At 44.1% G+C, this 144,179-nt stretch overlaps 2 protein-coding genes across 2 annotated transcripts; one reads left to right on the top strand and one right to left on the bottom strand.

The window, feature by feature from the left end:
• Positions 1–50,165: 50,165 nt before the first annotated feature.
• Positions 50,166–100,907, bottom strand: LOC135890390 (septin-2). Its single transcript, XM_065417796.1, has 12 exons — positions 100,831–100,907; positions 91,863–91,914; positions 89,515–89,614; positions 87,105–87,191; positions 86,267–86,390; positions 79,496–79,630; positions 78,904–79,021; positions 69,388–69,489; positions 68,417–68,562; positions 63,988–64,071; positions 62,717–62,774; positions 50,166–50,259 (listed from the first exon to the last, which is right to left on the bottom strand). The coding sequence occupies exons 2-12, from the start codon at positions 91,887–91,889 to the stop codon at positions 50,191–50,193; spliced, it is 1,050 nt and encodes a 349-aa protein (XP_065273868.1). The 5' UTR covers positions 91,890–91,914; positions 100,831–100,907; the 3' UTR covers positions 50,166–50,190.
• A 26,675-nt stretch (positions 100,908–127,582) lies between these two features.
• Positions 127,583–131,382, top strand: CLDN5 (claudin 5). Its single transcript, XM_065417680.1, has one exon. The coding sequence runs from the start codon at positions 127,583–127,585 to the stop codon at positions 128,237–128,239; it is 657 nt and encodes a 218-aa protein (XP_065273752.1). The 3' UTR covers positions 128,240–131,382.
• The last annotated feature ends 12,797 nt before the right edge of the window (positions 131,383–144,179 follow it).

Raw genomic sequence — 144,179 nt, 5'->3', positions numbered from 1 at the left:
CCGTCAGCAGGAGCGTTCATCTCTCTCCATCGCCAGGATGCTGCTCTTGGTTCAAGGTGACCAGAGGAGGCCGGCTGAGCAGAGAAAATTTTCAGAGCATTTCAGCAGTTTGGGGTTCCTGCAGCAGATGCGTTTGTCCTTTTCAGTCTGGCACACGCCCATTCCCCCTCCCTCTCTTCTGAGCAGTGCTGCCAGGAACAGGACTGTATTCGGGTTTAGCAGCAGCGAGGGGTTAACGGCTCACCAGGCCCAAACCTGTGTGGGTGTAGCAGCACCACAGCTACGGTAGGCACACACTTCTTAGGTAACTGCTGAAGCAAGAGTCTGTTTATGTAGGGCCTACAAAAACAGAACCTGTTAAGTTATCAGCAATGGTGCGATAGGTCTCCCCATCACCAGAGTGGGGCCACATCACACCCCCGTAGAAAACCTATGAGAAGGGGGCATAGGGACCAGGAAACTCTGAGGATCACTGTATAGTTTCCTCCTAATGCACCTCTCAGAGGAGGGAAGGGGTTTGGGGGTCTAGAGATGGGAGCCTTGAAATTCACACAGCACAGGTATCCGCGGAGAGCTCTGATCCCAGGCCTCCGGATGCAGGGGCTTCATGCTAGTGCACAGCAGCTCCCTTGGGAGGGGACCGTGCAGGAGCAAATGCTGATGCAAGCAGCTTTAACCCCGGCAAGGACACCCGCAGGGTCGGGAGGGAAGCACACTGCAGAGGACCCCAGACATGCCTCCCCTGACCCTGGCCTAGGGCCAGTGGGGCTCCCTGGGGCTCAGTGGAAGAAAGAGCGTGCTGGGGAATTACTGCTCCCCCATTCCACACACCCCAGCCCACTGATTCATCTGCACAAGCTTAGGCCTCTAGGTGTTCCTGAGACCGAGTCTTTAAAAGACAGGCGCTCCCACACCGCCAGCACACTGCCCCTCGCTCTCATGTACTGGGTTCTCCAGTACAGACACCGTCATCCCTGGCCAGGAGAGGGCTGGTGGTGTCCTGCTTCCCAGAGCCCCAGGCGGACTGCAGATCCTACCTCACTGGAAGCTTTCATGCAGAGAGACTTTTAGCAGCTCTGCGTGACCCACTGGGTCACGGCTGTATCTACTCTCTGCTTCCTTGCTACAAAAACATCACTGGCTCCCTGCAGAAAGCTGGACTGAGAGGTCTTTTGAAGTCAGGGGGATGCTGGTGCCAGCTTCCTCCCCAATGTTCAGTGCCAGAGTTGCTGGCCACCCTCCTGGGTGCTGGATCTGACAACAGCTACTGCACAGCTGTGCGGCTGGCAACACACAAATTAGAAGGGTTCAGACACTGCAGCTATTGACGGGCTGGTGCGGGAGCTGCTGCCCATTCCAAAATTCACAGCGCTGGCTGGATTTTCCTGGGTCCAGCCCACATCTCGCAAGAGCTGACTTTGCCTCAGGTCTTGTGCGGCATCACAACTCGGGACTGCAACATGACAACCCTGCAGCTTCACGCTGCGAGGATGCAATAGCATCTCCCAGGGGTGACGCCCGGAGACACAAACGTGGCTAGGTCGTGGCAGTGCCACTAGGTGACTTTTAGTCTGGCCCGGCTAATCCATAGCTTGGTAGACACAAATGAGAGACACATACCCAGCACCTTCCCCTCTAGGCCAGCAAACAGCACTAACCCTGAGCTAGTCATGCACTTTAAAGACCAAAGACCATTGCACATTTATATCCCACTGATTTCATATGGCGGCAAGGCAGTCACAACCCGACACACACAGGCTGGAGAGCAGCCAAGATCCAGAACATTAGGCTTCCTGTTTCTTCGCTGGAATCCTTGGTGTATATGCCAGACATACCTACCTCAGTATCTCTGCATGTGCGGAGACTGACTGACTGTGACTAGGAAGGATTCCGTTGTAATTATCAAAATGAAACGGGGAACTGAACATGACGACCAGAGATGCTGCAATCCTGATTAGCTGGTGCCTCCTTTCCCGGACATACAATTACCGAGAATGATCATTCTGCATCTCAACTGCAGGAAACTCCACTTCTCAACACCCTGCCAGGGCTGTTGGCTTTCTAAACGTTAAACAATATTATCTATCAAGGTTAATTTAAAAAAAATCAAACCCTTCCAAGCCTGAGTGGGACCAACGATGATACTCAGCACTTACCTACTGCTCCTCATCGTCAACGCCATCTACTAAAATTACCAATTCATCTTCATGGGCGGGTTAAGGAGTCTCTCTGCCATTTTGTAAATGGGGAAACCAAGGCAGAGTAGGACGTAAGGGGGTAACTTGCTCAAGGTCACAGAGTGAGTAAGAATATGGAGGTTCCTGGCTCCAAGTCCTGTGCTCAGACCACACCTCTCTCCAAGGCAATCAGTGGCAGCCAATTCACATTGCCAGCAGCCAAGCATTCTTATTTGGTCTGGCCCCAGTCACCCAGTAGCAATAATAATTCTGTTAGGAAAGGCTGTTGTGTTATTGCTACAGCTTAATACAGCCGTGCCAGGCAGCACGTTTCCCAAGGAGTGGGCATTCATGAGCAACGATAGCATCAGGCGATCACCAACCCACAGCCTCTCCTGTGGTACAGAAGGGACAGGACTCGGTTGTCACAAAGACCATGGGAATTCTTTAATGGACAGACCGACCGACCCTGTGGTTTTCACTGGCTCTCCAGCTCCCCAAGTAACACAACCGGTACTGCCTAACGTCACCACATAGCACAGCACTAAGGCGATAGGCAGCTGTGGAACAGACTGGGCACACTTCATGGGCCAGTCTATGGGAAATGCAGCAAATTCAACTGCCAGAGCGCTCCGCGGCATGGAGCAAGAGGTCGCCTTGTCAGCCTGAGACTGATTTGTAGGAGGACACTACTAAGCCACTCAAGGTCAAGCCAGCTCAGATTACCACCTCCCTCCTCCTAACTTGATGTGTGACAATCTCCCAGCCCACAGCCTGCTGGACAAGCCAGGCGCTTAGCCCCTCCAACCACCACCAGTTTACCAACCCTTGCTCCCTTCTGAATTCACTCACCCCTTGGCAAACTGCCCTGCACTCGACATCATGGCTGCAAAGATCGCCCTCTGGTTTGTGCCTCACACACCCAGTACGTTCTTTCTTTACATGGACACTAACCACCACAGCTGTTAGACGTATTGTGCCTTCCATACGTACGTCGCTTCCCTTCGCATGTCAGCTACTGGGAACGTACACTGCATACACCTCGTCTGACTCTGCCCGTCAGTCTGATCAGCCAGCAGGCCCAAGACCCAGATCTTTAGTAGCCTCTCCGGCTCAGAGGGCATACGAAGAACACCTACCATTCTTCATCACTAGCCCCACTGCCTGCCCCCCTTCTTCACACTCCATTGCTGTCACACTCTGCTTTCCTCCCTAACATTCCCCACCACTGCTGAGACCAACAGAGATGACTAATATAGTTAAGGCCTTGGGTGGCCATCTGTGCCCTATCTACACTACGGCTCCCACTGTTCCTCCACTAATGGAGCTGAGCCGGCAGTAGGAATGGCAGGAAATTTTAGCAGAAAAAGCCTAATAGAGATAAAGGTCATATTCTGTAGTTGCTCCCTGTGTGGAGAATTGGGCCGAAGACATTGGCTAGAAACCATGGCCAGGAGCGTCTACCAGCCCCGCTCCAGGCTAGGAGAATGGATTGTCTCTCTCTCAGGAGCTGCAGGGGCAGACCTCAGGGCTGGGAGAAGAACAGGAAGGCTGGGGAGAAGAAAATGGGAAAGAAGGCGCACCAACCCCAGATATTTGGGGGCTCAGGTCTCGAGCAAACAAACAACTCAGACCCCCAACTCAACTCTTCACGAAGGAGGAGGAGGAATTATTATTCTGGGGCTCCATTCAAGCCATGGAATCCCCAGACTAGTCAATCCACAGCATCGTCATGGTTTAACCTCTAAGGCAGGGGTTCCCCAAACTGTGGGGGGCACCCCCTAGGGGTGACACAGAGGAATGTTTCAGGTAGGGGAGCCATACAGGCAGGCATGGGCCAGCCCCCACAAGGGATGGGGAGGGAATACCACGTTTCCAGCCCTGCTCCACCCCCAGACCAGCTCTGCCCCCAACCCCATTCAGCCCCCAGTCCTGCTCCGCCTCCAAGCCTGCTCCACCCCAAACCCCATCTCCGCCCCCATTCCCTCTACACCCCCAGCCCAGCTCTGCTGCTAGCCCCAGCTCCTCCCCCATCCCCAGTACTGCCCCCAACTCCGCCTTCAGTCCAAGCTCCACTGCGGAGGAAGCCATGACTGTGTAGTAATGGAGGGGCGGGGGTGCAGACAGATTCCATTACTGGAAAAGTTTGTACACCATCAGGGCCGGCTCCATAGTTTTTGCTGCCCCAAGCAAAAAAAAAAAAAAAAAAGCCACGATCGCGATTGTGAACTCTAACGCTGCCGCTTCATGCTTCGGCGGTAGGTCCTTCCCTCCGACACGGACTGAGGGACCCGCCGCCGAATTACCGCCAAAGAGCCACACCTGCTTGCTGGGCTGGTGCCTGGAGCCAGCCCTGGCACCACTGCTGTAAGGGAACTGCTTCCCCACGCGGATGTGGCCAAGGGGAGGAGCGGCCACTAGGACCCAGCATGGGCCAGGGAGGAGAGGGGTCTTTTGGGAGGCAGAGCTAGTTTGGAACTCACAGGAGCAAGTTCTGACCCCCTGCTCCTCGCCCAGCCTGCACAATCCACCTCCCCACATCCTGTTCTCAACTCCTCCCAGCGCAGGAGCCAGCAGCAAGGAGGTCTGTCGCTCCAAGGGCTGAGGCCAGGGGCGGGGGAAGTAACAGACAGAGAATCTGAGGCCATCAACCCCTGGGGGAAGCAGGGGTACCCCATGTTCTCAGCAGGGACTGCTGTGGGAGACGAGGGAGATGGGAAGCATCTCAGAGTCGGGAGAGGAAGAGGCAGGCAGGGGTTACTCTGCCATTGCAAGACGATAAGAGTCAGGAGAAAATGTGCCCTGTCAGCCCAGGGAACCTCAGCATGTTTCTCTCCCGCCATGGAACTTAATTAATGGTTTCAAGACAGCAAACGACTCCCACAAACCACTTCAGAGATGACGCCATCTGTTCCCACTGACCCGCCGGCTCGCAGGAGCGGCTATAGAACGATTGACGCTGGAGAGCCGCTCTCTCTGAGCAAGCGGGGGCTGAACACACAGCCCCCCGGCTGGGCAGGTGACAAGTGAAGTCGCTCTGCCCAAAGGTGTGGCCCACCAGGACCAGGAGACAGTCTCCTACACACAGGAGAAAGACGTGGCAGGCATGATGTACACAGACCAGGACTCCCGGATTTCTCTTCCTACCGTGCACTGCAGAGCACACCCCACCCTTCCCCATGGCTGGGATCACTGGGTGGGGAGAAGGTGAGCTCCCAACAAAGGTCGCAACTCCACACTGGACTGTGAAGTGAATCAATGAGAGATCTGCCCCGCACTGTGTCAGATGGGATGACTCTACAGCGAGGCTACACGCTGCGCTCAAGACACTCCCATGTCATCTGGAGCTAAGAGGAGGAAGCAAGAGAGACCAGTGCCTGCCACAAAGCAGAAAGAAATCTTCCCTTTCAGAGCCAGGACATCCCACCAGCAACAGCTTCGAGAACCACTTTTCCTACCACCAGCTTCCACTCACTTCAAGGGCTACGTTTTTGAAGAGTGCTCACAAACAAGGCTCTGAATTTGCACATCCACCTTTTTTTGCACATGCAGCTTAGGGCCCTGCAGTCTTTGCATGCCCAACGGTGTGACACTGCGTGTGCAAACAGTGCCCATGCAGACGCATTACCCAGAGTGAATGAACAAAACTGGCAGCTTGGGCACATGTACAGTTGGGCCACCCAAGTCATGCAATCTGGGGCATGCTGCTTCTGAAATCACAGCAAGAACCGCAGGAAGACTGGAAGAAGTGGAAAACATGTTGCGTGGAGAGAGGAAGGCTAGCGAGGGGATCAGCTGTATTAGCCAAAAGAACTGGGGGCGACTTCACCTCCTCGTTTCACTGGCTGCATCTTCTAAAGGGAAACCAGTCATCTTGCTCAACAATGGGTTTCATACGCCGAAATGAATTGCTCAACTCTCTGCAGTTGAGTTTCACCACCTGCCCTTTTCCTGTGGTTGCCTGTTCCTCTTTCAGCACAATCTTAGATTTCTGAGACCAGAAGTGACTGTTCCAAGCATCTAAGCCTGAACTCCTGGGCCCTCACACTCCCCTCAGGGACTACTGCCAGTGGGGGAAATTATTCTTCATGGCCTGACGCCTTCAAGGCCAGGAGTTCTAGGAGGACAAGACCTGTGGCTTGATTCTTCCCTCCCTTTGCCTGCCAATCTGCCCTTCCCTCTTCCACTCAGCTTCTGCAGCACCATGGGCTACCAATGGGTGAGCGACAGTGAATACAGAAGTGCTAGATGGTTGAGAAAGATCTCGCTTAACGACAAATATTTAAAAATAGATCAATAGCCCAGGTTTAGACAAGTGGAAATCGTTAAAGGCAGCTTAACCCAAAGGGGACAGGGACACTTGAGAAGTTTCCAGCAGCAGAGCGAGGGGAATCTAATTCAAGTAAGTGCTGAAGGCCTTTGAGTCACTCAGGCAGGGAAGTCCCTCAGGGGACAGCTCTCTCATTAAAAACAAACTACTGTCTGAAAAACAACACAGGAAGCAATGCTGTGTGCCCCAGAGCGTGGTCTGGGGTGAGCTGGGAAGGATGGTAGAGGGAGGCAGAACTGCATGATGAGTCCCCACCAGAAGCCCCACGGTTTCACTCGGAGCCAGTGCAGGGGGTTTGTTCTCCGCTGAATCCAACCTTCCCAGAGAAAACCGCAGTTCGGTTCAAGGAACTGGTGAACGTGGCAGCAGCACGCCACGAAACCAGGTGAGCAGTGAGCAGCTCGACACGCGGGTCCTGAAGCCAAACGCCCTGGAACATCCCACCCGACTCCAAGGAGGGGCCGCTCCCACCTCCGTCCAATCCACAGCAAGGACCCTGGCCTCCGTGCACCAATTCCCCCCTCACCTTCTCAGCAGGCAAGTTGCTCAGCCGACCCTGTAATCAAATGCAGTGCCCCTGACCAGCGCTGCTCATCCGCTGGTCACTGGATAAGTCCCATCTGCAGACTACAGCCATGCTAGACAAGGGCATCAGTTCAGAGAAATTCTGACAGTTGTGTCTGCATATAGAACAGGATGTGATTTTATTATACCCTCCATAGTCTGGGGGAGCAGCAAAAAGGGGAGCATACAGAACTATGGAGAGCTACAGGGGGAAACCAATGTCGGGAAGGGGGGCAACAGCCCCCTCTTGCCCTGTAGCAAATGAAGCCCTGACGCTAGCTAGGAGTGGATGAGAATGCTTAGTTCTCTGCTCCAACATAGCAATGAGAGACAGAAACACCCTAGGAGGCCGTCTGTCCCGTCCATTCTCGAGAGCCATGCAGGACTGTTCCCTGCTGTACAACTGTCTGCCCTCTGCTCGGTGTAATGCAAAATATCTCACACAGGAGCTTCCACCATTATGCTCGGGGCACTATTCCTCTATCCAGCATTTCTTCCCACTGTCAGGAAGTTTCCTAATATTTGTTCTTGAATGCACCTCATTCCTCCTAGTCATACCCCTTAACGCCTCACCCCATAAAACCTCTCCACCCCCAGTGACACACACACGGCTCCATCCCCGCTTTGCCGTCGCTCAGCCAAGCTATCCCCAACTTAGCTCTTTGATTCTTTCTGCTCCTGCTGGGGAAGATCCAGGTCTCTCTTCCCCTAGGGAAGCTTCGGCTGAAAAGCTAGCAAAACGGGCAGCACCACGGATGTGTGCTCAGGATTGATGCTGAGCCATGTAGCTTCCCTCATTAATTTGGGTTTATGTTGGGAGTCCCTCCAAAGGGGCCTTGAAAACTTGTGCTGTGCTGCCCAGACCAGCCACAACAAGGGCTCGAGAGAGTGGTAAGCTGGTGGGAAGAGGAGCTGGAGAAACAGCCCTGAGCTCCTGGGCCAGAACGGTGCCATCCACCAGCACAGGAGGCACTTGCTTTCAGAGACCTGTGTTCAAATCCTGACGTAGGCCACGAGTGAAGGGGAGTATGGTGGGGTCATGCTTCTGCCAAGGGGACACTCCATTAGCAACGACAGCATGATTGGCAATCCAGGCCTGGCCCTGGATGCTGCAGGTCAGTGCATTGGGAGGGCTGTGTCACACTTCGGGGTTGTACAGGGCACCAAATTTCACACCGCTATTTTGTAAAGACAACCCTTAGCAGCAGCATCTGCACTCGGCTACGGGGGCATTTCCAGGGCCCCAGCGAGCTGATGAGAACAGCCCAACAGGTCCATTTCCACGCTCTTCAGGTCCTCGTCCCACCTGACATCTAGAACCGTACGGCTTTGTCTGCTTTGCCCAGTCCCAGGCTTTTCTGAATCATGGGGGGGGGGGGGGAAGAGAGAGAGCATGATGGGCACTGAGAAGCAAGCACATGCTAGACATAGCCAGCTCCAAACGCTGGTCCTTGGGGGATGGGTTGGTGGGAATCCATGAGAAAGGCCGGCCTATGGACCACGGCAGCAGTCATGCAGGATACACATGGCTCAGGGGCGCTCTGCCTACCTCCATTGGCACCCCGGTGCTTGGGTACTAGGGGCCTGCGAGCACTGAGAAGTGCCCACCGATTTCTGGGAATCAGGCCCTAAGCCAGTTGGACCGAGCACTCTGCACAAGCCTTCCTTGCGGCCAGAAGCTAGCACTGACGAGCTTCACGCCGGCAGACCTAGTGACAGGAAGGCTGGTTTGTTCCTGACACGCGAGATCGTCCCAGGCTGCGACCGGGACACACGTCCTTTGTTGAGCCTGATTGACACCAGCGACACACAGGGGTGTGGGCTCAATGGCTCCATTCTGGGACCCTGGTGGAGCTATGAGACACGTGGCCACGGAGGGCACAGCACTGCTCAGAGGTGAGCTCTGCCGGCCTGGCACGGTGCTCCAACCTCCCTTCAGCACGGACAGGAACCCAACTTCCCCCAAGTCCTCGTTGGCCCAACCCTCCTCTTTCACCTGCCGGCAGGTGCGTCTCCACCCTCCCGCTCTGCTGCCTTCCCTTGTCATTGGACTGAGTTTGGGCAGAGCTCTGGATGGGATGAGGGCGGGGAGGGGAGAGTAGATCTCAGTGGGTTTTCCCTGTCTGTCAATCGTTGTATCTAGGTCTCCTCAGCCACGGACCAGGCCTCCCCATGCAGAACAGGGAGTGCTCCGTCCCCCAGCCGCATCCACCCAACGCCAAGAGCGCTTTGTCCCACGGGAGGTGGTGTGGACAGGCTGCTGGACAGAAAAAGGTTTTCTTGCTGAATCCCACAAAGGGCGATTGCCACCCCCACTGCTGCTGAGTGTTTATTTCCAAAGAGGAAACCAGATACCACAGGGGATGGAGACCAAAGAGGAAGACATACCGCAGAAGCTGCTATCTCAGTATCTATTTGATCACCAACTGGGAACATTAGCTCCGGGAGCAGCAGCACAGCCACCGGGACCGGCTGCTTTATAAAGGACTCAGGTTTGAAGGGATATTTTAAAAGCAATGGCCCAGCACAGCCTGATGCCTTTCAAGGCTGCATCCCTCTCAAGGCTCCGGGCGGCATGCGCAGAAAAGCAGCTGGTGTCGGTCGCCCGTGCTCTGCGAGACAGCGCTTGGATGCTGTTTAGATTGGAGCGAGGGGTTTGTATTGTAAAACAACAGAGCCGTGAGCACACGGCAGGCCGAGTCCCACGGACAGGGTGGGGCCTGGGCCCTGCGGGGCACCAGCACATTCAAGGCAATGCAGGCTGACACCCCAGGAGCAAAGTCACTGCCTTTCCTAGGAAAAGATGCTGAGGGAGACGGAAGGAAGGACCCTTCACCATAACCATATGAAGGACAAGGAGCTCAACCCAAGTCAGAACATTTTGCATTTGCTCTGCTGGGAAGTGGATAGCCAGAGCCCAGGGAGAGATGCCAGGCGGCAGGCGGCCCCGGGAGCCGGGCAGCCAGAGTGAGGTAGCAATTCCAGGCAGTCCAAGGCACACACTAATATCCCAGTCCCCATGGCTGAGGAAGAGATGCCTTGCTGTCTGTGGGAGACATGGCCCCAGACATGGCACTGGCAGACAGGGCCTGCTGCAGTAGGGAACGGACAGCCGTAGCCTGCTGAGTTGGAAGAGCAGAGCTTGGAGCGACCGTACACCCAGACACAGCCCCACCTTGGAGCAGGAGACAGATGAGGTCACCCCTCGTCTGAACTCACTTCCTTTCTCAAACTGCTCAGAGACTTTGCCTTGGATTAAAAAGACAGGGGTAAAATGACCCAAAGCCAACAGAGGATGTTCCCCATTAAAAGCTCAACACTTCATTAATCCCGGCTCACCCCCCCCAGACTGCCAGCCTCAGCCCAGGACTCCCACCTCGGGCAATCTGTGAGGACCAGCTCAGCAGGAGCTGCTTTAAGCTAACAGCGTAGAGCTGGCACCATTGATGCAAGGGGCACCGAGTGGAGTGGGCCCTGCCTGGCCCTCCTCTCCCTAACTCCCAAAGCAGAGCAGGGAGCCAGACACACAGACCCTACGTTGGGCTACCACGAGGGTTTGGTGCATGCAGCCCTTGCCCAGCTGGTACGGATGGCCCTACAGGCACTGCACCAAGTCACCTTTTCTCTCTTGCTCTGATTTTCTGTGTGTGTATTCAGTGACAAGTGCTGGGCTGGCCATGCTGGAGCGTAAAGCCCTCTACCTACGCCTGAGCACCTAGCCCCTGTGGCATCAGAAGAAGCACTAAGCTGACAGAAAATGGCTGCAGCCTGCAATGCTGTCGAAGGGTGAAAGCCTGTGTGTGTGTCAGGCATGCACCAGAGCTTTGACCAGCCAAGGCAGCTCCAGGGACAGTGGATATGTGGACAGCACAGTGATGGTGCTGTGCAAAAGCCCGAGATCAGGGAAATGATCTGCCCTGTGCAGGAAGATGCGTGTCTGTGCATGCGAGCAGTGCAGAAGGATGAAACGGGTCCCTATTTACCTAGAACTCGTTTCAGGCCCATGCAAGGTTAGAACTCAGGGCTGTCTGGCTCCCAGCCGGCGTTCAGCTTTCCACGCCACTCTGCCTCCCTGGCACAGGAAGATTAACAGTGGGAGGATTAAAGCGAAGCTGCACCCTGCTGCCAGCTTCTCCTCGGGAGCATTTCGTTCTGTAGCCTCATTTCAATGCCTGAGACAGGGCGGTGGATGCTGCCAGCCACATACAGAAGCAAATGAGTAACCCAGCCAGGAGCATTAGAACTGCCCTGAGTTCAACTCCCCCTACAGCGGATAAGCCCCAGAGTCCTCTCCTCTCCACCACCTCTGCTCCAGTCACAGGGAGCAGGTCTGCACAGAAGGTTTCTCTCCCTGTCGGCCTATGAACAAACTCTGCCGGGTGACACATGTCTGTGGGGGAGGCAGCGGGCTCTTTCCACCTGGTTAATTCCCGGCAACCGTAGCGTGGCCCCTCCAGCCACACAGCACAATGGTGCCAGCGGAACCCATCGACAGAGAAGTCTCTGCGAGGGAACAAACACCCAACTTACCGAAGACTTTGGTGGTAGAGATTAGGCCCAAACTCACCCCCCATGGGCTGCTGCTCATCGGTGACTCAGGAGAGTTACAGCAGGATGAATTTTACACAAGGTGCCTCACACCTTAGCATGGCCATAAGAGAACGTGTGCACAGGCCTGTTGGCTAGAGCTGAGCATGGAGAGGCACTTAGGCCCACGTTGTCGCTCCCGTTTTGGGGTGCTGAACTTGAGAGTCCTGAGGACTGATTGTCAAAGGTGCTGAGCGCCTTCCAAGGGGACTGCAGCTGCTCAACACTTCTAAAAATCATGGCCCAAGGGAGCTCGAGTTGGGCACACAAATGTGTTTGTGTTCTGTGCCTCAGTTTCTCCATCTATAAAGTGGTAATAGTAAGTGTGGCTTAATTTATCCATGTTTGCAGAGTGTTTGGAGATCCTTGGATGGAAGGGGCTCTAAAAGCACGAAGTATTTTTTTATGCGAGAGAGAGAAATGTTCTCTGTTCTTTGGAGGTGTCTAAGCTGGGGAACCAGGTTCTCCCCAAATGCCTCATGCCGTGATTAGCCCAGTGGAATTATTGTGTGTGCAGCTGAAAGGCAGCCAGACCTCTTGCTTTGTGTGAACTTCCCACCTTCAGCTTTCTCAGCACTCTCTCCGAGTGTAGGAATCAGCAGCCATTTTGTTCTCAGACTGGCTGCAGCATATAACAGAGGAGAAACACACTGTTCTCAGATGAAGACTTTACTTACGTTCTTTTTTGTGGTTTTCCTTAATAGAAGAAGTCACTCAGCCTGGAATTATATGTTTAGCTCGCTGCCTATGGAAACTTAACAAGAATCAGACTGTGTCATGTTACATGAACACACAGTAAAGATGTATGTAAAGACATGCTCAAATTTACATCCCATCTCAAGCAAGGCTAAAGGCAGCAAGGTCCAACCCGCCATGTCCACTGCATTTTCTGAGCAGCAGCCTCAGGGGGACGGAGAATAGGTGCTGTGAACTCAAACTGTTCTGAACGCAGCAGAAAGACATCGACCTATTTCCAGAAAATCTTTGTCTCTTTCCCGGCACAAATGGGTTTGCGAACTCCACAGACACTTGAGGAATGAGGATATTAGCCCCCTGGCAGAGATAGGGATGGCGAGGGATTTATTCTCCTTTCCCAGAGCTAGTCAGAACTGACTATTACAAATGTGTCTTGTGACAGCTCATATTTCACCCTTTACCCAGAAGCCCAGGAGCCATGCTTAAAGGTGAAGCATCTACAGCACAGAAATGCAGGGGAAGCCATTATGTACCCAGCATCCTCACCATTACAAACAGCTGCTAAGCTCTGTAGAGCAGTTGTATTTCCTGCTGTGCCTCCTTATTCTTTGTATTTCATTCCTACATCCAGCTACCCTGCAGCAAACAATGAGATTAAACAAGCAACACCCCCTTCAGATTACCCACACAGCAAAAGGCAAGTGGGGGGAGGGGTTTAAATGAAGAGGTTTGTGCTGGCTTTAAAGTCTGTTGAGTGCGTTGAACGCCTGGGGAGATAGGTACAAGGACACAGAACCAGTTAGCCCCTGAGTTCCCAGGTTCAAACCCAGCAATGACCCCAAAGCATTCCAGTCTGACCGCTGTTGGTATTGCAGTAGCTCCTAGGGGCCCCAGTCAGAGATCAAGGCCCCACTGTGTTAGGCACAGACACGATCCCTGCCCCAACAAGCTCATAAGCTAAGTGTAAGACAAAAGCCAACCAAACACAAAGGGGAGGAACATGTGTGGTAACGAGGAGACAGCGGGGATAGGCAGCGGTCACAGCACCCCAGCGGTCTCACTGCTGTCGAGGCTTTGTAGGTGTCACTGCAGAGGGCAGTTTTAAGGAGGACAATGATGCGGCCCTGGGGATGTTTACCAACAGCCCCCGTCTACACATAAGGGGCTTGTCTGGCAGGCAACAAGAAACCACTTTTCACCAAGCTCCCAGGGAAGAGAAGCCCGGCTCACACAAACTGCCGGTACAAGCGGGGCTCTCAGCGGAGTGGCCAAGAAGTGGATGCACCGGGAGACCCCAGCCTCTGAAGATGGCCCCTCCAGGTCACGGTCATGGCACTGCTGCTCTGTGAGAATACCTCAGAGCTCAGTCCAGAATCTCCCACCAGCCCCAAATACAATTACTGGTTTAAATGTAAAGGAGATGAATAATATCCTTATAACTGTGCTATTTCTTCTGCTTAGCCCGGCTAAGCACCATCTCCCCAAGATGTACGGCTGGCCTGGTGCTGGCTCCCAGACAAGCTCTGCTCACACACCCCTGCTCCAGCAAGGAAACTTCCTATGGAAACATGAACAGGCTTGGAAAGTTCCCTGCAAACAGCCCAACAGAGCCATGCCAAATAAATCTGTGTTTCCCTGCTCCAGAGGTACAAAAACTACTGGAGGAGCCAGAGCCCTTTGAAGCCGCTCACAGATCAACGTCTCTTACTGCGTTTTACAGCCTTGGGATGAAAAGGCCATCCAGAGCAGCTCTGGACCTCCCGCGCACAGTATTTTCCTAACTTAAATTCTCTTCCCTTTCTTAGATGCAGCCATGCCTAATCCATGGGCCACAGCACATACAAGCCAACTATGCTCATGGCACCAGGTGTGTAAACCACTCAGCAGAGGCCCATTCATGGGAGATGTCCGAATTTTTGCAACAGACCCTTTCACGTTTACTAGAACGTAGCTGAGTTACACGGTGGGGGGAGATAGGGAAGATGCATTAACCATTATTGCAATACAGCACATGGACCCGGTTTTAGCGCAGGCCAATGGCAGGACTTGAGTAAATGAGCCGGCCTAGAAAATGGCCACACGCTGCAGGGAGCATTTCCAGAAACACCGAACTCTCAGAGTGGTGCTTTTCATCTCTAGGTGCCCACTTCCCCTGCCCAGTGTCAGCTTTCTGGGAAGTTTGGAAGAAGTCGGTTCTCATTATTATTTGGTAACATGATGTAGATTATAAGCGTTCCGGGGCAGGGACTGTCATTTCATTCTGTTTGTGCCGTGCCTAGCACAATGGGGTTCTGGGTCCACAACTGGCCTCAAGATAGATAAATAATAATAAAAACCATCATACTATTGCTGGAATGCCCAGAGGCCCCATTATGCTTGTGTTTAGAATGGGCTCAGCAGAGGCATTATGATCTTAACATAAAAACAGAGGGTTCAAAACCCAGTCCTGTAACGTTGGTAAATTTCATCACTGATACTATAACAACAGTATTTGGAGCGAACGATTAAAACCAAAACCGAGTCAAGAAAGATCACGCAGGGTACGTCTACGCTGCAAAAAAAAAAAAAGAGACCCACCGAAACAACTCTCAGAGCTCGCGTCAAGTAACTTGGGCGTGTGGGGCTCAAAATAGCAGTGTAGACCTTCACCCTCAGGCTGGAGCCTGGGCTCCGAAACCCAGTGAGGGGGAAGGGTCTCAGAGCCTGGGCTCCAGCCCCAGTCTCAAGTCTACACTGCTATTTTTAGCCCTGCAGTGCAGCCAAAGTCAGCTGACCCAGGCTTTGATATTGCCTGCCACAGGTTTGGTTTGGTTTTTCCCCATTGTCGATGTACCCGGAGGGTCAGATTCCCGCCTGAAGTAGTAATAAAACACCAGACAGCATCACTGCCTGGTATGAGATAATGGCTCAGGCTCTTGGTACAGTCTCTGTTCTTTGCTGATATTTTTGTCTTTGGTCTTGTTGCTGTTTCAGCCTTCTTTTCCATGATAATTTAAAGCTGATCCAATCAAAGTCGTTGGTATAATCCCCAGTTGCCCTGTGGCAAGATTGTTAACGATGGCTCATTGATAAAACCTTGCTTTGGAGGAATTGCTAACCACCACTGTGCATATCTTTTTGCATTATTGTTGATTTCATTGACTTTTTGTGTTGCCTCTGAAACAATCTATCACTAGAATTTACCAAAAGTGAACAGCATTAGATTCTAAGGAAGCAGGCGCCGGCACAACAGGGTTCGTGCAAGTGCCACCTCTGAAATGATTACAGAGGATTTTCAGACGTCAAAAGAAATGAAGTAATAAAAAAAGATATTAAACAAGACAGGAAATCATTTGAGTGTAAACGCTGTGGCTGTTCAAAGCGCAAGGCACAACAGTACCTATTGTTAGGGAGAATTTGGAAGAAATGTAGTGGAAAAATGGTGTTCACTAAACTGTTTTGCTAAGAGGCAACCCCAAAATAAATGGAAATGGTCACACTGCTAAAAGGACAGCCTAATGATGCTCTTAGGATGGGTTAACTGAGAATGAGCCTCACACATACCTCACAGAGAGGGAAATGCGTGCACACACACACACACCCTGTCCAGAGATGGTAAATTCAAGTGACAGCAACAACAGACCACAGGTAAGCACAAGAGGCTAACCCATCATGTTATTTTTGCGGATACAGACTAACACGGCTGCTACTCTGAAACCTGTCATTATGCAAGGCACTGCATTTAGCCGTATGGAGTGGAAATCCATCAACTTCATGAAAAAACTCGTACAGATACCTGTTATTTTTGCGGATACAGACTAACACGGCTGCTACTCTGAAACCTGCCATCACACACAGCCTCTTGAATCAGGTACAACAGCAGATTAGATCCCCTCCAATGACTTTTGGAGCCTGTGATACAGACCAAAGTCAAACCAGAATGTTTTAAAGGAACCTAGGGCTAAATGTTTCCAAGCAAACCCCAGGCACAGGTATGGCACGTAACGTGCCCAGAACTTCGTGCGTGTCTGCTTGTTTTGTCCTTGGTATATGGCTCCTACTGAAGAGAATGGCAACTGCATTATGTCATTTGTAAGGGCTAGTCTACACTAGAAGTGCGACAGCTCTCCCGTCGGCATAATAAAACCATCTCTGCGAGATGTGCCGACATAGCACTGTCCACACCGGCACTTAGGTCAGTGTAACGTCACTCTGGTTGTAGCTCATTCACACCCCTGAGCAAAGTAAGTTTTACTGACATAAGTGGTAGTGTGTACAAGGCCTAAGACAGCAGCACATCGAAGCCCCAACCAAGAGGAGAGCCCCACAATGTGAGGCATTGTACAAACAGCCTAAATAGACAAGATAAATAAAAGTGTGGAAGGGGAAACTGAGGCAGAGAGCTCAGAAGGGACCTGCTCAAGGTCACGCAGCACAGTCTGGAAGCCAGATCTCCTGAATCCAAGTCCAGCATTCTAAGCACACTTTTGTCTACATTTGGAGGTATTTTTACACCAGAAAAATTCTTCTAAAAAAGTATTTCCCTTTAATCTTCCATTTTGCCACACCGTCACCCCCCAGCCCAGTCAGAGATTCAATCTCCCATACAGGTACATCCCCGGTGACCAAGGAAGGTTTAATCAGAACACCTTACCACGCGCATCAACTCTGTGCTGGAACTGGGGAAGTTCCCTGGCCTCTGTTATGCAGGAGGTCAGACTAGATGATCACAATGGTCCCTTCAGGCCTTGGAATCTAGGAATTGGCTACAAGGGTGTCCCTGTAGCCTGGGACATTCCCCACCACGTTGGGACTGAGCAAATTCTACAGTCCAGGGAGATGTCAGGTGGGAAGATTGGGCCAGAATATGGCCTCTGAGCTGTAACACTGGTATTTCTGACTAGCAGAGCAGAGAGAACTGGGATGGGGAAGGCCCAGCACAAGTCACTTGTTACTGTATGTGTGCCCGCGTGTGTCTAACAATGACAAGTGTCTTGTTTTGTATAGACACAGAATAAAATGAGAGAGGGAGAGAGAATATAGATACACACACATAAACCTGCTCCTGACTAGCATTTCAGGTGATCCAACCACTGTAACACGTCTCTCTTGCTCTCTTTTCTTTGGCACTGAGTGTTCCCACGGTACATTATCAAATCAACAGGTCCAGGTTGACTTCACAGCCTGCATTTAGGGAACTTTTTTGCAGGGTACTCCAGCAAGGTATTTTTGCCATAATTATAAAACTCATAAATGAGCATAAAGGGAGAAACAACGACCGCCCTGGGAGCGCAAAGCTGAGATCTGTTTTTCTTCAAGGCAAACACACTCTGGCTTATTATTGTAGGGTTCCTGATGAGGGCTGGGCTGCTGCTTTGGTTTCTTAAAGAAAATAAACAAGAAAGAAAAAAAGACTGAAGGATTTATTTTAAAGGGGAAGAAATGAAATCCCAAAGGACAGGGCTCTAAGCTGTAAGCATCAGGTTTAAAATATCAATAGATTCTACCGGCTCCAATCCCCACAAGGTCAGCACTACCCTTCACCCTTCTGAGGCTGACAAACCAAACGCCATGAAATGCATTGGGTGTCTTTCGCATGAGGAATTGAAAACAGAGATCCCGCCTGCCAGTTCCACACAGATATGGACATTTCTTTGATACCAGTTATAAGCGCACAGGTTTGGTGTCCCTGACCAAAACTTCCTCCCCCATCACTGCTGTGCACAGGCTGCGTGTTACCCTCCAGCCCATAGGTTGCTGCACTCCAGCGCCCCTGGATGGACACGGTATATGTCTGAGAAGCTCTTTGGCATGAAAAGTTCCACATATGAAATAGGACTATAAAAAGTCACATGCCCTTTGTAAACAGATAAGCTAGATCAGATCAAATTTCAGGCCAGCCAGCCTCGAGTACCTTGCTGTGACAGGGGCGGTGTGCTCCATGTACAAGTTACCAGTCCCACCGGTCCATACAGCTCTCTGTGCCTTCCACACACACCGTTTGTTTACCAAGAAAACAATTCCGCTATTGACTGACATCTGCCCATGACAGCATAACCACGGGGGACCAGAGAGATGCTCAGATGCCAGCAGCAATTCAAACGACACAGCATAGCTCCTGGCACTGGCTGGAGTCTAGGAGCAGCTGCCGAAGGCTGGTCCTACCACAACGAACAGGAAGGCTTTTCACAAGTGGTATAAGGGGCTGCTAAAAATAATAGTCACAGAACAATCCGATGACATGCGGCCTTTCTAGTCAAGCGCCAGAGATAGCACCACAGAACAGAGGAGACACAGAGGAAGCCTTGGCATCCTTTCCCAGTTTGTTTTGTTTATTAAAATCATTGTGAGATGTCACTTCAAATCCTGTGAACCTTGCAAGCGCCGAGAGCGCCAGGGAGCACTTAGCCGGAGCTGCATTGGGCTGGGTTACTTATGCCGGCCTGCAGAATTACTGAGGTGAAGTTAGGTGCGCCTGAAATGCAGCTATTGGTACCAGAATTAACAGCTGGGGAGCGCAGTAACCGAGGATGTTCTAAGAACAGGCTGTGACTCACCTCATCTCTTCAGGCTTTGACAGAACAGGGCGTCCCTGGGAACCCTGGACCTGCTGGTAAAGTAGCGTATGAGCCAGTTGATACAGAGCGTCAGGCATAGAGCTGGATCTGTTCCCAAGCACATGCCTGATTTTACCTCCCAGAACATAGTAGGCTAACAAGCACCAAGTCCTGTTTAATTACTGTTCTCCCCGAAAACCTGCCTCTCTCATAATAAATATACACACTGCCAAGAGCTCCCTTAGAGGGAGAGGGAACCTTTTCAAAATACATAAATGAACAATGAGCATATAAGCTCCACATCAGCCCCTGGAATGAGCTTAACTTGCTGTGTGAATTGGAGCTTAACTGCCCTGGACCTCAAGTTGCCTCATTGTCTGTAAAATGGGGCAAACACTTCCCTCCACCAGCACTGGGAGTCTTAGGTCATTAGTGCCTGATCCTACAGGGTGCTGAGCATCCTCCGTTCCCATTGGCTTCAGGAGGAGTTGGAGGCACTCAGCCCTTTGTAGGATTGAACCCTTAACGGGAGTAAAGAGCTCTGAGATCTTCCAGTCGAAGGAGTTAGAGGAGTATTATTATTGGTAAAGGTGGGTTATTTCCAAAACTGCTCATTGGCACTTCCAGTACCTCCTATCACCCAAATGGTTAACAACGCCCAAGGAGGACAGGCAGTAGAGCCTTTGAAACTGTAACAGAGCACCATACTGCGACTAGCTAGAGACTAGTAAAACTATATATTAGAAAGGAAGGATGGTCCAGTGGGACTTGGGAGATCCATGTTCAATTCCCTGCTGCAACCAAGACTTCCTGTGTGAGCCAGGGCAAGTCACCTAGTCTCTCTGTGCCTCAGTTCCCCAGCTGTACAAGGACAGAATAGCACTGCCCTACCTCACAGGGGGGTTATGAGACATTAGAGACTATAAGCACTCAGCTACTACAGGGATGCGGCCCATGTAAATACCATATAGGTGGACAGTATGTAGAGGAACCCAGCTGAGCAGTGTCCTGGGTTGCACCTGGCTATATAATTAATCCTAAAATAAGAGATAATCATCAAAGGCTGCAGTTGGAGTTGAATGGGAAAACATACTCTCTGTGCGTATATATAGCACAAGGGGTGAGAAGCATGAGTAGAAAAGTTCCCACACTGAGAAAATAGAGAATAGGCGACACAAAAGTTTGGACAGTTGAAAGCAAAGTGACTTACATGGGAGCCGATTTTAAAAATAGCTGTGAGGCACAATTCAATAGTCCAACTACCAGATCGTATTCTTGTGTTTGCACAAAACACTGCTCCTGACTGGGACCTCGGATTGCTAGTGCAATAAAAACCAACAACAAATTAAATGCAGCGACCAAAAGATTCTGGTGCCTAAACCATCCCTGTGCTAACCTGGCTTTCTCCTTGCAGAAAGCCGGAGGGAGAGATTAAATCATAGAGCCTCTTGTCCCATAGTCCTGCTTTAATGGATCATTTTTTTCTCTCTTATTTACGAACCAAGAATGTCCAGAGGCCAGTTGGGACGGGTTCACTGTTTGTGTCTAGTCTCCCGCAGCTCCCACATGAGACTCTGTGGTTTCTTTTCTCAAACTGTAGCTTCCAGAGCTGATCCCCTGCCAGCAATCACTCTGGGAGAGCAGCACAAACTCCACCAGCTCAGGCAGAGGCAGGGCATTCCAGCTCCACACCCACACAACCACATGTCGTCGGTAAAAGCAAAAAGCGTAATAAGTCATTCCCAACATTTCAGGAAACGGCACAAAAAGCAGCTGAGCAGTAGAGCTGGCGCCAGGACGGACCCAGGCCCTCGGGCTTCTCCGTTTGGTGCAGCCAAGTGCTCAGCAACCATCCGTGCGCTTTTGCACCCCCTTGGGGCTAGTGTAGGGCCAACACTACAGTGTCAGAGGAGGCCACTCATGCTCAGCCAGCAGCACCGGCTGTATGTAGATCAGTGGTTCTCAAACTTGGGCCGCTGCTTGTTCGGGGAAAGGCCCTGGCAGGCCGGGCTGGTTTGTTTACCTGCCGCGTCCGCAGGTTCGGCCGATCGCAGCACCCACTGGCCGCGGTTCGCCGCTCCAGGCCAATGGGGGCGCGGGAAGCGGTGTGGGCCAAGGGATGTGCTGGCCGCGGCTTCTCACAGCTTTGAGAACCACGGATGTAGATGATGCTTTGCAGGTGGAAGGAGGAAAGAGGTTACTTCATAGGAACAAAAGAACAGCTCACAATGAAAAGGGGAGTGAAAGCCCCGAGCTCGCTGAATCAGAAATTAGAGATGGAAAGATCTTGTAGGTTCCCATAGCCTTTCCCTCTGCCAATGTGGGATTGTTCCCTACAGAGTCCAGGCCAGCCGGGTTTTAAACACCCCAGCTCCCACCCATGTCCCTACGGACGCTGCTCCACAGTCTACGATTCCACCTTTGGAAAGCATCTGATATTTCATCCGCAATGTCTCTTTGTTTAACTTCATGCCTGGCAAGTTCTACCAATCCCAGTCACCCCCTCAACGATTGTCCTCCCTCCTCGGAGAGGGGGTCACTCCCTTTCAGTTACTTGTGCAGGGTTTCACTTCCTCTCCGCATCCCTTGGCCAGCATTGGGCCAAGCTTACCTCAGTCAGTCAGTCAGTCCCTCCTCTCCCTTAATCATTGTCGTTGCTCTTCTCTGAACTCCCTCCAATTTGTTGACATCGCTCTGGCATGGAGGTATCCAGAAATTAACAGAGTCTCACATGTTGGCTTTGGGAGAGAGAGGCCCTGATTATCCCTGAGAAGGGGCAAGATGGGATCTAGTTTTGAATGACAAAGTCAAACTAGAAGCAATTCAGGGGCTGCAGACACAATCTCACACACATTCCTAAAAAGCTGGACTTTAGCAACCTGGACTTTCCACCCCAAAAGCACAGTTCTTCCCCACTTGAGCGGTGGTAATAGTGTGTCCTTTATTCTGTCTATGGCCTTGCTACTAGAGGGTGGCATGACACACAAATGCAACTTGTCAGTATACGATACCATCCACTATTTTTTTTTTTTTTTTTAATATAAGTACGTTGGATAGAGCAGCCTTGGAATAACTGTAATCCACGTACTGACAGGGTGGGTACGTACGTTTTGGGACCCTATTCCCCACTGCAGCCGCGCAGCATATCACGCTCGATCACAGATAGGCAGCACCCTCTCCATGAAGACAAACTGTGTGAACTGCTCTACAGCCCAGGGACATTTCACAACTCACCATACAAGAGGAATGTGTGACAGAAAACAGACCTCTTTTTTCCTACGCTTCGAGGCTAACCACACTGCAGACACAGAAACACACACAAACCTGCCCACATGAGAATTATTCCATGTACTAAAACACTCCCTGCTAACATGCACACATATACTTAGCAGATTTTCTCCATGCAGTATGTATTCAAAACACCTCTTGTATTTGGTCTGTAAGTATTGAATAATTGTCCGTTGTGGTTTTCCTGTACACCATCTTTTGCTGCTACAATAACTCAAACACCAGGCCTAGTGAAGCAATACAGTTCAAGAGGCCACTGGCTTCTGCTCGTTAACCCTTTAGCACCAAGACCTAGGATTTCCCTTTCTCAGAGGGCGGTGAGATAACATGATGCTATAGAAATCTCAGCTCCTGGGGCAGAATGTTTGCAAACTCCAGGTGTTGACCATGTGAGTGTCCCCCCTACTTGCATACTGGAGCTCAGATAAGAGCAACACAAATGAATTAACTGGAGGGACTGACATATGAGGAAAGACAAGATTGCCCTGATACCATGCCAGGGCCTCAGTTTGACTTGGCTAAGTGGGATCTATACTGGGAGACATGAAAACTGCCTACAAAATGTGGAAACATTAAGGCCAGAGAGGAATTATCTAGGCTTCGAGTCAGCGAAGCAGTAAGCACATGCTTAAATGCTTTGCTGAACTGGCGTGGTACCCATGGAATCACTAGGTGTAACAGAATGAAAGTAAGTAAAGGAGAATTTAGTCTAATGAAAATTGTGAGCGTGTCCCCATGAAAGCAGTGGAAGCCCCGCTGCTTGGGATATTTAAAATTAAACTGGGCAAAGCAGTAAGAAATATATGGTAGGGTACAACCATGCCCTGTCAGGGGGCGGGAGGGAGACTAGCTGGATGAATATGCCTTTTGTCTGGTTTATAGGATTTCCAAATATTTAAAAATACGATCCATCAGGCGACTGAAAGAGAAGTCGGACTACAAAAACTATCCAGAACATAGTGAACTGATACGCTTGCTTTTCTCTCTGGAACACTTTCTCAGCCTTTTCAGCTTGGCAATTCCTTATTCAACATCAAAAAATTGTGTGATCCCTTTACATTTACCAGAAGAGTATAGTAGAACGTCAGAGTTACAAACACCTCAGGAATGGAGGTTGTTGGTAACTCAAACGTTCGTAACTCTGGACAAAACGTTCTGGTTGTTCTTTCAAAAGTTTACAACCGAACACTGACTTAGTATGGTTTTGAAACTTTACTAGGCAGAAGAAAAATGCTGCTTTCCCTTTATTTATTTTTTTAGCAGTTTACATTTAACACAGTACTGTACTTCATCTGCTTTTTTGTTGTTGGTGGTCTCTGCTCCTGCCTGATGGTGTACGTCCAGTTCCAAATGAGGTGTGTGGTTAACTGGTCAGTCCGTAACTCTGGTGTTCAGAACTCAGAGGTTCGACTGTAAATAAAAGGATCCGTGCTAACCCGAGGTAATTGATTTGTGTGCGCATTTCGAGAGGTTGACAGAGAACACTTGACTTGGAAGGACAACATGGTGCGGGGAGTGGGCAGAGCGAGATTTGCTTTGCTTTAGATTGTAACAACACTTGCAATGCCTCGCCCCACTGCCTTTTGTGACCCAACCGTTCAGAAACGCTGCTCTAGACCATCTGCAGGACCTAAACAGGGCTTGGATCCTGCTTTATTGACTTCGGTGAGGGCAGGATCAGGCCCTACATATGCTCTTCAGCATCTAAAAGTCTGAATAATGTCCCTGTAATTCTCCTCCACAGCATCTACAAGCCCCAGCACCATGCCCTGGAAACCTGCCGCTACATCATCTGACACATGCACAAGTGGCTGAGTGGTTTGTGGAAGTTGGGAGGAGAAAATCCACAGCCAGAAAATTCTTACTTCTCCTTTTCATGAACTACTGGGCTGTACTTGTATGAGGCAGCACGTGCCCAGAGGGCTCAACCCCTTCTCTGCCCTCCCTGCAGGCCACTTTATCCATTTGTAGCATGAATAACTGACGAGCTGAAATAAGAACGGCAGCATCATTCCATTCGCCAGGTTCCGTGCCCAGATTTCAAGCAGTTTGGATCAGTACGACCAAGCCGCCTGTACACTGCCCTCATTTTGCTACCCCTTCTTCAGAAGTCACGCAAGGAAACGTCAGATGCCACTACGGTAAGTCTTGCATGGGCCAGGCTTTCCCTGCCCAGAATAGACTATCTGTGCATGGCAGGGGGCCCCTGCAACAAAACGATACGGACAGATGCATGACAGAAGGCGATCCAGTCAAGGGCTGAACCTCTTGACACACTGTAGCCCCCACCCCCACCCCACCCCAGCTCCTGACACAGCCGTGCTTAGCACTGAACTGTTGTCTGCTTTGGGAAGCTACACAGCAAGTTGCCTTTTTAGCTGAACCAAAGAAAATCAGCAGCATACACACCACAGCTGACAGAGACCTGAGGTGCAAACCTTCCACCCCTCTGCTTCCTCCGGCCAAGCTACACAGACAACAGAAAGCCAACAAGCAAAGAGGTGCTACTTTCAGACCATTTCCAGTGTTTACCTCAGGATTCTGTGATCAACCCACTGCTCCCATTCCAGCAGCTTGTTCTTGGAAGCCAAGGATGTGGAGCCAAGTGTGAGAATTAATAGGTTGGAACAGATGTCAATGGATTCGGTGTCTAAGTTAAGCAGCTGTGTATCAGGGACAAACTAACCCACACACCGATGAAAAACTATACAACTCTGGCAAAAAAAAAAAAAAAAAAAAAAAAAAAAAGCCATTTACCAAACTGCAAATAAAACTCCGCCTTCAGCAAAAAAAAAAAAAAAAAAAAAAAATGTTTAAAGTCTTCTAACATATTTGAAATGACAAACTGTAACACACTGTGCATCTGAATACAATCCAGTACTGCCAACCGTTCAAGAAATTATGAGTGAGGCCCTACATAATCATGAGATTATTTTTTTTAAATCTCTCCTGATTTTTTAAGCCAAAGCGATGTAGGGTTCTGTTTACCTGTCTTGCGGTTTCTGCACCTGGACTCAGGCCACATTTTGAAGCTTTCCTCTACTAACATTAGGGCTAAAACCTTTTTTTTTTTGTTAATGAAAGCTCAGAGTCTCACAAAATCATGTGACTTCCAGGAGCTGGAGCTCTCAGAAAAACACCAAATTATCATGAGAGTTGGCAACACTAAAAGATGCACATGGACAGGTCCCAGTCCTGCAAGCTGTTTGGGCATGGGTTTCAACAGGACTCTGCACAGGCACGAGAAGCTGCTTACAGGATCGGAGGCCTTAGTATTTATACTGCCCTTTTCACAAACATCAGTTAATATATCTTCACAATACCATAGTGAAGTGAATAGTTTTATCCCCATTTTACAGACAGGGACACTGATTTGCCCCAGATTGTGAGGGAATCAGTGACAATGTCACATACACTCCTGATATCTGAGGGTTTTCCTTACACCTTATTTCCATTTAAGTTTCCAGCCATCCTGATTTCAGATAATAGCTTGAAAACGTGAAACTTAAAGGTTCAAGAACCAGAAAGTAAATGAAAACCCAACCCAACAATGCACAATCTTTTTCAAATCTCATGATTTTCAGGCCAATTATTATTTTGGGGAGAACTGATTCATTACACTGAATTCAAACAATTCCTGATGCCCAGACTTATGTTCAAACCACACCTTTACACACATACCTACACACACACACACACACACACACACACGCTGTCTTTTGTACAGCATCCATCATACACACTTGACCAAATATATACTTTTAATGATCAGTACAGACCCATTTCCAAGAGTCACCCTTTGATTGTGGCCGTGGAAGGAAAGGGACAGAGCTGGATGTGAAGGCACAAACTGTACTTTCAAACACATGAAGAGAACTGGATCCACCAGCTAATCCATACTTCCACTCCCAAACAGCTCAGCGATTTCATGTGGGTGAGAGAGAAACTGTAAGAACTGGTTCTCACCCTCCCAGTTTAAAAAGGATATTGCCCACATTAATAGACTTTTAAACACACCACCACCACTTCAAAGAGCACTGGGCTACACAACAACCTTGAGTCATCAGAAGCCAACCTCCAGGGACACAGGGAACCACCCCAAACAAAGTCACACGGACTTCACGAGCAGAGAGGCAGGTTCAGAGGGAGCCTGCCAATCTACTCCACTCAGCCAGGTGCTCAGTTTCACCTGCATTCCACCCACAGTGAGCCCTCAGGCTTTGGCAGAGTCTCCATCAGCTGCACTTGCCCTTCTTGGCTCACTGCTCAACACATTCTTTATACAAATTGCTTCATTTCTCCTGTAGGAATTTTTACACCAGAGATCTTCCCTTCTGCACAAGGGCTTGTGTCTCATTAGCCATGTCACCACCTCTACCTGATCTCCCTCACAGAGAGAAGGCAATACCTTCTATCTAGATGCTTACAGGATAGCTCATCATCCAAGACTGCCCCCCCCCAAGTACTTATGGATTTACCTTCAGGACGCCCTCCGCAGGAAAGTAGTGGCATCTCCATTTCACAGCTCGCAAAATGAGGGAGATTAAATGACTTGAATCAAAGCTGGAAATGGAACTCTGATCTCCTGAGTCCCAGTCCACTGCCTTAACCCACCACCCTTCCTCTCAAACGACTTGACCCCGTGCCCACTGAAGGGAACGGCTTCAGTGGCACAGGCTCCGGCCCAAACTTCGCAATTAACAGGAGGTTCCTTGGAAAGCACTCATAACCTCTCCAAGAAAGGAAGTCTATTGCGATTTATTAGCAGTATTATGGTAGCACCTAGGGACTCCATTCATGGAGCCAGGTCCCACTGTGCTAGGCAATGTACAAACACAAACTACTTCCCTGACCACTGTCCTAAGGTAGCACGGGTCTAAACGAAATATAGTACGATATTCTCTTAAACCATTCTGTTTGATTTCTCAGACATATTAGATCAGTCATACGATGCGCCGGACACTGGCATTAAGATAACATTTTGTGCAAGATTTTTATTGAATGATACCATACTTGTAATGTCATTTCTTAGTGCCGTCTCTGAAGACTATTATTCTATGAGGGTATTTATATAATTGGCTTTTGTATTAAATTTGAGGAGCTGGTATAGTGGCATAAAAGTACAGCCTGGGTACATTTTTTGTTATCTGCCGGCATTTGTGATCCTGTCTTAAACAGGTCAGCACTGTAAATGAAAACCTGTTCTGGAAGGATTTAACCTGGTTAAATAAGGATATTAACTGACTGATACATATTTAGATGTTTACCCTCATTTCAGCAGATTGCTTTGTTTTCACAGCTTGGTTTCACTCCACCACTCATGAGTAATTCGGCTGGCACAAACTCATAATTAAGTGTGCTCTTCCATGCAAGGCCCATGCTATATTCTCCATATAAACACAGGGACATATATGCAAGTATCTGTGTATTTATGAGGCCAGGCCAGCTTTTCAACAGTGGAAAACCACACTCTGCTGCAGAGTGACATGCTGAAATGTAAGATGGGGTCTAGTAGATAGAACACTAGCCTTGGAGTCAGGGAACCTGTGTTCTAATGCTACTCACCTCCTGTGTAACGCTGGGCAAGTCACTTCACTTCCCCATACCTACTTGCCTTCCCACCCTTTGTCTGTCTTACCTATTTAGACTGTAAGCTCTCTGGAGCATGGACTATATCTCACTATTTTTATGCAGCATGATAGGGGCGTCTACACACTACAATCATACAAATTAATAATCATCATCACTGCCTTCCTTCTTTCACCAGGAGTGAGCAGACAAGAGGGTTATACAGAAATGTTTCCCTTTAACAAAAAAAAAAAAAAAAAAAAAAAAAAAAAACTACACACATTTTTATAATTGATTTCTCCAAGCTAAGATTCACAATTCTCTTTCTGATTTACAGCTTGATCTGGCTTTACTACAATTGCAGAACTTGTATGTTTCCAGATTTAGGGGGGGGGGGGGTTGGGAGAACAAGCCTCAAAATAACTCTGAAGGGGAAAATGTTGGTGATACACTTCAGGTTTGGAAAAAACCCATTTACCAAGCTTCAATCACCACACTATCACTGGATTTATTTTATTTCCCTCCCACCGTTTCAAACTATCATCAGCTACAAGAAATGCACGAGAGCTTTTTAACAGTGCTTGACTGTGCTGCATAAAAATTAATTGTTTTTTTGCAATGACTAGGTAACCTCTGGGTTGCCGTGAAACAAGTTGCACTGTTATGGAGCACAAGGCTGTACAGTGTTACAGGATCTCACAATAGGCGGAAAGCTATAGGGTGTACAGGTCTGACTAGTGAATTAGAATCCTGTTGGGACAGGAAGGACTAATCAAGAGGGAACATCCAAAATGCAATTGGCAGAAGGATGAAGGGGTGGGAATAGGGGCACTACTGCTGACAGAATCTGTAGTAGCATCCCCATGTGTTAACTGTCTCCTCCTACTGCCTACCCCGGTCCTCATGGAATACAGTACAGCTCCATCCACTCCGCCCAGCTGCAAGCAGGCAGGCCCTGCCTGCATCTCCCATCAGAGGCTGTCCATGATGGTGGGTGTTCGAGCACACACAGGAGGACCCTGCTGCTCGCTCCCTACCCAAGAATTCAAGCTTAGTGGAGAGGAAATGCCTCTTCCTGTAAAACCACCCTAAATCCTCCCAAAGACCAAATCGAGAACCCCAAAACCTGCTGATGTCATCTGATTACATCACCCTCCCGATCCCCGCACGTCTGAGCGAAAGCCGATGTCCCCAGCGTGCCCATTTCTGCGGCTTGAGGCGAGGATCAACCGGAATAACAAGCGGGGGGAGAGAGGAGGGATTGTGCAGGGGGGGGAGGGGGAAGGGGTTTGACAGGGGGCCGTGCTCCGAATACTGCAATGTCTGCTTCGATCCCGAGCTCCCCGCTCCACACGCCCAGGGGTACCGGCCCACGGGGCTAACGGTCTATTGCACGGGATGCCTCCAAAGGAGAAACACGCCGAGCCCACAGGTAGCGCCCCCGCCCCCCGCTCGCTGCATGGGCGGCCAGAGGGCCGGGGGGACCCCACGGCAGATCGCCCCCCATCCACACCACAGGGCAGCAATGCGGCCGGGGTCGCTCCTGCCAGCTCCGAGGCGGGGGGAAAACCAAGCCCCACCTACCTGTTTTTCTTCTGCAGGGCGATCCGTGTTCGCACCCCAGCGGGGAACCCAGCAGCGGCGGCGGCAGGGGAGAAAGCGAGAAGAGACGCTGTGAGCGAGGGAGGCTGAGCCCAGCCCCGGCGCCCCCCACCCCGCGCCCCCCGGGACCCGCTCACCTGGGTTGACCAGCTTGCTCTTGTACCTCAGGCCGGTGCTCATCCTGCGCTCCGGGCGGCGGCTCCCTAGTGCGCCGGCTTTGCAGAGACAGAGGCTCGCCGGGCGCCCCGCAGCCACGAGCGCTCTCCGCGTGCGCGTGTCGGCCGGGGCTGCTACCGCTGCTGCATTACTGAGCTGGGCCGGCCCCGGGGAGCGCTCGTGCAGCCGCGCTCAGCCAATCAACGCCCCGCGCTCGGCCCTTCCGCCGCCAGCCCTCCCGCCCCCCAGCCTGCAAGGCCTGGGCTGCTGCTGCTGCCCCCACAAGCGCGTTAAAAACCCACCCAGCATCCACCATCTCCCCCCTCCCTCCAGGAGAGAGGCATCCCCCTACCCGCCCCCAGTTCACAAGCAGCAGCGCCTAGGGGTGGGTTTCTCCAGGTTGCACACTGGCTGCTCTTTGCATCTCCCCCTTCCGGGGGGATTTAAATCTCATTTGCAAAGGATTTTTTTTTTTTAAACTTGGACCAGGCATCTACTATTATTGGAACCATCCCCATAGTATTCTGTATGCAACCATACCCTCTCCCCCCACCACCACCCCCAAAACTGTGTCCTGATTTTTCACACTTGCTCTCTGATCACCCTACTTCTGCGAGGCCTGTTAAATGTCACACCACAAGGGTGGATTAGTTACACAGGAAAAGGTGTGTGTAGGGGAGGGTGCATGAAAGTGGAATGTGAGTTACTCATTACATTAAAATAAAAAGATTGTTAGCTGAAATTATCAATGCTTGAGGCTCCCTGCAGTGGGACTACTAAAATTTAAGGGACATTAGAATCATTGATGAATTAAGATAAAAGGGAGCCCACTATTTCCAACTTTTGTGAGCCAGGCTGATTCAAAAAGTATCCAAAGACTGCATTTGGAACGTTCAAGTCTCCACAGTAAGTCATCCTCACTAAGGACCTTTACTAGGTTTCTTCTAATTGCCAACCGTTAATACAGTTAGGTCATTTGAGAACTCTACTACCCTTGCAGATGTTACAATTTAACAGTGTTTTACTGTGCAAGGGCTGCACATGGAAAAAAACACTGGGTAAGGAAGAAAAGTCGACCCATTAATTTATAAGACAGTAACTTCTTTAAGGCAAACTATGGTGATGGTCACAGTATAAGAACCAATTTAGAATAGAAAGACTATTCTTTTACCATACAAGGGTTTCCTGGTTGCTTTATGACATACCTTTAACATAGCTTATCTTTTCCCACAGATTCTACAGCTGTGCAACCTTAGAGAAAGGGCTAACACGATCCAGTGGCTGGAAGTGAAAGCTAGACAAATTCAGACCATAAATAAAGCATAATTATTATCACGGTTAAAAAGTTAACTATTGAAACAACTTACCAAGGGTCAGGGTGGATTCTCTATCACTGCCAAATTTTAAAATCTGGATTGGATGTTTTTCTGAAAGACATGCTCTAAGAATTATTTTGGGTTAATTCTATGGCTCATATTACATAGGTGGTCAGACTTGATCATTGGTTCCCAACCTGCAGCCTGAGGGCTGCTTGCAGCCCAATCAGCACACAGCTGCGGCCCATGTGACAACTTCAGGGCCATACAGGTAGTATATATATTATGTGGATGCAGCCCAGATAACACAGAGAGCTGCATATGCAGCCCACAATGGTAAATAGGTTGAGAACCACTGAACTAGATGATCACAATGGGTGCGTCTGGCCTTAGAACCTATGGATCTATGAAAGCATTACCTTCATGAGGATTTTTTCACATTTAAAGTTTTTAATTGACCCATTCATTTTGTAAATCTTTTATTATGCAGAGACCCAGTCAGGTCAGAGCCCTATTGTGCTATGTACTGTAGAGACATAAGTAAAGACAGTCCCTGTGCCAAAGAACCTACAGTCTTGTAAATTCATTCCTTTAGCAAGGTGAGGAGTAGAAAGCACATGTGTAAACACAGATTAATTATCTTGTTGCTGGAACCTTAACTTTTGCATTTCCTGACAGCGATTTTAACTGTGCTACCTTACCATTGCGTTAATGCAGCCTTTGAAGTGTAATGTTAATGACTGGTAAAGGAAGTGTTAGTACCAACATGAAAACTTGGTTTAATATAACTGATCCTGCAAACACTTACGCCCATGCTTAACTTTAGGTACATGACTGCTCCCACTGAAGTCACTGGGACACATCTGCATAAAGTTATGTACAGGTGTAAGTATTTGCAGGATCAGAGCCTATGACATGCAGTACAGTTGTCAATAACCCATTGCAAGAAACAGTTATTAATAATGAGCAGAACCACAGAAATTAGAGAGGGGAAAACCCATTGAGATGATTGTCTTTTTAACTGGATCAATTAGAAAATACATGCTCTGCGATTTAACATATTACCTCAAGATACAATATGAGTCAAGCTTCCCCCCCCCTACAAAAACACTGTACAGAGTAGCAATTTGCCATGTTTCCATTACTCCACTTTAAGAGGTGGTATTATGATTGAAAACTCTGCCAATTGAAATGCAGTGTTTTAAAGGGAGACAGGCCTGTCATATCATGAGCCTAGATGAATTCAAAACCCTCTACAGACAAGCAGAACTAGACTGTAATTTATGGACAATACTAGAGAGTTATTATACAGCATATTAATGGTAAGGGATACATATGGGAATCTCCGGAAACCTGATTTCTAAGGAAGCAGTTTTCATCCAAGCCACAGTACCTGTGAAGAAAAAAAATCAGTCCCCAAAAATCTAATAGCAGCCAAGGGCTATTACCTATGGGGTACTTTAAGATTACTAACTCCCTCACAAGAGTACAGAGCGAGTTCATACCAGCTATTGATACACAAGCTGTGTATAGAAGCAGAATAAGTTTATGTACAGCTCAATCAGTTTTCCCATTGTTGAAGCCTACCTTTAGGTATGTGGCCTTCCTCTTTGTGTATTATAATACATGATTCTTGGGCACAATACACAAGAGTTTTGCATAGTAATAGATGTACTTGCAATAATAATTACATAGATGTTCCATATGTTGGACCAAACCTGGCACACATACTATAGCAGTGGCTTTTCAAGTTCTTGTTGTGGCCATTACTTCAACTATTCTGTCATCTCTCCCCACCCCAAATCAAAACACAGAAAGACTTGTAAAGTTGGAGGTTGGCCATCTTAGGCATGTGTTTTAAAAACCCCTATGAAATCATCCCAAATTCATTTTCATTCATTGATTCAACCATCAGAAAAATCTTTCAAAGTACAGTAATTGTTTCCATATTTGCTCCTTTAGGGATGCTAGACAACCACAAGCCATTAGTCTTCACCGCACAGCAAAAGGCACCAACAATCCAATCATCAGCTTCATAAATTGTTAGTCTGCCACAGAATTTTAAATGCAATGCAGATTGAACAGATTGTAATCACGCTCTCCCAGATCCTGCTAAAGATAGCCATTAAAACAGTCATATGTAGGCTTTTTATCCCACAATACTAGAAAGCTTCATGTCTGCTCTGATAACACCTGTGTGGAGTGCACAAAGGAAAATGGACTTGTCATTCAGTGCTTGACACTAACGCTGCCCTGCCAGGAGTGACAGCATAGTGGAAAAACAGGATCAAAATCTGCAGCTCAAGAAAGCTACTATGACAGGCATCTTGCAACAACAAACAGTGGTTTAATGAATATATGTTCCTCTTGATAAACGGTGAGGGTTTGAATAAAGGCAAACTTCTAAATGTAGTTGAAGAATCACTTTAGATGTTGCCAGGGAAGAGAGAAATCATACTAAAATGAAACAATACTTCAAAATATTATGAATTTGAACGCTGAAGGCATTCTACTAAAGGTCATCAGGCATGGGATGGAGCATCATTGGACCCTTATTCAAGTGTATTCCCATTTCTTAAACTGGAGTATCCCTGAGGAGACTCCAAAAATGATACAGTCAGAAGCATCAGCCACTCATTATTTGCCTATGACGTTTGTTCAATTGGAGTTCCCACCCAAAAAGCAAAGTTGTGACTGATTATTTTGGATGCCTCAATTTTTGGTTGCCCAAATTAAAACATAAGAGGCCTGATTTTTCAGAAGGAGGGTGCTCGCCGCTTCCTGGAAAATCAGGCCTTTTAAAAATATATCTATTTGGGCACCCAAATATCACTAGATGCTTCTGGAAGTCTGGCCTCCATTTGCTTTGACAGAGACACCTTTCATATTACCTCCCATGGCATGCAGCTATCCTTAGATTAGAAGTGAAGGCCTTAGTAGTCTCCTGATTTCCATGAGCACAAATAGGTGGTGTAGCAACTTAGGATAGTTGTAGAACATTCAGTGTTGCAGTAGCACTTTAGAAATATGACAAATACGAAGAATCCATAGGTTCACCTAGCTGAATGTTCATCCCCTCAACTTGTCAGAGACAAGCTTACAGTAAAACCCCCCGCACTTGGGATCTCAGTAGACAGGTCTAGAATTCCAATTCGAGAGTTTTTAACATCTCTGAGAAGATTTGATGAAATAATAGAATTATGAATAAATACAGGAACAAAAGTCATTCACGGCATTTCTCCTTTTAACTTCACTTTGGCAGCTTCTCTATTAACACTGGAGTTTACAATTTCCCAGTTTAACATTGCTTAATACAGCCAAAATACACATCCCCATGAAGCAAATTGTTTGCCAACACTGTCCTAATAAAACAGTAGTCATTGCCATTCACTAGCATTAGAGTAAATCAATTTCCCGAGAGATGTCCCAGTTAAGCACAGAACACTTTCCTGTATTAAATGGTCTACATGCCACATTTACTAAACACGCTCCTGTGTGTGCACACAGGATTACAAGAAGTGCAAGTGAAGACCATACGTTCGATAAACACAAACGAAATCACAACACTCACTTGTTCATAACAAGGTCTGGGAGCAGATTTTCAAAGGTATTTAGGCCTGTAAAGATGCAGATAAGCGGGATTTTCAAAAGCACCTAAGTAGGTTGGGCGCTGAACTCCCATTGAAATCAGGTTCTAAAACCAATTTCAGCTAAATTGGTGTAACTTGTGTGTTTAGACAAGCCCTAAGAAAAAGGCTCCATCTCCATGATAAATACTTGAGTCCCTAAAAACAAAAAAAGGTAAAGAATACTGTACATTTCTTTGATTATTAAACTGTACAGGTGATTTAAAATTAAAGGATAACACATGCAACTTTTTTTCCATATTCATTCAATTTATTATAAAACTCCAAGGGAAGTTAGTGTCATGATATATAAAAAGTTCAGTACATGCCATCATTCAGTTGGCTGAAGGATAAAAATGCCTTTGACAGAAATTTTTGCAAGCAATATTTGAGAACTGAAGACAAGTCTTCATAGGCATCCATGAAAGATATTTGGCATGCAGGGTGAATACATGATTTAAGGCACAATGGTTTAAGAAACTCAGCTTCTCTATCACCTCTGGTGTAGCATTAACATTTTGTACCCTTTGTTTTTCATTATGTAAATACAAACCACCAGCGATGATGCTACCACAGTAAACAAAAGCACAACCTACAGAGTCAGTCTTTTTTTTAATATTATATATGAGAAAAGTTATGAATAAACTACTAACAAGTTATATAATGCTTCCACTAAGACAAAGCAAATGAAAACTAGGATGCTGTGCAATCACACACAATTACTGTAAACTGTTCACAAGATTTTTTTTAGTATTTATCACAAAACTGTCAAGAATAACCTAGCTGAAATGTGATACATCATGTTAAACCCACTCACAATGACTAGAACAAACAGCGTGGTGTACTAGTTTTTGTATAAAAAGATATAGAAAGGATAATAAACCCACATTATACGCATGAGGACATAATTACCAAGAGGATCAAAAAAAGATACAGATAACATGATTAAGGTTGGATATATAAAAAAAATATTGTTTCACAACACGATCTTCAAGACGTTTTTCCCCCCCCCCCCAAGGTCTTGCTTTTTCCCCCAAGGTCTTGCCGCATCCAGCATCAAATTTGAGTGTTGTTACTGGTGTTCAATAGCATCATCAAACAGAATAAAGCACTGATCCATTTTTAGGAGAACCGTGTATCACTATGAATGAAAAAGAAAACAGTTTATTATGGAAAACAATAAAAGAATAACTCATCAATGACAAAGTTGTTTTACTCTTGAATCACTCATCACAGCAAAGAGTATAACATAAAATCACAGAATCATAGGACTGGAAGGGACCTTGAGAGGTCATCTAGTCCAGTCCCCTGCACTCATGGCAGGACTAAGTATTATCTAGACCATCCCGGACAGGTGTTTGTCCAACCTGCTCTTAAATATCTCCAATGATGGAAATTCCACAACCACCATAGGCAATTTATTCCAGTGCTTAACTACTCTGACAGTTAGGAAGTTTTTCCTAATGTCCAACCTAAATCGCCCTTGCTGCAATTTAAGCCCATTGCTTCTTGTCCTACCCTAAGAGGTTAAGAAAAACAATTTTCTCCCTCCTGCTTGTAACAACCTTTTACATACTTGAAAACTTATGTCCCCCTCAGTCTTCTCTTTTCCAGACTAAACAAATCCAATTTTTTCAGTCTTCCCTGAGTCATGTTTTCTAGACCTTTCATCATTTTTGTTGCTCTTCTCTGGACTCTCTCCAATTTGTCCACATCCTTCCTGAAATTTGGCACCCAGAACTTGGACACAATACTCCAGTTGAGGCCTAATCAGCGCAGAGTAGAGCGGAAGAATTACTTCTCGTGTCTTGCTCACAACACTCCCATTAATACATCCCAGAATGATGTTCGCTTTTTTTGCAATAGCGTCACACTGTTGACCCATATTTAGCTTGTGGTCCACTATGACTCCCAGCTCCCTTTCCGCAATACTCCTTCCTAGGCAGTCATTTCCCATTTTGTATGTGTGCAACTGATTGTTCCTTCCTAAATGGAGTACTTCACATTTGTCCTTATTGAATTTCATCCTATTTACTTCAGACCATTTCTCCAGTTTATCCAGATCATTTTGAATTTTAATCCTATCCTCCAAAGCATTTGCAATGCCTCCCAGTTTGGTATCATCCGCAAATTTTATATGTGTACTCTCTATGCCGTTATCTAAATCATTGATGAACATAGTCCCTGGGACCAAAACCCTTATGTTTCCACGCAACGTGGACCTGAGTCAGCGCTGGAGTGAACAAGAGTAACTCACTGAAGTCAGTGGGTATCATGTCCACTTACTCCTGGGATGAGTTTGGCCCCAAATCTCTAATGGATTCAAATCTCTAATAAGAGCAGAGGAAGGAGACTATTTTTAGTTGTTACATGTATTTTCTCACATGCCCATATTCTCTTCAGTCTGAGAGAAGGCAAGGGCCATGGTGTGGCTCAGCTGATTAGTGCTGAATGTAAGAAGCTTGTCTCATCCTGAAGGCCAATCAGTCTGTTAAGCAGCAATGTACAATTTTATTTCTATCAAGGAAAATAAATGCAACGATTCCATCTAATTAAGGCTAAATGGAAATGAGCTTTGTGTTATCAAAGCTGTCTCTTATAATACTGCCTAAGCTTAGCAAGAAAATGGCTAGATTGTTCTGAGAATTCACCCAAAGGCACTCAGAGTTAAATCAAGAGATACTGGCCTACAATTTCAAAAATAACTAGTGATTTTGGGTGCCTCCAGTTTTGGATGACCCAGCATGTAATACATTGAAAGGGCTTGATTTTCAGAGGATGGATGCTCAGCACTTTCTGAAAATCAGGCTCCTTTAAAAGATACCTCAAGCTGGACACTCAAAAACTGAAGCACTCAAATTCAGTAGGCCGCTGGTCCACAGCAAGATATGTTTGTTTTATCTTCTCACTTATCTGAGCCTATAGTAAGGAATATTCTAGGAAACACTGAAGTTATCATCTCAAGTAAAAACACACACAGTAAGGTATAACTTCATTTATCCAGATTAGGGTTCCCAGTGACAATTACACTGTGGAAAAAAAGCTTTAACAAAAACTAGAAGGTAGTCAAGGTCCTATGCTCTTTGTGGTTCTCACAATGCAGATTTTCTGCAGCATGCCAATCATCTAATATATTAAACTCATTTCACGTAATAAACAACCGAACAGAATAAGCGAGCCATCACTGAAGCCCTAAATAAGTCTGAGTCCATGGGCAGCTGATTGTAAACACAGGCTATTATGCTACATTTGTTCCAATTAGGAAATAAATTGTAAACTTCTGCAGCTGCATGGCTGTCTGGCAGGTGTAAGAGAAATGTGTCCATCAACAATCCCAAAAGCCAACAGTATTTGGGGTTGCAGATTCATGAAAAAAGCTGGAGTTTCAAATAAAAAAATAGATCTGTTTATTTTGCACAATTATCTGCACTAAAATTGCTAATATTTATAGCAACCTGATCTTCACTGTTCATTTTACAAGTGAGAAAGTCAGAATTCACCATGCTCTCTTTATATGGATTCACTTCACTAGTGTTTCCTACCTTCTCCCATGGAGAAACTACATTTTGTTCCTGGGATCCACTGTATCTTCACCGTTCCTTTTATAAATTTATATTCCTAGTTTTGCAATACTTATCAAAAGTAATAGTGTCAACCATATTTCCCTGAATTTGGCCCAATAGTCCATAGATAACTTTCATACCTGTATCTGCAACACAAGTTCATATCATTATTTAAATATAGTTACACTATATTTTTCTAGCATTGTGCCATTAAAACAAAGCCTCCCTACTTCCTAGCAAATTTTAGCTAGCAGATTGCTTGGTAACCTCTAGTGCGCGCCCATACAAACACTTATGTTCTGATTAACTTACCATTTCATGACTGGAATTTAGCCACCATACACAAGTTAACACCCCTAAACTTTTCACAAAAGTTCCATGGGATTTGTAATTACCAGGTTTTAAGTCTGATCTGAAATACAGCACACACCCAGCAACACAAGGGGACACTGACTAAATGCTTCTCACATGTAGAAGCCACTTTGGGAAGAAGGCATTTGGGGAATCAGCAAAGAACTACTTATCTTTTTTGGTGGTTAATCCATTTACTCCTGGGAGAATTCTGCACCACTGCGCACATGCAGAATTTATGTCCCCTGCAGATTTCTTTGCTTCCCCACAGAAAAATGACTTTCTGACAGGGAAGCAAAGGGAAGTCACAAGAGCGGTCATGTGACCCTTCCCAGCAGTATGTTCTGGGTCCCCAGGGCAGCCAGAAGAGAGGTAAATCACTGTGGGGCAGGAGGCGGGACTGGGGAAGACCCAGCTGGTGGCTCCTACCCTGTGCAAGGCTCAGCTGCTAGTCCCAGCTCGGCTGGGGAGGACGGGACTTCCTATTCCCCTGCATGACATCTGAGGCAGGGTCAGACCCACCCCCAGATTTCTCCCCCAGTTGCAGGAAGCTCTGCAAACCCGTTCTCCCCCCCCCCCTCCCCCCGGCATCCTGCTTCCTGCACCCATTGCTCCTCAGCTGCAGAGGGAGGGATCCCTGTATAGGGAGCTGCTCCCCCATCTGCCCAACCCCCGTAGATCCAGTCCCCCTCATACCCAGACCCTCCCACTGAGCCTCACACCCCCCACACTCAGAACCCCCCACCAATGAGCCCCACTCCCCCTTCACCTGGACCACCACGACGAGCCACCCCGATCCCCACCCCACTGAGCCAAAGCCAGCTGCACCTGGATCCCCACCCAGCTGAGCCCCACGCCCCCAGCATCTGGATCCCCCACTGAGCGCCCCACACCCAGACCCCCCTGCCAGCTCTATCCCCCCAGACTCCCCCTGCTGAGCCCCAACCACCTTCACCTGGACCCCCTGAAGAGTCTCATTACCATTGCACCCAGAACCCCCCAACAAGCCACTGTGCATCCAGATCCCCCTCGCATCCGGATCCCCCACTGAGCCACCCGCACCCAGATTGCCCCCCACACAATCCTCTCAACCCACATCTGGATCCCTCCACACTAAGCCCCTCCACACTTGGATCCTGCCTTGCTGAGCCTGCCTGCCCACACGGAAGGGCAGGGCCCTGGGGTGTTTCTGGGGCAGGCCCGGTCCTTGCGCTATATCAGGGCTGGGTGCAGCCTCACCGCTGAGTCCATGTCTGTGGGGGGTGAGGAGGAGGGAGACAGAGAGCTGCACAGTGATCTCCCACCTCTGTGCAGCCAGTGGCCTATGCGCCCCAATACCATGCTGGAGCCTCCACATTTATTTGGCAAATAAAATTTGCAGAATTTTAAAATATTGTGCGTATAATTTTTTTTTTTTTTGGGGGGGGGGCACTCTGAATTTATTTTTTGGTGCAGAATGCCCTCAGAAGTAACCCATTCAAGTGCTGCTATAGCCAGAATGTTATGCTATATGATAAGATTACAGCATGAGGCAATAAGCTTTTAGGACATTTTCCGAATGTATTGCCACAACAGCTTATACACGATGTCAGCCCTAAGAAAGGGAATCTTTTTAAAGTTTGAGCCTAAAAACCAACCTGAAATATTTCACCGAAGGCAAAGTAAGGAGCTAATGTCATGTGGTTCATCAAGAATTTCTCCCCACAATTCCCTTCAGGGACAACCACAGTGTGCAACAACTAGGAAGGCATTCTTCCCCACATACAGTTCAGTTTTCTGTTGATTTTTTTTTTCCTTTTTACTCCTAAGGTGAGAAGTGTGCTTTTATAAGCAAAGCCCTTTCCCTCTCAACACCCAAACTGGCTTTTCTTCAAATGCCATATATTTTATGGTATAAATACAGCATTCGTATCACTCAGCCATTAGCAGTAGTACCGATAGATCCATCTTTTTTTGAAAGGTTGTGAATTAGGATTTAATCATACAGTGACTCTGTATTAGGATGCGCTGTATTAGGAAAACTTTGTTGCAATTCTGAAAAAGTACTTACTTCCATACTTTGCATTTCACTAGCCAGTTTTCATTCATTCCTGCTCCTCTCCTCTTCCCTCCCCTTCCCCCCATATATTTTGAGAGATGTTCCCGTTCTTTCAGATAGCCTTAGTTGACTTCTCTGCTTCAAATTAGTTTCATTTCATCTTCCCTTCTGTTGATCAGCAGCATTTTTTTCCTTCTCCTTATTAAATTTCATTTGCCAGGTGTATGTCAAGTTCCAAACTGGTTCAGATACCTTTGAACTTCTTTTATTATGTTTTTTCAGTGCATTTGCTTATAGCTGGTTTACCCATCGAAGTCACGTATGGAGAGCAATGAGCTCTGGAACTACAATCCATGTCCCTCCAAAAACACTTATTTAACCAAAAAAACCTGTTTAAAAGCGTTTATTAACCCACAATTTTGCTCCAACTCCTAGTTGTCATTTTAAAAACTTGACAGGTTTTCAAAAATTGTTTCACAGGCTTGCTTGATACTCATGGAATTCAAGTCATAATTGTCTTCTCTCTATCCTGCCACACTCCATGTATTTAACCAGCTGTGCTAAAAGCAGCGCCGTCTACTGGAGGAAAAAGTAATACTGGAAGATGCTTACAATGTTTCATCACAGGATAGTTGAGCCTCTTATTTCAGAGGGAGTAAGTAGGGTCAACAGGAAGCACCATTCCACTTGCTTGAGTTAGGAAAGAACGTGACTACTCCTTTAGAGGTCTATTTCTAGGTGTACTCACACGATTAACTCAAAAAAATTAATCACGAATAATCGCAGTTTTAAATCGCACTGTTAATCAATTTATTAACTATTTGTAGATGTTTTTCTACATTTTCAAATATATTGATTTCAATTACAACACAGAATACAAAGTGTACACTGCTCACTTTATATATATTTTTATTACAAATATTTACACTGTAAAAGTGATAAAAGAAACAGTATTTTTCAATTCACCTCATACAAGTACTGTAGTGCAATCTCTATTGTGGAAGTGCAACTTACAAATTTAGATTTTTTTTATTACATGACTGCACTCAGAAACAAAACAATGCAAAACTTTAGAGCCTACAAGTCCATTCTGTTCTACTTCTCCTTCAGCCAATCGCTAAGACAAACAAGTTTGTTTACATTTAGGGGGGTTAATGCTGCCAACTTCTTATTTACAATATCACCAGAAAGTGGAAACAGACATTCACATGGGACTTTTGTAGCTGGCATTGCAAGGTATCTACATGCCAGATATGCTAAACATTCGTATGACCCTTCATGCTTCGGCCACCCATTCCAGAGGACACGCTTCCAGGCTGATGACGCTCATTAAAAAAAATAATGCGTTAATTAAATTTGTGACTGAACTCCTTGGGGGAGAATTGTATGTCTCCGGCTCTATTTTACCCGCATTCTGCCATATATTTCATGTTATAGTAGTCTCGGATGATGACTCAGCACGTTGTTCATTTTAAGAACACTTTCACTGCAGATTTGACAAAACGCAAAGAAGGTACCAATGTGAGATTTCTAAAGGTAGATACAGCACTCAACCCAAGGTTTAAGAATCTGAAGTGCCTTCCAAAATCTGAGAGGGACAAGATGTGGAGCCTGCTTTCAGAAGTCTTAAAAGAGCAACACTGCAATGCGGAAACTACAGGACCCAAACCACCAAAAAAGAAAATCAACCTTCTGCTGGTGGCCTCTGACTCAGATGATGAAAACAAACGTGCGTTAACATGGACTGTTATCGAGCAGAACCTGTCATCAGCTGTCCTCTGGAATGGTGGTTGAAGCATGAAGGGACATATGAATCTTTAGCGCATCTGGCATGTAAATATCTTGCAACACCAGCTACAACAGTGCCATGTGAACACCTGTTCTCACTTTCAGATGATATTGTAAACAAGAAGCGGGCAGCATTTTCTCCTGAAAATGCAAACAAACTTGTTTGTCTGAGCAATTGGCTGAACAAGAAGTAGGACTGAGTGGGGACTTGTAGCTCTAAAGTTTCACACTGTTTTATGGTTGAATGCAGGAGTTTTTTGTACATAATTCTACTTTTCATGATAAAGCACTACAGTACTTGTATTAGGTGAATTGAAAAATACTATTTCTTTTGTTTTTACAGTGCAGATATTTGTAATAAAAAATAAATATAAAGTAAGCACTGTACATTTTGTATTCTGTGTTATAATTGAAAATCAATATATTTGAAAATGTAAAAAACACCCAAAAATATTTAAATAAATGGTATTCTATTATTGTTTAAAAAATTAATCGTGATTAATTGCACTGCTAATCACTTGACAGCCCTAGTTTTTTTTAATTCAAATTTATAATATCGCGTGCACACACACACAAAAACGGTCAAGATTTCCCAAAAGGAACTAATGAAAAACACAATCCAATGTTTAAGATAAAATAATCAGCCTTTGAAACACACAAAAATTATCTGATGCAATGGATAGTCTTTCTGCTGTGGCTTCACTTAGTGAACCAAGCCAACTTTAATTTATGTGTTAACTGACAGAACAGCTGATGCTGAGATACAGGGTGTGTCATATGAAATGATTACATAGGAATGCATCTGCACTGTTGGGAATTTATCCCATCGTTTTTCATTATCATTCCAGACATTTCACTCATCATGCTGAGCTTATTTTCACTCAAAGAAATAAGTCCAGCACTTCAAAACCTCCTGTCTTGCAGAGTTGTGTCTTAGGCATTTTGTTTTATGCCACCAACCAGTAAGAAACCTTTTCGATCAGCCTACAGAAGTTTTCCAAATGGTTAATTGAATCCTCTACTTTTAAAAAAATAAAAATGAAATACTACATTAGACAGATAACATTTAGGGTTGTAACATACTGTGTTTTTCCATTTCTACCTCTACTGTTTCGACATAACAGCACTGAAAGATAAGATTTGACAGGAATGGGATTTTGAAGAGCGAGGGATCCTGGAGTCATATAACTCCTGGTACACAATGTAACATAGGGAATTGTAGAATGCCCTTTGCAGTTGCAGAATTCCCAACAGAAGTAGGTCCTGAAGAAGCACTGAATTCCTGGAAACTCAGCGTACAGAAAGAGTGGATTAAAAGCCAAATAAAGTTTTACAGAACCAGCGGAAAGACACCAGTCAAAAATGACTTTCTTAGTACTTAGTGAAGAATAATTTTTATATACAGTGCTTTGAAAACCACCACCGTAACAAGATGTTGCATTACTCCCATGGGAAAATTGACAGAAGCTAAGTGATTCACCCAAGACCACTAAGGGCATGTCTACATAGCAAAGAAAGACCCATGGCTGGCCCATGCCAGCCAACTTGGGCTTGCAGGGCTTGGCTTGTGGGGCTGTTTCATTGCTGTGTAGACTTCTGGGCTCGGGCTGAACCAGACTCTAGGACTCTGGAGGTCCCAGAAGTCTACACAGCAATAAAACATCACCATATCCCAAGCAGGCTGGCACAGGCCAGCTGCGGGTTTTTCTTTGCTGTATAGACATACCATAAGGGAGACTGTGGAAGAACTAGGATTAGAATAAAAAGGATAAGTGGTGCTTGGCCTATATTCCTAACAACATTCAAGAGACAATCTACCAATCCAGGGCATTCTGGATGGATAACAGGCTATGGGGCACTATCCATATTTTGGCTGAACAGAGCACTATTTCAAGAATTATAGCACTTTCAATTTATAGAGTGCCTTTTCATACAAGAAGTTTACCGTTTTACAAACATTAGCCTTAACAGCCTTGGCCAGGTAAGCACAGTGGGTAAAATAAGGCACAGAGGGTAAATGATTTGCCCAACGTCAGAGTGAGGCAATGACAGAAGTTCCCTACCCCAACCCTGCTCCAATCACTGGATCACACTGTCTCATTTGAAAACATGAGTTACTGTGCATTATAAACTAGTGAAAGCACCCCAGCCTCCATATCCCTGGCTGAAGTTTTTAAGATCACTGACAAGACCTTTCTATGCAAGTAAGCTACAAGGTCCATCCACCATCTACAATGCCTCTAAGGAAAATGTGAACCACCAGCATAGAGTTCAGTGTTTCAGAGTGACAACTTTTCTCTTACTGGTTAGGGGAGAACGAAAGTTTTAAGCCGCAGCCTACCCTCTGCAAGAGAAACTGCAACACATTGAACAGAAGCTGTGGTGCTGACTGGCTTTTCTAGATTCTGAGTGTCAAATCAGTCTAAGAAATGGGAGAATGGTGCAGCCCATCTATTCTAGCTAGAAAAACATCCACAAGCTGTGCCAGGTGGTTGTTCCAAAAACTAAAAATTTGCCTAAGCTTTACATTCCCTAAGCTTCACATTTCAGCTGCCAAAAACTACAGCACGCAACATTCTTCCTCGGATGACATTTCTCATCACATCAATTTGGCATCTGACAATACCACTTTATAAGGCTGGTTGCTATGACAGTACAGAGCATTTTTTTAAAAAAAATTATCATGTTCATCCATTAGGAACTAGCTACTTACTTCCTTTCTTTTGTACTACGCTTGTCAGGAACATGAAGAGTGTAAACACAAAACATCCAACTTTGTTAACAACTATGCATTCATGGAAATGGCCAGCTATGCTAAAAACTTTGCAACGTTTTCTACAGATGTTATAGGAACAAGATGTAGGTCTGACTAACTAGATTTCCATCTGTCTATATTTATTTTACATTGCCTTTGTTCCAACACTACCCTGAAGCTATCCAGGACAATGGAGTGAAAGATAACGGCAATCCAGATCTGCAGGGATGAGGAGGAGGAAACAGACAGAGAGCTAAGTTCTCTGCTTTAAGGGGAAAAAAATTCCACCACCTATCACAATCATTTTCAGCTAAAAAAATCTCATCATCTTGTACAAGTTATTCATCTGAGACAGGCAGATTTAGAGACTGGCACGAACTCTTATAGTATACCTTCTAATCTACCAGGTTAGAAGAAACTTTGCAAATACACCCCTACCCCTATATAACGCGACCCGATATAACACGAATTCGGATAGAACGCGGTAAAGCAACGCTCCGGGGAGGGGTGGGGGGCTGCGCACTCCGGTGGATCAAAGCAAGTTCGATATAACGCGGTTTCACCTATAACGCGGTAAGATTTTTTGGCTCCCGAGGACAGCGTTCTATCGAGGTAGAGGTGTACATACATTGTGCCTGCTGACCTGCCAAAAAAAGCTAAGTCTGGTTTAGTTTTTGGTTAATTATTCCCACACTCCAAACCTCTTGCTTAAATCCTCAAAACACAAGAATGAAGATGCTTTTGTACTTCAAGTGACATCATATTTTCCTGTATTTTAGAAGGGAAATTATTTTTGTTTGAAAATTTTATACATACTGTACTTCACATACAAACACCAACTGTAACAGAAATTAAGAGAAAATACTTTGCCAGCTTATATACTTTGTATATTTGACTACACTCATGAGGGTAACTGTTTTGTTCATGGCCAGTTGCCCTTGACTCATCCATTAGCCTGTCACCACCACTTAGGCACAGTTCTGTGAGTAGGAGGGTGCTCACATACATATACTTCCCCTGAACCTGCAAGAAGGCATTTACTATAGCTGTAACAGCAAAGCTGAAAGTGAAAAGGCAGCAGGCAGGCATGTGTACAAAGCAGCCCACGCACATTTGGTGGGGCTGCTCACTCTGAGACCCTTATAACCATCATCAGAGGAGCAGAAAAAAAGCAGTTCCCACAGATCTGGAACAGATCATGAAATGTGCGTGTGTTGGTTATCACTGCTTTCAAGACCATCTTCCTCTTTCATTGCTGATTATGTCTCCTTCACCATCACCTCCTTTCCAATCTCTTCACAGATTTCCACTCTTCCACCTCAAGCTTTATCTACCCATCCTCTTTCAAGGCTCTACACGGTTCATTCTTTCCTGTCTATAATCTCCACCTATTCCGAGTCCCCTTCACGCCATATATTTTCAAAAGTCTTCCAGTTAGTGTTTGTTAAGTGCCCTCCCCACCTCTGCAATAAAGCCTGGCTTTGTAGAGATTCATTAGCTCAGCAAAATCAGAGAACAAGACATGGCTAAGTTCAGGATGCAAGATCTTCACCTAGAATACAAGCAGCTCTGTTCAACTGATAAGAAACCTTAGACCTAGTTACACAGCTTTGTAGCTCCACCTTTGTTTTCAATTATTCTCTATCAATTTTGAATACACTTTGTTCCATTTAGAGGTATGCTGGGCTGTTCTGGGGGTTATTGGTGCAAGGACTCCTGAGGAGTAAATGAATGTTCAACCTCTGAGGAGAGGGAGAGGCCTAAGCTCTGGTGCCCTCTCCAAAGTGATGACAGGATCCCATGTCAGTGGTCTGGTTTAGTCAGATTGTCAACAGAGCTATGACAATTTACTGTTCCATATGGAAGGATAGTCTCAGCATCTTGAAGGGAAAAACTGAGGAATCACCAAAATTCTATTCAGGACCTGGTACGACTGGTGATCTGGTTTTGACAAGTCCTCTATCTAGACAGATACTTAAGAAATGGTGAGACCTATAGATAACACGCACCTCACAGCCATAGCATTTCTCAGCCAAATCCATTTCTCAAAATATGTTCAATCCCAGTATTTCCGGCCTACATGTGGTTTTCAAATATTTTTGGATAGATCTAGCATGTTTATACAGATATTTCATTAGAAATTATCCTTTCCTATAACTAATCTATTTTACAAGTATTGCTGGGATGACATTTATAGAAGGAAACTGAAATGGTCTAGTTCTCAGGTTTTTACTCTGCATCAAAATGAAAATGACGTGAAATATGAGAGTTCACAGCATTAGACCTTTGGTCTGTGAGTAATTCAGATACTTGGGGTAGGTTGTATTTCAGTGAGTAATGCAAAGCACACGCAAAAAAAAACTTTGTACGCAGACACATGCCATCATGTTCAGACCTTTGTTTGCCCATGTGTCCACGGTTGCAAACTTGACCTGGGATAAACCCTGCTCCAATTTTTAAAAAGCTACTTATGGCAGAGCTGGATATGGGATTTCTGAACCAAAGAGAACTTAGTCCCATTATTAGACAACCAATGTTCAGAGTATTGCATTCTGCCAGCTCTCAGCTACTGAATTTCATAGCTGGGCCAGTGTCTGAGCACTGGGATCAAGGTAAAATGTTTGGGTATTCTTGTGTGCACACAGCGTTCATATGTGCTTTGCAGGCAACAATTAGGAAAGAATTTTGCTAGATTTTGAGTGTGATTTTATATAGTGATATTTTATAAGTGACTGTGTAAATATGTAATCTGCAATTATCAACGAGGGTTGGGTTCTTTTGCAAGATGAGCACTGGTACTTTTAAAATATTTCCTATGAAAATAGCTGTCTCATTTAAATAATAATAAAAAAAAAAAAAGTCAAACGGTTTGGACATACCAAAACAGAGGTACCATTAATTTCTCAGGACCTCCGAAGCACCTCTGATTCAAACTACATTTAAAAAACCCCACAAAGTTACCAGCTACTGTCTATATATGCAGAAGACTAATAGTGAGTCATTGCTACTGTATACACAGTATGGTCAACCACAAGAAATTTCCTTAGCGTTTAGTCTTTCGATTCTGGGACTATGTATTTTAATATGGAGTTTAGGAGACATGGTCAGTCTGGTCTCAGCTGTGAAGGCTTCTTCATTTGCTGGGAATTTGGAATTGTGACAGGGTGAAAAAGACCTGGGTTTGATTTTTTTTTTTTTTTTTTTTTTTTAACATGGCTTTCATCAGGGAACACGGTGTATATACCAGTAGAACTTTGTCTTCTTTAATAGGGGCCCAGTGGACAAGTTTACTCCTTTAGAAGGCTTAATTTTAAAAAGTTCTAGGGGTTTTTTTTGTTTTTTTTTTTTTAAATGTAAACAGGAAAAGTGAAGGTTCAAGTAAAGGCAACAAAAATCTCCTTATTTTAGGCCTGGAATGTTGGCAGCTGTCACAAGGTCAGAAGGGATAATATAATCCATTTTATTCAGGCTTTACATTCCAGCAGCCCAGCAAATCAAAACTGGAGCATTAAACTGAAGTATCAAACAACAGGAACAAGGCTCTTCATATGTTTCTATTTTTTATTCTTGTATTTAAGAAAATATAAGAACTATGCTTTCTGCATTCTGAAGAAAACATGGGGATTTACAATAAAAAAGTGATTCCCTTGAGCGCTTGCAAGTTTTGAATGCTGGCCCCAGGGACTAATATGCCATATGTAGACTTTGACATCAAGAAAGTATGCATCCAGTAAACAAGTGTGATTTGTCCACAATTTTTTCCTTTAGCACTTTGCAAAAACTGTCAGTTTATTAAGCAGGCTGCTTATACAGGATGATGGCTATACTTACTTTTCCATATAAGCAAGTTACCACAGTTATTAACTCTACTTACTCCAGAAAGTGATGTTAAAGTATCAGCCAATAACATTCTTGAAAGGTAATATGCACTCACAAGTGTCTGCAATCTTGACTTACCTCAATAAAGTCTTCCATTATAATACTTGAGAGACAAGGTAGGTGAGGTAATATCTTTTATTGGACCAGAAGCTGGTCCAATAAAAGATGTTACCTCACCCACCTTGTCTCTCTCATATCCTGGGACCAACGTGGCTACAACACTTCAAACAATTATAATATCAGAGAGACAAGCAGGGGGAAATGCCATAGGAAACTACAGCCACCTGAATGGAGGGCAAACTGAAGCCAAATCAGCTACTCCTGCTGAAGATGGATATATGCAACCAGAATAGAGCAGAGAGCTGGAAACAAGCTGTGGCCCTCTGAGGTTGGGAAAAAGCCTTCCTACTGGCTATTGTGCACACCAGTAGGCATTGCAATGAAGAGATGTAACAGGTGAAGGGATCAGGTCAGTCAAGAAGCAAATCTAATTCACATACCAGCCTTCTAGAGCAAGCAGCAAAGGCTCTCAAATAAAATGAGTTGCTGGATAGTTTGTGTATTCTCTGCTGTGATTGATGGGTGGTTTCTGTATAATATTTAGCAAATCTAGAAGTGAATCTCATATTGATATGCACACTTTTCTTCATTTATTGACACACCTTGAAAAGATTCAGTTTTGAACTGAAGGCAAAGGCAGCACAATATATATATTGTGTGTGTATATACATATATATGTATATATATATATATATACATATACATATACATATATATATATATATACACACACACACACACAGACTGTTGAAAGGAGCACTGGAGTTTCAGAGGCAGTACTATCAGAATCAGAAACCACTATCTGAGAGGAGAGGGGTCCCAGAAAAATTCATTTGACTGGATTCCACTAAATGACTTACGCAGTCCAGTGGACCAATCTGACAGACACCACTCACTCTTTACAGCGAAAATGAAAAAGGGGCTGTGTGCCATTTAGTTTCTTACAGATAATAGCCCAAAACAGTAAGTTAAATGATCTAGACTAACTATAGTAGCTGGACAACCAGTATGCAAATCATTTATATCAGCCCAAACTGCCCGTTATACCTCTTCTTCGGTTTGGTAACTGAAGCCCTTCCTTGGTTAATCATTTGTTTCTGAGAAAACCCCTGATGTGCCAGGAGCTGTAAAAACAGACTCCTTGTAAAGGCAAATCTAAAGCCCGGTGTTTACTAAAGTCGTTGTAAGGAAGTTACCAAAGATTTCACTTTCTAGCAAATCAATGAAGCATGGTACAGCATTTTAACAAAGAGGATAATAGCTACATAAAACCGAAAAAATGTACCTTGTACAGCCACATGTTCAGCATCTCACTCATCCCCAGGCTTCATCCTCATCTGGGCTTGCATCTGTGCAATCATTTCCTGCATGCGACGCAGCTGTGAAGACAAAAAGAAAACACCACCTTTTACACACAGACTTTGGACAGCTAAGGCTCATTCTCTCCTTGAATCCAATGGGAAAAATACCCAGATATACAGGAAGTTGTGAATCCTTTCCTTCCTTGGTGGAGAAAGGGACCCAGTTGTTTTCCCACCCTATATTTACAATTTAGTGTTTAATTACATGGTCCATCTCTTACTGATGTATCCCTGTCAAAGATCCTTTTGGCCCAGTGTGTTAAGTCAGGATCATATCAGACACACATTTCAAGTCAGTAAGCTACACAAGAATCTTGACCATGAGAGTGTGGAAACCAAGATCTTTCAGAAGCACATTCACAGACTTGGAAATTAGCACACAGACATTACAAAATAGAGGAAAACACCTTCCTTTCCTTTTTGTGTACAGAGGGGCATTTCTGGTAAAGCAGCTTTGTTTGTTCCAACACAAATACTTAGCCCTTAATGCCAGAAAGTCAATGGTGATTTTGAAGTTTCTGTTTGGTTTGATTAACTGGATAACGCCCCAAAATTTGAGGAGCTCTAGCCAACCCAGTTGAAGAGACTGTTTCAAGAGCAAAATAAAAAGATGCTCAATGAAATCTAAAGAGAAAGAAAAGTAAAGTCTAGACATATTAGCCACCAATGTTTTAATTTTAAGTGTTCAACATTTTCTTGGAAATAACTATAGTTTGTTTTGAGTGTTTTCATTTTTTTAAAGACACTGATTTGTAATTTCTATCCCATGAGAAAGCAAGTTGGCAATCTATTATGTAAGATAATTGCTTTTTAAATCATGTTTATTTTTCTTTTGAACATGAAATTTAATAAAAGGCTACAGAACAGACATTATGAGCCTGATTTTCAAAAATTTGCATACAATTACAACTGTACTCACAAATCTGCTATCTGAACTCACAAATGGCCAGTTGCACATTTGCATATGCAGTCATGAAAATTGCACATACAAATGGGGCACACAATAGTATATGCATTTTGTGCTTATAATTTTGAAAAAAATCAGGCCTTCTACAATTTTCATGTAAGTTGTACATAGATTTATTGTAAATTTGAAGCCACATAGTGCTTATAAACCAAACAAATTAGGTTTTAGAGCAGTAGTCTTATTTGTTGCTATGGTAGGCAGAACACCAATGTTCCATTAAACAATGGCAACAATTATAATGCACTGTCGCCAGATACTATTTTCATTTAAGAACACTAGTCTGAGAATATGGGTTTAATTTATTTTGTGGGAAAGAAAAGAAAGTTGTGTTCTAACCATCTCTCCCTCCCCAAAAAGGAGTCATGTTTTTGTTCTTTACTGATTCCTTTGTAGGAATGTTATAGTTACAAAATTAAGGGATAATGAAAAAAAAATATGTTGCATTGGTTATTAATCATATTTTAGTTTAAAATAATGTAATGCAGTCTGAAAAAAATGAAACATTAAAAAATTTCTAGCATGAATACAAAAGCAAAACATTACTGAGAACAGTTATTTTACACAAATGAGTGAATCATACGTGGGAGGCTCTATAAATACCCACTTGAGCCTCAGCATTTGGGGTTGAGCAATAATTGATTCTATTTGTCTACACAAAGCAGGTAACCAGATCAGAAAAGAGCTACAGTTCCAGAGACACATATTACTTTATTTTGTCTGACCTTAGATAGGGGCAAGGGAATAGGGAAAGAAATTGAATAGCTGATGTAACCTGAGAAAAGGAGTTTCCCATCTGAACTGTACAGCGTTAAAGCAGATTCATATGTGAAATGAGGAGAAATGTGAAGTCAATGATGAAATTCTGTAATAGGTGAATATATCTCACATCTACCTACATCACCTAGTCAAACATTTAGAACTGTAATAATACTTCACACGTGTATACACCTTTGATCAGAGATTCTCAACACAGATGAGTCAAGAAAATGCTAAAAATACAGTGTTACCACCAACCTGTTGTGAAAAACATGATTTTTTTAAAAGTTACTTTTTTCTTAAATAAACAAATATTTAATTGGGTATGTTAATTTTATTTTGGTTTTGCCAGCTGTATTTGCTTGAAGCCATCAACACCAATAGAGGTGGGCACATGCAAGTTAGCACAAATAGTCCTAAATCTTTACTGCTGTCTTTACAGTAGCATCAGCAGCTTGGGGGGGGAGGGGGAAGAGGGGGTTTATACATAACGTCTATCATTATGTACCTGGGTGCTATAGAACCTGAATGACAATTAAAATTGGGATGAGCCTAATGGATGAGAGAGAAGTAGCCACTATACAAAAATAAAAACCCAAAAGAGTTGGTAGAAAAGGGAAGACAAAATGCTTAAAGATTAATTGAACCAAACTACACTCCTCCCCCAACCCAAGGCCTCAAAACAAAGCCTTTGTAGACACACACACTGTATTACTACATAAACCTCACAAAGCAGATGATTCCTTCTCATTCACCCCAGAACCTTGCCAGCATGAGTAAGGCAGTATAACAATGGTGAGAGATTTGGCATGCCAAGGCTCAGCACAGAAAAGAATTTTTGTTTTTTAAAGTTCTTCCAAAGATTTAAAGTCACTTAACCTCTTTTGTCTCAAGTTTCCCTAAGAGAAGGATTTTCCTCACACATTTTCATAAAATATTTTGAGATCTAGAGATTAAGTACAGTTTTGCATTTTCTAGCTATGAGGTGCTACCCCACATACTATAAATCAGGGGTGGCCAACCTGAGCCTGAGAAGGAGCCAGAATTTACCAATGTACATTGCCAAAGAGCCACAGTAATATGTCAGCAGCCCCCCCCACATCAACTCCCCAACCCCGCTCCCAGCACCTCCCACCCACCGGCAGCCCCACCAATCAGCACCTCCCCCTCCCTCCCCGCACCTCCTGATCAGCTGTTTCGTGGGGTGCAGGAGGCTCTGGGGCAGGGAGAGGAGTGAGAGCACTGCAGGCTCAGGGGAGGGGGCGGGAAGGGGTGGAGTTGGGGCAGGGCCTGTGGCAGAGCCAGGGGTTGCACAGTGAGCACCCCCCGGCACATTGGAAAGTTGGCATCTGTAGCTCCAGCCCCGGAGTCGGTGCCTATACAAGGAGCTGCATATTAACTTATAAAGAGCCTCACGTGGCTCCGGAGCCACAGGTTGGCCACCCCGGATATAGATGCATAGATTAACTAATGGCAAGATTGCAAAGCCACGTTAACAATAGGAGCTTCCTTGGCATGCAACGCCCATTAAGTTAATCATATAGTTGTGCTTCCTACACCAGTTAGTATAGTATGAAGCTACTGAAGATAAGTGCACAATTTCCTTTTGCTGAAAACAAACTGGCCAAAAACCAAAATAAGGGTAAGACATCACCAAATGCAGCCAGTGCAACCATATTTAGAAAGCACAGCTCTGCTCTTCTTGGAGAGCTGCTTCTTCTCAGTCTGCAGACTAACTTCCTTTTCTGAGACTATGGTATAAAAGATTCCTCCTAACTGCAAAAGCTCCAGACTCTAGCCAAAATGACAAGTATCTGATGTACTATAGCACTTTCTGCATGAAGACCATACAATATTTTAATGGGGCACTGATGGATATCGAGACCTGAAATCTGGCTGTATAAATACTCACTGAAAAGAGATCTAATAGCTGAACTACATTGGGGGGGTGAGGGGAGGAAAGAGTGTGGAAGGACAGGAGCAAGGGTATTAGTATGTGGGGAACAGACAGCTTGGTTAATAGAACAGAACGGTAGCAACATATGAGAAAAAAGTTGTGTATGTTAATTATTGCTTGAAACGTTGCTAAATATTATTATACTCCTGATGAAGAGCTCCATATATAAGGATATTTTTCAGTATGAAAATACAGCTCAAGCAGACTTTTCTGTTAACTAAAACAGAATTATATTTACATATACTGATCGCTTTCCAAAATCCGATAATGTCTCCAAGTTACCAACAATTCATACTATTCCTCATCTCTAGGATAGCTGCATTAGGGGAAAAAAGATTGCAGAGATGTAGCAAATAGTTTCTGCCAGGCATAATGTTTTTTTGTTTTTTTAATGATTGATTATATAAAGGCAGTTTTTATGTTGGCTCGTAATGGACAGGAGATTACATTTAACACACCCTTTCAGGCAGGTTGCAGTCACGGGAGAGGGTGATGTCCATTTGCACCACTATCTGGAAGCTGACAAGATCATTTCAATCCATTAATTTAGCAATGACACAGCATACAAGATTCAGGGAGAATGAGCTGACCTATGTTATACACAAATAAGTGATGCTCAGTCTCTTACGCCATTTATCTTTATGAGTGAGGAGAGAATGAAAGAACCACTCCTGAATGTTACAGTTTTAAGTGGACTTACTTTCCCTCTCCTCGCAAGAATGAAAAGAAATGAGCAATCAGTGTATTGTGTATACAACACATACTTTTCTTCCTGTTGCTTCAAGGTGAAAGCACTCAAGACACCACAGTTCAAGCTTCATATCTAGTCTGTTCCTCCCTGTCTTGGCATAGAGTGAGAGCATCATGGAGGCAGCATACTCTGATCTCATTTGACTCTGCAGCAAATCTCTTGCTGATGCAGAAGCAGCATTGCCATGCTATGCAGGGAGCACACATTCACCCCCAAGAGACAAACGGATGCTGTAACACCAAACCTCAAAGAGGAGAGGCAAATCAAGGGCAAAAAAAGGCAAAAAGAGGAACATGTTTGGAAATCCTCAAGAAACACAATTCCTGACAATGCCCATAAAGCAGAAGTCAAAGGACCAAACTTAGCCTTAGTGTAAACTCCATCTACTTGACTGGAGACAGAGCTCCTGACACTAGGGCTGAATTTAGCTCAAAGTGTCACATTATTCTCGATAGCGGTGCAACAACAACATGGAGAGGAATCAGACATTTCACATGAGAGTTAAGAGAGTATAGACATTGATACGACTTTGTATTACATGGTTGATTATTCCCATTACTGCATGTTTTGGCTAGAACACAAAACCAGCCAGAGCCTTGCACAGTGCAGACTCCTGCTTGAGTAATGCTTAGGCAATGGCCCCACAGATGGGAGAGAAAAAGGAATGGGAAGAACTAAACAATTGTTCACTTTCCAGTAAGACAGTTCATTTTTCAAACAAATAGTCAGGCCCCTCTTAACAATAAAATTCAGATGAGAAGAGGGTTGTAGGAAGAAAATAATATGAAGAAATAGAACTTAAGGCTGTGGACCTTCAGTAACTTCAAGATGTTCCCACGATATTCGCTGTGTTTGTTAAAAATACCTTCAATACCAAAGAGTGCAACTAATCCTGTTAAGTAAGGCCAAGAAAAATATGCTCCAGTCAAATGATTATATTGCAAAAAAGGATTTCCATCAAGATAAATGTTTTGCTTTATGGGACTCTCTGGCATTATAAATACTACATTTATAAAATAAGTCAAGTCTCTGTGTTCACAGCAACTGCACTTTATGGGCAGCGAGTACCATTACTTACTTGGAACTATGACTGAAGTAGCTACACACATATGGTAAACTGGTTTCAACAAGTAACTTTTTAAAAGGCAAAATACATTGTTTAAAGATTATGTCAACATCATCATTCTATTCTCCACAGGACTGGCACTGCTAATCAGGTTTTTTTTCCCTGATGGTTTTCTTTTCATTCTGTTCTCCAAGGATAAAAGCTATTTCACTCCACAGAGGAAAGTGTAAGACTGAATTTAGTACTACATCGTCTTACCACTGCAGAAGGACTATAGCTTACTAAAGAAAAGGGTATCACACTTTAAGGATACTTTTATCTATGGTCTTTAGACCCTTCATCAACTGTCATGTTAGCCTTTTCATGCAAACATTAAATACTTCACAAAATACTTGCATCTTACTGAATATATAAACATAGTAAAATGAGTTTACATAGAGTTATCAGGCACTGGGATGTCTGCCAGAATGGGGTCAAGCAAATGGAGAAGACTGCCGCTTTGTGGTGTATTTCTCACACTGTAACCCTATTAACTGATGACACACTGGGAGATCAAGGAACAGAGACAAATCAGAAAGCTAGGCGAGGCCAAGAGGGGAAAACAAAGAAGAACTAATCCAATTGTGAGTGTTAAGTATTACAGGGTATTCAATTTATTGCAGGCCAGCATGACTTAGAATAAGTAATTTACATTACCATACCATCTTTCACCTAAGGATCTCAAAAGCCGTTGAAAAAATACTGTCTGTTATTTGACAGCCGGGAAAACTAAGGTAAAGAGAAGCAAAGTGAACTGCCTACAGTCTTATGATGAGCTAGGGATAGAATCCATGCCCCCTGATGCCTCAATGAACAGGGCCTAAGTGTCATTTGCAAAAGTGCCGCAGATATTTCTGAAAGTTTTACCCTTTATGCTTCTCATTCTCATTAACAAGGGAAGCATTTCAGAATGTGACATAACAGGGTAAGTTGTTCCAAGTAGTCTCCACCACACTTTTACTGGAAAAGCTACTGGGACTGTTAATAGCAAAAAGTCACAACAAATAATTTGTACTGTAATATATTTACAGAAAGGAGAGTAAACACCATTACTTTCTTCTCTCCACTCCCTTCCCTCATAAAACCAGGGCATTTACACTTGGAGACTGACAGAAAAAACAACTTAGCTGTCTGCAGAAAAGCAAAATTAAATCTATACTTGTCAAAAATGGTCTTGTAATTTGGCTGAAGAATCTATGTTAGAGATTAATGACTCCGATTAGCGGAGGAACATGTCTTTTGATATAATAAAGGATCATTATTTAGCAGAAATCATGCCTTGATAATGATGATCCTGGCACATCCCCAAACCTTCATTCCCTCTGGGGTTACGTAAACCTTGCAGAACTGTAAATAGAACTTCAAGCACGGTTACTGTTCGGAATGCAAAACAGAAGGGGAAATGGCTGTTTGTTTTCTCAGCAAAGGCCAAGGAATGTAAGCCCATTTCCTCTGCACCTCTTTCCCTGCACAGTCCTCCCCAACCTGAACCTCAGAGTGCCTTGGCGATGAAGAGATTTCATACCAGCTTATCTACAGAAGACTCAGCAAAGCCTCTTGATCTTTTAAGGCAGTGGGTTTCAAACTTTTTTCCGGCAACCCAGTTGAAGAAAATTGTTGATGCCTGCGCCCAACGGAGCTGGGGATGAGAGGTTTGGGGTGTGGGAGGGCTGGGGCAGAGGGTTAAGGTCTGAGGGTGAGGGCTCCGGGGTGGGGCCAGGGATGAGGGGTTTGGGGTACAGGAGGGGACTCCAGGTTTGTGGCGGCTCAGGGCTGGGGCACGGGGTTGGGGTGCAGGAGGGGGTCAGGGCTCTGGGCTGGGGGTGCAGGCTCTGGCGTGGGGCCGGGGATGAGGCGTTTGGGGTGCAGGAAGGCGCTCTGGGTTTGCGGGGGCTCAGGGCTGGGGCAGGGGATTTGGGGCACAGGGTTACCTCAGGGGGCTCCCGGTCAGTGGCGCAGTGGGGGTGCTAAGGCATGCTTCCTACCTGTCCTGGCACTGCAGACCACGCTGCGCCCCGGAAGCGGCCAGCAGCAGGTCCGGCTCCTAGGCGGAGGGACGGAAGCAGCTCCACGTGGCTCTCGCCCAAAGGCACCGCCCCGCCCAAAGGCACCGCCCCGCCCAGCTGCCATTGGCCAGTTTCCAGCCAATGGGAGTGTGGAGCCGGTGATCAGGGCGGGGGCAGCGCGCGGAGCCCCATGGCCCCCCCGCCTAAGAGCCGGACCTGCAGGTGGCTGCTTCCGAGGCACAGCACAGCGTCAGAACAGCTAGGGACTAGCCTGCCTTAGCCGGGCAGCACCACCTACGGGACTTTTAACAGCCCGGTCAGCAGTGCTGACCAGAGCCGCCGCAACCCAGTGCTTTACATTCCGCGACCCAGTACTGGGTCACAACCCGCAGTTTGAAAACCACTGTTTTAAGGGACAGCAGACAGTAGAAGTTGGTGGGGGGGGGGGGGGTAAAGATTTAAAGTTTCAACCTAATCCTTCGCAATCTTGACAGTAGTTATGTAGAGGTTATTAGTGCCATTGAGAACTTTTAGAGATTGTCCTCCAAGAACTTCAAAGTCTTCATCATCTCTTTGGCCACATACATACATGCAAACAAGCAGAAATACTAGTCACATAACCTCTCTCTAAATCTAAATCTCTAAATGTAATAGGAAAAACACTGTCAAAAAACGTTCTTGATACTTTCAAAGCAATCACCATGTTAGCCTATTGTTCCTTAGTCTGGTAATCAGTAAACAGGATGCAGTTTATTTATGTACATTGTTCTTGGAGAAATTTCACCATCACCAATGCAGCTCCACCAGTGAGAGTGCTAGCACTCTCTGAGAGAACACAGGTTTATAATGATGTTTTTCCCATCATACTGAAACATCATTGTGGAAAAAACACTGGAGTCCTATCTTCAGCAGTGTTCCCACTACCGCCACCATTATTGGTAGTAGAACCATGGGGGATTTCCCCAAAAAGGAAGTTTTTAAGCAGCCAGAGAAGACAGTAAGGCAGGTAGCAGGATTCGGTCTTAACAGACATGCTACAAAGAAATATGGAAACATGGAGACTGAAATATTAGCATTTCATGGACTTCTGGCTGGATGTAGAAGTCCTGACACCACCTTTGGATGCAGAAATATGCATCCAACCATTTATAGGGTTGCTATCTTTAATCTGGCCTGAAACTAGTCTCTATTACAGGGGTGGGCAAACTGTGACCCGCGGGCCACATCCGGCCCACTGGACCGTCCTGCCCGGCCCCCGAGCTCCTGGCCCGGGAGGCTCGCCCCCGGTACCTCCCTTGCTGTTCCCCCTCGCCCACAGCCTCAGCTTACTCACTCCGCCGCCGGCGCAATGCTCTGGACGGCGCAGCTGCAGAGCCCGGCCTGACCCGGTGGTCTGTGCTGCGTGGTGGCGGCGGCGGCAGTGTGGCCCGGCTCTAGCTGGGCGGCACGGCTGTAGCACTGCCAGCCACCGGTGCTCCAGGCAGCCCGGTAAGGGGGCAGGGAGCAGGGGGGGTTGGATAGAGGGCAGGGGAGTTCGGGGTGGTGGTCGGGGGCGGGGATGTGGATGGTGGTCAGGGGGAAAACATGGGGTTGAATGGGGGCAGGGGTTCCGGGGGGGCAGTCAGGAAGGAGGGGGGGTTGGATGGGGCAGCAGGGGGCAATCAGGGGCAGGGGTTCCGGGGGCAGTCAGGGGACAGGGAAAAAAGGTAGTTGGATGGGGCAGGGGTGCCGGGGGGGCCGTCAGGAATGAGAGGAGGGGTTGGATGGGGTAGCAAGGGTCCAGAGGCAGTCAGGGGACAGGGAGCAGGGTTGTGTGGATGGTGCAGGGGTCCCTGGGGATTGGTCCTGCTTTGAGCAGCAGGTTGGACTAGATGACCTCCTGAGGTCCCTTCCAACCCTGATATTCTATGATTCCCAGAGGGGCCGTCAGGGAACAGGGTGGGTTGGATGTGGCAGGAGTCCCGGGGTGGGGGAGGCAGATAGTAGGTGGGGGCCGGGCCACGACCCCCTCCTCTAACTGGCCTCCATACAATTTATGAAACCCGATGCGGCCCTCAGGCCAAAAAGTTTGCCCGCCCCCGCTCTATTAGCTCTGCCCCTTTTAATCATGGCTTTCTTCCATTCACACACTGACTCGGGGCCAAACTACATTGAGTAAATGAGTGCTGCTCTCTGAAAGATTGATAACGAAACACCTCCATGTCCCAATAATATGACCAATTATATGGCTGTAGTACTTGAACTTAAATACTGTGCCAACAGACTCTGGTGTCAAGAGTTCTGATTCAATGCTACATCTATATGCTGGACATTTTAAGACCTAAATAAACATCAATTCACACCAAAACAAAAATTACTGATTCAACACTCTCATTCTCTGAAGTGACTGGAACAAAAGAAAATAACACAAATATAGTTGCCTCGGTGATTTTTTTAGGTCAAGCTTAAGAAAAGTAAAAATGGAAGACATAAAAGTAAGGGATCAGACACCAAACTGTAGGAGTATGGAAACTGATGGGTACAGCCTATATAACACTTTGCCTGACTCGTCCAGGTGTGCTCAGGTAAAGTAGGTGTCTCCATCTTTCCTCAGAGTTGCTAAGCCTTGGCAGATGGTCTTTTCTCCTGCAATTCCTTTTAAAAATGATTTTTAGATTATAATGGAAGATCAATAATATTCTTCTATGTGAAGCAACAAGGTGCGACACTGGCAAGACCAGGTGCCTGCTTATGCCAAGGTCCCTGTGTCTCAATTGAACACTGACAAATACATAGCTGGAATCAGTCTGGCTCACTTACATATTCATATTGTTAAAATAGGCATTAGAATTAGAATTATTGTGTTTAGTATTTAGATTTTATTGAATGCTTGTGAGTTGCTGCATGCATTTAATCTCATTTATAACATCTGTATCCCATATAGTAAAGTAATATTTGAGTGGTTGTATTGTAAGCCTCTGTTACTGTGTAAATCACCAGACAGGAGAATTCAACAGAAGACATTATGTCCTTCCCAGCAGGAAAGGTTCATCGGCACCAGACAGACTATTGTGGGACGTTAAAGGGGACAAAAGACATTTGTTGCGCTGCCTCCCATGAAGCTGAGTCATGCAAGTGGATTCTTCCCATCAGCTGAGTTTGCAGGTCAGAGTACATGGCAAGAGGGGGATAAAAACCCCAAACAAAAGGAACTTGCTATCTCTATTCTGCCTGAGCTCCAGAGGGCACGGTTTTTCTAGGCATAAGCAAGAGATCCCCAGCTGCTTTACTTGGGTAAGCCCTAAAGGACATAGAAGCTTTTATTATCCATAAACTCTGTATCACCTTATGAAATTTAAGATTGTACATCATTTGTGTACTAACATTTACCTGCTTTACCCTTGCAAATAACTAATTTCCTTTTCCTATTTAATAAATATTTATATAGTTTATTATAGGATTGCCCACAAGAGTTGTGTTTGGTCTGAGATCTAAGGTGCAACTGACCTGAGACAAGAGACTGGTCCTTTGGGACTGGGAGTAACCTGAAAGTAACCAGAATATTGATGTGTTCCTTGGTGTAAGGAACCAACTATCACAAGGGTATGCTCACCTGGGTGGCAAGACAGACTGGAGTACCCAAGGAGACTGTGAGACTCCATGTTTAGAGAGACGAAGTGCATGAGGTAATATTTTTTATTGGACCAACTTCTGTTGGTGAGAGAGACAAGCTTTCAAGCTTGAAGAAGAGCTCTGTTAAAGCTCATCTCTCTCACCAACAGAAATTGGTCCAATAAAAGATATTACATCACCCACCTTGTCTCATATCATATCCTGGGACTAACATGGTTACAACAACATTGCATACTCCATGTTTAGGTTATTATAGTGCCTGAAGAGCTTACCCTTAATAACTGGCTAGTGAAATCTAAGTATAGAATTCATAGCCAAGTTGGGGTTTGTGCTATGGTTCCTAACATTCTGCCCTGAGGTTGGTACTCATGCTCTCAAGTCACTGCAGTCAGCATTACAGAAGGTAGAAGGGGTGCATTTATTTTAAATATGTTCGTACAGACCACATACCCTGGGATAACATGCATCTCATTTAGAATAGCTGTGAACTATCTATCCCGAGGTCTTATTTTAAAGAAACAAAGAGAGCTATCACAAGTAAATGAGTCTGAGGGTATGTCTACACTACCCACTGGATCGGCAGGCAGCGATCGATCCAGCGGGAATCGATTTATCGCATATAGTCTAGACGTGATATATCGACCCCCGAGCGCTCTCCCATCGACTCCTGTACTCCACCGCCGTGAGAGGCGCAGGCAGAGTCGATGGGAGAGCGGTAGCAGTCGACTCACCGCGGTGAAGACACCACGGTAAGTCGATCTATGAACGTTGATTTCAGCTACGTTATTCACATAGCTGAAGTTGCATAACTTAGATCGATTCCCCCTCCCCACCCCACCCTCCAAGTGTAGACCAGGCCTGAGTGTTTAACCAAAAAGCAGGGATCATATTTTAAGAAAATAAACACTTCAGATGCAAATGCAAGATATGCGCCTGCAAGCAAGGAATTGTGCATACAGCACATACAATATACAAGTAAATGCGCAAAATGCAATTAATTTGCATGTACAATTTAGGTCCCCACATTCTTCAAAACTAAACCCTTAAATTTTTTTGCCCATGACCATTAGGTGACCTGAAGTGCAGAAATCGGGAGAGAAAACTATTCTGCAACCAGTCTAAATATTCACTTTCACTTTATTTCACTGTTTTACTGCATACTGGAAGTTCTACACAAATACTAATTTTTCCTACAGTAGGAAAGAAGAGATTCATTGTGAGATCTCTACTGATATATCATACAGAAATGGATACATGTATCGTTTAATTACAGGTTTTGTAACGAATCAAAAAAGAGAAATTTATTACAATGTATCCTTACCTCAGCCTCTTTCTGCTGGAGGATCCTATCCTTGTCTACAACTTCTTCTTCAACAGGCCTACCAAACACAAACACACATCGTACAGTGTAGGCATGAAAAAGGAAAGTATAAGACAGACATGGAAGAGAAAAAGTACACACAGTCTCTGAGAATGGATTCAAGGTTCACAGTTTGGGCCATATAGAAAGAACAAGATTGACTGCATGCTTTCTTACAAGGGAGTGGATGAGGAAGACTTGTTGCTTTAAGAAACTATACTAAGCAACACATTATATTGTCTAGCTCCTTCAAATTTCTTCCCAACTAATTTTCTCACTCCCATCTTCTCTTTCTCCTATTGTTTCATACAAGATCTTTCCTGCACTCTCATGCCTTATTCTTTTATTTACTGCAATTGAGACATTTTCTTTGCCATCCCTCCATGGTACCACTGCAGTAATAAAACAAAGCTATGGCATAGATACAATGATGTCTATTTTCTTTCTTTTTGAAAATAAATGTTTGAGTAATTAATAAGCATTTCAAAGTAAAGCAGGGAGAGGAATAGGTTGTCTGTCATCAGGAAGATGCAACACCAACAGATATGTTCCTCATACTAGAAAGAAAAAGTTTATGAAGGGCACAAACATTTATGAAGAATAAAGGAAGTGATATCAAATGGGTTTAATTATAGAATGGTAATGAAACACGCTAAACTGAAATAAGGAAAAGTGGAAAGGAAGTCTATTCAAGCTAAGCATGTCTATCTAGCTGTATATCCAATTATTACTGAATAAGGTAAAGTAAAATAGAAAGCTTAAAGAAAATATATTCCACAAAACCCTTGGCCAATGTGTCAGTCTTGCACTTAAAAACACCATCCATCCTGAGCATCACAGGCTGGGTCTCCATTTAATACCCCAGTTCCTTAAGCTTATTATTTTTGTAAGGACTATTAAAGGGGGAAAACCCCACTATATTTACTATCTACTGCTTCTCTATGCATTTTTAGGTTAAGAATGAGGGGAGGAGGAAGGAGAAAGGGTATGAAACAGGACCAACCAAGCCAGTAATTCGTAGCTGTGGTATTTACCTAGCTATCATTCTTTATTAACTGATCCCTGTTAAAGTTATTTCCAGAAATTCTCTAACAGTGCATTTCAGTGCTGCATCTCAGAGAAGAAATGGTGAGCTAATGGGAGAAGATGGCAGGGAAAGAGAATCTGTCCAATGGCACAAGTGAAAAATGACAGAATCAACTGAAGCAAAGTCCAAAGGAGCTCATACTCACTTGCCAGTGCGTTTTAATCTCTCCGATCGGAAGTTCTCATAGTGCAAATCTTGGGTCACTTCCTGCAGGTCCTGCATGTGCGTTCTAGAACAGGTAAAGGGTAAATATTTTACATTTTTTGCCAAAGCGTTAATCACCCTCTTCAATGCATGGTTTCTATTACAAAAATCACTATATTTATTTGGGACTAAATCCTACATGGAAACAAAGGCCATGTCCTCGACCCACAGAGTTAACTGGAACATTAATACCCACACCACATTTTTTTTTTTTTTAATGGGGCTTAAGTTTCTCTCTTCCTGAAAATTACCTTCAAAAACAAGTAAAATTCTGCTTTCCATCATTGTCCACTACTTCAGAGGAGTTGTTTGCAGTAATCTCCAAATTGTAGTAAGCCTTGCCTTTGCATTATGTTTAGTATTCAAGAGATATTTTAGAAACTATGTCCTAAAATACAGTTTATAACTTCAGACTAGGTAGAGCTCCTTAGCGTTTCAATATCCAAGAACTTTCAACTCTCATAAGAACATACATCAAAGCTGACCACCAGAGGGTGATCTCTGACTAGCTGAGGCTCTACTTATTACACCAGAAATCTGCACTGAAACTGAATTTCCAGTAACAGAACGTTACCATAATAACCTTTCATTTAAAAAAGTTACATAGCTAAATTATACACACAAGGTATATTCATAAATCGGGTTTATTGTATTTAAGTGGCACTTTCTAGATTGTCCGGGCTTAAGAATTAGTCTATCCTGACCTCTATCTTTAGTGTATTTTAAAAATACAAATCAATGAGAAAAATTTAGTCTTTCTGCTGCAACACTACTTAAAAGAAACCCTCAAACTTACAAGTTACACTCTGACCCATCAGTGCCTGAGGGATATAAAAAGACAGAGCGGTACCAGTGAACACTATACAATGTGAATCACAGCAAAGGGTGGATTTTTTGAGGGTGTGGAAGTAAACTGAGCACAGCAGTACAGATCAGTGAACTGGAAGAAAGGAGAGAATGATTCTCCATGAGTAAACTCCTAAGTAAGTGCTACCAAACAAGACAGAAGTTGTAACAGGTTAATTTTAAAGCACACTGCCATCATTCGTCACAAAGTTGTAACAGAATAGTTGTCAGCCTGTCAGTGAAACTGTAGACCACTCTTTCACTGAAGGCAATAAACACTTTTAAAAGCTTTCTGACCAAATTTAGCACTGAAAGCAAGGGAAGAACAACACTGGCTTCAGACATGTCTAGTGCAGGGTGATGTGCAAGCTCCCCCTTATATGCAGCTATGCCAAGGCAACTTAATCTATACCTTCAATAGCCCTGTGCTATTCCATTACTGGACCTCCACTGAGCAGAGACTGCTAGTTATGTCCAATATGAATTTGGATTGACCTTAGCCCCATAAGTATCTGTTACAATATGATCAAATAGACGCTTTATGAAAAAGCATTTGGGGACATATAATTCATGGAGTGAGGTGAGGGGGTAGTTATACTATTATTATGCTATCTGAATTAAATAGGTTTCAGAGTAGCAGCCGTGTTAGTCTGTATCCGCAAAAAGAACAGGAGTACTTGTGGCACCTTAGAGACTAACAAATTTATTAGAGCATAAGCTTTCGTGGGCTACATAGAATCATAGAATCATAGAATCATAGAATATCAGGGTTGGAAGGGACCTCAAGAGGTCATCTAGTCCAACCCCCTGCTCAAAGCAGGACCAATTCCCAACTAAATCATCCCAGCCAGGGCTTTGTCAAGCCGGGCCTTAAAAACCTCCAAGGAAGGAGACTCCACCACCTCCCTAGGTAACGCATTCCAGTGCTTCACCACCCTCCTAGTGAAATAGTGTTTCCTAATATCCAACCTGGACCTCCCCCACTGCAACTTGAGACCATTGCTCCTTGTTCTGTCATCTGCCACCACTGAGAACAGCCGAGCTCCATCCTCTTTGGAACCCCCCTTCAGGTAGTTGAAGGCTGCTATCAAATCCCCCCTCATTCTTCTCTTCTGGAGACTAAACAATCCCAGTTCCCTCAGCCTCTCCTCATAAGTCATGTGCTCCAGACCCCTAATCATTTTTGTTGCCCTCCGCTGGACTCTTTCCAATTTTTCCACATCCTTCTTGTAGTGTGGGGCCCAAAATTGGACACAGTATTCCAGATGAGGCCTCACCAATGTCGAATAAAGGGGAACGATCACGTTCCTCGATCTGCTGGCAATGCCCCTACTTATACAGCCCAAAATGCCGTTAGCCTTCTTGGCAACAAGAGCACACTGTTGACTCATATCCAGCTTCTCGTCCACTGTGACCCCTAGGTCCTTTTCTGCAGAACTGCTACCTAGCCATTCGGTCCCTAGTCTGTAGCAGTGCATGGGATTCTTCCGTCCTAAGTGCAGGACTCTGCACTTATCCTTGTTGAACCTCATCAGGTTTTTTTTGGCCCAATCCTCTAATTTGTCTAGGTCCCTCTGTATCCGATCCCTACCCTCTAGTGTATCTACCACGCCTCCTAGTTTAGTGTCATCTGCAAACTTGCTGAGAGTGCAGTCCACACCATCCTCCAGATCATTAATAAAGATATTAAACAAAACTGGCCCCAGGACCGACCCTTGGGGCACTCCGCTTGAAACCGGCTGCCAACTAGACATGGAGCCATTGATCACTACCCGTTGAGCCCGACGATCTAGCCAGCTTTCTATCCACCTTACAGTCCATTCATCCAGCCCATATTTCTTTAACTTGGCGGCAAGAATACTGTGGGAGACTGTATCAAAAGCTTTGCTAAAGTCAAGGAATAACACATCCACTGCTTTCCCCTCATCCACAGAGCCAGTTATCTCATCATAGAAGGCAATTAGGTTAGTCAGGCACGACTTCCCTTTGGTGAATCCATGCTGACTGTTCCTGATCACTTTCCTCTCCTCTAAGTGTTTCATAATTGATTCCTTGAGGACCTGTTCCATGATTTTTCCAGGGACTGAGGTGAGGCTGACTGGCCTGTAGTTCCCCGGATCCTCCTTCTTCCCTTTTTTAAAGATGGGCACTACATTAGCCTTTTTCCAGTCATCCGGGACCTCCCCCGATCGCCATGAGTTTTCAAAAATAATGGCTAATGGCTCTGCAATCTCATCCGCCAACTCCTTTAGCACCCTCGGATGCAGCGCATCCGGCCCCATGGACTTGTGCACATCCAGTTTTTCTAAATAGTCCCGAACCACTTCTTTCTCCACATAGGGCTGGTCACCTTCTCCCCATATTGTGCTGCCCAGTGCAGCAGTCTGGGAGCTGACCTTGTTCGTGAAGACAGAGGCAAAAAAAGCATTGAGTACATTAGCTTTTTCCACATCCTCGGTCACTAGGTTGCCTCCCACATTCAGTAAGGGGCCCACACTTTCCTTGACTTTCTTCTTGTTGCTAACATACCTGAAGAAACCTTTCTTGTTACTCTTAACATCTCTTGCTAGCTGCAACTCCAAGTGTGATTTGGCCTTCCTGATTTCATTCCTGAGCAATAGTTTTATACTCCTCCCTGGTCATTTGTCCAATCTTCCACTTCTTGTAAGCTTCTTTTTTGCGTTTAAGTTCAGCAAGGATTTCACTGTTTAGCCAAGCTGGTCGCCTGCCATATTTACTATTCTTCATCCGAAGAAGTGGGTTGTAGCCCACGAAAGCTTATGAATTAAATAGATGCAACAATTCCTTTATAAAATAACATTAACAATGATAAATCCAAACACACTGTCATGGGCTATGATTAGTATTTGTAATTTGTACTAAGGTAAAGCCTGGAGGCCCTTAGGCATCAATCCCACTAGCTCTTCTGCACAGGTGGACACTTGCACACCCAAGGAGCCATGTGCAGGACAGTGGTCCACGTCTGCTACAGGAATCTTTAGGTATTATAAAGATGCCAATGAACATCTTAGAACATCATTAAACTACACCGCATGGAAATAAGCAAAAAAGTGAAATGTCAGTCTAAGTAGACTTAAACTCCATGGTAGTAGATAATGTTTTCGCCCCTCAGCTAAGCCTTCTTGACCTGTGGAAAATTTTCTTTATGCTCCAAATTTTACTAGTAGCTTAATTAGGCCCAAGCAGGGATGCTACAGATAACTGATCAACTCTTAAAGTTAAACAAACAGCATTTTTTAAAAAACCCATCACAGGTAAGTAAGAGGCAAAGAAGTCTATCACATGTACTTACTTGTAATAATAACATAGTTAAATGTATAGGCTGCATTTTTGTACATCATTTTTCCTTGCTATGGGCAAATGTGTCCAAAAATAGAGAAAGCAAAAGTAATATGGCTAGAAAGAAATGAGGTCTGTGTACATAAACGAAAAAAATCACTCAAGGGCACCTCCTGATTCAACAGACACGTAATGCCAAAGATTAAACACATGCCTTTACTTACACCAGCATTGTGCGCAATTTAAGGAAGTCATTGTGCTCTGGATTCTCAACCTCAACCACTCCCCAAGGGTAAAGACGACCTCGGATTTTTTTTCCTTTCACCTCAATAAGTTGGTTGGACCCAATAACAGCAAAGGGAATGCTAGCCTAGATGAGACAACCGAGCAAAAGCAATATAAGTTCTAGAGAAGCATAGAAATACGTTTCAGTATTGAAGGGAAAAGGCAAAAAAATGTGTTACCAAACCAATGTGACTTAAACCGTTAGCATCAGAGAACAGAACGTTGCCTAATCCTATACCCTATGCTGTACATAACTCCTCAGTATTAATAACTGTAACCTTGTTGTGATCAGTTTTGTCTTCACACCTGTGTAAAGGAAAATTATTTACAGGTTGTTGGGTTTTTTGTTTTCAGTTAGAACGCTTATTGTTTTAGGAGCTTTTTGCTTTTGTTGAAGCACAGTTCACGCGTGGCCTGTCATCTGACATAAATGGCCCATGGAAATTTGCCAATTACAGTTAGAAACAGGAAGAGAGAGTTAGGATGATGGATAACATAGATAGCTAGAGACATTCACAGTTTAAGGCACACTGTGAAGTGTTTATGGAATGATACCTGTAGCACAGACATGAGTGACTGAAATAAATTAAGATCTTCATTACTAGTGGACATCTGCTTACATTTTAAAAAGTCAAAATCTAGCACAATTGGACTTCAGAGAATCCAAGACTGGAATCAAAAGGAGTATTTGCAAGGTCAAGATTGAAGTGTTTTACTAGAGCTGCATGGAAGCAGTTCATGTAATATTTGGTTCTAAGGAGGACGATCACTCAGTGCTATGAGGATAACGTCACACATTTTCAACAAATACATTATAACTGAACATAATATCTGTGAGAATCCTGTAGCTTTATAAAAACTAGTTAAAATAAAATGATCAGTCTTTTCAAATATCAAGTGAAGAACTCACCTTCAGGACCCTGGTCTGTTCTTTGAACTCCTCATCTTCATCAGAGTCTGCATCAGGCAACTGGTAAATCCTAATGCCATGCTCAGCAATCTCATCCAGAACCTGAACGATTTTTTTGGGGGGGGGGGGAGGGTGTGCACAAGTTGGAAAGAGAAAGATAACAATCAAGTTTCTATCTGGCTAGAGACCCACTATAGGTTTTAAGTAGATATATTTGATGTACAGGTCTGCCATCCAAATTCTCTTATCCCCAGAATAGGAAATTCAGAGTAGGTTTCCTACTCTTAAATAGCTTGACCAAGCAACAAAGTAAGTCATTAAAACAATTTACATTTGGTCTTTGGTTTTGTATACTTGCCCACCTGGCGGTTACCTGAAACTGTTTTAGCTTCATTGGGAGTCTGTTTCTACCTTAAAACTTCCACTGTGATACAGTGTTGTTGTAGCCGTGGTCCCAGGATATTAGAGAGACAAGGGGAGTGAGGTAATATCCTCACCCACCTAGTCTCTACCTTAAAACTGTATTTTCACATTTTATCTCCTGTCACTAAATGGAGGCTACCTGGACTTTCAGTCCACAAATAGCTTAAGAAGGATGGCACAAAATAGATAAGTGTCCATTTAGAGAGCAGTAGGTTTGAGGTATAGGAAACTAACAATTGGGAAATAATTGCACAATCTTGAGAAGGCTGGAGGAAATCCATATTAGGCTTTGTAGGACTTTCTCACACAAATTTCATTTTAGCCTGACAAAATTACGTCTCCATACTTGAAAGCACTGAAGGGTTTTGTTAATTAATGTAGGTTCTCTTTTTGAGCAGGGTAGGAAAAGCATACTGATGCAGAGTGTCAGAAATAAACTGAAAGAGTTTCTGAAATTAACTTTCACTGAATTATTTACAATTTTAAAAAGCCAAGGGCTACAAAATTACAACTGGTTAAATATAAATGACAGCTCTGCCCCCGTTACTCAAGGAGATCTAGGTTTGGGACATCAAAGTGCATGGTAAGATATTCTCAAACTCATTTTACTGTATGTTTATATCATGCTGGCACCCAAATAAAACAATTAAGCTTAAATGTGAACAAGCGGATTCAAATAGCTTCTAAATTCAGTAGTTTATATGACAGTTCACTAATTCAAAGTTTGAATTAAAAAAACAAACATCCTGCTGTTACCAGGCCCTTAATCAATGGATTTGAACTTAACTTCACAGAATTCAGTTTAACAACATACTAAAGTTGGAACACATCCCTTGCTATGGATATTAACAACAAAAAATAGCACTATATTCTTGCACGCATCTTTACAGAGATTAAAAGAGGCATGTTACCTGCCTCAGAGAGTTTACAATCAAAGATAAACATGGGTCTTAAAGACCAACAAAGAACAGCGGCATTGAAGAGATAGCAAGGAGTTAAAAATAATATTAGCTGTAGAGCAAGCAAATCATTAACATAGTTGGAATTGATACATACAGTACTGACCTCCCTCTGTCTGGGAAGCAGGAGCAGACAACATTCAAGTAACAGTCAATGGTAAAAAGCAAGGACCAGAAGTGGATTTTGAGGAGATATTCATTACTTACAGCTTCAAAAAATAGCAAGCACAGATCATAATGTGTGCATCCATTATGTATTTTATATGCTATGTATTCAAAAATGGAACAAATGCTAAATTAAAGTTTTATATCACCTAATCTGTAACTGTAATTTAGTCCATGTCCCACTTAGAGGATTTTGAATTACTTTCTTTCTCCATTTTAACAGCGAAAGATATCCACACACAATTCTCCTTATTGTAACTAAATGTCTGGGATTAAGAAACACTAATCTGTACTTCTGTATACATACTTTCCCTAATGAAATCACTGCAGGGGTAAGCAGCTAGCTTAACTCTAGACCTCTGGCAGTTTCAAAAGGTGATACTATTTAATTTTCCCTTCAAAACAGAAGAGAACACTTCCATTGTGATCCTCTCAACTATAAAAAAAGGCCTGAAATGAGAATTTCCTCCTTCTATACCATTGAGGAGATTCTGTTCATATAAAAGAAAGTGTGGCTGTTCTTAGCATCACTGAAAAGAACATTAAGCTCTTTGGTGGAAAGTCAGCATTCCATCTTCAAAGTTATCTTGGATGCTCTAGATCAGTGGTCTCCAAACTTTTTTGATCACGCACCCCTATCAGTAAAAATTTTTGAGCACCCCCCCCCAATATATGAATATTTATTTATGTATAAAATATATACATGTACTACTATACTAATATATTATGTACATTATAAAACATACACAAAAATAGAAATTAAAAAAGGATGAGATAAAGATGAAAAACTATTTTTAAAATATTTTTTATTTATTTTATTAATGGTACAAAAAACCTTTTTTAGTGAGAGCAATGTGTTTGAATATGCTTCATTATTTCCGAAAATCTTGGTTTAACACTGTGATACAGCGATTTGAAGGTCTGGATTAGGATTAGGGTGCGGGAGGGCGCTCAGGGTGGGGTGCGGGGTCTGGGCGGGAGTTAGGGTGCAGGAGGGCGCTCAGGGCTGGGGCAGGCAGGAGGTGCAGAGCACTTACCTGGGGCAGCTCCTGTTTGGTGCAGGGGGTGTACAGGTGGCTCTGCGCAGGGCAGCACTGCTCCCATGGCCACAATTCTGGGAGCTGCCCCCTTCCCCCCCACCCCCCCACAGGGCCACATGGAACGCAGGGGCTTTAGGGGCTGCAGGGCCCTGGGCTAAGGGGGCACCGGGGCCCTGGCCTGCAGCTCTAAAGCCCCTTTCGGAATGCGGCCCTGCGAGCACGGGCCAGAGGACTCAGGAGGAGCAGGGGCAGCCGCGCGGCCGGAGAGAAGCGGCGCTTTCCCCTTCAAAGCGCCGCTTCTCTCCAGCTGGCTTTGAAGGGGAAAGCGCCGCTTCTTTCCGGCCGCTGGCTGTGCGGCTGCCCCTGCTCCTTCATGGGCCGGAGGACTCAGGGCCGCATTCCGAAAAGGGCTTTAGAGCTGCAGGCCAGGGCCCCAGGGCTCCCTTGGCCCAGGGCCCTGCAGCCCCTAAAGCCCCTGTGTTCCAGGTGGCCCTGCCTGTGGGGGTGTGGGGGGGCAGCTTCCCCACTCGCTTGCTCCCTCCCTCCTCCAGCCGCCCTTTTTTTCTCTGGCAGCGCTCCTTCTGCCGTGCCCCCCAATTGATCGTCTTGGGCACCCCACTTTGAAGACCACTGCTCTAGACAACCCAGGAACTGGAACTGTAGAAACTATCTAACTGGTATTCCAGTGGCTGCATCTACACTAGCAAGTTAGTGTCTGTTTACAATAGCAGTGCAACTGCAATGGTTAAAGCACTAGACCAGGCTAAGGCCTCCACAATGGCAAGAAAGCAAGTTTTCACAACCAAGTGGTAAAGACACTGAAGTCCTGGCCACATAAGTGCTTACACTTTAATTAGCACTGATGTAACTGCACCAGTGTTGAAACAGGTACTCAAATAGCTAGTACAGATGCAGCTACTGAGTCCACAAGAGATCTTGCTGTGGAGCCTGCATCAATATCATTTGTTCCTATGAGTTTCTATGATAATGGTACTCAGTAAATCTGTTATAGGAAACGCTCTCTCATGCTACAGCTTGTATAACCCAAGGTTAAATCTCTTTTAAGCCATCTGTTAATCCAGGGAGGGGGCTGGGGGAACATGTACAAGAGTAACCCTTGTGTATGTACCACCACTATTCCTAGGATCGTTTTCAATGTAAAATATAATGAACCTGAAGCCACAGCACCTCTGCAGTACCTACATGGAGGTCCCCATACAGGCAACCTTCTAAACTTTTAGAAGAAAAAAATATGCTAAATAAGCTATATGCCACATTTTAATAACAGAATCTGAATATCTAAAGGGTTATGTCTTGGGTTTCAAATTTGGAAGTAATGTTAGTTTAGAAAAATTGAAGTACAGCTTTCAATTATTTTATTTATTTTTATTAGAAAGGGGGATTTTAAGTAAATTTCATTTTAAGAATAAAACTAGCTCAAGACCACAACAACGGAGCAACTAGTTAAGAAGAAAAACATTTTGATAGGGGAAACATTAGCCCCATTTCAACATTAGCCCCATTATATATAAAAAATATAACAGCAAGGGATACTAGCTTGGAGCCATATAAATCTAGAGGTTAGTACTGTTTTGGAGAATGCAATTTATTGGAGTTTACAGTGTCACCTAATGATGAGACATGCACAGCTGGTATAGGTGAAGCAGAATTGCAGTTTGTTGCTTCCACGTAGATGCATGGAAAAAGAAAGCACATTTAGCCTGACTGAGATTTTAGAGATAAAAATGCAGCTGAAACAATAGAGGGAAAGCCAACAACAAGGGGTGCTAGAATATATTACAGCTGTTAAACCTAGTGCTTTCCTGGGAGGAAAAAGAATTGCAATAAAAACAAACTGTATTTTATGGTTTCAACAATGAAACAGCATTTTGCATCTTAAAATCTCAGTTTTATTGGCCTCAGGGGGTTCTGTGTTCCTACAGATTAACATTCCCATGGGAAATTAAAAAAGTCAAAATACTAGTTCCCCTCTCATGAAGTCATTCTTTTGAGCAGATTTCCTTAGTGGCTTTGCATGACTCAACTTGTGAAACTGCCTTGCAGTTCTTCCCACTCAAGAATTTCTTTAAAAAAAAAAAAAAAAAAAAACACACACATACACACAACTTTGAATTCCAGCAAGACAAAACAGGAATTACTCCAAGCTGGGTTTCCTTCACAAGCACCACAATTGATCTTTTTGCTTAGTTCAAAGAATCAAAACAAAAACACTACCTTAGATTAATCGCCAAATGGCAGAGACATCTAAAACAATATCAAAGCTGTTCCAGCAAAGGCAAATTTTGATTCTTATTCCTGATAAGAGATTTTGTAACTGAGATGCTTTTAGTTAGAACAATATACAGTAGCTAGACTTTCAAAGCTTTGGAACCACATGACACATTTTACTTAGTTAAACCATTTGTACTGACCTCTGCCAGTAGACCAAAAACAATTAAAAGTTGTTTATCTTCTTCTTAACCACACCATAACTGGCAACAGTTTAGGTGCCACTTATGTTTTTATGGTGAGACAACACATTGCTGCAATAACAATGCCCTTCAATATAAATCAAGGGTGTTTTATAAGATGTGTTTATTAAAACTATGTGATGGTACAAACTGGGAAGGTTGAATTAAATTTGGATTGATGTGAAAGGAGTATGATCAAGTGAGGGTTCATTAATTTACAGCCATTCATTATAGGAAGCTATGCTAGGACTTGCCTCTATTTGCCAGTATTGCAATAAAATATATATTTACCGCTAAACCTCAATCTAATGTCACTTAGGGGTTATGCTGAAAGCCATGCAATCCAATTTAAGGGAGATCAGGAAATAGGTTTGCTTGCTGTCTGTATTTCACTGCAATTGCTGCTGGTTATACCCTCTCTGCCATTACCTCATAACGAATGCCACATCACATGCATGCTATGTGATGCTCGACACCAAAGGAAGGTCACCAAACAGTAGGGGAAAGGAGTGCTATAAAGAGAGGATGTTCAATCCAGGATACTGACAGCAATGACTGAACAACAGTCCTAGCAACTACTGAAACCTGGTTGGCTTACATCCAGCTATGTTTAAAAAGAGTAGAGTTGTTGCTTTTGGAGAAAGGGGCATGCATGCAGAACCTCTGCTTTTATGTCAGTTTAAATTTCAGTTGAAATATAAATGGGAGCAGAATAATCATTTTAGCATTGAATCTACTTTGTAATTTCAAGGAATACTTTAACATAACACACCCAAATTTTAACTCCTTAAGCATTCAGCCTGCTGCCAAATGCAGAACTGGAAACTTTAACTCAGGTGACAATGCCTGAAAATTGGATCCACAGAGCTCATCTAATGGTCCAGAGTAAACATGCTGAAAGATCAAATCTAGTTTATATAAAAAGGTAGCTCTCAAAAGAACATGCTAAACAGATGATAAACTCCTCTCACTCACCAGCCACCACTAGTGCACACAAGCAGGGTTAACACTGGTGGAAGTCGTACAACCAGACATGTCTTAGAGGGTTGGTTGTTTTTTCCTACAAAACTACAGTATTTAAAAGTCCAAAGGCTTAGCCAAGACTTCTCCTCACAAGGTTTATAAGTTTCCTTTTTACTTTAATTAAAAGCAAATCTGGCTACCTAGATTTATGGAGAGTACAGTGCTCAGATAGGGCACTTTGTCTGACTGTCTCTCTCCCCATCAATGTTTTGGGGTTTGTAGTGACAAGGAATAGAGGTTGGATTTAGCTAACATGTGCTAGTTAAGCCTGACCTAAACTTAACCACTTTTCCTAGTCAAGACAAACCCTTCGTCCATCTTACAGAGAAAACAGATAAACCAAATAACCTCGGAATAAAGATCCAGAATCCATTCTGAAGCAGTGCTGGAAAACATTCATGTAGGTGCTCAAAATGCCAGTGTTCCCAACTATACAAGGAGCAAAAATTCTCCTGAATCTTTTTGTACGTTTTTAGGAGCTTTCTACACAAACTATCGCCTCAAAGCACCTATTGTTAATGTATGAGCATTGAACAACATATACCATACTCTTACAAAAAAAGGTTTTGCATACTGTAAGTGCTTATCAGTTACAGTATAATTTAAGGTCTCAGAGTAGCAGCCGTGTTAGTCTGTATCAGCAAAAAGAACGAGGACTACTTGTGGCACCTTAGAGACTAACAAATTTATTAGAGCATAAGCTTTCGTGGGCTAAAACCCACTTCATCAGATGCATGCAGTGGAAAATACAGTAGGAAAATATATATACACACAGAGAACATGAAACAATGGGTGTTACCATACACACTAGAGTGAGAGTGATCTGTTAAGGTGAACTATTACCAGCAGGAGAGAAAAAAAAAACTTTTTGTAGTGGTAATCAAAATGGCCCATTTCCAGCAGTTGACAAGAAGGTGTGAGGAGCAGAGGGGGGGGAAATAAACATGGGGAAATAGTTTTACTTTGTGTAATGACCCATCCACTCCCAGTCTTTATTCAAGCCTAATTTAATGGTGTCCAGTTTGCAAATTAATTCCAATTCAGCAGTCTCTCATTGGAGTCTGTTTTTGAAGTTTTTTTATTGTAATATTGCAACTTTTAGGTCTTTAATCGAGTGACCAGGGAGACTGAAGTGTTCTCCAACTGGTTTCTGAATGTTATAATTCCTGACGTCTGATTTGTGTCCATTTATTATTTTACGTAGAGACTGTCCGGTTTGGCCAATGTACATGGCAGAGGGGCATTGCTGGCACATGATGGCATATATCACATTGGTAGATGTGCAGGTGAACGAGCCTCTGATAGTGTGGCTGATGTGATTAGGTCCTATGATGGTGTCCCCTGAATAGATATGTGGACAGAATTGGCAATGGGCTTTGTTGCAAGGATAGGTTCCTGGGTTAGTGTTTTTGTTGTGTGATGGGTGGTTGCTAGTGAGTATTTGTTTCAGGTTTGGGGGCTGTCTGTAAGCAAGGACTGGCCTGTCTCCCAAGATCTGTGAGAGTGATGGATCGTCCTTCAGGATAGGTTGTAGATCCTTGATGATGCGTACTATGGAGTATGTTCGAAGGCATGATTGAAGAACTGCTTTTAAAAATTTAGGAGTATCAATTTTAATTTGCAAGATTCAAATCCATTATGAGAATTTATTATCCACTATATATTTGTGCCCCATATACAGAACTTGTCAGAGGTTTAATGTCAATTCATTCCCATGCCCTTGGGAGAAATAAGGTTAACTTATTGCCAGCTAGATTTGTATTGGTTCTAAGAGGTTAAAAGACTGACAAACTAGACAGCATCAAGTTGACCCAAAAGTAAGATTTTAACTGAAATATTCTGTGGAATAGTAATATTGCAGTTCAAACTCACAATCAGAATTAAATTTTTCTCTGCTGAATGTTGTCATATACCAACCTCGGCACCTACCCATACCCCTCCTTGACTCCACACAGTTTTATAGAATCAGTGAATAAAAATAAATTAGCAAAGCTTACATTTTCTCATTCACTGTGTAAATTTTGTCAGATGTGGTAAAATTTTAAATGCAATAAGTAATAAGAATAAAGACTACCAAAACCATAAAAATACATAATACCACTGTAAAACCCATCCTAGCAGCATATCAGCAGGAAAATCAACTCTTGGAAAGGCTTGGCAAACAATAATTAAATAAGGTAGGTAAATCTTTCAGTGTTGAAAGATTTACATTATCAGCTCTGTCTGGAAAACTTCCTTCTCCAGTACAGCCCTAAGTACATCCTGATATTTATGCACACAAATAACTGTCCTATTAAAAACTGATGCAGGGAGACATGCTTCTTTTAATAGCAATGAGGTTAGAGAACACATCTTGATAACACACTTAAAAATCACAGGGAAGTGCTGCAATAACCTTTTGGGACACAAACACTTCCCCCTTGATCATTTCTACACTGTGGGCCAGATGCTCATCTGGGGTAACTTAGTGTAATGCCAATAACTTCAGTGGAGTTATGCTGATCTACACTAGGTGACAGTCAGGTCCTATGTCTGAAATGTTCTGTGATTCAGCTAATGGTGTTCAACCTGGGTTTATTTTTATCTGGCTCAAGTCCTGTGCTGGACCACATTTTTCTGACACTTGGGTGTTATAAGCAACAGAGGGTCCTGTGGCACCTTTAAGACTAACAGAAGTATTGGAGCATAAGCTTTCGTGGGTGAATGCCCACTTCATCAGACGCAAGTAATGGAAATTTCCAGAGGCAGGTATAAATCAGTATGGAGATAACGAGGTTAGTTCAATCAGGGAGGGTGAGGTGCTCTGCTAGCAGTTGAGGTGTGAATGTTGTTTTCCCACAATTTCTGCCTGTGCACGTTGGCAGAAGCATTCTATGTATAGGTCCAGACTGTCATTTCGACTCTCAGGAGGAGTCCATGTGGAGTTCTTCTTCCTGTGTTGTTGGTGGGAGGGTATCTGTGTATCAGTGCGCTGTTCAGTGTTATCTGTAGGAGAACACTTCAACCTCCCTGGCCACACAATAGCAGATGTTAAGGTAGCCATCTTACAGCAAAAAAACTTCAGGACCAGACTCCAAAGAGAAACTGCTGAGCTCCAGTTCATTTGCAAATTTGACACCATCAGATCAGGATTAAACAAAGACTGTGAATGGCTATCCAACTACAGAAGCAGTTTCTCCTCCCTTGGTGTTCACACCTCAACAGCTAGCAGAGCACCTCACCCTCCCGGATTGAACTAACCTCGTTATCTCCATACTGATTTATACCTGCCTCTGGAAATTTCCATTACTTGCGTCTGATGAAGTGGGCATTCACCCATGAAAGTTTATGCTCCAATACTTCTGTTAGTCTTAAAGGTGCCACAGGACCCTCTGTTGCTTTTTACAGATTCAGACTAACACGGCTACCCTTCTGATACTTGGGTGTTATATTTACCCTTCTCTTCAGCCTCTCTCTCTCCTTCAGTGTCAGAGTGTCAGCCTTGGCAATCACAGGGACAATGTTGACTTTTCCATGAAGAGCTTTCATGAACTCTACATCTAAAGGCTTCAGCCTATAAGTAGGAAAACAATACAACAAAAACAAATTAAACCTAAGGGACTATTAAGCATACATATTAAGTGGCAAGTATCAGGATTATTGCACTTGTACTAACAATACATAAGTAGCCCTTAATTCAAGGTATCTATGTAAACAATCTGTCCTGTAAATTTAAATGACTTGGAGCACTTATCTATTGAGCTGCTCATGTAAGGGTTGAATTGTAATTAAAGTTTCCGTCTCGATAATATGAATATTACCAGCTTTTATGTTTCTGAGAATATTTATTCCTCCATATTAAATTCCTACCGGAATAGAGACAAAGCAGAAGGAGGTCATTAAACCCAAAGCCTGTTTTAATTGAGTTGGCTAACTGACAACTTGGGAAGTAACTCCATTAATATGAAGGTTAGTCTCTAAGACAGGGAAGTTACCAAACTCATGCTAAGGACAAAACACCCTAAAATATAAGTATTTATTTTCTTACCCATGCCCAAAGGGTGAGATGAAGTAAAAACAGCAGTGGACTCTGTTGTCTATAATGTGGCGCCTGTTCAGACCACTCTCGTCATGAAGGTATCTTTCAAACTGATTGTCAATATAATGGATGATTGTTTTGAAGCTGTGGTAGGAAGAAACAGAGGCATCTTATACAGGCTGTATGTTTATGGTTTTTAATTATTTGTGATGGCGAAGGGAGGAGCAAAGAAGGAATGTGATTAACACTTCTGAATAGAAGAATTCAGTTTCCTAATACTGTCTCTTGTGGAGCACTTTTTTGACGATGAATTAAAAAAAAACTGTTCAGTGTGTGATACACAACAGCCTGCCCCATAACTACTTATTTCTGGAGCAACTTTAAATTCACTTCTATTGGGTGAAAAGGTTAACTGCAAGTTCAGAGATAAACTCAATGGTGAGACAAGACAAAGACAGGAACATAGGGTGGGTTTTTTTGTTTGTTTGTTTTAAACCCGCTGACAAATGGCATAGCCAGGATATCCTCTTGATTAGCAGTTTGACAACCCTGACCTTAGAATCAGGTTTCTATAGTTACCTATAAAAATTCTGGTATTTTAGTCTGCTTCAATTCAGTCTAAATATATTTGAAAGATGTGTGCTCAAAAATCATGTGATTTATTAAGCTATTTTTGCCACCATACAGAAATCTCTTATGTTGGCAAATTCTTACTTATCTCAAGGCAATTTAAAATATACATTGGAAGGAAGTAATGGAATGTCAACTTACGTCTGATATATGAACTGATCTCACAAAGAGTGGCTATTAAAGGTGAAAAATAAAATTATGGCTTTTCTTTTAAAAAGCATGTACTACTGAGCAGATTTGTTGTTTTTGAGCACCCCAATGTGTACTAGATGCCTAACAAAAAAAAAATCTAAAAAAAGACATGTTCCTTGCTCCAAAGTGTTAACAATTTAAATAAGTTTGGTGTGACAACAACAAACAATGAAGAGAATGGAGAGAGGCAAGGGAGCCCAGAGGATACAAACATAAGCTTAAGCAGATACTTTGTGTCATGGGTACCTGTCAAATTTACCACTGGACATGCAAGTTGGGGGAGGGCAAAAGAGTAGGGGTTAGACAATCATTGCCTGTTGCAAATGTAGACTGTAACAGGGAGGTTTTCTTGCTTTCAACCCTAAGGATCCTGAGCATCTGATCAGACTGAAGGCACAAGAATCTATGGTGAGCCCTTGAACACTGGCCTCTTAGCCCGTTCCACCTCTTGATAGGACATTTTGCTACCACTGGCAAATCTGTTATAGCTGTGCAAGTGTTGGTACAAGGGATTCTGCAGCACTAACTTCATTCAGGTCATCCACAAGAATATCCCCAGGGCATATCCCCTTTCACTGTCTGCCTTACCCCCATATAGAGCTTCAGCTCTGACTTAGGAGAAAGAGGGACAGAATGATACTGTCAAGATGGGGCTCTCCTCAAATATCACCACAACATTTTTATTCCCTTTTGCTCACAGAAGCAGAAGAGATTATCTCGGTCTACATGTCTTAAATATAACAAACAAGCATAAATGATATAATTAGGGATGTAAAAGGTTAACCAGTAAGCAACAGTCTTACCCGTTAACCCTCCTTAACCACTAACCCCGGGCCAATTGTTTAAACAGTTAAATTTTTAAACGGTATTTACATCCCTAGATATAATTAAAATCCACAGAAAAAGTTTACTGAACTGTTGGAGAGAGACATCTAACCTTAAGTCTGAAAATATCATTATAACAACCTAAATCATGATATGAGGGACTGGAAGTAACCAGGGCCAAAACAGACTTCTCATTGAAGGCATTCTCTTTCCCCCGGCTCGGTCATGTTTTTATACACACAGAAATAGAATTAGCAGCAAGTTTTAAGCTTTTTGATTTACCAGTTAACTCTCATACACATCTGTTTACCTGGCATTTCTTGCATGTCTTATTATTTATGTTACTGTAAAACCTAGGTTACAATATGCGTTTAAGGTTTGTATTCAAATGCAAGCAGAAGAGACTCCTCCAATATACTGTGGTAAGCCTTCAAAAGTGAAACTACTGTAACCTGGAAATACATGGAAGATGTAGGTGTCTCCTTTCTGGCACAATCCACAGAGAACCCATCTGTAAACTGATACCTTCTTTAGGTCAGTGATATTAGTAATAGAATTAACATGCATATTTCTAGTGTCTCTCTCATTTGTACTTCACTTGTTATATATTTTGCTGTAGGGAAAGAAAGTACAGAGCAGAAGAATGTCTTAAAAAATTACTTTCGTGAAACTTCAGTATTTTCTTGCTAAAACTCATTTTTAAGATCTAACATTTGTAGTACCCAGACATGTTGAAAGAGGACAATACATTTTATGTTGCTGTTGATCTTTTAAACAAAACTCCCTTTAGCTGGTGAAAGATAATGAGATTGAAGAGACATGAATATTAGAACAGAAACCAAGTACAAACAATGGGAAAACACCCCTGGTTACAAGTTTCTCTGGCAATGTAATTGGTTTACGTGCAGTTTTATAGTCCTAACTGCTGTAATTTTTCCTATAAACGTGGCATTAGTGTATGGTACCTTTTGATTTCCGGGAAACACCTGGCTTTGCACCACTATGATATCGTTACTTAGAAGACAGCATATCCTGTACTATGTACTGTAACGGCAAACAACGCAAGCATTACATTAAAGAGTTCATTCGGGAAAAATGGAAAATAAACCTGAGCTGCCAAAAAACACAAATTCAGCCTCACAAAAGCCAGGAACAACAGAACTGATAACTATCAGCAAACCAGTAAGCTCTATTGAAAAGTGACCTGTCACACTGGGACGAAGATGAAAAAGAAAATATACTGAATACCTGTATTAAACAAGTGAGTTTGGTAGCTGTCTTGTTGTCAGCAGTCCCTTTGATGACTGCCTAGTCCAAGCCAGGACTGAGGGAGACTGCATGCAGTGCAATAAGCTGCAAAGGCTGTGTTTAGTTATTTTGGGAACTAGAGCACTCTTGTCTTGTCAGGATTCTGAAACTGCCATAAAGAATCCTCCGTCACACTTCAGATTAAGGCTATATTTATAAAATTACACACAAAAAACAATGTTAAAAGAGTGCTAAGGTTTCAAAGTGAAGCACTCAAAAATTAGGAAGTGCCAGAATTAAGAGTGTCTACAACCGTCATTCACTCCCCTAGAGCATATGCATCATCACCGTTTTTTTCCAAGGGGCCTGCTGCATTGAGAGCACAGGATGGATTGTGCTCACTTAATGCGCTGCTGTTCAATAGTTTGTTTTATCCTCATTTGTGTGTGCATATATCATTAAAGTTCATATAAATTACACCAGAATGTGATCAAAGATGATCATAATGAATTTGTACAATGGAGTTAGATTCAGGTTCCACAGGTGTTAATCCTGGCACTTCCTAACTTTTGAGAGCTTGACTTTCCAATCTTAATGTTCTTCCAACAGAGTTTTTTGTACGTACCGCCCAAGGTTTCTAAAATAGCAAACTAAAGAAAATACACTCCATCATATGATCACATGGGTCGGCACCAGAGTTGGAGTTTTTAGATCCACAGCACAGACCTCTGACACTTGAGCTAATGGAGTAACTGGCAGCAGTAGTAGAGTGGCATCCTCTACGTAGACCAGTAACTAGATGAGGGTGAAATACCTGCTTTGCCAGGAGGTTTCACAGACATTTGACGACAGCAGCATCAGAAATCTTGGGTTCCATCCCAGGTTCTGGAGGGAAGTGATCTCTAGTAGTTGCAAACCCTTATGCTCTATAACCCCCAAGCCTGACCACCTCTGTCCTGTCCTCTCCAACCTGTGCCAATCCAGTCCCAGACTTGTCTCGTCTCGTCTCCTCCTCCAGCTCCTCAACCCAACATCATCTCCCTTCTCTTCCCCAACAGACTTCGTATCTGGCTCCCAGTCCAAGACCCATGGCTTACAACACCCATCTCCCTTCCCAGACTGCGATTTTTCAAAGGCTTATAACGTCTTCTAATTTGGCCATTTTTTCCCACAGAAACAGCAAAAGGCAACTCCCCTTGCTAAATTTCAAGTCCCTGCTCGAAAGCATGGAGGACACTATGGCTTCGCAACAAAAATAATTATTACAGCTTTTTTTGTTTGTTTGTTTGTTTTAGCATGGGCAAAACAATGTATTTTTTCCTAATCTGGCTCTTGGAAAGGGCTGAACCCTTTTTGCTGAAACTTTCCAAAGCCTTCAACCTAAGTCATACACCTGGAATGAAAAATCTCAGCCTGAAAGGTTACAATTTGGCAAAGTTATAAGCAACTGAAAACAGGGACTTACAATAGGAAGTGTCAGGCAACCTTAAGTATAGTTGGTGCTACCAACTTTGCCTACAATAGTTTATAAAGTAACAGTAGATGTCATAAGCATGAATAGTATACATCAGGGGTTGGCAACCTTTAAGAAGTGGTGTGCCAAGTCTTCATTTATTCACTCTAACTTAAGGTTTCGCGTGTCAGTAATACATTTTAACCTTTTTAGAAGGTCTCTTTCTATAAGTCTATAATATATAACTAAACTATTGTTGTATGTAAAGTAAATAAGGTTTTTAAAATGTTTAAGAAGCTTCATTTAAAATTAAATTAAAATGCAGAGCCCCCAGACCGGTGGCCAGGACCCGGGCAGTGAGAGTGCCACTGAAAATCAGCTCGCATGCCGCCTTCGGCACGGGTGCCATAGTTTGCCTACCCCGGTATACATTATAGATGGTTAAAAGGACTTCAGTAGAAGGTGCTACACATGGTTATAAATCAAGTTTATAAGCATCATTTGGACTAAACAAGGGGGGGTGGGAGAATCTGAACTTGTAGGTCTCTAAGAAACATCTTAATAGAATAAACAAAGGGCATTAGAACACAATCAACGGGGGGAGGGGGGCGGGGGGGGAAGAGGAGATACAGACTAACAGGGCTACCACTGAAACCAAACAGGAAGTTCTTATTGTAACACAATACACTGGTTTAACAGCTCTTAATTCCAGTGAAAGGAAGCTTAAGTCAACATTACTGACAATGAGCAAGAGTGCACTGAAGTCCAGAAAGATACTTAACAGTTATTCAGAAATCTCTGTTTTGATTAGTTTAACAACATAGACTGAGGACAAGGAAGCTGAAGATACAATTGCCACCACACTTTTGACCTTTCATCCAGTGTATTTCAAGCACATGTAAGAGACATGGTAAAAAAAGCTAATCACTCCCATTTCAGAGTGGTCTTCTTGCAAAGCATTCCACAGACAGAAAAAAATACACCAGTTTGCCAACTATATTCTTCACCATGATCTCAAATTTTGTCACATGTACACCACCACAAGATTTTGAAATGTGGTGTTTGTTAATTGTAGTTATATCAGCTGTTTATCTCCTTCACAAAAGCTTGATTTTATGACTATTTATTTCCAGTGGCATAATATGCAAATATGTCATCTGCTTATTAAATTTTTCTTTTCTCTGTTCAATGCGGCTTCATTACAATGAAAATGAATAGCCAAGAGAAATGAATTTTACCAGGGGTTCTTAGCCTCCAATTGTATAGGATGTATAAATAATCTAGACTTCCCAGTTGGCATGCCGCTCACCAGTGCCAGTATATTCCATTTTCATTTAAAACCCAGCTACCACAGGGGTAGTTTTCCTTCTTTAAAAATAGGATGGAGCTATCCTTCCTTTCTTAATCAAAATGCGTAAGTAGGGCCCTACCAAATTCACGGCCATGAAAAACGCGTCACGGACCATGAAATCTGGTCTCCCCCCGTGAACTCTGGTCTTGTGTGTGCTTTTACCTTATACTATTCAGATTTCATGGGGGAGACCAGCATTTCTCAAATTGGGGGGTCCTGACCAAAAAGGAGTTGCGGGGGGGGTCACAAGGGTATTTTAGGGGGTTGTAGTATTGCCACCCTTACTTCTGTGCTGCCTTCAGATCTGGGCAGCTAGAGAGCAGTGGCCGCTGGCTGGGAGTCCAGCTCTGAAGGCAGAACTGCCACCAGCCGCAGCGCAGAAGTAAGGATGGCATGGTATGGTATTGCCACCCTTACTTCTGTGCTGCTGCTTTCAATGCAGGGAGCCCTTGACCCTCCCTCTACAACCCCCCCACATTTGTCCTTTCTCCTGTCCCTCCATTCCCACACTTCAGATTCTGTATTTGTCAAACATCAGAGAAACTATTTGGAAGAAAAAACAATGAGGTGTCCCTGTGGCACCTTAGAGACTAACAAATTTATTTGGGCATAAGCTTTCGTGGGCTAGAACCCACTTCATGCATGAAGTGGGTTCTAGCCCACGAAAGCTTATGCCCAAATAAATTTGTTAGTCTCTAAGGTGCCACAAGGACTCCTCGTTGTTTTTATTTGGAAGAAGATTACTATGAAAAAGAACAAAGTACGAGAACTTTACGGACTATTTTTATAAACGTTTTCTTTCCAGATAAATATGGACGGGGTAGGACGACACTCTACTGTGATCCCAAGATAACAATACATTGCTATTAAAAAAAAATAATAACGAAGTGGTTGCTTCCCCTTTGCATGTCACAAAATGCAGGAACAGTACACAATGTTCTCCAAAGACCACTCCCATCCACTGAATCACCAAAGTACATATAAAAAAGGAGAGAACAAAACACTAGGATTAACAAATACATACAACATCATAAGCAGAGATAGATTTAAAGATTCATCCTGGTGGCTAAAACAGACATACCAGTCCTGGCTGTTAATGGCATCGCCATATCCTGGTGTATCAACTACTGTTAAACGGAGTTTCACCCCTCGCTCCTCAATCTCTACTGTAGAAGCTTCGATTTGGACTGTTCTCTCTATTTTCTCTATAATAAAATAATGTTTTAAACATTAGTATTTCTCTTGTCCAACCCCACAGATGCCCATGTACCAGAATGGTTACAATACACTTTAAATAAGTTACACCTCCACCACTATGTAATGCAGAATCCTTCAGAAAAACATGTCAAATAAACTAATACAAGTGTAAGCACAATCTATGATTAACTGAAATACCCAGAATATAATGAGTGGAGAAACAGTAGTATGTCAAGTGTAATGATGCTGTGATGATCATTTTTTAATGTATTATTTTGTTAACTTTCAGAAGTGTGCTAGGTTCTTTACCGACAGGGAGTTCCTCGTCCTAAAGAGTTTATAATCTAGATTTTACACATGACCACTGCACGGTAACAATCAACTGGAGGAAGTGGGGATTACAGTAAGATCACACGGTCAGTTTAGGCGTATAGAAATCTTATGGAGCTTGGGGGTTTTTTTTATACTCGTTGGAGTAACAGCAGAAGTGAGTTTATAGGAGGAAGACATCAAACCTTAACTTATGAGAACAGAGGGGCTTAACCAACAGTGATTGGGAGTGCTATTCCATGCATCAATGGCATGGAAGAAAAATGAATGGCTGAAGTCATTGTCAGAATGGAGGAATAATGGTGGGGAGGATGTGAAAGGAAACAAGGTTGGAGATGTGTGCTTGGACTGAATGATGTAGGGCCTTTAAATAAGAACACAGTCAAATTTACCTGCAGCTCCAGGAATGTAACGTTCTGGATAAAGATCAGTCAGGAATAAACTGTTAATTAAGGTGGATTTTCCCAAACCAGATTCTCCTGCAAACAAAATCATTTCAAGTAATTAAATACCTTCATCTTCCTTAGCAGCCTCCCTGTAACCCCACAAACCTATGTAGTGAAGTAAAAATAATTTGTTCAGCCAGGGTCCACCCTATCTTTTAAGATAAAAGATATCAGAGGCTCGGCTAAGCAATGCTAAAGAAAACAGAAAAAACAAATCTTTGGTGCTTGCTTACATATATGAATGCATGAAAATTCTAAATGTAATCTATTAAATTTAACAGTGCAAGCAAAAAGGTCACAACTGCAAAGGTCACATATATACAAATACCCACTTTACACCACAGTACTTCCAAGTCTTGAATTAAAACAGTTGCAAAGTATTCAAACCTTTTCTCTTTTACTTATGAAATCAGAAGCCATAACATTCGAGTTCACGTTTTTGTAAGTTTTGAGGTTTTCTTAAGCTAGAGATGCAAATCAGAACTTTATTTTTTAAACCGCTGTAGCACGTCAATGTAGACACTACATTACGCTGATGGGAGTGGTTCGCCCGTCAGCGTAGGTAATCCACCTCCCAAAGAGGTGGTAGCTAGGTCGATATAAGAATTCTTCCATCATCCTAGCACTGTCTACACCGAGGATTAGGTTGGCTTAACTACACCACTCAGGGGAGGAGATGGGATTTTTCAACCCTTGAGCCACCTAGCTAAGACAACTGAATTTTTAGTGTAGACCAGGCCCAGGTTAAGCACAATTGGCAACCATCTTTAGCATCCTTGCATTCAGACTACATTTATTCTACATAGCAAAAACTAAAGCAGGGATCAGCAACCTTTGGCACGCAGTCCGCCAGGGTGCCGGGCCAGTTTGTTTACCTGCTACGTCCGCAGGTTCGGCTGATCGCAGCTCCCACTGGCCGCGGTTCGCCGCTCCAGGCCAATGGGGGGCCGCGTGCCAAAGGTTGCCAATCCCTGAACTAAAGAAAGCAAGAGAGAATCTTTTAATCTTCACTTAGAAAGTTTTATAATTCTAAAAGTTTACAATCACTAACTTACCTGAAACACCCTAAAACTAGCATGTGGCGTTTACAAGTTCATCTTTGCTACATAAATTGTTTCAAGAAGCTAAACTGATCTGCAATGATCACGTATATTATATGCCAGTAAACATTTAACATTTAAAAAAAAGAAAACCGTAATATAAGCTGTCTACGCTACTGTTGATGTTGCTACCTAGTTTTAGATGGGCAACTCTTGTATTTGTCATCAAGAACTACAAGACATAAATAGTTCTACAGTGATCAACAACCACAAGTAGGAGACAACTGCTGAAACTAATTTCTTGTATAATCTTTGGTCAATGCTACAGCTGTCAGCACACAGGCTGTTTAAGACGTTACATATGGTTCTTCGTGATAAAGATGCGATTTCCTTTCTCCTACTAATTTCTCAATAATATGTAATATTAAGGCAAGTATCTCAAAAAGCTTCTTAACAAAAGGAGAGTAATTTGGGTTTTATAAAAGCAATTGTAGGGTTTTTGCTTAACTAAAAGGTGAAAATACCAATATAACTCAACAAGCCAATTACTTTGCACTTAAAAGTTCCTTCCAGTTAGACAACACCAATTTCATATGGGGAAATTTAATCAGAGACATTACCCTTAACGTCACACAGTGAGTCAGGGCGGAAACAGTAGAAGAGCTAGGAATAGAATCCCCATTTCATCAGCGAGACACCACTATGCACGCATTTTCAGACAGGGAAACGGGTCAAAGAGCAGTTAAGTCACTACCTCTAACGTCAGACAATGAGTTGGGGGTAGAAACACTACAAGAGGCAGGAATAGAAACCTGAACCCTTGGCTCTGAGCCATGCTCTAACCACTAGAGAATGCTCCCTCCAAACAACTTCACAAAATAGGCAGGATTTAATTTGATAGAATACACTAGTTTGTCTTTGTTCTTCAGTACACCAAATACAATAGCGAATTAAGAACAGGTGCATACTTAGGGCTTGTCTAAATGAACAGTTAGTGCACAGCAAGCTGGGGTGTAAATCTACCCCCACACTATCTTGCCACATGTTAAGTGTCAGTGTGGACCCTGCTGACTGGTTCTAGCAGTTCCTTAGTGTGCTCTGATCTACCCGGCTTTGAAACAGGAGTAAATCAAAGCACACCAAGAAACTGTTAGTACGAGTCGGCAGGGTCCACATGGCCACTTAGTGAGTGGCAAGCTTTACTGTGAGGTAGATGTACACCTCAGCTTGCGGCAAACAAGATGTTGCTGTAGACAAGCCCCTAATGTGCAAGACAAAATATTTTAACACTCAAGCAATTAAAGAAAACCACCTACCAACCACCATTAGAGTGAATTCAAAGCCCTTCTTTACAGACTTCCTGTGGACCTGGTTGGGCAGATTAGCAAATCCCACATAGCCTGCTGAGTCAGAAAACTGGAAAGAAAAACAAAATTGAATACAAGTAAAAATATACAAATAAACTGCACGAAGAAAGATAGAGAATCCACCAGTTACCTGGCAGCATAGCAAGACAGCCCTGGGAAAACCCATCCCAACCCTTCCTTCCCCAAGCAGTCTTTGAGAGAAGTAAAGATTCCATAGGTGCTGCGGAACATACTTGAGCAAAAGGCTCTTCTTGGACAACATTGACCGTACGCCTGCAAGAAAATGTTGCCATTAACACAAGACCACAATCAGCGGCACCAACTTTCTCTGGCGCCGGTGGGTGCCCGCGCCTCCCTGCCCCAACTCCGCCCCCATTCCAACCCCATCCCCACAGTCCCCACCCTAACTCCGCCCCCTCCCTGACCCTATTGGATACCTTCCCCAAATCCCGGCCCCGCCTCTTCCCACAGCGCGCGGCGTTCCCCCTCCTCCACCCTCCCTTCCTGCCCCATGAATCAGCTGTGTCGCGACGCAAGGGCTGGGAGGGAGGAGAAGCAGGACGTGGCGGCGCGCTCGCGGAGGAGGCAGAGGCGAGCTAGAGCAGGGGGGCAGGGCGGGGCCGCAGGGGGGCAGGGCGGGGCCACAGGGAGCTGCCAGTGGGTGCTCAGCACCCACCAATTTTTTTCCGTGGGTGCTCCGGCCCCGGAGCACCCACGGAGTCGGCGCCTATGACCACAAAAAGCAACAGGTAGCCCTGTTTGAGACTGTGAATGGGCTTGCCTGCCCTCATGCACCCCCTGCTGGCTAAGCATGGCTCTGCTAAGGCCTACTTCAGTATCCCCTTCACATCAAGCCCCTTTAAAAACCCACAGTGCCCAGACATTCAAAACATTCCCTTTCTGGGATCAAGTGTACTAGGTCCCGAACAAAGTCAATCAAAATAGACCTCCAATCTATAAAATCTTCATCCCAGTTTCAGCTGGGCCCAGACCCTTCTTCCTGAGGGTCAGTCCTCCCTTTAAAGTTCATTTCTTTCACCCCAGTCCCAAACTGGGCACAGCCCTTCCTACCTGAGGGTCTGTCTTCCTGATTTCCCAGCACCTCTTGCCTGGAGTTTTGTGTTTTCTCCATAGGCCCTCCCCCTTCTGACTCAGGGCCCTTCAGGGGCCTTCTAATTCCCCACAATGCCTACAAGCATCTGCCAAACCAACCAGCAGCTGTCTCACCCTGTATAAGGCTCGGGTACCTGCCCTTAAGCCCAATTTCGCAGCAGGCAATCAGCCCAAGTACATTGGACCCTGCTCCTTTTTTTTGCAGGAGCAATCACTGTGTGGCAATGACAAAGTTAAAGCTGACTTTTTCAGTGAGGTACGTTAAAAAGTTAATGAAAGATTTAAATCACAAGCAATCTTAAAATCACTGACATTTACAAATTGAAGAGATATTAGAAATAGGTTCTCCTGATATAGGCTAAATATAGTGAATTTCAGCACCTAAGAATGCCTGTGTACACATGCAGAGGAAAAACACTTCTGTAAATACGTGTAAAAACACAAGCACACTCGGTAGTAATGCCCAGAGTATGAATTTATCATCACCTCACAAGATGCAACTACGGTCACATAAGTGAACAAGTTAGTAATATAGTTGAACATAAAGCTCCAAAGTTCACAGTGCTAAACCTTTGAAACAAAAGTAAGAGATAGAAATGTACCTGAAAACGTATCTGATAGATTTGGGCCATAAAAATGGCAGTCCACTTCACTGTGTTATGAACTGACCCAATATCTATTATAGGCCTAAACAAGAATTGCAGCCACTTGAATTCTGGGCCCTCTGAGCTTATTGATAGCAACAAATTTTTATTCAAGACAGACACAGGAGTTTAACATGAAAGATAGATTTTTAATAAAATGATACACTGCGAATACTCCTGAACTAAAATCATTAATCAAAGGGCAGTTATTTTACTTGCAGACAAGCCTTTTACAACTCACCCAGATGGGAAAATCTTAAATTGTAACTTATACCCAATTAAGAATTTTGCATGAAGTACAGACATCAGTCCCTCTGCATAAATACAAGAATACCAGATAAAGGAAGTCTGGCTAACCTATTGAAACTATATTACTAGGGTTACATACAAGTTCATTTTTCAGTAAAAGTCAAATTTAAGAAATATATTTGAGCTAATAAATTTAGTCGGAATGTTTAACTACTTCAGTGAAAACATGAGTATTTTCAAAAGTTCAACAGAATTATATACCACATTTGTATTACGCAAGCATCTCTTTACCTTTACTTTTTCACCTGACTGAGACATGTTCCGTCACTGCAAGTTTCAGAACCTAGAAAACAAGACCTCTGTTAGCAGTACTATAGATTAGATTCATCACAAGTTTAAGCACATGACCAAGAATGGATACCTATCACATATTTATTATAATATGCCAAAGGGAAATTAACATGGTTTTCCTCAACGTACAGGGAACAGTCTAGTAATGAATTATTCTGCATTTGATTCTGTAGATTTAGTCAGTTAGTAGCTACAATAAGTTTACCAAGTGAAACTATTCAAATAACGGGGTTAAAGTAATCACAAAACAAAATCGTTCACTTTAAATGTTATAAATAAGCAATTGTAAATTAAGATTTTAACACACTACATTTTTTAAACCTAGTTAATTAGAACCCTGTATCCTTACATTACTTTTGCTTCCTTAAGTAGGGGACAGATGCATCTTACTGAATCCGAGGATGTACAGTGCCAGTGATGTAATTTTTAGTTTGTTTTGGTTCAACAGTTTGCTAATAATGCCCTGACACTCCCATATACTTTCCCTCCTTACCCCGCCATGAATCATTTCCTCCCCTTTTTCTTCTCACAGCTGAAAAATGCCTTCCCCACCTCACAGGCGTAGTTTACATATAGCCAAATGGATTTTAGTGAACCTTCCATTACAAAATTCCCAAACTTCTCCTATGTGCTCTCAGATGAGAAGATTCTCCAGAAAACCAAAATACCCACAGACTTTGAGGGTGACAGAAGTGACTGAAAATAGTATTCTAAATGTAAATGTCATCTCTAAACACTAACACCACACTGAATGTGAGAGAAGCCTGGCATTTGGCTAATACCCACTGGAAATGAAAATTCATCACAATGTTAATGCATATGTCAAAAGTATCTGCATTTCAACACCAGTTAGCTATCTGGAAGAGCTATATATTTCGGTAGCCTCACACATCTCCACATTTGAAAAATACTAGCTGTGCTATTTAGACTAATGGTCCATTTTATTCAGAACAGCTACATAACACTGAAAGGAAATGAAGAAGGGGAAGGAATACTTCACAGCTTGACTTGTTGACAACACAGCTCTTGGCTGAGAAAGGGGGGAAGTGACCTATGCAGACACCTGTGCACTCAGAAAACAGATGCTTCCCTGTCACTTAGCAGTAGCCACTGTAGCCAGCAGGATGTGGCACAAGTATTAAATGCAACTGCTCAGCCAAATCCTAGTATAAAAACTTGGTCATTTAGCTCTGCAAATACAAAGTAGGTAAACTCCAAGTTAACAATAATTGCAACTTGGAGTTTAGAGGAAAATGTATTCACAACCGGTGTAGTTTTTAGTTTGACCAGAAGTTTCAAATTCCCTGCTGGCTGCATAGTAAACTGTAGGCAAGGTCAACTCAGCGTCTTCCCTCCTCCGCCAACCTCCTTATGTATCCAGTTCCTTTGTCTGGCGCAGCCATTGGTTAAGAAATATTAGGCTTGTTTCTATGACTCTTCTGAGTGTCTCTAACTAGGCATTCCCCACATTGTGATTCCCAAGTTGGTTTAAGTATGATTTTGTAGCAATGGAATTTGTTTTTAAGACCCAACACACAAGGAGTTGGGTTTCCAGCCAGCCAATATTATGGATCCGCAAAGATGGCATAGATAAAGATTTCATTCCCTAGTCACAACTTAACCTACCGATGCAACTCACTGCTTGCCCAAGTTTTGTTTCTATATTTGGAAATAAATTTTTAAATTAAAATTTTTAAATTAATGGAGATACCCTATCTCCTAGAACTGGAAGGGATCTTGAAAGGTCATCGAGTCCAGCCCCCTGTCTTCACTAGCAGGACCAAGTACTGATTTTTGCCCCAGATCCCTAAGTGGCCCCGTCAAGGATTGAACTCACAACCCTGGGTTTAGCAGGCCAATGCTCAAATCACTGAGCTATCCCTCATCCCCGAAATGTCTGTTGTCACCTTTCCCTAGAAACTAACAAGGTAATCCATAATGAAAGAGCACTAGAACACCACCCCTGTTACAAGTGACATTTTAGTACTAGCCAAAATTACTAGGTTGGAAAATAGATGAGCTAAAATTATTAAGCTCCACTGCATGTGTACATCTGGCTCACAGAAACTAGCTTCTCACAGAACAAGGTTTACAATAAATAATAATCTTCTTAAAGAAGAGAACACGGTGGCATTTTTCTTTTTCTGCCTTTCCCCAATCCTCTGAAATTTTAACTCTCTCAACAGGGAGTTTGGATGTCTCCGGGGATGGGCAATAGGACAGTGAGCGTATTACCTCTTGGTTGTCAGTTCAAACCCAACCTAACTTTATAGTTACTGAAAGGCTCAGGAAGAATGACATTACAGTAGAACCTCAGAGTTACAAACTGACCAGTCAACCACACACCTCATTTGGAACCAGAAGTACACAATCAGGCAGCAGCAGAGACAAGAAATAAAGAAAATACAGTACACTGCTGTGTTAAATGTAAACTACTAAAAAAGGGAAAGTTTTTAAAAAAGATTTGACAAGGCAAGGATACTGTTTCTGTACTTGTTTCATTTAAATTAAGATGGTTAAAAGCAGCATTTTTCTTCTGCACAGTAAAGTTTCAAAGCTGTATTAAGTCAATGTTCAGTTGTAAACTTTTGAAGGAACAACCATAATGTTTTGTTCAAAGTTAGGAACAACCTCTACTACCGAGGTATTCGTAACTCTGAGCTTATACTGTATGTGAATTGAGTTGGTGGTTTCAGTTCCATTCTTAGGGGCCAAACACCCATGTCACAAAAGCTAGCTAAGTAGAAGTCTAAGCAGAGAAGTCTGGGCTGAATAGGAATGAAGACAGAACACCCTCTATCCCTTCACACTTTGGGTACGTCTACACTTACCGGAGGGTCCGGCGGCAGGCAATCAATGTTCTAGGATCGATTTATCGCGTCTGGTTTAGACGCGATAAATCGATCCCGGATGTGCTCGCCGTCGACGCCGGTACTCCAGCTCGGCGAGAGGAGTACGCGGCATCGACGGGGGAGCCTGCCTGCCGCGTCTGGACCCGCGGTAAGTTCGGACTAAGATACTTCGAATTCAGCTACGTTATTAACGTAGCTGAATTTGCGTACCTTAGTCCGAAGTGGGGGCTTAGTGGGGACCAGGCCTTTGAAATGATCGCTCCAGATAACGACTGACTCTGAGGTCTACTATACTCTACCTAACTGTACATTAAAAACAATCTCTGGGGCTGGTGAATAGGCAAGCCCCTTTCACCCGCACTAAAATTCCCTTAATTACTTTTTAAGTTTTAATCTGGAGATACCCATGTCAGTCACTGCAGTTCATAAACAGTACATTGTATACTTCTGAGTGAATATTCCTTTCCTATAGCTTACAATTTTTGTTCCCATTTATACTGAAGACAATTCTTGTAATACACGGTAAGCACAATTTCCTAAAAGAAGTGCTGCAGTTCTGAAGCAAAGCTACCTTCGCTATTCAAATTACTGATATGTTTGTACTTTCCATTAGATCCTATTATACAACTAACATTTGCCTTGCATTCTGATCAAAAGTTCATAATATCCAAGGCTGTGAAAGAGCAACTGCTGATCACGTCTTAAGAGTTTGCTTAACAGTCTTGGTAACACTAGTATCTAGTTAGTTACTTTGTCTAGTATTTTGCTATACTAACATATGAAAGGAGGAATAATAAAACAAGTTCTATTCCTTATCACATGTGTAATTCTTCAACAATGGTTTATCATGGTTTATATTATGCAACATAAGATGAATACTTTTGCAATGAAGAATGTTTCATGAACAATTTGGATTCCAGTTATAAACCAATGACTTTACAAACTTATCAAAGCCAAGTGATTTAAAAGAATCCCTTAATATGCCCACAAAATACCCAAAAGCAAACAACTTTAATATGTTAGTCATATGAAACAAATTAACTTTAAAGGTCCCTAACATTCTATCCACATTGCCACTGAGGTATTGTCATTTAAAATACTATTTTACCATATTAAAAAAAAAATCACTCCAGACATATTTCTAGGAAATTATTACTCTACAATGGTTCAAGTAATTTCAGCTTTTGACCTTGTGGATCATAACATTGCCTGAATGGTATGGTCATCTAGAAATTAATTCAATCCAATGACAATTAGCTGAACATCAATAGGCTTTCAGAAATATTATTGGTCCCTTTGCCCCATTACTGCAAAGCAAAACTAAAAAGAAGCCAGTTTAAAACTGTTTGAACATTAAGTTAATAGTAACAAAAACTAGAGAGAAGAATGGATTAGGAGAAAGTCTCATGTTTCTTTATAGCACCAAATCACAGTAGTACTGAAGCACTGTGTCAGAGTAGATTAGTTATAAAGACGGGACAGACTGTAATAGTAATGACTAACAAACTACTACTATCTGCATGCATTCAACTGAGTCACACAATAAAATATGACGAAAAGAAATCAGTTTGATCAAGTGGGAAACCATGCCATGTATAGAAACACTACGGTATGAACTTTCACCAACACTTGGTAATAAAATTAGTGAAAATAATTTTAATTCAAAGCAAGCAGATCATATTATGGCAGAAGGCCCACCTCAAGTGTCAGAAGACAAGTAAAGCAACATGTACAAAATGCTTCAAACAATGAAGGAAATTATAAAGATAAGTACACTCGAATTAATAAGACACATTAAGCAGTCAAACTAACTCCTGCTTTTACGTTTTTTACCCTTCTAGCACAACAGAAATTTAATACAATTGAATTTCATTTACAAGGTTTCATTTTACAAAAGTAAGATGGGCTTTTGAAAGTAATTTTCTCTGTGCATAGGTATATTGAGCTATATTACATAAATAAGTGTACTTTCGCTCAGCAAGTATGCTTTCTGAACTGCATGTTCTGTACTAAAGCATATTTCCGATCTCACAGGAATCCCATCTTAAACAGTTCTCTGTGCTAGAGTCCAAGGACCAGACAAATACTAATTTCAGTTACAGCCTGTACTTGTGCAAACACAGACGCCACAAGCATGTCACCCTACCATCTTCTACCATGAAAAAAACCATCCAGTGAGGCAGAGAGGAAGGAAACCAGGTCATTTCCTTTGTTCCTTTCAGGATGTAAGAAGTAAACTGTTACCAATAGGCAGTATGGGATTTTCCTAATGGTAACGAGAAAAAAAATGCTATGGAAAATTTACAAGGAAGGCTTCTGTACAGGATTATAAATAATATTTTAAACAATTCTTGAGTGACAGCAATAACCAATTTTTTATACAGATCCAGGAGACTCTGCAAGGATTCTTCTTGTCTGAAATCAATACTTAAAATTATATGCGGTCCCGTTGGTAATTTAAGAAGGAACCACAGGAGAAGTGAAAACTGTGGTAGGGGTGTGTATGCTGGACTTGGTCTTATCAGCACTGTGATCACATATGCTCCCAATCTTCAAGAGTGTGGACCACCAGTAAGAAAACAAGAACATTTGAACTAAATACTGCAGAATGATTTCTCTGTTGTTATAATGGCCTGTGACAAATGAAGTCCAATCCAGCTTCTCAAGCATGTCATAAGGAAGACTAACATAAAACTGTTTAGAACACCTCTTCCATACCAAGAAATATGGGAGTTTGGTGGAGAAGAGGATTACATTCCTCTCCAGACATACTCTTAAGATGGGTAGGGTGGGGGAGTATCAAAGTACAGAGAATTTTTAATTCTAGGCCAATCCTAGTAAGGGGAGGCAATAGCTGCCTCCACAGCAAAAGGCTGGCTATGCTGCTGATTTATTCAGAACGGAAATAGCTGTCACTGATTGAAAAATGTTATTTTACACGTTCATGGCTCAGAGTAATGCAGAAGTGCACTGACTTCCTTCTCTCCGGAAACTAAGCAAGTCACTTCTATCAACCTAGAATGCAGGGATTTAACTGTTGTTTCCAAAAACAAACCTGCTACTGCTACAGCATTGGAAGGCAGGCCAAGTCAAGATAAATCAATAGTTTAATACCTTGTATTCAGTGTTATCAACCTTTTTGATATAATTTTATGGCTTCTATTATTTAACAGAGGAAATGCAATGTCCTTAATTTACTTTCTCATTTATAAAAAAGGCTTATGTGTACGTACACACACACACACACACATTTTAGATGCAGACCAGTTTAAATAAAAATATCAGTTAGTTCAAGATCTCATAGGTACTGTACTGGAACATAAGGAAATAAGGAAAGATGGGCCAAATACGATGAAGAGATTTAAAAACTCATTGATATAATTTATAAAAACAATGTATACATACTGTAATTCAATATATAAAGCTTCACTGTTGCTCTAGTCCCTTATCTTCTGTACTTTTCACCCTCATTACTTAAGAAATTTGTAACATCAACAATTCTATTTACCTTTAAAGACAAAAAAGCTTTTAGTCAATAAATTTGTATTAGTGACTTGGAAAAGTTAATGAAGAAAGCTTAGATGTTTTTTGACTATTCAATTGACAGATACATCTTAGAAAGTGGATGTTTGTTCAGAAACCTTTCAACATATTTCACAAAGTTATTTTCAGTTGGGAAATAAGTTTCCCTTCTCCTCACACAATCTGCCTTACTTCACTTACACATAAATCACACCACACACTCCAGCAATGATGCAATTCTGGTGTTACATTACAAAACACTGGTGAAAAGTTGTCATGGGTCTGGCATCTTTCCACAGTACCACAGAGGTGCTTAGTTCTCTCTTCTCCTTTCTGCAGGTATGAATTCCATTATATCACATAATGAAATATACCGCACTCACAGTGTGAAGTTAAAGTTGAGCAGTTTTATGTCCAAGGGCAATTTTTTTAAAAATATTTTATTTCAATGAAGAACACTAAACCCACCTAAAAAAATACTCTAAATTACAAACACATTGGATCAAAAAGCAGAAAGTTTAAAATTAGCAGAAAATTGACATTTTAACAGAGAGTATTGTTACTGTAGTATTTACATTGATTATGAATACCAGAAAACAATCTTGCCTGGGCTACACTAGAACAGAATGGGTTTGATCCTACCAATACTTACTAGCCATACCACTTCTACAAGTAGCCATTTCACTGAAGCCAACAATATGACTTGCAGTAATAAGTACTACACATGGTGGTAGGCATTTCCACTGCCAGGACCCATTTATTTATATGGTCATTATTCAACACTTTCTCCATGTGGATTTAAGACTAATAATTCCATTATATTAAAAATGTAAAGCTCTGATTTTCAGAACAGCATGTATAAATAATGTATGAACAAATCTAAGGTTCTGACCCTACCCATTTTTTTTTTAATTTTAAATCCAGCTTTATCTTCTCTTAATATTATTTGTACAGCACCAACAGTACTCTAGACACTTTCTTGCCATCATTTCAACATACAGTCATCGAGAAATAAGTCTAACAGAGCTGGTTATCTAACTCAAAGACAATGCATATTAGTCATTAATGTAGCAATCGTGTTTCCTTCCTAAGCAAGCAACTACTGGTAACATTTTCAAAGAGTTATTGTATTGTGAAAACATATCTTAAAATGGTCTTGTAGAAGTTTGATCACCCACTTGTCAAAGAAAAATAATTTTTGATGGAAAAAAATGAATTATATTTTATTCATTATAAGTCATCATAATACAGGGCAGGTGAGCAGGTACTGTGCATGGGCTGCTAAAGGTTAGTGACAATTCTGCAGGACAGCTTTAAAGGGGGTGGGGAAAAAAGGCAAAAGACGACATTGTATTGTTCCATGCAAGAGAATCTGCAGCCACAAAAATAAAAATGGTCTGAAAAGGAGTGCAAATATTAATTTAATTGCCATGATACTGTTTAGATTTCCTCCTATATGCTGAGAAATAATCTAAGACATATAAAATAATTTAAAAACGCATGTATCATCAGCTACCAAATCAAGTACTATGTCTTATTGTCCAGCTGTGGGATCTACATTTCAACTTCCACATCCCCATTTTCCCTTGATTCTAACCTCAGATTATGCTTGATGCTGCAATTTTGAAAGCATTTTAGGAATGCAAAATGGATTTGGAACTTCTTGGCTCCATCCACACCCAGCACTTCTGATTAAACTATGCAGTGCAGAGCCCAACAGCAACAGCTGGGTCTTAGTCCCCTTCTAAAAAGATCTACCCGTTCCTTGTTTGTTTGTTTGTTTAAATGTGTTTTGTATATCTGTAAAATAATCTTCAATAAACAGATTACAAAAGAAGCCCTGCCATTTTCTCTGTTCCAGTCAGACACACATTCTCCCCCTGGAGCCTCCAACCTGCTTTGGTTTTGTGACATTAAAAAGGCATCAGTGCTGCATACTTAATAATTAAATCTTATTAAATCACACAGTTATCTTTAATTAAATCACACAGTTAGAGTCCTAGACACGGCCCAAAACCCCAGAAAGGCTGGAAGGGAGCTGTGGGGAGTGGGAGGGAGAGAGAAAGAGAAGGAATGATTACTGGAGAGGGTCTTTTACTCGCTTCAGACTCTCACACCCACCAGGGAGTCAGAGGGGCAGGCAGAGATGGGCTGCCAGATATGGGCTCTTTAAAGGCAGACATGCAGCCCTCGACATCCCCCTCCAGAGCAGGTACCCCAATTACAGACACCCCACCCAGGCACTGGAGCCAGCGCCAACCTCAGGCCGCGCGGAGAGGCTCGGGGGGAAAGAGGCGGCCTGATGCAGCGCCAGCAGCACGTACCCCGCAAGGGAACTGCCCAGCCCCCTACACACGAGAGGGGGAGGGGAGGGCAGTCCGGGCCCGGACAGGGTGAACAGGGGCTCCGGCTGCAGAGACCCGCCTCCCTCCTCCCTGACGGCGGGGGGGGGGGGAGGCGGCTCCGGCTGCAGAGACCCCCCGCCCCCGGCAGCGGGCTGCACTCGGCTCCCCTCCTCTCTGCCCTGTGCTTACCTGGGCCCAACCCCCCGAGAGCCTTCGCCTCCTCCGCGCTCGCCCAGCTGCCAGGCCGCAATCCGGACCGGAACCGCCCCCTCCCTGCTCCTCCGGCATCCCACAAGGCACCGCGGTCGCTCGCCTCCAGGCCTGCCCTCTCTATGGTTCTGCCGTTCACGCGACGGGGAGGGAAGGGCCGTGTCAGGGACAGTGGAGACGGGGGCTAGAGTGTCTCTCTCCTGCCCGCCTCGACAGCCGGCCCGAGAGGCAGCAGGGGGAGGGGCCGCGGTGGCGGCCTTTGGGGCGTGGCGACGGCAGCTGTAGGGGGCGCAGGGTTGGGCCCGTCGGGGCAGAGCTGTGGGCCAGGCCGCTGGGCACAGTGACACATCGGGCAGCATGACACACCATCATGTGGCGCGAGGACAGCAACATGACATCATGGTAATGTCATCGTGTGATGTCGTTGCCTCGCCACTCAATGCAGCGGTGACATCACGCCATGGGAGGAGGGGCGCAAACCTCAAGGTGGTTTTGGAGCCCATTGATAGCTTCTGGGCTCTGATCACTATGGCTGCTGCAAAAGGTTTTTAAATGGCGCTTTTCTGTTATTTGTGTTACCATCGCACCTAGGAGCTGCAGCCACAGACCAGGACCCCATTGTGCTAGGCGCTGTACAAACACAGAACAAAAAGAGAATCCCTGCCCCCAAAGAGCTTACAACCTAAGGCCCTGATTGCAACAAGTTAGCTCATGTCTGCATTTCTTTATATGGCTAATGTAGAGCAACAACTATAATTTTGCATTCAGATGGTTAAGCCAGTTAATTGCATCTGGAGTAGCAGAGCGTATTGCTCTGATGTTTTTTTCGTATTTGTGAATTGGACCTTGAGTTGTTATATGTTCCATGGTCTTCTGGGTGACAGTGTCAGACTGGAGAGTCTTTAATTTCCATTTTTGCAGCAAGTATCCATATCTGCCATGGTTTGTGCAGAATGCAGATGCGTTTTAGGGTTGCCCATGGGTGGAAGATGGCAGCCTTCATGCGGCCCACTCTGTTCAATGAGAATCACATCTAATACCTTCAACCCAGTGACCAAACATCGATCAATGATCTCCGGTCTTCAAAGCAACAACTCAAGCCACCGTAATGGCCCTCTTCAGGGCCAAGTAACATGCCAGATAGATTCTGGAACAAGGCTCCTCCAACAAAACACTCAGGGACTTTCCCAGGCAAAGTGCAAGTATCTCGCAAACATTTTGAAGACACATAACATCGACATCCTTACGCTCCAAGAAACCCACATCTCCAATGACCAACAGGCTACCATATCCATGGTTACAACCTCACGACTAGCCACCACTACCATCTGAATTATGGCCTAATCATATATGTGAAAAACACCATCACAGATTTCGATGTCTTCCCTCCAAGTGAAGTATCATAGGGACCTCAAGAGGTCATCTAGTCCAGTCTCCTGCACTCAAGGCAGGACTAAGTATTAACTAGACCATCCCTGACAGATGTTTGTCCAACCTGCTCTTAAAAATCCCCAATGATGGAAATTCCACAACCACCATAGGCAATTTATTCCAGTGCTTAACTACTCTGACAGTTAGGAAGTTTTTCCTAATGTCCAACATAAACTGCCCTTGCTGCAATTTAAGCCCATTGCTTCTTGTCCTATCCTCAGAGGTTAAGAAGAACAATTTTTCTCCCTCCTCCTTGTAACAGCCTTTTATGTACTTGAAAACTGTTATCATGTCCCCTCTCAGTCTTCTCTTCTCCAGACTAAAACCCAATTTTTTCAATCTTCCCTCATAGGTTACGTTTTCTAGACCTTTAATCATTTTTGTTGCTCTTCTCTAGACTTCTTCCAATTTGTCCATATCTTCCTGAAATGTGGCACCCAGAACTGGACACAATACTCCAGTTGAGGCCTAATCAGCACGGAGTGGAGCGGAAGAATTACTTCTCGTGTCTTGCTTACAATACTCCTGCTAATACATCCCAGAATAATGTTTGCTTTTTTTTTTTTTTTTGCAACAGCATTACACTGTTGACTCATTTTTAGCTTGTGATCCACTATGACCCCCAGATCCCTTTCCGCAGTACTCCTTCCTAGGCAGTCATTTCCCATTGTGTATGTGTGCAAGAAGAAGCCACCTACACCACTGCCATCAGGATAGGAGAGTTGCATATTACCAACGTATATGTCTGCACTGCAAAATGCAAACATGCTTTAACTGTGTTGTAACTAGATCTCTCAGCACAGTTGACTTTGTAGTAGAGCTGATTAACATTTTTCAAATTGAAAATATTTTTTGTCAAAAAATGGCTTTTTATTTCTATGCAAACCTTTTATCATTTTCTATTTTCAAAACAAGAACTGTCTGAATTTTTTTTTTAATTTATAAACATTTTTTTTTAAATCCCCTCACATAACTAAGCTGACCCAAAAACTAACTAAAAAGATAATCTTATTTCAGAAATGGAACGCTATAATTAAGGTTAATATTCTGTCACAGGTATTTTAAGTAAAAGTCAGGAACAGATCATGAGTAATAAACAAAAATTCACAGAACCCCACGACCTGCCCCTGACTTTTACTAAAAATACCCAGGGGTGGGGGGACAAATAGAGTGATGCGGGAGCTTACAGCTGCTCCAGCCCCAGGGGGGCTGACCCAACCCCGGCCGCTGCTCCAGTGGGCTGCTCTGCCAGGCCTGAGGACCACTGCTCTGGCGGCTCCAGGGCTGGCCACTGGCCGCTGTTCTGGGGGTTGCTGCTCCATTCACCCCAGGGCTCAACGCTGGTCAGCTGTTCTGATGGACCCAGGACTGGGTGCTGCTTTGGTGACCCCGGGGCTGGCCACCGGCCACTGGTTTGGCGGTCCTAGGGCTGGTTGCCGGCCACTGTTCCAGCAACCCAGGGGTCACTGCTCCAGCAGCCCCACGGTTGACTGACGGGCAGCTGTTCTGACATCCCCAGGGCTGGCTACCAGACGCTGTTCCTGTGACCCTGGGACCGTTGCTCTGTCAGCTCTGGGGCTGACCACCTGTCAGCTGTTCCAGCAGCTCCAGGGCTGGCCACCGGCCACTGCTCTGATGGCACTGGTGCTGGCCGCTGTTCAGGTGACCCGGGGTGGGGGCTGTTGCTCCGGCAGTACCGGGGCTGACTGCTGGCAGCTGCTCCAGCCCTGCTGCTGCTGTTGCAGCAGGGTCTGACTGCCGCTGCTCCAGCCCCAGGGATGCTGACCCAACCTCAGCCACTGCTTACACCCTGGGATCGCTGCCTGGGACCCAGAAGAAGTCATGGAGGTCCCAGGAAATCACAGAATCTGTGACCTCCATGACAGAATCATATCCTTAGCTATAATTGATCAAGGAAATATTTCAGTGACAGATTTTGATTTGAAAAAGTACGTTGCAAAAATTTTCCCAACATGAAACAAAAATTACTGCAAAATGTCTGATTTTTTCCTATCTGAGGGGTAGCCGTGTTAGTCTGAATCTGTAAAAAGCAACAGAGGGTCCTGTGGCACCTTTAAGACTAACAGAAGTATTGGGAGCATAAGCTTTCGTGAAGAAGTGAGGTTCTTACCCACGAAAGCTTATGCTCCCAATACTTCTGTTAGTCTTAAAGGTGCCACAGGACCCTCTGTTGATTTTTTCCTGTTTTTTTACCAGCTCTATTTTATAGTGTTGATGGGATTGTAAAACATGCTGCTTTCATGTTTTACAATGAAGTTTCCAGCCCTTCTGGTTGTAGAGATAACCTTCAAAATGTAAACTTCTGCAGTATTGTCCTTTGGTGTCTGCATGCGGCCAGACTACTGAAACAATAGCCTTAAAAGAGGTATGGAGGTCCCCTATTCATGAGATGTTTACTCTGCAGCCTAATTTAATTTACCAGTTAAACACTAACATTCAGAGCTTATATTGTATGGCTGACATTCAATTTATTAGAAAATGCAAATAAGCCTGCAAGCTTTGACCAGAAAAAGAGTATTTGACAGATTTTTGTTATCACCAGCTAATACATGTGCCTATCTGAGTTGGTACAATGGAGCTTTTGTAAATCCAGTACTCCACCATACAATACTTACAACGTGCTTTAATGTTCCCACTTTGGTCACAACTTATACAGGATCAGGCTCAATATAAAGTCCAAATAATTATATTGCAATCTTAAAACCATGTTTGCCAGATGATTCCCAAGACCCATCCATAGAGCCAGTTCAGTGGATACATGGGCAGAATCACAGCTGTTCCAGGAAGAGGTAAATCCCATCTCCAATGGAAAGGGGGGACCTCCATGAGGAAATCTTCCTCTTAGCCTTCTCCTGTGTATTTTATGGGAACAGTCTGGTCCTATATTACTAATTAGTACTTGAAAAACATTCAGTGGATATAGAATGTTAGTTTTATTCTCTATGGCCCCAATCCTGCAAAGACATACTCATGAGCATGAGTAGCTGGAGCACATACCACTCCTTTTCAGAGAAGCAGTAACATTATGTGTTCCTACCGGCCCTGAGCCATCATGTCCTATGCTGCCAAAATTACTCTGGGGGACACTCCCTCTATTCAGCACCCATCAGCTCCTCCCTTGCACAGCTTAAAGCAATAAGGGCAGGATTTTGTCCTGACTTTGCAACCATAACTTGATGAGGAAAATGTAATTTCCAACTTCATGGTCCAAGAGCACAATTCTCCCCAGCAGGATGTGACTAACTCACTAATTTTATCATTATTCATATCTTATGGGAGGAGAATTGGGTGTGTTCCTGCAGCATAATGAAAGTGTTATGAGCTAAAAAGGTGGGGATAACTCTAGCACTTCCAAAAACCTAAAACCCCATCATTCAAAAGGAAAAATATTTTGCAGCTACAGCACACTGTATTATAGCTGGATCCACCATTGGCTGATTCTGATTTCGGGCTCTGATTAATAGAGCTCTTATTCCATTTTCAGCTTACACACGTGCCTCCCCTTTTCTGTTCAAAGAACAGCTTTCTCTTTGCTTACATGTTAATATGTGAACTTTCGCCAGTATATTTTTGGTGTCTATATCTTATATCGGTTGTTTGTTTTAAACTTTCCCTATATGCAGTGTGGTCAGACTCTTTTGTGGGGAGCGTAATCTTTGTTATGGAAAAGGCTGAATTGATGCATATTTTCAAAACAGTGTTGTCAAAAGGAAACATAGCAGTTTTGTTATCTACACTGCAGGCTGGCAAAGTGACTAAAGCACATAAAACACAGAAACTGTGTCTTTTTCTGGGGGAGAACTTTATATCTCAGCCACGGGACAACAGTTAAAAGATCGAAAATGGAACAAATAAGAAACCCAAAATTGGGAAACCAACCCAGATTCACCTCTTGATTCAGAAGCCTGTCTTCTCCCAGGCTGTCCTCTAGTTCCTAGGGCAGCCGCTTTTATAGTTCTTGCAGCCCCTGTGTGAGCCCAAGTTATTAACTCTTCATTTGCCAAGGACCGGATAGTGCCTTTGCAGCTTGGCACTATAATCCTTACTCTTGGGAAACCTTCACTAAGATTCTGAAAATGCTGAAACAACTGATGCAAACTCCATCCTGATCCCTCATCATCATGGGTGAACAACTAGGTCCTTTTCGCCAATGGTCCCCTCTGAAACATTGAGCATCCTCAGCTCCCATTGAGTGCAGTGGAAACAGTGTGCTCAGCACCATGAAGAAATACCTATCGCACAGGGCCCGAGTCCCAAAACATCACCCCTCACAGTGACAAAGTGGGTGAGGTAATATCCTTTACTGGACCAACTTCTGCTGGTGAGAGAGCCATGCTTTTGAGCTACATGGAGCTCTTCTTCAGTGGCTGCCTAGATCCAGTTGAAATGAAGTGACAGCCAGTCTTAGGTTAAGTAACTCTTCAGAAAATACACAATTCTCTTTTGCTCCACTGACTTTATATTCTGCAAGCCTAGCAATTTGGTTCTCACTTGTGCAAACAGTCTAGCTGTAGCGTGTATATCTGCACACACAAGCTAATCTTGAACAATGCAATGCAGGCTGAGCTCATTCTGCTTCAGATATCCCAGATATGTTTGAGTCGTATTTCTCATCCAAATACCTCTGAGCTTTCAGATTGCCCCTGGGATCCAGCCCTGTGCTCTGCAGCAGCTCTCACTGGTTCCATTTGCACTAAGCAGTCTGTTTCCATTTTTATCAGCAACCCTTTTTCCTTTTTTAGTATATTTCTTTTTTAAAATTTCTAAACAAGCACAAAGCCATATTTTTCACACTCCTGGGCAACATGCATCTCACCCCCTGACATCAACATAGATCAGGGCAGAATTTACCCCATTGTAATGATAAAGGTTCCATATCAACAGCAATGGAAAATGAAGTCCATTTAGCCACCACAGAGAGGGAGCAACACAAGAGGCAAGTTGTAATGCAAGCTACCTCCGCCCTCGTTTACCAGTGTGCCTGCACCAGATGATCAGATTTGAGATGGCTATATTACCTCGAAGGGATGAAAGGGTAGGTCAGTCTACATGGCCAATTCATTTCCTTGGACTCTGTGTTTGGACTGTCAGCCAAGATTTCAATAAGTACAAACAGGGATGGCGATGTCTGTGTACCATATTTGGACAGAGACCATTCACTTTATACCACCTTTGTGGCTCCTCAATTCTGAGGTGGGCCAGGGACCAATTCGGCCTCCAATGTAAGTTAGAGCTGTCTTAGGACAGCTATAATTTCCAACACTCCTGACAAGGAGCCATTCCAGCAGTCAGTAATAACCTTTGCATAGAAACACTATGTTCAGTTTCCACTTTCTCCTGGCCACACCTATGTATTGGTACCTTCAGTGGGATGTGGAGCCTCCATACTACCCAAAGAATCTGCCAGCTGTCCAGGGTTATCAGCCCTGTCATTCTGGCAGGGGACCCAGGAGTTCCACAGAAGCCTGGTGAATCAAGCCTGTAGTCTCTATGGGTCACGCCACCTTGTTAAAGGTAAAGGTGGCAGCTTTCTCCTCCATTTTAAGCAAACAACGGGAGCCCCTGGGCTCCTAACAAGCTATAAATCAGCAGGACAAATTTTGAGTGGCCCTGTATTAGTCTGTTTGAATCTTTGCAATTCGCAATAGTAGGGTTGTTTCTAGAACAGGCTGATCCTACCCTGACCATGCACTCCTGCTCAGGCCCATCATCTTACTTACGTCACTCCAATAGAAATCCTGGGTGAGTAAGGAGCGCAGGAGAGGAGCCTTTTTGCACACTCTTCCCCCCACCCCAGACATGTGCTTTAGACTATCCTTATACTCAGATTTGATACATTTGCATGTCTGTCAGTTATGTCCATGACTCAATCAGCTGACATGAGATTATGAACAGTCTGAAGCAGATAACTTGTTTTGTCTAGGATAAAGTCCTCCCCTCTCATCTGTGAAGTGAAAATCCTTCTGAAGCAGAAAAAATTTCCCCTCAGGACATAACTATAATCTTTTTTTCTTGGGCAGCAGGCATTCGTTCACAATATGCCCTGGAGCGAGGTGAAGGGGAAACTATGTGGGTTCAGTTTGGAAGCAAACAGTGGTGAACTATTTATCTCGTGCTATAACTGCCTTCTGGTTAAGGTAATCGACTGTCAACTGTAAAAGATTATACATAAAATTCAACTCAGTTACAAGTTCAGTTTTTACTGACAAAAGCAAGGGAATGCAGAGTTAAGTCTGTGGTATCCTCTTAAATGTGCTCCACTGTGTCATATTATAGCAGTCTATGGTATGTAATGCTGTATATATCACCCACATGTTTGAATACTCTGTAGTGCAACGTCAGTGTGGGTTGAATTCTGTTCACAGGCACTGATTCAGGAAAGTATGCTGTTAAGCAAGGCCTTAAGTCCATACCTATTCAGGACAGCACTTCAGCACATATTTAAGCATGTGCTTAAGTTCCATTGATGGCTACGGGACTTGAGCATATATTAAATGTCATCCTGAATGGGGACTTGAACTGGGTCCTCTATTTCAGGACATCCCAAGTGTAAGCGAGAGCTTGCTATGGGGAATGGCAGCCTTACTTACTTCTGAATCACACACTACCATGACGTTGATTTTTGAGTGAATGTTGATTCTGTTCTTCCATCAAAGTACTCCTAATGCCTTTTATAAAAGCCACTGGCAGACCTCAGTTTTCATTGTTTACAATACAATTAGAGCCCTTCCTTTCATTCCCATCTTGCATTCTGTCTGGAGTCACATCTTGTCAAGTTGGAAGCAATTTTTGTGTCCAGAAAAACACTTTGTATCTTTGGTTGTTGTTTTCTGTGGGCAGCAATGTTAAAACTGATTTTAAAGAAATGATTGAATCTGATTTTAAATAAATAACACTATATTAATGGAACCATAATTTGAGATTGTGTAGCTAAATCAATCTCACAGTGCAGAGCATCCTTTCCATTAAATTAGTACAGTACAGAATATAGGGTCAGAACACCAGCTGTGTTAGACGAACACTTGAGATGAAATAAAGCTTTTTTTTGTTCAGTTAGTGGGAACCTGTTTAACTTGCTTTCCCATTGGGCTGTAAGTCTGTTCCTCATATGGGCAAATATATGGGATATGAGACTAAGTAAAGATTAATGTATCGTTTCAGTAATGGCTGAATTAGCAGCAGCTGTCTTGTGTTACAGGAACCGCTCCTGGAGATATTGGACCAATATTGCAAGATGCTGAGCATCGTTAATACCCACGGAAGTCAATGGGAGGGGAGAGTACTACGGCTGTACTGAATACTGAGGCTGTACTAAGTACTACGTACCGGATTTAACAAAGCACTCTTGAGCATGTGCTTGAATCCCATTCACTTCAATGAGATTTAAACATGCTTAAAGTTAAGAATGTGCTTAAGTGCTTTGCTGAATCAGAATCTAAGGCTGCAGGAACAAGTCCTTCAGCAGTCAATTCATAGAAGCTTCATTCTGTAGATATTAAGGGATTGGGGGTAAGTCCTCTACATGGGACAATAACAACATGAAAAGCATACAGACTAGATTAGATGCACTGGGCATTTTCTAGACATTTGACTGAGGTGATGGTCAGCGCTTCATTGATAAATATTTCACATGGGGACTTCTCTTTCCATCCGTCCCATAGGCGGCAGGTTATATGGGCTTGTGGTGCCCGAGCACCAGGAATATTCAGGGCTGGTCCCAGCATTTATTGTTAATGATTTGACCACAGTGGAATGTGTACCTCTCCCAAGCAGAGATTTATTTGTGAAATCTCTAATGGAGGAAAGCCACACAAAGATCTCAACGTTTCAGACATGTAAATAACTGTAATGATGCGTTCCTTTCAGGCCACTGTATTGTAAACCAAGAACCCCAGCACTGCTGGAAGTTGGTCAATTGCACAAGCCTTTAAACTGCTGGAAGTCTGTTAATATAAGAGCATTAAGTCAGCACCTGTGAATGTACTTGGATTTATTGCTACAAGCTACAATGTCAACATCTATTTAGCAACCCACAGGAAAATCTACAAGTAATAAATACATTCCCTGGCTGGCTGGCTGGCTAGGAGAGGAGAAACTTGCATATTTTTCAGTGAGGCACCAAAACTCCCAGATTAATGGATTTCATGTACTGTATATCACAGCAATCTTGAATATATGAGTTTCTTACTTTTCATACACCAGCCCACACAAACTCATCTTTTGAAAGCACCGATTATGACAATGGAGAAGAATCAGCGGATTTCCTTTACCTTCTACCTACAAAATGTCTCAGAGATAGGGTTTATTTTGCACTCCTCTTGCAGGAACAGCAATGTTTTGCATTGTAATAAAAATTACTAAGGAACTGGCATTGGTTACTTGTTGAGTACTTTCACCTTTGCCCATTTATATTCTTTGGTGGTCACAGAGATGTTTCCCCTTCATAATTACCCAAAAGAGAAGCCATTGCTGCACCCTGATTTTTATTGAAGTGACATTTCTGAGTAGAAAGGGAAATTTTCTTCCCCTACTCTTTCAAGCAACATCACTTTTAGGGAGGGAATTAGGACTGACAAAACAGATGATGTCTGTCAGTCTTTATAAACCTCTTTGTACTGTGCTGATCCTGTTAACAATAGAGAGAACATTGCTGAGAATTAGTGTCACAGTCAGTGCAGGAATTTCCAGCCTCTAGTTTTTTGTAAAGAAATTCATCTTTGGGAGTCATGATTAGTGTAAGTGACTCATCCCTCCCTCCCTGGCCCCCACAGGATCTGCAGTTAACTTTGTGGCCAGATTCTTTCCTTCGTTGTTCAAACGTCTGCAATGTACATTACAAAGCAATCTCATGTGTTCTCATTAAGAGTATTAATTACAAGTGATATTTGAGGTGATTTTCCAAATCTGAGGTAGGAAAGAGGTCAAAGAGAATAAGAATAATACACAGCAATCTGGAGCAGGAGACTGACTTTCATACAGGACAGAACTAAAATAGGGCTGTAAGGGATCTCCCAACTGGCCGCTAGGTGTAGGGTAGGCTCCATGCAAAAACTAATACAGCCTGGAGCTATATTATCTTTTGTCCATATTCCCTACAGGGTTGAGAGGGACAATATGCATCCCCCAGGGCCCACTCCCTCCCTGCGTGCAGACCCAGTACCTTCTTTGTGAGCTCTCTTCAGGGTTCATAGAAAGGGGAAACAGTGTCCAGGAGACAGCTGAACTACCTGCCACGTGGCAGGATCCAGAAACGCACACAGAATGGCCCTGGGTGTGTGGGAGATCAGGCCATAACTAAGCACTTCAGGATTTGCCCCCATGGAAATCAGATTGTAAGCTCTTTGGAGCATGTTCCACAACCCAGCTTTCCGCTTCCACTGCCTCTGGCTCCTTGGCAATGATTAAACCAGCCATAAAAGACAACCTTTGTCCCTTCACTGCCCCTACATCATCTTGTCTACCATCTCTCAGCCTATCCAGCACAACCCTATCTTCCATCCTCAGCCCTCCTCCCCAAGGAGGGGCAGGCATTGGTGGGGTGGGGGCAGGTTGAGGAACTGAGCAGGGGATGCAAGAACAGTGCAGGGGCTGACATGAAGTCGGTGTGCACATGTTTTGAAGGTGGGGGGGACAAAAATGAGGAAGATGAATATGGACAAGGCAGAAGGTCAGAGCTGAAGTCCCTCAGTGGTTCTCAAACTTTTGTACTGGTGACCCCTTTCACATAGCAAGCCTCTGAGTGTGACCCCCCCCCTTATAAATTAAAAACACTTTTTTATATATTTAACACCATTATAAATGCTGGATGCAAAGCGGGGTTTGGGGTGGAGACTGATAGCTCGCAATCCCCAGTTTGAGAACCCCTGCGGGTCTACTACATCCCCCCAGCACAGCTCTGACCCCTTTCCTCCCCACAGTCTCCTGAACTGCTCTGACATCCTCTTCCCCCTGGAAGCACCATCACAGAGCAGAAAAGGCGAACCTGGTGACCCTTCCTGGAGTTTGGTCAGTTACTGACATTATCAAAGGGAGGAGATGAAGTAATTAGGGCCTAGTTAGGCAACATTACAAAATCTTGACGCTATTTCACGTGTTTTGGGAAGCTGAAAGATGACGTGACGGAGGAAATGCCACTAAGTTCTTGGTGCAAACTCCCTCAACCCAGCTCCAAGTAGAGATAACACTGGGCTGAACCCTGTGATTAAATACATCTTCCAGTCCATTTTGTAATGACCTGCTCATTCTCTTGCGTTAATCTCCTTGAAGGACGCCTTGGACTGAGTGAGGACGTGCCTGCACTCAGTGGTGTGTCAAGGGTAAACACAGTTTATCCACTTCGCATGTGGAGAATATGGAGTTTAGATTAGTTTACCCACTTCTTTTTTCACCACCACACTAGCGTCTGCACTGGTTACTCACAGGATTCACAAGGGCAGTGCTTTGTGTACAGGGTGCAAATCCCATTTGAAGCCAAAATAGGGTCCCATTCAAACTCGTCTCTTGGAAAAGACGATGGCATCTTTACAGCTGCATCAAAATAAGTGGTTCTGACTGAAAAGCATCAGGATCTTTAAATAAAGAGCAGGTCTTCACTAATTTATCAGTGCTCCTAATGCACTCCCAGTTAGGCGCTAATTAGAAGAAGAAAATTGCACAAAATCCATCCAAAATGGATGCTAAACATATCACTCCTCGCTTCTTTTAGCACCTGATCCAAAACCCTTTGAAGTCAGAGGAAAGTCTCCCATTGAGTTCAATGTCCTTTGCATCAGGCCTCTAGTTTCCAGTGTCTGTTATTCAGGGGAATTATATTGGGGCTTCAAGTATAAACTTTATACTGACTCTGATATTTCATTCCTGCCTTCAGATGCTCAGTTCAGTGGGTGGAAGGGAACAGATGTAGTTAGGTACGTGAAACTCAGAAAATTTTAAATGCAGTGTGAGCGCCAGGTCATATTTCCTCTGTCCAAAAGGCAAGTCCATCTAAACCTGGCTAGTGAGGTGCTCTTCCTGCTTGCTGCAAGAAAAGAGTGAGAACACAATCATTTCTAATCCCTGAGCTCCTCTCAGTCCAGCATGACTTCTGTGTCATTGTTTTCAGCTTGAATGCTACATCCGCCCACTGTTCAGGGGTTGCAAGCCCCTTATGCATTCCCTTTAGGATGATTTATTAGGTGCATAACTGTAGTAGCAACAGCTGTCACGCCATTAATGATCATTTGTTAATGAATCGTTGAACTGTAAGAACATCATGAGTTTTATCAAAAAGGAACTCAGATGCTTGCCTGCAAAGACATGGTTTATAAATAGTAATTTTATGACTTAACATCCCCCATGAAACATCAAATTGATCTGTGCTTCCTTTTAGGCAATCACAGCCCTTTTTTCCTCTGTCTGTTGAAATTAATTCCGTTCTGTGTGCAACAGCTTTAGTAGGCGTTCCAAGGTATAGGACAGGGCACAAGAGATCCCCAAACTTTACAGCAACTGTGCCATTTTATTTGCCTAAAACTTCAACTAGACCGGCCAGTGCCCAGCATCTCCCACTCAACTGTATATGCTCAAACCTGCGGGAAAGCTTGTGCAGCTTCTCAGAGCCTTGAGGCTGAGGACTGGAGGAACCAAAGATCTCTTGAGGGTTTGAGCACATGCAACTGTTTGGGGGGTAGGCAACAAGGATACAGACTCACCCAGGGAGGGAGAGGAAACCTAATGTGTACCAATCACAAAAGCCTGAAGTACCAATACTGATATGAAATACCAGTGGCCAGGAATCAGTATGTAGCAAAGCAGCTGTGCTAAACTTCCCACTAATTCTCATTGAATTATAACCGGAGAGTTTGTTTTATACTGTGCTTGTTAAGCATACATTCCTATGTAGCTTTGATTGTCTGGGATAGGGCAATTAGTGGGAATAGATTGGTAAGGGACAGGTGGGTAGGGAGGAGGGTGCAGTGGTATTCCAGCCATGCAGTGACCTTCCTTTCTCAGCAAAGGAAACCTCAGATGTTGCATGTGTTGCCCATGTGTCAGTTTCCCTTGCTCAGTTATTTATCTGGGGAAATTAGGAGTTCGTGCTTTCCATCAAGTGGCAAGGGTGGTGGCTTTCCTGTGCTTGCAGTCGGAGGTAGCTGGCTTTCCTTGCCCCTTTATTTTATTGTTCTGGTGGTGGGGTTTTTTAATCAATACAAATATTCAATTTCAGCCTATGTTCTGGTTTTCTTCCTGTTCACCCTGTGGTCGCTACCTCTGTCTGCTTGGTTCTCACTCACTTCTCTCCCTGATACCTGGGATCTTTCTGATTTAACAACAGTGGTCTCAGCTTGACAGTCTGGAGCAATACCCAGGGCCAAATTTCAGTACTTGTATAATGGGATTTACTCCTGAAAATAATTTAAGTAAACTGTATGTATTTCAAAAATGGCTGGGGAGAAGTGATAGCTCCTCTCAACTGGCTCTCCCAGGCAGCCTCTGTTAGGAAGACACTTCTCACGCCAGAAATGTTTACGGCTGCTCAGAGAGAGAAAATCAATTTGCGGCGGCAGCTGCCCTGAGTTAGCATGACTATATTATCTGTGTTGAAAATGGGCACAGAGATATTGGCCTTTACAGACTGGGATGGATCAGTCCTGGAAAAGTAGCAGAGACCACATACTCAGTCTCCAAACAATGGGGATGGGAGGAAAAAGATATTGAAGATGTGTGCTGGCCACTGTTTCATCTGCTACAATTGTAATGGGATAATTTGTTGGAGTGCCCGCTTGTTAAGTATCTAATTTGATCACTCCATTATACCCCTCTAGGTAGGTAGGACAGAGATGCTGATTACCAGGAAGATGTAAATCACACAGCAGGTACTGCTGCATGGGGGGCGAGGACTGCCTACTACAGTGGGTTGCCCAGCACCTAGTACAAAAAAGCCCGGTTCGTAGTTGGTCTGTAGGCACTAGGTAACAAACATGAGTAATAACTGCACAACAAAGGGACATGCTCATGTGGTAAAAAGAAGGAACAAGAGTGCAGCAGGGTTACTGAAGCCATATGAGGCCCAGATCCTCAAAGGTATTTTGGCTCCTAACTTCCATTAATTCATAAGAACATAAGAACGGCAATACTGGGTCAGACCAAAGGTCCATCTAGCCCAGTATCCTGTCTTCCGACAGTGGCCAATGCCAGGTGCCCCAGAGGGAATGAACAGAACAGATAATCATCAAGTGACCCATCCTCTGTTGCCCATTCCCAGCTTCTGGCAAACAGAGGCTAGGGAAACCATCCCTGCCCATCCTGGCTAATAGCCATTGACGGACCTATCCTCCTGAATTTATCTAGTTCTTTTTTGAACCCTGTTGTAGTCTTGGCCTTCACAACATCCTCTGGCAAGGAGTTCCACAGGTTGACTGTGCGTTGTGTTAAAAAATATTTCCTTTTGTTTGTTTTAAACCTGCTGCCTATTAATTTCATTTGGTGACCCCTTGTTCTTGTGTTATGAGAAGGAGTAAATAACGCTTCCTTATTTACTTTCTCCACTCCAGTCATGATTTTATAGACCTCTATCATATCCTCCCTTAGTCATCTTTTTTTCAAGCTGAAAAGTCCCAGTCTTATTAATCTCTCCTCATATGGCAGATGCTCCATACTTCTAATCATTTTTGTTGCCCTTTTCTGAACCTTTTCCAATTCCAATATATCTTTTTTGAGATGGGGCGACTACATCTGCATGCAGTATTCAAGATGTGGGCGTACCATGGATTTATATACAGGCAATATGATATTTTCTGTCTTATTATCTATCCCTTTAATGATTCCCAACATTCTGTTCACTTTTTTTTGACTGCCGCTGTACACTGAGTGGATGTTTTCAGAGAACTATCCACAATGACTCCAAGATCTCTTTCTTGAGTAGTAACAGCTAATTAGACCCCATCATTTTATGTGTCTAGTTGGGATTATGTTTTCCAATGTGTATTACTTTGCATTTATCCTTAATACTTTTGTGGATCTGGGCCAAAGTGACCATACTGGGTTGCGGGCTGACACCTGACTGCATCGGAGGCAGTAACTAGATCCAGGGACCCTGAATTCTATGGTCTTCTCTGCACAAGAAAGTTGCCTTTGTTTAACTTAAATCAATTTTTAAAACCCAGTGTGAACACTTATTTTGATTTAGATGAATCCAATTTGTAATTGATTTAAATTAAACCAAAATAATCCTGGTTTGAACGAAAATAGAAGTCTCCACATCACCTTTTGCCTACTCCATGTGTGCAATGGAACTTGGCTGTGCTAGAGATGCCTTCAAGTATTTATAGCAGCTGCTGGCATTCACTGAAGTACTATACAGCTCGATAGCATTCATCACTATGTATTTTTTGACAGTTTTCTATGCCCCATTTTGGGCTTATGTCCGTCTCGCTGTTCCCGTTTCCGTTGGTGTCGAGGTTTGGCGCCGTCGGCCATTTTGAAAAAAAAATATTTTTTATATTTGAATAGGGGGAATGTTGCATGCTTGAGCTTTGATACATTTGGTGGATTGTTTAAAGAAAAAGGTTGAAAGCATAGAGGGAGCTTAAAGGAAAGGAGATTTTTTTAAAAAAAAAGAATGCTTTGATTAGGTTTAGAGGAAAAAAAGAAAGAAAGGTTATTAAACAGAAGAAAGACTGTTTGGTTAGGTTTAGTAAGGAGAGATGATTTTAAAGGCCTTGTTTGGCATGTTATTAAAGAATAGAAAGAGAAATTAAAGAAAACTAAAGATTTTTGTTTTTAAAGGGTTAGTTTGAAAGAATAGAGGCAAGTTATTAAAGAAAAGAAAGATTTTTGGTTAGGTTTAGTAAGGAGAGGTGTTTTTAAAGGACTAGTCTTGCATGTTATTAAAGAACAAAAAAATTTGAGATAAATTTAAAAGGTTTATTAAATATAAGGGTAGTGTAGCAGTGTGCCGGACTCACCCAGCAGCACCTCCTGCTGGTCTTCTGGGAATTAGCTCGTTTTCCAGCCTTGGAGCGCCCTCTGCAGGCCAGGTGTCCCACCTGTCATTGGCCCCCATGTCCCTCCCAGGACCCCGGTGCCCCTTTAACTGGGTGCTGCCCTCCAGCAGTACCCCCACAGTTCTGGGTCGCCCGCTCCCTGGGGAACCCCCACCCACTACCCCCACTTCGCCTCAGTCTCGGCTACTGCCCAGTCTCCATCTAGCCCCCGTTTACTGGGGCAGACTGCAGTATCAGCCACTCATCATAGGCAAAGGGGTTTGGACTGGCTGCTTTTACCCACCCTCAGGCTGCCCACCTGCAAGCCCAATACCTAGGTGGGCCTAGAACTAGGCCCTGCAGCCTGGGGAGTTGCTGGCCTAGGGCTTCCCAGCTCCTAAGGCCTTTCCCCAGCCCTGCCTCACTCTAGGTCCCCTGAGTGAGTTCCCAAGCAGCCAGGCCTGTCTCCCTCTCCAGTCAGAGAGAAACTCTTTGTGCTTTTGGCCCACTGCCCTTTTTATACAGGCCAGCTGTGGCCTGATTGGGGTGTAGCCACAGCTGTGGCTGTTTCCCCAATCTGCTGAGGCTTGCTGCTTTCCTAGCAGCAGCCGTCTCGCTGTCTCAGCCCTCTCCCAGGCAGTAGTGGATTAATAATTTTGCCGCCCCTAGGCCGGGAAATAATTGCCGCCCTGGCCCCGCCCCGACTCCGCCCTTTCCCCGCCCCCATTCCAACCCCCTCCCCAAAGTCCCCGCCCCAATTCCGTCCCCTCCCTTCCCCTATTGGATCCCTTCCCCAAATCCCCACCCCCGGCCCCACCTCTTCCCCCAGCGCGCGGCGTTCCCCCTCCTCCCCCCTCCCTCCCTGCCCCGTGAAACAGCTGTTTCGTGGCGCAAGCGTTGGGAGGGGAGAGAAACAGGACGCGGGGGCGGGGAGGCGGAGGTGAGCTGGAGCAGGGGGGCGGGGCACGGAGGGGAGCTTCCGCCCCTGCAAATTTGCCGCCCTAGGCCTAGGCCTTGTCAGCCTAGGCAATAATACGGCGCTGCTCCCAGGGCTGATTTCAAGCCCTTCAGGGCAGGAGCGGGTGTCCACCCCGCTACAGATAGGTTAAGAAAAGAGCATTTAAAAAGAGTTAAATAAAAGAGAAAAATATAAAGATAGGTTAAAAGAGAGAACATGGCAGGAAAAGGGAAAAGGAAGCCCCTTTGCAAAGGGCAAAGATAGGCAGCCTGTGGTTGAGTCAGAGAGAGGGATCTTACCCTTGCTACTGTTCCTGGGGAAAGAGGGAGCTCCCAAGGCTCACAACCCCGCAGGCTAGTTATCTACACCTCTGGATCGGACCAATCAGATGCTGTTCTACAGCTCCGTCATAGAATACATTTTCCTGAACCAATCCTATAGTCCCAAGATTTTTAAACAAGAGCCATCTCCTTCCCCTCCCCTCACTACCCTCCCCTGCCCTTTAACTGCCTTATTCTTGTCTAGAAAAACAGACCCCAAGCATCTTTCCCGCCTTGTAGCACTTTTACATAGGTGCTTTAATAAAGGTTGAAACCATAAGCCCTTAGTAACAAGCAGTTTTTAAAAGTTTTTCCCTATGCCTTTGATGAGGACAATTTGAAGCTGCAGCAAAAGCAACTTTGTTAGCCAGTGAATTAGAGATAAAGAAGGCTGTTAGATGTCCAGAACGTAGAGCTAAGAAGTTTGTTTCTTTTTAAACTTTTGAACACAAGCAAGTAAAAGTTATATTAAGTTTTGTAAAGGAATAAAGCTCTATTTTATAATCACTTGAAAAGACAAGCCTATTTGAAGAAACAGCCCTTTATTTATAGGTGTTTTAATAAAAAATGAGCCTGCAGAAACACCCCAGGATTAAAACCACAGACAACCAGTTTATCAAAGTAATTTATAGTAATAAAAAAAGTTTTCCCCTATGCTTTTGCTAACATTGGTTATTTTTTAGTGAGGACAATTTGAAGCAGCCTTTTTAAGTTAGTGGATTAGAAAAGAAGAAGACCACTTTGAAAGACAAGCCTATCTGAAGAAACATCCCTCCATTTAACACTTTTACATGTGTGTTTCAATAAAAAAAAAAAAAGCATGCAGAAGCACCCCAGGGTTAAACCCACAAACCCTTAGTAACAAAAAGTTGTTAAAAGCTTTTCCCTATGCTTTTAGTGAGGACAATTTGAAACTGCAGCAAAAACAGCATTTGTGAGCCAGTGGATCAGAGATAAAATGTTACTACGGTTACTAAGGTTCTGTGGTTTTATCTCTGGGGTGTTTCTGCATACTCTTTTTTTTTTTTTTTTTTTTGAAACACACATGTAAAAGTGTTAAATAAAGGGCTCCGTCTTCATTTAGATTTGTCTTTTAAAGTGTTTATTCCTTTACAAAACTTAATATAACTTTCACTTGTATTTGTTAAAAAGTTGGGGGGGGGGGGTAAGAAACAAACTTCTCTCTGATCCACTGGTTTACAGAATAAGGTGAATATAAACTGGCTGTTACTAAGGTCCTGTGGTTTTAAACCTGGGGCGTTTCCAGGGCCGGCTCCAGCTCTTTTGCTGCCCCAAGCGGCGAAGCGGGGGGAAAAAAAGATAAAGCCGCAATCGGCGGCAGTTCGGCGGCAACTCTGCCGCACCGCTTCATTCTTCGGTGGCAATTCAGCAGCGAGTCCTTCGCTCCAAGAGGGACTGAGGGACCCGCCGCCGAATTGCTGCTGAAGACCCGGGCATGCTGCCCCTTCCCATTGGCCGCCCCAAGCACCTGCTTCCTTGGCTGGTGCCTGGAACCGGCCCTGGGCGTTTCTACATGCTCTGTTTTATTGAAACACACCTGTAAAAATGTTAAATAAAGGGATGTGTCTTCATATAGGTTTGTATTTTAAAGTGTTTATTCCTTTACAAAACTTAATATAACTTTCACTTGTATTTGTTAAAGGGTGGGCAAAGAAGCAGCATTCTTATCTCTGATCTTGGAATTATGGATTGAGTATGGGGGGACTCAGGGCCCTGCACCCCCGGCTCCCTGCGATTCACCATGACTCTCAGCCAGCCAGTAAAGCAGAAGGTTTATTTAGACGACGGGAATACAGTCCGAGACAGGTCTTGCAGGCACAGACAACAGGATACCCCTCAGTTAGGTCCATCTTGGGGTCCTCGGGCATCCCAGCCCCCCTCCAGAGGTCAGAGCCCTCCCTGCCTGCCAGCCACCTCACCAGCCAGCTTCCCAGAGTCTGCCTTCAGCGACCCCTCCCACAGCCTTTGTTCAGTTTCCCGGGCAAAGGTGTCACCTCGCCCCAGCCCCCTCCTGGGTTCTCATGTTACAGGCTCAGGTATTTCCCTTCAGTCATTCTCCCATCCCCCAATGGAGACCATCCTAGCCACACTCCCCTGTCAGCACTTACAGATCACAGTAAGAACAGTCCCAGTTCGTCACAAACTTTCACTTGTATTTGTTAAAGGGTGGGCAAAGAAGCAGCCTTCTTATCTCTGATCTTGGAATTATGGATGTGATTGGAATAACAAAGACTTGTTGGGATAACTCACATGACTGGAGTACAGTCATGGATGGCTATAAACTGTTCAGGAAGGACAGATAGGGCAGAAAAGGTAGGGGAGTTGCATTGTTTGTAAGAGGGCAGTATGACTGCTCAGAGCTCCAGTATGAAACTGCAGAAAAACCTGAGAGTATCTGGATTAAATTTAGAAGTGTGAGCAACAAGGGTGATGTTGTGGTGGGAGTCTGCTAGAGATCACCAGACTAGGGAGATGAGATGGACGAGGCTTTCTTCAGGCAACTAACAGAAGTTACTAGATTACAGGCCCTGGTTCTCATGGGGGACTTCAATCACCCCAATATCTGCTGGGAGAGCAATACAGCAGTGCACAGACAATCCAGGAAGTTTTTGGAAAGTGTAGGGGACAATTTCCTGGTGCAAGTGCTGGAGGAACCAACTAGGGGCAGAGCTCTTCTTGACCTGCTGCTCACAAACAGGGAAGAATTAGTAGGGGAAGCAAAAGTTGATGGGAACCTGGGAAGCAGTGACCATGAGATGGTCGAGTTCAGGATCCTGACAAAAGGAAGAAAGGAGAGCAGCAGAATACGGACCCTGGACTTCAGAAAAGCAGACTTTGACTCCCTCGGGGAACTGATGGGCAGGATGCCCTGGAAGAATAACATGAGGGGGAAAGGAGTCCAGGAGAGCTGACTGTATTTTAAAGAATCCTTATTGAGGTTGCAGGAACAAACCATCCCGATGTGTAGAAAGAATAGTAAATATGGCAGGCGACCAGCTTGGCTTAACAGTGAAATCCTAGCTGATCTTAAACACAAAAAAGAAGCTTACAAGAAGTGGAAGCTTGGACAAATGACCAGGGAGGAGTATAAAAGTATTGCTCAGAACTGCAGGAGTGAAATCAGGAAGGCCAAATCACAATTGGAGTTGCAGCTAGCAAGGGATGTTAAGAGTAATAAGAAGGGTTTCTACAGGTATGTTAGCAACAAGAAGAAGGTCAGGGAAAGTGTGGGCCCCTTACTGAATGGGTGAGGTGACCTATGACAGAGGATTTGGAAAAAGCTAAAGTACTCAATGCTTTTTTTGCCTCTGTCTTCATGAACAAGGTCAGCTCTCAGACTGCTGCACTGGGCAGCACAGTATGGGGAGGAGGTGACCAGCCTTCTGTGGAGAAAGAAGTGGTTCAGGACTATTTAGAAAAGCTGGATGAGCACAAGTCCACGGGGACGTGTTATTCCTTGACTTTAGCAAAGCTTTTGATACAGTCTCCCACAGTATTCTTGCCAGCAAGTTAAAGAAGTATGGGCTGGATGAATGGACTATAAGGTGGATAGAAAGCTGGCTAGATCATTGGGCTCAAGGGGTAGCGATCAATGGCTCCATGCCTAGTTGGCAGCCGGTATCAAGCGGAGTACCCCAAGGTCGGTCCTGGGGCCGGTTTTGTTCAATATCTTCATTAATGATCTGGAGGATGGCATGGACTGCACCCTCAGCAAGTTTGCAGATGACACTAAACTGGGAAGAGTGGTAGATACGCTGGAGGGTAGGGATAGAATACAGAGGGACCTAGACAAATTAGAGGATTGGGCTAAAAGATGTCTGATGAGGTTCAACAAAGACAAGTGCAGAGTCCTGCACTTAGGACGGAAGAATCCCATGCACTGCTACAGACTAGGGACAGAGTGGCTAGGCAGCAGTTCTGCAGAAAAGGGCCTAGAGGTTACAGTGAATGAGAAGCTGGATATGAGTCAACAGCATGCCCTTGTTGCCAAGAAGGCTAATGGCATTTTGGGCTGTATAAGTAGGAGCATTGCCAGCAGACCGAGGGACGTGATCATTCCCCTTTATTTGGCATTGGTGAAACCTCATCTGGAGTACTGTGTCCAGTTTTGGGCCCCACACTACAAGAAGGATGTGGAAAAATAGGAAAGAGTCCAGCAGAGGGCAACAAAAATGATTAGGGGGCTGGAGCACATGACTTATAAGGAGAGGCTGAGGGAACTGGGCTTATTTAGTCGGCAGAAGAGAAGAATGAGGGGGGATTTGATAGCTGCTTTCAACTACCTGAAAGGGGGTTCCAAAGAGAATGTATCTAGACTGTTCTCAGTGGTAGAAGATGACAGAACAAGGAGTAATGGTCTCAAGTTGCAGTGGGGGAGGTTTAGGTTGGATATTAGGAAATCTTTTTCACTAGGAGGGTGGTGAAGCACTGGAATGGGTTACCTAGGGAGGTGGTGGAATCTCCTTCCTTAGAGGTTTTTAAGGTCAAGTTGACAAAGCCCTGGCTGGGATGATTTAGTTGGGGATTGGTCCTGCTTTGAGCAGAGGGTTGGACTAGATACCTCCTGAGGTCCCTTCCAACCCTGATATTCTATGATTCCATTATCTTAACAAGTACAGTATAAAACAGGGGTCGGCAACCTACGGCACACGTGCCAAACACGGCACGCGAGCCGATTTTGAGTGGCATGCAGCTCCCTGCTGCGGTCCCGGCCCCCAGCCCTACTCAGCCCACCCGCCCACCGCTCTCCCCTGCAGGTGCAGGAGGCAGAACCAAGCTTGGCTGCCGCAGAACCAAGCTTCCCCCCTCCCCGGCTTCTTCCCCCAGTGTGGTGCTTTCCTGCCCTGCCTCCTCTCCATCCCTGGCCAATCAGCTGATGGCCCTAGCGAGGGGGAGGGGGAAGAGCGGCAGCGTGCACACAGCTCCATAGAGGAGGCAGAGAGAGGTAGGGACGGAGCCTGGGGGAAGGGGGTGGAACAGGGCATATCCCTTCCAGCCCCCTGCCATGAGCCACTCAGGGCAGGGGGCTGGGAGCACCCCCATGAGCCGAGCACCCCAGCCCTCTGCCCTAACCCCCCCACACACACTCAGCCTTCTGCCCTGCACCCCCCACACCCTCCAACCCTCTGCCCTGAACCCCCCACACCCCAACGCACACCCAGCCTTCTGCCCTGCACCCCCACAGCCCCATTCCTCTGCCCTGAACCCCCCACACACACTCAGCCTTCTGCCCTGCACCCCCATACCCCCAGCCCTCTGCCCTGAACCCCCCACACCCCAACACACACCCAGCCTTCTGCCCTGCACCCCCACAGCCCCATCCCTCTGCCCTGAACCCCCCACTCACACTCAGCCTTCTGCCCTGCACCCCCATACCCCCAGCCCTCTGCCCTGAACCCTCCACATCCCCACACACCCCAGCCTTCTGCCCTGCATCCCCTCCCCCAGCCCTCTGCCCCGACCCCTGAAAACCCCCCCCCCAGATCTGGGGTCCCGGCCGCAGGCCCTACTCAGCCCGCTGCCGGCCTAGGTGAACAGAACCCCAGGCTGGCAGCGAACTGAGCAGGCTGGTGGCGTAAGATCAGCATTTTAATTTAATTTTAAATGACGCTTCTTAAACATTTTGAAAACCTTGTTTACTTTACATACAATAGTTTAGTTATATAATATAGACTTATAGAAAGAGACCTTCTAAAAACGTTAAAATGTATTACCGGCATGCGAAACCTTAAATTAGAATGAATAAATTAAGACTCGGCACACCACTTCTGAAAGATTGCCTACCCCTGGTATAAAACAAACTCTCTGGTTATAATTTGATGAGAATTAGTGGCAAGTTTAGCACAGCTGCTATGCTACATACTGGTATTTCATATCAGTATTGATACTTCAGGCTTTTGTGATTGGTACATATTAGGCTTCCTCTCCCTCCCTGGGTGAGTCTGTGTGCTGGACCTGATGTATCCTTGTTGCCTACCCCCCAAACAGTTGCATGTGCTCAAACCCTCAAGAGATCTTTGGTTCCTCCAGTCCTCAGCCTCAAGGCTCTGAGAAGCTGCACAAGCTTTCCCGCAGGTTTGAGCATATACAGTTGAGGGGGGATGCTGGGCACTGACCAGTCTAGTTGAAGTTTTAGGCAAACAAAATGGCACAGTTGCTGTAAAGTTTGGGGATCTCTTGTGCTCTGTCCTATACCTTGGAACGCCTACTAAAGCTGTTGCACACAGAACGGAATTAATTTCAACAGACAGAGGAAAAAAGGTCTGTGATTGCCTAAAAGGAAGCACAGATCAATTTGATGTTTCATGGGGGATGTTAAGTCATAAAATTACCATTTATAAACCATGTCTTTGTAGGCAAGCGTCTGAGTTCCTTTTTGTTAAAACTCATGATGTTCTTACAGTTCAATGATTCATTAACAAATGATCATTAATGCCATGACAGCTGTTGCTACTACAGTTATGCACCTAATAAATCTGACTCTATTCTTTCAACCTTTTTCTCTAAACAATCAACCAATGTATCGAAGCAGAAGCATGCAACATTCCCCCTATTCAAACATAAAAGATAACAACAAAAATTCAAAATGGCTGACAGCGCCAAACCTCGACACCAATGGAAACAGGAACAGAGGGTGGTACATAAGCCCAAAATTGGGCATGGAATCCTGTCAAAAAATATATGCTGATGAATGCTATCGAGCCGTATACTACTCACTGCATATGAGTTCCTCTCCAAGGGATTTTGTAGGCAGCTTTACAAAGAATGTATGAGCCAATAAACACACTGACTGCAGGGATTATACAAGAGAATTTCTTTGCAAGGATCATAGTTTTGGTAGTCAACCTCCATTTTTGTCTCATAATTTATGAATCAGCTAGTCAAAAAACACATAATCCAACTTTTTAAAGACATTGCCTCTCACCTGTATCTCTGCCACTTTGATTCCACTTTGATATCCCTAACAATTTAATCACACCAATATTCCATTTCAATGGAAGCTTATTCAAGGAGCCTTGTGCTGCAACAAGCTTTCCCCAATTAATTCTTAAACCAGAATATTCACAAACTAAATTTTCCCAAGCATTTATGTGTCTTGACATTAGGTTCCATCTAATACGTCATATAAATCAAAGTGGCAACAGCAAATCATGAAATCATATACCTAGATGGATTCCTTCCAATCAGCTAACATCAGTTCTCTTAACGTATAAACCAAAGGCTCTATGGATAAATCAGAAATCATATCATTGGTTTTAATGAATGCATTAGAACTAAAACATAAAAGTTCTTGTCCATTTGATTAATGACTGCATTGCTGGTGAAATCTCCTGTGAATACCCCCAGCTTAACCCAGTCAAACTCTTTTTCTGCACTGAGTTCACATAATAAAAATGATCAAGTGAGTAATCAGTCAAATGTGTCTCCTTCAAACATGTAGGTCATCACTCGACAATGTGCATCTCTCCTTTCCTGTTGTCCTCCCCAGTGTAAAATGGATTGATCTTCATGAATGCAGAAGTCTCTTCACCAGTATTTTAGCTAGAATATTAAAGTAATCATTGGGTAAAGAAACAGGACGAGAAGATTCCATGTATAATGTATAGTTCATTGTTCTTGGAGAAGGTTTCTCATAACTACATTTTGGCATGGAATTTGCTTAGGCTTTTGTGCTGTACGCAATGTGTATTCGATTTTATGCCTTTTTTAGCAAATGCATTTAGTTCTTCGACTGACAATTCTGCACTATTATTCTGCCCAGCAAGATCTCAATGGACTCTCTTTGAACTTGCCACCATAGGCTTTGTCAATAAAAAACATCCCATGCCCTCATTATTTCTCTCAGCCTTCTTCGTAATTCTTTCTGTTCCTGACAACTTCAGACCTGTCTAAGTTAACAAAGATTCTGCCATAGAGCTTGTTAAGGTTATCATCATGTTGAACTACTGCTACCCTTTGGTAATTTAGGAAGATCTAAGGTTTTCAGGAGCAATTAGAATGATCCAAACAAGAATGACATTTTGTCCAAGGACCCAAAGAAGAGCTTTATGTAGCTGGAAAGCTTGTCTCTCCTCTCACCAACAGAAGTTGGTCCATTAAAAGATATTACCTCACCCACCTTGTCCCTCTACTATCCTGGGACCAAATGAGCTACAACACAGTACCCAACATGTTGTCCATAATCAGTAACAGCTGTGACAGCATATCTGTGCCTTATGGACTATCAGGCTGAGATAAGAGCAGCGCTTTAAGCAACAGTCATTTGTGAAAGGGACGATTTGCAAATAGTTTATGGCTGACTCCCAGCCAAACCAAAAGACAGAGATAATCCAATGTCCTTTGTAGTCTGCGGAGCCTCTTCCACACAAACCCCTTGCAGTAGTGCGGTAAAGCGCCATCATATAACAACCGAGGGTGAAGTCCAGGCACGCAGGCAAGGGAAAGGAGGGGTCAGGTTCCCCTTCCCCCCATGCCAGAAAAGTGAACCACGGAAGGGGTGATTGAAAGTGACTTCATCTCCCATTGTGACCGGCACTTCCCTCTTCATCATGGGGGGCCCAGACCGCAGGGACCATCCTGTCCCCATCCCGTGTCTGTGTCACTGTCGCAATGCAAGAGCTGGCGCACGCTGCCAGCCAGTCATAGAGCCCCACCCTTAACCACAGAAGGACCCCCCCCCGCCCCATGGCGCGGATCAGCCCCTGGGAGGGGAAGACGAAGTTGCAGCGTCTGCAGCTGGCTCCTTTCCAGCCTCTTTTCCTGCCCCCCCCCCCAACTCCTTCCAAGCGTTCATCATTCACACGCGCTCCTGCTTCCTTCCAGCCAGCCCCTCGCTGGCCGGGGGCGGCCTCCGCTGCCTGGGACTGGCCGGAGGTGGGAGGGAGGGGCCCGCCCTGCGGCTTCAAATAGAGCCCCGCGGGCCCCCGGCTGGCACTCGCAACTTGAGCCGGCTCCCGAGACAGCGCGAAGCCACTGGCAGCTGAGTCCCGAGCAGCAAGTGAATCCAGAGGAGCAGAATGACCTCGGCAGCGCGGGAGATCCTGGGCCTGGGGCTGTGTGTCCTGGGCTGGGTGGGGGTCATCCTGGTCTGCGGCTTGCCCATGTGGCAGGTGTCCGCCTTCACCGACGGCCACATCGTGGTGGCGCAGACCACCTGGGAGGGGCTGTGGATGAACTGCGCGGTGCAGAGCACGGGCCAGATGCAGTGCAAAGTCTACGACTCCATCCTGGCGCTGGATCCCCACATGCAGACGGGCCGGGCGCTCACCGTCCTGGTGACCCTGCTGGGGCTGGTGGCGCTGATGGTGACCGTGGTGGGGGCCCAGTGCACCACCTGCGTCCGAGCCGGCAAGACCAAGTCCTGGATCGTGATGACCGGCGGGGTCCTCTACATCCTCTGCGGGGTGCTGGTCCTTATCCCCGTCTCCTGGTTCGCCAACATCATCATCAGCGGCTTCTACGACCCCAAAGTGCCCAACTCCATGAAGCGGGAGATGGGGGCCGCCCTCTACATCGGCTGGGCGGCCACGGCTCTGCTGCTCCTCGGGGGCAGCCTGATTTGCTGCTCCTGCTCCTGCCCCGGCGAGGGCGAGAACGCCTTCCCCGTCAAGTACTCGGCCTCCACCCGGCGGCCCACCTCCAACGGGGAGTACGACAAGAAGAACTACGTCTGAGGGGCCAGGGACGGAGCCGGGCTGCAGCTCCCAGCCGGACCCTGCCTTGGGCCCGGCTCCCTCGCCGGAGATGCTTGAAATGACTCGCGCGGACTCCGGGGAGGCGAGCTCCGAACTGGACTGTGCGCAGGTACCGCTCAGTGGCACAAGACCAGCCCGGCTGCGCGCCTGGAGCTCGCCCCTGTTTGAGCCTTGCAAACGTTAAACAGAAAGGACCACCGGCGTGAATTCGGTCTCTCTTCCTCACTCTTCTGTCTCCCCCGGGATGAGCGGTAAATCGGCCGGTCATCCAATGGCTGGCACTGCTTCGCCTTAACTGGAAGGGGGTTGTTTGCTTTGAGATGTATGCTATGTAACATGCAAGCGAGTTAGCTATTACTGCAGGAATATGAACCACAGAGCAGGTGCTCAGGGCTTTTTTTTTTTTTTTTTAAACTACTTTGTGACTAATTACAAACCCGCACCTGCTTATTTAATTTGATTACTATTACTGCTGCCCCCAAAATACCTACCGGATTGTTTATGTATCATTAGAGAATAAGATAAAGTCTGCGTTCTCCATCCGATTGTGGAGAAATGAGAACTCTCTTAAAACAAAGCCTCTTAAGCAGCGAATTCATCTCCCTAGCTGGGGAATCATCCTTCCCTTACTGTCTTTTTTTATAATTTAAAAAAGTTTCATTGTGCTGTTGTAATGTGCTGCCTTGCCGCTGTACAGACCCGAGTGAACACATGGCTAATGAAATTAACTAACCTAAACTCCGCAGGGCATCGGTCTAAGCAATTAGGACGATTCTGGTACAGGATTTTACAGAACTAGTTCAGAACTCAACACTCCTTATTTGTTAACCCTGTTTTTATAATAAAAAACAAACGAGATTGTTTATATTTTATATGTATATTTTTATATTCTAGCCGCATGTTTTGTTATTATAAAGATGTACGAACTATTGGGGGCAGGAATAGGTGACAGCCCAGCACTCGAATTTGGTATTTAACAACCAGTGTCTGGTTGTTTGAGACAAACTTTGGAAGGAGGCGGGGTATGCTAGGGCATCATGCACAACTAGCAACTTGTTCTCCCATTTTGTGTCCAGAACAACCCATAGGGAATAGGAGTTTATAGTATAATGTATTTGCAAAAATAAGAGAGGAGTTTGCATCTGTTAGTGCACCAAATGGCTTGTACTAGCAAACATCTCTTCCTAGGGGCGGGTGCCCTGAACATTCCCCCAGTAGGACTTTGTCATCACCTCCTTCAAATTTGAACGTTGTGAATGCAATCTGGCTTTTTTAATGGATTCTTTTACAAGACTTCAAATGTTTATATATCTTATCAACTGATATGTGTGATGATACTGAATTGTGCCACTATTACACTAACTTTCATCATAAAACATTTTCAGTCCTTTCACTTTTTTTTTTTTTTTTTTAAAAAGACCCTTTGGGTTGAAATGTCTCTTATTTATTTTCTTGTAAAGAAAATACCCGCATCTGGCTTATTGTAACAGTGGTGGGTTTGTTTTTTTTTTCATTATTTAAGAATTTTTTTCAATTTGTTTGAGCTTGGATAAATAAAATGTAAGTTCTTTCTAAAACTTCAAACTAACCTTGGTCTTCATTCCTCAGTTTAGACAATTAACCTCTGCCCTGCTATGTTTGAAGAAAATTGGTTTAGAACAATCATGGACTGAGATCTTTGATTTTCCACTAATTGGGACAGTCGTTCACAGGTATAGGCACTGATCCATGTGCATAGGAAGCACTGTGCATTCAAATAAAACTCATCTTACATTGTAACCTTGATTGCTCAGTACTCTCAGGCCAGCCAACCATCCCTCCTCCTTAACCCATTCCTAGTCTATGTTTACTTGAATATGAAATCATTACAGCATACAATGTGTACTTGCTCTGGCACATGCTTTGCATGCACAATTTGAAATTGGAAGGATTAATGCTGAATAGAATATGGTTAGGCCAAGTAGGCTCCTTCCGATATCACTTTACAAGTAATGTAAAGGACTCGGCAAGGTCTTGGTTGCCATCTTGCTGAGTCCGTCTTGCTGCCAATATCAAATTTTGTGTGCTCAGTAGGGGCACAATTTAATGTGAATATGCATCAGTTTGATTGCGCAACAGCAGTTAAATTTACTAACACCATCCTTTATTTTAAAAACAAACAAGGAAATGCAAAAAATTCTTAACCTGATATTATTGCTGAGACTTTACATGCAATAATCAAGAAATTCAAGGTTATGGCTCCCATAGCCACCATAACTTTTATCACCGGGGAGGAAGGATGACTAATTTTTGCTCTATGCAAGGACAATTTGGGATTTCCTGATTTAGATGTGTGTGAAACAAGCTTCTTTTAAAAGTGATTAGGGACTGAGTAAGTGTGACAGTTCCTAATGCAAACTCTAAAAACAATTAAACAAGTTCTAGGCCATGTGACAGTACTCTTATACCAACCCAGCACACTTCTACTGACCCAGATGGACTCCATAAGGAACTACCTTCTGCCTCCAACTAATAAGGAAACACTCTACACATTAGTCTCCCTCGCAGTATAACACTAAACCTTAATTACAGCCTCATGGTTCCATCACAAACATATAATACACATGTGTATGTCAATTCTGAATATTTGCCATTGTTGCTGAGACTTGTGATCTAACTGGATCTGTAGTTTTGCAATAGGGCTTCATCCATATTGTTCTTGCTTTGCTTAGTAAACATAAAAAAGTGATGGTGTCAATACACAGAGGCTTGAGAGACTAGGACCTTGATCCTGCAAACACTTATGTATGTGGTTAACATTAAGCACATGATTAGTCCCATTGGAGATAAAACTTCATGCTTAACCACAAGCATGTTTGCAGGATCTGAGCCTATGTGATCATTAAGCAAACACCATATGTGTAGAATTGTTTCCTCAGTAAAGAGGTGCAGTTCTTAAACTGTCAGTGTCTTAAATGAGAGCTACAATACTGTTATTGTAACGTAATATGTGATTTTGGTACAAGAGTGAAATATTCTGTATTTCATCTTTGCAACTTTTGTTTGTAAACACCGTAACCTTATAAACTGTAAAAGCATTTAAATGTGTACATTTTGCAAGAAATCTACCAAAGCTGGCTTGTAATTTGTGTGGTGCCTTATTTGTGTCCTTTACAAAAAAAACAAACTAGAATACAAATCCCCATACTGACTTCAGAAAAGTCAATGGGGGTAATCTGGGCCCGTCGTTATCATTTCCCCTCGTACCGCACTGTCACTCTAATTAATCTAACTACTGTCGATCCCCTGTGGGTAACGAATGGAGTTAACAGACCTGCAGTCCTTACTCATTTTCCTCAGGCAAAATCTCATTGACTTCAATGGGAATTTTTCCTGAGCCGAATAAAGCCCCAATCCTGCAAACACACTTGTATATAACTTTATTATGTGAGTAGTCCCACTAATGAGAGTAAAGCTGTGTGCATGTGAAAGTGTTTGTGGGACTGGGGCCTAAATAAACAAAACAAGATTTGGGCTCTGACCAGCAATATTTTGAACAACCATTTTTGGTACTGGCGTTAAGTATCAAATAGTTTGTGTTTTCCCCTGGAACCAATCTTATAAAAATCAACACCTTACAGGGAAACTTGATTTAACAAAGCAACCTTTTAGAAGCATAGCTGTACATCACCACAAGGCTGCAGCCACTTAAAAGCAACATCTGAAACAATCACTCTAGCCAGACCTCTTGTATGAAAAAAGCGTTACTTCTGTGCATGTCTCTCACTAAAAATAGCATAATTCTGCCAATAATGGGCAACATTCTCTGCTTATGTGAGTGGACAAAATTCTCCTGAAAGAATGGAGCTGAGCCCTTTTATAGTAACAAAAAAATTGGCCCACTTCTTCTGAAAGTGTCTTTATTCTGAATGTCATGGCTCTACGTCCTGTGATAGGCTTTCCTATTGCCAGTCTTTATAAAATAACCTGGGAGAACACTAATAGTAACATCACTGGAGCTGGCATCAGGTGAAAGCCTGGGGTTTGGATGCTTTTTATTTCTACATAAAGCCACAAACAAAATAAAAATCATAACTGAGCACTGGAGAAATAACGGAAGACGTTAGAAAGTCCTGCTTTCATCAGAATGAGGTTTGGGCCTGATCCTGCCAGGGGCTGATTACTTCTAGCTCCCAAAGTTTAGGGCTGGTGACTTTGTTTTTGAAAAAAAAATCAGATTAATTTTGTGTTTCTGACAAGCACTAGGCTATTTGACCTCAAAGAACAGGCATGACACAGGCAGCAGCAATGCAAGATGTGTTTACATTGCTCCTCCATGGCTGAGACAGATCACAGATGGATCACCCCTAGCGGAAAGTGGGCAGTTTATTCTCTGTGGACCGTTCAGTTCTTAGCCTCGCTGCTGGGACTGCTAACAAAATTAGTAGCAGTAGTTGTAGGTTTTGTGAAATGGAAAATGGAAATAGATCGAGAGCCACCAAGTCATTTCACACAGGCCCCTGAACAGTCATCAGGTTGTAACAACTTCAAATCACTATCAGTCCTGGCTCAATGGACCTGATCCAAAGCCTATGAAATCTATGGAAAGATTCCCATTGACTTCAATGAGCTTTGGATCAGGCCCAGGATGAGCTGGTACCTTAAGAGGGGGACACTATTACCGATCCTCATTGCCACTCAGTTTCTACAAAGTGTGTTTGAGCTGGAAAAATGCTGTCAACACAAACATACAAAAAAAATGAATGTTCAATGAAACTCTCAATTCTCATGACTAGCAGGGACCTTGCCCAGGTTCTAGCCTTGTCAGGGAGTTCATTCAATACTTTACAGACTTTGTCAAATAATCCCATTGTTTGGACAGGCTGTTGTTTAAAAAAGAAAACATCTTCAAAGACTGCATTTTTCAGCATTCATGCCAGCTATGTTGAGATGAACAAAAGCTCCTCGCCACCCTCTCATTGACTTCCACATGCTGGGCTGGAGAAAAGGTGTCTGCCTGCTTGCCCTTTGTCTGCTAAATTAGGGGTTCTCAAACTTCATTGCACCGCAACCCCCTTCTGACAACAAAAATTACTACACGACCCCAGGAGGGAGGCCCGAAGCCTGAGCCCACCCAAGTCCTGCCAAAGCCCAAGCCCCACCACCCCGGGCGGGGGGGGGGGGCGCAAAGCCCAAGGCCTTCAGCCCCAGGTGGGGGGCCTATAACCTGAGCCCCACCACCCAGCACTGAAGCCCTCAGGCTTTGGCTTCAGCCCTGGACAGTAAGGCTCCAGCTTTGACCCCAGGCGGTGGGGCCCAGGTTTTGGCTTCGGCCCCAGCAAGTCTAATGCCAGCCCTGGTGACCTCATTAAAATGGTGTCCCGACCCACAGTTTGAGAACCGCAGTGCTAAATGAACCACTAGAGTTATGAATCTGAATGTCAGCTATAGTTCATACCCTGCAAATGTAGTTAGAACCCATCTGTGCAAAGAGGGGAAATGCACCAGGCAGGAGGAAAGGGAAACTCAGTCAGTCACGTTTGCTATAGGATGTTTAAGAAATATTTCCCTTTCCTGCACAAAGATATATTTGTCATGCATCTGTTCTTCGGGATGTACTGAAGCCTTTTACACTCCAAGGGAGGAATTAGTCCAGGCCCACGGTTTTCTTTATACAGCTATTCCCATGTTAAAACCTGACTACTGAATGTTACATAGTTTGTCCTTGGTTTTTTTTGTCCATCTCTAAAGTCCCAAGAGCAAGTAAGTAGTACACCCTACTTTATTTTCCAGTCTAATCTGTCTTCAAAACCCACCTTGCTCTAAACAAGCTGAGACCCATTACAGCATCCTAAACATTAAATCAGTCTCCTGTCTGTTCTCTGCACTTGGGAAATGCTGAAAGATGCAAGATTCAGTATCAGATTGGACCCACAATGCATGACTGAAGTGAAATGCAGAGCTTTAACTTTGTATACAAATCATCACTAATAGGTACATCTCTTGGGTGTCAGGGTTTGCTTTTGTAACTCTTGGTAACTTGCTTGGTAAGATGTAGCAAATACTTCCGCCAAATTAAACAAATCAGGAAACACTACAGCAAGTACATTCTGTCTTCAGCTCAAGAATTGCATTCAACTTACCTGTAGTCTGGCTGTGGTAAGGCAAATCCTTTCGAAGACAGAGCTCAAAAGGACTCAGATTTATGTTTTGAAAGTGACTGGATTTTGTCAATCCCATTTTGATCAGACCTTTGTGTGTGTGCGTGAACAAGACTTAATTCCAGTCTGTTCCTTGCTGATTCCCTGCAGGAGGGGGCTGCCTGTCTGAAAAACTCCCTTTTCTTCTTACTGTAGCTTCAATTACAAGAAAAGGACAATTTCAGCCACTGTGTCATTGATAAAGCTTCCCATGGCAACAGTGGTCAGGCTTTGAGGTTGCTTGGCTACTCAAGCCTTGCTTTACCTTTTCTTTTTCTGAAACACAGATTGAGAGAGTCTGCCATGAATCACTTTAACAACTTGCTTTGTCTTTGGCATTTTAGAAGTTTGTTTACAACATTGAGCTTTTTTCTCTCCCATAATCCTTCGTGCATGTTACACAGCTTCAAACCAAAGTTATGGCAGGAAAAGGTCATAAGTGCTGTGAATTAACCTAAACGGTTGGAAACATACATATTATGTGAAAGGCATGCTGATGCATTCCACCCAGGGCTCCTACCCAATCTTCTCAGTACATGGGGTTCCTGCTTTTCCTTAGCCCATCATAAGCTGTTCTGGGATGTTGTGTTTGCCACACTGAAGAGTATCCTCAACTGAATTCAAATTTTAGGCTGCAAAACTGCCTTCATCAGTTCAGGCCAAGAAAGTGTGCTGTTTGTGATTTAGAAATTGTAAAGGAATTGCCACAGATCTGGTTATATGACCCATGGCTTTTCCTGCCTCAGTATCACGGTCTTGTACACATACACACACAATCTATCTATCGTAAAGAATGGAGATACTGCACATACACTGATTTTTTTTTTTGGGAGGGGGAGTTGTTGGATACTGAATTCCTTTTTAAAATCTCTGGAAAAAAAAATAAAAAAAAAAATTGCCTTTCCTATGCACCTTGTATAGTTATTTACAGTTCTGCAAAATAAGTGAATTGGCCAGATTTTACATTCACTTCCACAGGTGTAAAATGACTACACAAGGTGCAAGACAGTGGAGAATCAGGACTCAGAATTTCTTACATTTACAAAGACCTGGGGGGAAATAGCTATTAACAAAAGGCAGGCTTAAAGGTATATTTGAACTATTTATATTATACACACACACTCTCTCTCTCCTATCCATAGGTCTAGATGACATGCAGTCTAAAAAATTAATTAGATGTACTGAATCACTGACTGGGGGTTGTTGTTGTTGTTTCAGTGATATAGAACTACAGAGATATACAGGCTGGAGAAAAGCAAATGTGGTACTACACTTTATAAATTGAAAGAAGAATGATCTTTGCAATTATCCAGTAATTCTAATTTCAAACCACAGTCAAATAATGGGACAATTATAAAGAGAGGGGAAAAAATCACAAACCAGCTACAGGATAATAGAACCATGAACAACAAGCCGCATGTTCAAAACATTTGTAGATGAACCTAAAAGGAGTTGCAAACACCAGCCAGGACAGAATATATAAAGTGATCTAGATTGACTAGGACACTGGGCAGATATAGATACATCATGCCATCTGACCCTTTTCAGAGTGGTTCTAATGGACATGGTGCTTAAAATGGTGGCAGCCGTTGGCACCCTGTCGACAGCGGGGCTCCCGATGGAGCTATTGGTATGAACTGGTATTGGGAACGTAGGAATTTTTTGAATAGGTTCCCTATTTTAGACAAGGCCTATGTGGATCTTGTGAGGGTGTGTGCACTTAGAGAATAGATTTAAAATTTTTATTAAAGTTAATGTTTAAAATTAAATATACACAAGTTAAGAGGGAAGGTACTGTACATCTGGGGTCCAGCTTGAGTTATGAGGGATTACAGGTATCAGTTACAAGGATCACGAGATACCTACATATCACATAACCAGCATAGACCCAGATTGGGGTGTGGGAGTTTTTAAAGCGTCAGTGGATAAGTGGGCTTGGGTACGCCACCCATGGAATGTATAAAGAGTCCAAGTCAGTGTCAGTGTAGCGAATAAGTACATGGGTGGGGTGCATCACTTGGTTCGTCAGGGAAGGAAGTGGGTTATTTCCCTGGTCGGTGGTCTTGATTACTCAACGTGGTATTGACGGTGTCCCGTGATGTGTTCCGTATAGATGTCTCTGGACCAGGGCCGGCTCTGGCTTTTTTGCCGCCCTAGGCAAAAAAGCCACCGGCCGCCCCCCCCCCCCCCCCCCCCCGCCCCTCCCATTGCGGCAGGGGAGGGCGCGGAGCCCGGCCGCGGGCCCGCAATCCCCGACCGGCCGGAGCGCCGGGGGGAGGGCGGCGAGCCCGCCGCGGCTCCTCTCTCCCTGGCGGCCAGAGCGCCGGGAGCAGGGCTGAGAGCCCGGCCGGGCTCTCCACTCTCCCCGGCGGCCAGAGCACCGGAGGGAGGGCGGCGAGCCCGGCCGGGGCTCTCCGCTCTCCCCGACCGGCCGGAGCGCCGGGGGGAGGGCGGCGAGCCCGCTGCGGCTCCGCTCTCCCCGGCGGCCGGAGCACCGCGGGGAAGGCGGCGAGCCCAGTCGCGGCCCCGCTCTCGGGCCGGAGCACCCCGCCGTGCCGCCCCCCTCCAGGTGCCACCCCAAGCACATGCTTGGTGGGCTGGTGCCTGGAGCCGGCCCTGCTCTGGACCACCTGATGGTGTCGGACACCATGAGCTGTCTCATGAGACGGGTGTAGCGTTGCTCGACTCCACACGCTCTCAGTACCGGCTCGTTGTGGGGGTCACTTGAGCCCAGGGCTCCCAAGATCAGGGCATGTATCTGGACCTCGTAGCCCTGGGCTCTCAGGGTGTCAGCCAGTGGGGTGTACTTCAATGCCTTCCATGCTCGGGCCTCGTGGAAGGCCGGTGACCTGTTTTCAAATGGCACCGTGACGTCTACCACGAGGACCTTCTTTTCTGCATCCGTCACGACGATGTCGGGTCGCAGATGGCTGTCTGTCCCGGGGATGGCGGAGTTGATGGTGATCTTCTCCAGGGACGGCGGGATGGCTTTCACCAGCCGGTTCTGGATGGCATTGTGGCAGTGCCGCCATGCTCCGGAGTGCTGTTTGCATCCACACAGGACGTGGGGCAGGGTCTCGTTGGCGTAGCCGCACTTTCTGCAGCGCTTGTCCCGGTTGCCGCGGCGGATGGCTCCGTTGAGGGGGATGCAGTTGAGCTGGGCCCGGTGGATGAAACACCAGTTGGCAAACCTGGTGAAGCTGCCCCCCGGGAGGAAGTGGTTGCTGGCGTCCCACTTGCTGGACACCTCGAACACCTTGCCCTGGTCCGGCTTCCGCTTGAGGTTCTCGGCGTAGTGGCCGCGGATGGCATCTTTCAGGGTCCTTTCCAGCATCGTTCTGGCGGTTGGGGTGATGATGGTGTGGTCAGGGGTCTTTATGCGTGGCATCAGTTCTCCCAGCTCCCGGCACTCCTCGCACCACTTCCAGCTGCATCCGATCCTCTTTCCTAGGCGTCTCGAGGCGTTGTGGGCGTGGGACCAGAGAGAGGACAGGTCTCCCCCCTCTCTCCCGAACTCAGCCTCCAGGGAGCCACTGAGGTAAGTGGCGACGTCCTGCTCGGAGGGGGCCCTGGCAATGTGTTTCCTGACCACCTCCCATACGGCTTCCTGCGCGATGCTCCTCACTGTCGGGTCCGGGCACGTCAGGAGGCTGTAGCAATGGCTGTGAAGCCATTCTTCACCCAGCCTACTGCTTGGAGTTAGGGAGGATCCTCTCCCTTCTAATGCCTACTGGGTCCCCCAGGCATCACTGGCTTACTCAGGGGTTGTGTGGCACAGATGTTGCCTCAATTTACATACATCACTACGGAAACACAGCTAGTACTTGAATGGGGATTGTGGATGGTATCAAATCAGCAAACAGCCATCTGCACAACACTTCAGGGAGAGGAAATGACTACGGGCACTGGAGCAAACCTCTATTCTTTAATGTCCATAGCAGAAAAAAACTGGGTTTAACATCTTATCTGAAAGACCCATCTATCTATCTTAAACTGCCAAGAATTCAGTATACCTACCTCAGAAGGATGATGGCTGGAGCTAAACCTGATGGGATTTGAACCTGTCAGTCCAGGGTGTTTAAATATTTTTGGACTTTTGCTTAGATCATTAAGATCTAATAACAAAGAAAAGAGAACTATAAATTTCTGATTTCTCACTGTCCCAAAGATCTGTCAGCCCTGCATTAACTGCTTCTGGACAGCTGGGAGACTGGTGGATACAGGGCATTTATGGAATGGGGGGGGGGGGGCAGTCCCAAATGAAATGGATACAGATTACAAGAAGCTGCAAGATGCTGCCCTAGCCTTAATGAAACAGAGACAAGTTTCTAAAGGATTAATTTATAATCTTGCTAGTGAATGGCTAATTTAATTGAAAGGCAGAACAATATAATCTGATTAATTTATTTATCATTTTGATCTAAACAGATTTTAAGGTGCAAGGAGGAAAGAGATTTTAGGGTTTACATGTAATTTACGTATATGGTCAATAAAACATCTTGCACATTTATTGCCACCTTTCAGTTCGTGGGTAACAACAAAAAGCAATACATTTAGTTTAAATGGAAATTGGTTTGTTTATTCACACTGTAGGACAAAAGTAAATGTTTAAAATGGTTGATTTTTAAATGTAAACAGTGGTTAACCCTCTCAAAACCAGCCTTGATCACATCAGCAATCTTTGAATTCTGTGCCAGCTGTTATCACACTGCTGCACATTGCTGCTTTCGGGCCCAATCCTGCAAGGTGCCAAGTGACATCAATGGGAATTTTAGGCTCTTAGCACCTTGCAGGATTAGGACCTTTAGCTATGGGAAAATCATTTGTGGTTTTAGGCAAGCAGAATTGTAACCCTATTGTATCATTTAAAATACTGCAAATATATTAAATGCAATCTAACATATCCAATGTAAGCTAATATTTCACATTCTTATTGCTATTAGCAGTACTTGGAATAGTTGAGGGCAAACAAAATGTTAGAAAGAATTTCTGTAATTTATCAGCATTTAAATGCAGTGTGTTACTAGCTAAATGTTTTCACCCCTCAGCTCATAGAGGGCTGAGAAGTGATACTACACAATCATAGAATATCAGGCTTAGAAGGGACCTCATCTAGTTCAACCCTCTGCTCAAAGCAGGACTAATCCCCAAACAGAGTTTTGCCCCAGATTCCTAAATGGCCCCCCCCTCAAGGATTGAACTCACAACCCTGCTTTTAGCAGGCCAATGCTAAAACTACTGAGCTCTCCCTGCCCCCAATATGTAGGCAGTATGCTTTGGGTTTATTTTTGCTGAGTTCTGCACCACATCTAGTCCACTTTTCACACATTGCTTATTGGACAGACTAACTGGATGTTATGCATTTGGCCTTGATCCTCCACCTTGTTTCCCAAGATCTCTCTGCTGGGGTTCTGCATGGGTGCAAGGGTCTGCCCATGCACATTCAATGAAAAATCTGGCCCCTGTTGTCTTCTGAAAATAACATACTACAGAAAAATAAATACAATGTAAACAGTGCAGACACTGTAACAGTCACTCTCAGGTTTGCTATCAGGCTTAGAATGCGTGCTTGTGTTAAAGAAAAATATGTCTGGTGATTTTAAACAACATAGGCCAAATTTTCAACTGGGCTCCTTAATTTTAAGGTGTATCTTTTTTATATGAGCAAAACTCATAAGAACATAAATATTGCAGGTACAGTTAAAAGGGCCAATGAAAATGGACCCCATTATGTTATTCATTAGTCCAGTAAAAAAAAAAAGGGTTGTAACATTAAATGCATTTTTAGATATAAAAACATAAGAACGACCATACTAGATCAGACCAATAGTCCATCTAGTGCAGCATCCTGACTTCTGACAGTGGGTAGTACCAGGTGCTTCAGAGGGAATGAACAGAACAGGGCATTATCAAGTGATCCATCTCCTGTCATCCAGATTCAGCTTCTGGCTGTCAGAGGTATAGGGAAATCCAGAGCATGGGATTGCATCTCTGACCATCTTGGCTAATAGCCATTGATGGACCTATCCTCTATGAATGTATCTAACTCTGTTTTGAATACAGTTATCCTTTTAACCTTCACAACATCCCCTGGCAATGAGTTCCATAGGTTGACTGTGCATTATGTGAAGAACTGCTTCCTAATGTTTGTTTTAAACTTGCTGCCTATTAATTTCATTGGGTGACCCCTGGTTCTTGTGTTATGTGAAGGGGTATTCACTTTCTTCACACCATTCATGATTTTGTAGACCTCTATCATATCCCTCCCCCTTAGTCATCTCTGTTCTAAATTGAATCTAAATCTCAGTCCCAGCCTTTGTAATCTCTCCTGATATGAAAGCTGTTCCAACCCCCTACTCATTTTTGTTGCCTTTCACTGTACTTTTTCCAATTCCAATATATCTTTTTTGAGACGGGGCAACTGGAACTGCACAGAGTACTCAAGGTGCGGGTATACCATGGATTTATATAGTGGCATTATGATATTTTCTGTCTTATTATCTATCCCTCTCCTAATGGTTCCTAACATTCTGTTAGCGTTTTTGACTGTTGCTGCACATTAAGCAGCTGTTTTCAGAGAACTATCCATGATGACTCCAAGAGCCCTTTCTGGAGTGGTAACAGCTAATTTAGACTTTCATTATTTTGTGCATGTAGGTGGGATTATATTTTCCAAAGTGCATTACTTTTCAATTATCAACATTGAATTTCATCTGCCATTTTGTTGCCCAGTCACCCAGTTTTGTGAGATCTCTTTGTAACTCTTTGTAGCGCGCTTAACTATCTTAAGTAATTTTGTATTGTCTACAGACTTTGCTACCTCGCTGTTTACCCCCTTTTCCAGATCATTTATGAATATGTTGAACAGCACTGGTCCCAGTACAGATCCCTGGGGACCCTGCTATTTACCTCTCTCCACTGTGAAATGACCATTTATTCCTACCCTTTGTTTCCTATCTTTCAACCAGTTATTGATCCATGAGTGGACCTTCCTTCTTACCCTATGACTGCTTAGTTTGCTTAAGAGACTTTGGTGAGGGACCTGGTCAAAGGCTTTCTGAAAGTCCAAGTACACTGTATCAACTAGATGATCCTTGACTATGTATTTGCTGACACCCTCAAAGAATGCTAATAGATTGGTGAGGCATGATTCCCCTTTACAAAAGTTGTGTTGACTCTTCCCCAACATCGTGTGTTCATCTATGTGTCTGACCTTTCCGTTCTTTATTATAGTTTCAACCAATTTGCCTGGTACTGAAGTTAGGCTAATCAGCCTATAATTGCCAGGATTACATCAGGAGCCTTATTCTTAGAGCCCTGGGTGGATACAAAATGTATATCTGCAGATATAAATTGCTATCTGAAGAGCTGCAGGGCTCTACTGGGAACTGCAGCAAGGAAAGCAGCAGCATGTCGGGTCGCCGCTCTCAGGAGCCAGCGCCCCACACAGGCAGCTCCTCCGGCGTGGCTGTACTGCCCCCAGCCCCACGTACTGGGGCAGGCACCAGGCTTAACGGTAGCTGTCCCTAGCTGTGCTAGTGTGTGCAAACGGCTTGCACGCTCCCAGACAGGAGACCCAGACCGCTGCATGGAAGGGAATCCTGTCTGGGAGTGTGAGAGCCGCTTGCACACACTAGCACAACCAGGGACAGCTGCCGGTGGGTAGGGTGACCAGATGTCCCGATTTTATAGGGACAGTCCCGATTTTCAGGTCTTTTTCTTATATAGGCTCCTATTACCCCCCCACCCCAGTCCCAATTTTTCACATTTGCTGTCTGGTCACCCTACCGGTGGGCATAGTGCCCACTGCAGTTGGCAGGGCTGGGGGTGTGGCTGGGGCAGAACAGCCATGCCAGAGGAGCTGCTGGCGCGGAGTGCTGGCTCCTGGGAGCATCAGTCTGACATGCTGCTGCTTTCCCCACTGCAGTTCCCAGTAGAGCCCTGCAGCTCTGCAGATACCAATTTATATCCGTGGATATAAACTTTGTATCCCTGCAGGGCTCTGCTTATTCTTTAAGTTCTTATGTATCAACAGTGTATTTTTCTTAAATTTCAGCCAATCAACATTACTCAGAATGGTTAGCTGATTGAGCTCTGATTGGTATTTGATAGAACAAGGAGTAATGGTCTCAAGTTGCAGTGGGGGAGGTTTAGGTTGGATATTAGGAAAAACTTTTTCACTAGGAGGGCGGTGAAGCACTGGAATGGGTTACCTAGGGAGGTGGTGGAATCTCCTTCCTTAGAGGTTTTTAAGGTCAGGCTTGACACAGCCCTGGCTGGGATGATTTAGTTGGGGATTAGGTCCTGCTTTGAGCAGGGGGTTGGACTAGATGACCTCCTGAAGTCCTTTCCAACCCTATGATTCTATGCTTTCTCTTGAACTCTTTCCAACTACCATGTCAGTTAATCTCCCTCTGTGTAGGTACCTGTGGATTCTACCCTGGCTTTCAAACACACTCAACAATAAGGTCTATTCTCCCCCTGATGTGTACACACACATAACTCATTAACACTAATGGCTGTTATAATGTGCGCACATCGGGGGAGAATAGGTCTCAAATGAGTGCAGGTTGGGGCACAAAATAATCCATCTGAGAAAGAAAAATAAAGTACTCCATGGTGGGAGCAAACGTGAAACCTCGAAATGGTGCATCTCTATCTGCACGCAGCTTCCCATGAAAACCTTGCCCCATGTGAAGGAATGAAAACAAAAATCACTGGAAAAATCTGAGAATTTCTTATCAGCTCCAACAAAATACCCAACATTGCAAAATTCTTGCTTCATGGATAGTTTTAGGCTAGGTGTTCCAGTCGTTAAATGTTCTGTCTTCACTGGGTATCTTGTTAGAATTAGGATATCTGTTGCAATAACCAGTATAACCTTTACCCTTAGCTACACAGCCATACCGGTTTCCAATTATAAGAGCAATCTTTTATTTTATAATACAAATAAACCCAATCGTTATCTCAACACAGAAGACTAAAATGAATAAGCAAAGACTGCTGAGTGATTTCACCATTTTTTCCCTCCATAATTTCCTGCTATTATTTCTATGGAAGCTACTGCCAAGATTCAAAGCAACATAATACTTTATTGTACATGCTGCTGGGTTTGTTTCTGACTTCATTTGTTTGTTACAACATTTATTTTTAATTTTTAAATGCAACAGTAGAATTTAAACATCTAGTCCGGAATAATTTTTGAGACCCAGTATCATTTACCAACAGCACAACTTTGTCCTGTTTTTATGATGTTATCCAGGTGGTAAGGAGACCAATTCCTCTCATTAACCCCTCCCACTCGAGCTCCCATCTTTTTCACAAGCAATGCTAGAGATGGGGGGGACCCCAGACCTAGCATAGAAGCTCAGGGCCTCAGTGCAGATGTCTCAGACTCCTGCAGATCCCCACAGTTCTGCTGGGTTTGGAAACATAACTGTAGCACATTGCGAACATAGAGGGGGGTCACAAGACAAACTTCCCTAAAATCACTCCATGGCGGTGAACTCTGCAAAAACATTCTCAGGGATTTTCCTCCACTTAGGTCCTTTCCTCAGGTATTTTCACAAGAGGGGAGTGACACAGCATTTTACTATTATAATCCATCTCTAATATAGTATGATACTGATGGGCAGGCCCTTTCCTCCCATCAGTACTTAAAGCACTAATGAATGTCACAGGGCTATATTTACATATTCTCTCACTGTGCCAACTGTTCCATGTACTTGCACACATTATGA

This window comes from Emys orbicularis, chromosome 16, assembly GCF_028017835.1.
Source record: "Emys orbicularis isolate rEmyOrb1 chromosome 16, rEmyOrb1.hap1, whole genome shotgun sequence".
Taxonomy (NCBI): domain Eukaryota; kingdom Metazoa; phylum Chordata; order Testudines; family Emydidae; genus Emys; species Emys orbicularis.
This window is presented reverse-complemented; position numbering and strand designations above follow the sequence as displayed.

Bases quoted from the DNA above. Each gene is read 5' to 3' on its own strand.
- LOC135890390 (XM_065417796.1), bottom strand. From the start codon at position 91,889: ATGTCTCAGTCAGGTGAAAAAGTAAAG. The intron at 68,563-69,387 runs GTGAGTTCTTCA...TGTCTCATCTAG, and splicing joins AACAGACCAGGGTCCTGAAG to GCTAGCATTCCCTTTGCTGT. The intron at 64,072-68,416 runs GTAAGTAAAGGC...TACCTGTTCTAG, and splicing joins AAATTGCGCACAATGCTGGT to AACGCACATGCAGGACCTGC.
- CLDN5 (XM_065417680.1), top strand. From the start codon at position 127,583: ATGACCTCGGCAGCGCGGGAGATCCTGGGCCTGGGGCTGTGTGTCCTG.